This window comes from Brassica napus (assembly GCF_020379485.1).
Source record: "Brassica napus cultivar Da-Ae chromosome A1 unlocalized genomic scaffold, Da-Ae chrA01_Random_12, whole genome shotgun sequence".
Lineage (NCBI taxonomy): Eukaryota > Viridiplantae > Streptophyta > Magnoliopsida > Brassicales > Brassicaceae > Brassica > Brassica napus.
In genome coordinates this window covers 2934-135398 of record NW_026013895.1, presented here as the reverse complement: position 1 = coordinate 135398, position 132465 = coordinate 2934, and the positions used below count along the sequence as shown (strand labels likewise).

The 132465-nt window shown below is 32.0% G+C and overlaps 20 protein-coding genes and 2 non-coding genes across 25 annotated transcripts; 8 read left to right on the top strand and 14 right to left on the bottom strand.

Moving 5' to 3' along the window:
- Window positions 1–21656: 21656 nt before the first annotated feature.
- On the top strand, window positions 21657–26053 carry LOC106437012 (lon protease homolog 1, mitochondrial; the record flags this gene model as incomplete). The annotated part of the gene is made up of 8 exons (XM_048770234.1): window positions 21657–21804; window positions 21880–22010; window positions 22086–22190; window positions 22435–22548; window positions 22628–22795; window positions 22882–22983; window positions 23067–23591; window positions 23675–26053. Coding segments are annotated over 8 exons (1539 nt in total), but the record flags the coding sequence as incomplete, so codon positions are not given.
- Window positions 26054–27167: 1114 nt separating this feature from the next.
- Window positions 27168–27740, top strand: LOC106429237 (pectinesterase inhibitor-like). The gene has a single exon (XM_022712421.2). The coding sequence runs from the start codon at window positions 27168–27170 to the stop codon at window positions 27738–27740; it is 573 nt and encodes a 190-aa protein (XP_022568142.2).
- Window positions 27741–30049: 2309 nt separating this feature from the next.
- LOC106437013 (defensin-like protein 205) lies at window positions 30050–30722 on the bottom strand. The gene is made up of 2 exons (XM_013877955.3): window positions 30561–30722; window positions 30050–30454 (listed from the first exon to the last, which is right to left on the bottom strand). The coding sequence occupies exons 1-2, from the start codon at window positions 30625–30627 to the stop codon at window positions 30249–30251; spliced, it is 273 nt and encodes a 90-aa protein (XP_013733409.2). The 5' UTR covers window positions 30628–30722; the 3' UTR covers window positions 30050–30248.
- A 162-nt stretch (window positions 30723–30884) lies between these two features.
- Window positions 30885–32800, bottom strand: LOC125593865 (defensin-like protein 204). The gene is made up of 2 exons (XM_048770221.1): window positions 32478–32800; window positions 30885–32332 (listed from the first exon to the last, which is right to left on the bottom strand). Exons 1-2 carry the CDS (start codon window positions 32542–32544, stop codon window positions 32160–32162), a joined length of 240 nt encoding a protein of 79 aa, XP_048626178.1. The 5' UTR covers window positions 32545–32800; the 3' UTR covers window positions 30885–32159.
- Window positions 32801–33128: 328 nt separating this feature from the next.
- On the bottom strand, window positions 33129–34117 carry LOC125593864. The gene is made up of 2 exons (XM_048770220.1): window positions 33664–34117; window positions 33129–33408 (listed from the first exon to the last, which is right to left on the bottom strand). Exons 1-2 carry the CDS (start codon window positions 33953–33955, stop codon window positions 33263–33265), a joined length of 438 nt encoding a protein of 145 aa, XP_048626177.1. The 5' UTR covers window positions 33956–34117; the 3' UTR covers window positions 33129–33262.
- A 1041-nt stretch (window positions 34118–35158) lies between these two features.
- On the bottom strand, window positions 35159–37669 carry LOC125593862 (syntaxin-43-like). Of its 2 annotated transcripts, none has more exons than XM_048770217.1 (8): window positions 37252–37669; window positions 36365–36641; window positions 36205–36294; window positions 36005–36076; window positions 35836–35913; window positions 35695–35760; window positions 35528–35608; window positions 35159–35439 (listed from the first exon to the last, which is right to left on the bottom strand). In XM_048770217.1, exons 1-8 carry the CDS (start codon window positions 37431–37433, stop codon window positions 35332–35334), a joined length of 954 nt encoding a protein of 317 aa, XP_048626174.1. In that variant the 5' UTR covers window positions 37434–37669; the 3' UTR covers window positions 35159–35331. The 2 variants fall into 2 exon arrangements, with proteins under 2 accessions (XP_048626174.1, XP_048626173.1); XM_048770216.1 differs by having other exon boundaries at window positions 36365–36644; window positions 37252–37668.
- A 566-nt stretch (window positions 37670–38235) lies between these two features.
- Window positions 38236–38397, bottom strand: LOC125593871. The gene has a single exon (XR_007329697.1). It is a non-coding gene; the product is annotated as a U1 spliceosomal RNA (small nuclear RNA).
- A 1922-nt stretch (window positions 38398–40319) lies between these two features.
- On the top strand, window positions 40320–42261 carry LOC125593863 (nuclear transcription factor Y subunit A-2-like). The gene is made up of 4 exons (XM_048770218.1): window positions 40320–40581; window positions 40836–40930; window positions 41020–41229; window positions 41549–42261. Exons 1-4 carry the CDS (start codon window positions 40413–40415, stop codon window positions 41897–41899), a joined length of 825 nt encoding a protein of 274 aa, XP_048626175.1. The 5' UTR covers window positions 40320–40412; the 3' UTR covers window positions 41900–42261.
- A 1018-nt stretch (window positions 42262–43279) lies between these two features.
- LOC125593872 lies at window positions 43280–43441 on the bottom strand. Its single transcript, XR_007329698.1, has one exon. It is a non-coding gene; the product is annotated as a U1 spliceosomal RNA (small nuclear RNA).
- Window positions 43442–47953: 4512 nt separating this feature from the next.
- LOC106382212 (probable protein phosphatase 2C 34) lies at window positions 47954–51325 on the top strand. Its single transcript, XM_013822193.3, has 6 exons — window positions 47954–48199; window positions 49089–49369; window positions 50051–50341; window positions 50441–50558; window positions 50654–50877; window positions 50947–51325. The coding sequence occupies exons 2-6, from the start codon at window positions 49127–49129 to the stop codon at window positions 51115–51117; spliced, it is 1047 nt and encodes a 348-aa protein (XP_013677647.2). The 5' UTR covers window positions 47954–48199; window positions 49089–49126; the 3' UTR covers window positions 51118–51325.
- LOC125593869 (phospholipase D zeta 2-like) lies at window positions 51295–57471 on the bottom strand. The gene is made up of 16 exons (XM_048770231.1): window positions 56922–57471; window positions 56696–56797; window positions 56501–56622; window positions 56186–56327; window positions 55401–55571; window positions 54770–55171; window positions 54575–54691; window positions 54362–54501; window positions 54127–54276; window positions 53902–54058; window positions 53177–53668; window positions 52947–53093; window positions 52282–52581; window positions 52072–52203; window positions 51840–51967; window positions 51295–51745 (listed from the first exon to the last, which is right to left on the bottom strand). Exons 1-16 carry the CDS (start codon window positions 57126–57128, stop codon window positions 51511–51513), a joined length of 3144 nt encoding a protein of 1047 aa, XP_048626188.1. The 5' UTR covers window positions 57129–57471; the 3' UTR covers window positions 51295–51510.
- A 2783-nt stretch (window positions 57472–60254) lies between these two features.
- LOC106380275 (probable pectinesterase/pectinesterase inhibitor 21) lies at window positions 60255–63061 on the top strand. Its single transcript, XM_013820063.3, has 2 exons — window positions 60255–61395; window positions 61997–63061. The coding sequence occupies exons 1-2, from the start codon at window positions 60387–60389 to the stop codon at window positions 62833–62835; spliced, it is 1848 nt and encodes a 615-aa protein (XP_013675517.2). The 5' UTR covers window positions 60255–60386; the 3' UTR covers window positions 62836–63061.
- A 29-nt stretch (window positions 63062–63090) lies between these two features.
- LOC106379880 (60S ribosomal protein L18-2) lies at window positions 63091–64363 on the bottom strand. Its single transcript, XM_048770230.1, has 5 exons — window positions 64241–64363; window positions 64054–64143; window positions 63846–63974; window positions 63564–63746; window positions 63091–63482 (listed from the first exon to the last, which is right to left on the bottom strand). Exons 1-5 carry the CDS (start codon window positions 64241–64243, stop codon window positions 63324–63326), a joined length of 564 nt encoding a protein of 187 aa, XP_048626187.1. The 5' UTR covers window positions 64244–64363; the 3' UTR covers window positions 63091–63323.
- Window positions 64364–66431: 2068 nt separating this feature from the next.
- LOC125593867 (U3 small nucleolar ribonucleoprotein protein IMP4-like) lies at window positions 66432–68263 on the top strand. Of its 2 annotated transcripts, XM_048770225.1 has the most exons (9): window positions 66432–66657; window positions 66745–66843; window positions 66922–67099; window positions 67197–67279; window positions 67387–67469; window positions 67557–67670; window positions 67753–67807; window positions 67899–67982; window positions 68062–68259. In XM_048770225.1, exons 1-9 carry the CDS (start codon window positions 66568–66570, stop codon window positions 68116–68118), a joined length of 843 nt encoding a protein of 280 aa, XP_048626182.1. In that variant the 5' UTR covers window positions 66432–66567; the 3' UTR covers window positions 68119–68259. The 2 variants fall into 2 exon arrangements, with proteins under 2 accessions (XP_048626182.1, XP_048626183.1); XM_048770226.1 differs by lacking the exon at window positions 66745–66843 and having other exon boundaries at window positions 66449–66657; window positions 68062–68263.
- A 482-nt stretch (window positions 68264–68745) lies between these two features.
- On the top strand, window positions 68746–70544 carry LOC106378738 (serine/threonine-protein phosphatase PP1 isozyme 9-like). 2 transcript variants are annotated; one of them, XM_022711105.2, is made up of 4 exons: window positions 68754–69341; window positions 69417–69976; window positions 70045–70224; window positions 70306–70544. In XM_022711105.2, exons 1-4 carry the CDS (start codon window positions 69149–69151, stop codon window positions 70327–70329), a joined length of 957 nt encoding a protein of 318 aa, XP_022566826.2. In that variant the 5' UTR covers window positions 68754–69148; the 3' UTR covers window positions 70330–70544. The 2 variants fall into 2 exon arrangements, with proteins under 2 accessions (XP_048626181.1, XP_022566826.2); XM_048770224.1 differs by having other exon boundaries at window positions 68746–69341; window positions 70045–70327.
- A 161-nt stretch (window positions 70545–70705) lies between these two features.
- On the bottom strand, window positions 70706–73601 carry LOC125593868. Its single transcript, XM_048770229.1, has 4 exons — window positions 71701–73601; window positions 71243–71514; window positions 70883–71169; window positions 70706–70787 (listed from the first exon to the last, which is right to left on the bottom strand). The coding sequence occupies exons 1-4, from the start codon at window positions 71765–71767 to the stop codon at window positions 70706–70708; spliced, it is 708 nt and encodes a 235-aa protein (XP_048626186.1). The 5' UTR covers window positions 71768–73601.
- Window positions 73602–73777: 176 nt separating this feature from the next.
- Window positions 73778–75179, bottom strand: LOC106378739. Its single transcript, XM_048770228.1, has 4 exons — window positions 75072–75179; window positions 74562–74944; window positions 74179–74474; window positions 73778–74077 (listed from the first exon to the last, which is right to left on the bottom strand). Exons 1-4 carry the CDS (start codon window positions 75145–75147, stop codon window positions 74008–74010), a joined length of 825 nt encoding a protein of 274 aa, XP_048626185.1. The 5' UTR covers window positions 75148–75179; the 3' UTR covers window positions 73778–74007.
- Window positions 75180–76087: 908 nt separating this feature from the next.
- LOC125593866 lies at window positions 76088–77532 on the bottom strand. Its single transcript, XM_048770222.1, has 4 exons — window positions 77280–77532; window positions 76815–77110; window positions 76430–76725; window positions 76088–76340 (listed from the first exon to the last, which is right to left on the bottom strand). Exons 1-4 carry the CDS (start codon window positions 77368–77370, stop codon window positions 76235–76237), a joined length of 789 nt encoding a protein of 262 aa, XP_048626179.1. The 5' UTR covers window positions 77371–77532; the 3' UTR covers window positions 76088–76234.
- A 422-nt stretch (window positions 77533–77954) lies between these two features.
- On the bottom strand, window positions 77955–78455 carry LOC111210591 (B3 domain-containing protein At2g33720-like). Its single transcript, XM_022711094.2, has one exon. It carries the CDS (start codon window positions 78453–78455, stop codon window positions 77955–77957), a length of 501 nt encoding a protein of 166 aa, XP_022566815.2.
- A 443-nt stretch (window positions 78456–78898) lies between these two features.
- LOC106382213 (60S ribosomal protein L22-2-like) lies at window positions 78899–79921 on the bottom strand. The gene is made up of 3 exons (XM_048770223.1): window positions 79764–79921; window positions 79296–79547; window positions 78899–79195 (listed from the first exon to the last, which is right to left on the bottom strand). The coding sequence occupies exons 2-3, from the start codon at window positions 79523–79525 to the stop codon at window positions 79051–79053; spliced, it is 375 nt and encodes a 124-aa protein (XP_048626180.1). The 5' UTR covers window positions 79526–79547; window positions 79764–79921; the 3' UTR covers window positions 78899–79050.
- A 251-nt stretch (window positions 79922–80172) lies between these two features.
- LOC106382214 (E3 ubiquitin-protein ligase RFI2-like) lies at window positions 80173–83232 on the bottom strand. The gene is made up of 6 exons (XM_013822196.3): window positions 82848–83232; window positions 82067–82239; window positions 81892–81947; window positions 81784–81809; window positions 81286–81688; window positions 80173–81016 (listed from the first exon to the last, which is right to left on the bottom strand). The coding sequence occupies exons 1-6, from the start codon at window positions 83041–83043 to the stop codon at window positions 80608–80610; spliced, it is 1263 nt and encodes a 420-aa protein (XP_013677650.2). The 5' UTR covers window positions 83044–83232; the 3' UTR covers window positions 80173–80607.
- A 2088-nt stretch (window positions 83233–85320) lies between these two features.
- On the top strand, window positions 85321–87045 carry LOC125593870 (translationally controlled tumor protein 2-like). Its single transcript, XM_048770233.1, has 2 exons — window positions 85321–86639; window positions 86752–87045. The coding sequence occupies exons 1-2, from the start codon at window positions 86529–86531 to the stop codon at window positions 86911–86913; spliced, it is 273 nt and encodes a 90-aa protein (XP_048626190.1). The 5' UTR covers window positions 85321–86528; the 3' UTR covers window positions 86914–87045.
- Window positions 87046–132465: the final 45420 nt, after the last annotated feature.

The window sequence follows — 132465 nt, the reverse complement described above, 5'->3', positions numbered from 1 at the left end:
TGTTAGTGCAGGATGCAACTAGCATTAAAACAATATTGTATATTTTTTGAATTTTCTCAATCTAGGGCTAACCCCTACAATATTGAGTTTTTGGTAATACTTTATATACTGAGCCTATAATCTTTTATTGTTGTTTTAAATTTCTTACCATATTCTACACATTTGTATTAATGTATGCTAAACTCTTTTTCATGGTAAATGAGCATCGTTCAATTGTTTTTATCAATTAATTTGTAAAACTTCATAATACCCCCCCTAAATCGATGGAATAACCACTATAAAATTATTATTTTCTTGATAAACGGAGACACAAAGGCTCCAAACCTCTTTGAACATCATCATATGTTAGTGCAGGATGCAACTAGGCATTAAAACAATATTGTCATATTTTTTGAAATTTTCTCAAAATCTATGCTAACCCCTACAAAATATTGAGTTTTTGGTAAATACTTTATATACTGAAGCCTATAATCTTTAGTGTTGTTTTAAAATTTCTACCATATTCTACATTTGTATTAATGTATGCTAAACTCTTTTTCATGGTAAATGAGCATCGTTCAATTGTTTTTATCAATTAATTTATAAAACTTCATAATACCCCCTAAATCGATGGAATAACCACTATAAAATTATTTTTCTTGATAAACGGAGAGCACAAAGGCTCCAAACCTCTTTGAACATCATCATATGTTAGTGCAGGATGCAACTAGGCATTAAAACAATTTGTCATATTTTTTGAAATTTTCTCAAAATCTATGGGCTAACCCCTACAAAAATATTGAGTTTTTGGTAAATACTTTATACTGAAGCCTATAATCTTAGTGTTGTTTTAAAATTTCTACCATATTCTACATTTGTATTAATGTATGCTAAACTCTTTTTCATGGTAATGAGCATCGTTCAATTGTTTTTATCAATTAATTTAGTAACTTCATAATACCCCTAAATCGATGGAATAACCACTATAAAATTATTATTTTCTTGATAAACGGAGAGCACAAAGGCTCCAAACCTCTTTGAACATCATCATATGTTAGTGCAGGATGCAACTAGCATTAAAACAATATTGTCATATTTTTTGAATTTTCTCAAAATCTATGGGCTAACCCCTACAAAATATTGAGTTTTGGTAAATACTTTATATACTGAAGCCTATAATCTTTAGTGTTGTTTTAAAATTTCTACCATATTCTACATTTGTATTAATGTATGCTAACTCTTTTCATGGTAAATGAGCATCTTTCAATTGTTTTTATCAATTTTAATAAAACTTCATAATACTCCCCTAAATCGATGGAATAACCACTATAAATTATTATTTTCTTGATAAACGGAGAGCACAAGGCTCCAAACCTCTTTGAACATCATCATATGTTAGTGCAGGATGCAACTAGGCATTAAAACAATATTGTCATATTTTTTGAAATTTTCTCAAAATCTATGGGCTAACCCCTACAAAAATTGAGTTTTTGGTAAATACTTTATATACTGAAGCCTATAATCTTTAGTGTTGTTTTAAAATTTCTACCATATTCTACATTTGTATTAATGTATGCTAAACTCTTTTTCATGGTAAATGAGCATCGTTCAATTGTTTTTATCAATTAATTTAGTAAAACTTCATAATACCCCCTAAATCGATGGAATAACCACTATAATTATTATTTTCTTGATAAACGAGAGCACAAAGGCTCCAAACCTCTTTGAACATCATCATATGTTAGTGCAGGATGCAACTAGGCATTAAACAATATTGTCATATTTTTTGAAATTTTCTCAAAATCTATGGGCTAACCCCTACAAAATATTGAGTTTTTGGTAAATACTTTATATACTGAAGCCTATAATCTTTAGTGTTGTTTTAAATTTCTACATATTCTACATTTGTATTAATGTATGCTAACTATTTTTCATGGTAAATGAGCATCGTTCAATTGTTTTTATCAATTAATTTAGTAAAACTTCATAATACCCCCAAATCGATGGAATAACCACTATAAATTATTATTTCTTGATAAACGGAGAGCACACAAAGGCTCCAAACCTCTTTGAACATCATCATATGTTAGTGCAGGATGCAACTAGGCATTAAACAATATTGTCATATTTTTTGAAATTTTCTCAAAATCTATGGGCTAACCCCTACAAAAATATTGAGTTTTTGGTAAATACTTTATATAAAGCCTATAATCTTTAGTGTTGTTTTAAATTTCTACTATCATATTCTACATTTGTTAATGTATGCTAAACTCTTTTTCATGGTAAGAGCATCGTTCAATTGTTTTTATCAATTATTTTGTAAACTTCATAATACCTCCCTAAATCGATGGAATAACCACTATAAAATTATTATTTTCTTGATAAACGGAGAGCACAAAGGCTCCAAACCTCTTTGAACATCATCATATGTTAGTGCAGGATGCAACTAGGCATTAAAACAATATTGTCATATTTTTTGAAATTTTCTCAAATCTATGGGCTAACCCCTACAAAATATTGAGTTTTTGGTAAATACTTTATATACTGAAGCCTATAATCTTTAGTGTTGTTTTAAAATTTCTACCATATTCTACATTTGTATTAATGTATGCTAAACTCTTTTTCATGGTAAATGAGCATCGTTCATTTTTTTATCAAATAATTTAATAAAACTTCATAATACCCCCTAAATCGATGGAATAACCACTATAAATTATTATTTTCTTGATAAACGAGACACAAAGGCTCCAAACCTCTTTGAACATCATCATATGTTAGTGCAGGATGCAACTAGGCATTAAAAAATATTGTCATATTTTTTGAAATTTTCTCAAAATCTAGGGCTAACAACCCCTACAAAATATTGAGTTTTTGGTAAATACTTTATATACTGAATCCTATAATCTTTAGTGTTGTTTTAAAATTTCTACCATATTCTATATTTGTATTAATGTATGCTAAACTATTTTTCATGGTAAATGAGCATCGTTCAAATGATTTTATCAATTAATTTAGTAAAACTTCAAAATACCCCCTAAATCGATGGAATAACCACTATAAAATTATTATTTTATTGATAAACGGAGAGCACAAAGGCACCAAACCTCTTTGAACATCATCATATGTTAGTGCAGGATGCAACTAGGCATTAAAACAATATTGTCATATTTTTTGAAATTTTCTCAAAATCTATGGACTAACCCCTACAAAAACATTGAGTTTTTGGTAAATACTTTATATACTGAAGCCAATAATCTTTAGTGTTGTTTTAAAATTTCTACATATTCTATATTTGTATTAATGTATGCTAAACTATTTTTCATGGTAAATGAGCATCGTTCAATTGTTTTTATCAATTAATTTAGTAAAACTTCATAATACCCCCTAAATCGATGGAATAACCACTATAAAATTATTATTTTCTTGATAAACGGAGAGCACAAAGGCTCCAAACCTCTTTGAACATCATCATATGTTAGTGCAGGATGCAACTAGGCATTAAAACAATATTGTCATATTTTTTAAATTTCTCAAAATCTATGGGCTAACCCCTACAAAAATATTGAGTTTTTGGTAAATACTTTATATACTGAAGCCTATAATCTTTAGTGTTGTTTTAAAATTTCTACCATATTCTACATTTTATTAATGTATGCTAAACTCTTTTTCATGGTAAATGAGCATCGTTCAATTGTTTTTATAATTAATTTGTAAACTTCATAATACCCCCTAAATCGATGGAATAACCACTATAAATTATTATTTTCTTGATAAACGGAGAGCACAAAGGCTCCAAACCTCTTTGAACATCATCATATGTTAGTGCAGGATGCAACTAGGCATTAAAGCAATATTTTCATATTTTTTGAAATTTTCTCAAAATCTATGGGCTAACCCCTACAAAAATATTGAGTTTTGGTAAATACTTTATATACTGAAGCCTATAATCTTTAGTGTTGTTTTAAAATTTCTAGCATATTCTACATTTGTATTAATGTATGCTAAACTCTTTTTCATGGTAAATGAGCATCGTTCAATTGTTTTTATCAAATAATTTAATAAAACTTCATAATACTCCCTAAATCGATGGAATAACCACTATAAAATTATTATTTTCTTGATAAACGGAGACGACAAAGGCTCCAAACCTCTTTGAACATCATCATATGTTAGTGCAGGATGCAACTAGGCATTAAAATAATATTGTCATATTTTTTGAAATTTTCTCAAAATCTATGGGCTAACCCCTACAAAAATATTGAGTTTTTGGTAAATACTTTATATACTGAAGCCTATAATCTTTAGTGTTGTTTTAAAATTTCTACCATATTCTACATTTGTATTAATGTATGCTAAACTCTTTTTCATGGTAAATGAGCATCGTTCAATGTTTTTATCAATTAATTTAGTAAAACTTCATAATACCCCCTAAATCGATGGAATAACCACTATAAAATTATTATTTTCTTGATAAACGGAGAGCACAAAGGCTCCAAACCTCTTTGAACATCATCATATGTTAGTGCAGGATGCAACTAGGCATTAAAACAATATTGTCATATTTTTTGAAATTTTCTCAAAATCTATGGCTAACCCCTACAAAAATATTGAGTTTTTGGTAAATACTTTATATACTGAAGCCTATAATCTTTAGTGTTGTTTTAAAATTTCTACCATATTCTACATTTGTATTAATGTATGCTAAACTATTTTTCATGGTAAATGAGCATCGTTCAATTGTTTTTATCAATTAATTTAGTAAAACTTCATAATACCCCTAAATCGATGGAATAACCACTATAAAATTATTATTTTCTTGATAAACGAGAGCACAAAGGCTCCAAACCTCTTTGAACATCATCATATGTTAGTGCAGGATGTAACTAGGCATTAAAGCAATATTGTCATATTTTTTGAAATTTTCTCAAAATCTATGGGCTAACCCCCCTACAAAAATATTGAGTTTTTGGTAAATACTTTATATACTGAAGCCTATAATCTTTAGTGTTGTTTTAAAATTTCTACCATATTCTACATTTGTATTAATGTATGCTAAACTCTTTTTCATGGTAAATGAGCATCGTTCAATTGTTTTTATCAATTAATTTAGTAAAACTTCATAATACTCCCTAAATCGATGGAATAACCACTATAAAATTATTATTTTCTTGATAAACGGAGACGACAAAGGCTCCAAACCTCTTTGAACATCATCATATGTTAGTGCAGGATGCAACTAGGCATTAAAACAATATTGTCATATTTTTTGAAATTTTCTCAAAATCTATGGACTAACCCCTACAAAAATATTGAGTTTTTGGTAAATACTTTATATACTGAAGCCTATAATCTTTAGTGTTGTTTTAAAATTTCTACATATTCTATATTTGTATTAATGTATGCTAAACTCTTTTTCATGGTAAATGAGCATCGTTCAATTGTTTTTATCAATTAATTTAGTAAAACTTCATAAACCCCCTAAATCGATGGAATAACCACTATAAAATTATTATTTTCTTGATAAACGGAGAGCACAAAGGCTCCAAACCTCTTTGAACATCATCATATGTTAGTGCAGGATGCAACTAGGCATTAAAACAATATTGTCATATTTTTTGAAATTTTCTCAAAATCTATGGGCTAACCCCTACAAAAATATTGAGTTTTTGGTAAATACTTTATATACTGAAGCCTATAATCTTTAGTGTTGTTTTAAAATTTCTACCATATTCTACATTTGTATTAATGTATGCTAAACTATTTTTCATGGTAAATGAGCATCGTTCAATTGTTTTTATCAATTAATTTAATAAAACTTCATAATAATACCCCTAAATCGATGGAATAACCACTATAAAATTATTATTTTCTTGATAAACGAGACGACAAAGGCTCCAAACCTCTTTGAACATCATCATATGTTAGTGCAGGATGCAACTAGGCATTAAAGCAATATTGTCATATTTTTTGAAATTTTCTCAAAATCTATGGCTAACCCCTACAAAAATATTGAGTTTTTGGTAAATACTTTATATACTGAAGCCTATAATCTTTTGTTGTTTTAAAATTTCTACATATTCTACATTGTATTAATGTATGCTAAACTATTTTTCATGGTAAATGAGCATCGTTCAATTGTTTTTATCAATTAATTTAGTAAAACTTCATAATACCCCCTAAATCGATGGAATAACCACTATAAAATTATTATTTTCTTGATAAACGGAGAGCACAAAGGCTCCAAACCTCTTTGAACATCATCATATGTTAGTGCAGGATGCAACTAGGCATTAAAACAATATTGTCATATTTTTTGAAATTTTCTCAAAATCTATGGGCAACCCCTACAAAAATATTGAGTTTTTGGTAAATACTTTATATACTGAAGCCTATAATCTTTAGTGTTGTTTTAAAATTTCTACCATATTCTACATTTGTATTAATGTATGCTAAACTATTTTTCATGGTAAATGAGCATCGTTCAATTGTTTTTATCAATTATTTAGTAAAACTTCATAATACCCCCTAAATCGATGGAATAACCACTATAAAATTATTATTTTCTTGATAAACGGAGAGCACAAAGGCTCCAAACCTCTTTGAACATCATCATATGTTAGTGCAGGATGCAACTAGGCATTAAAACAATATTTTCATATTTTTTGAAATTTTCTCAAAATCTATGGGCTAACCCCTACAAAAATATTGAGTTTTTGGTAAATACTTTATATACTGAAGCCTATAATCTTTAGTGTTGTTTTAAAATTTCTACCATATTCTACATTTGTATTAATGTATGCTAAACTCTTTTTCATGGTAAATGAGCATCTTTCAATTGTTTTTATCAAATAATTTAATAAAACTTCATAATACTCCCTAAATCGATGGAATAACCACTATAAAATTATTATTTTCTTGATAAACGGAGACGACAAAGGCTCCAAACCTCTTTGAACATCATCATATGTTAGTGCAGGATGCAACTAGGCATTAAAATAATATTGTCATATTTTTTGAAATTTTCTCAAAATCTATGGGCTAACAACCCCTACAAAAATATTGAGTTTTTGGTAAATACTTTATATACTGAAGCCTATAATCTTTAGTGTTGTTTTAAAATTTCTACCATATTCTACATTTGTATTAATGTATGCTAAACTATTTTTCATGGTAAATGAGCATCGTTCAATTGTTTTTATCAATTAATTTAGTAAAACTTCATAATACCCCCTAAATCGATGGAATAACCACTATAAAATTATTATTTCTTGATAAACGGAGAGCACAAAGGCTCCAAACCTCTTTGAACATCATCATATGTTAGTGCAGGATGCAACTAGGCATTAAAACAATATTGTCATATTTTTTGAAATTTTCTCAAAATCTATGGGCTAACCCCTACAAAAATATTGAGTTTTTGGTAAATACTTTATATACTGAAGCCTATAATCTTTAGTGTTGTTTTAAAATTTCTACCATATTCTATATTTGTATTAATGTATGCTAAACTTTTTTCATGGTAAATGAGCATCGTTCAATTGTTTTTATCAATTAATTTAGTAAAACTTCATAATACCCCTAAATCGATGGAATAACCACTATAAAATTATTATTTTCTTGATAAACGGAGAGCACAAAGGCTCCAAACCTCTTTGAACATCATCATATGTTAGTGCAGGATGCAACTAGGCATTAAAACAATATTGTCATATTTTTTGAAATTTCTCAAAATCTATGGGCTAACCCCTACAAAAATATTGAGTTTTTGGTAAATACTTAATATACTGAAGCCTATAATCTTTAGTGTTGTTTTAAAATTTCTACCATATTCTACATTTGTATTAATGTATGCTAAACTCTTTTTCATGGTAAATGAGCATCGTTCAATTGTTTTTATCAATTAATTTAGTAAAACTTCATAATACCCCCTAAATCGATGGAATAACCACTATAAAATTATTATTTTCTTGATAAACGGAGAGCACAAAGGCTCCAAACCTCTTTGAACATCATCATATGTTAGTGCAGGATGCAACTAGGCATTAAAACAATATTGTCATATTTTTTGAAATTTTCTCAAAATCTATGGGCTAACCCCCTACAAAATATTGAGTTTTTGGTAAATACTTTATATACTGAAGCCTATAATCTTTAGTGTTGTTTTAAAATTTCTACCATATTCTACATTTGTATTAATGTATGCTAAACTCTTTTTCATGGTAAATGAGCATCGTTCAATTGTTTTTATCAATTAATTTAGTAAAACTTCATAATACCCCCTAAATCGATGGAATAACCACTATAAATTATTATTTTCTTGATAAACGGAGAGCACAAAGGCTCCAAACCTCTTTGAACATCATCATATGTTAGTGCAGGATGCAACTAGGCATTAAAACAATATTGTCATATTTTTTGAAATTTTCTCAAAATCTATGGGCTAACCCCTACAAAAATATTGAGTTTTTGGTAAATACTTTATATACTGAAGCCTATAATCTTTAGTGTTGTTTTAAAATTTCTACCATATTCTACATTTGTATTAATGTATGCTAAACTCTTTTTCATGGTAAATGAGCATCGTTCAATTGTTTTTATCAATTAATTTAGTAAAACTTCATAATACCCCCTAAATCGATGGAATAACCACTATAAATTATTATTTTCTTGATAAACGGAGAGCACAAAGGCTCCAAACCTCTTTGAACATCATCATATGTTAGTGCAGGATGCAACTAGGCATTAAAACAATATTGTCATATTTTTTGAAATTTTCTCAAAATCTATGGGCTAACCCCTACAAAAATATTGAGTTTTTGGTAAATACTTTATATACTGAAGCCTATAATCTTTAGTGTTGTTTTAAAATTTCTACCATATTCTACATTTGTATTAATGTATGCTAAACTATTTTTCATGGTAAATGAGCATCGTTCAATTGTTTTATCAATTAATTTATTAAAACTTCATAATACCCCCTAAATCGATGGAATAACCACTATAAAATTATTATTTTCTTGATAAACGGAGAGCACAAAGGCTCCAAACCTCTTTGAACATCATCATATGTTAGTGCAGGATGCAACTAGGCATTAATAAAATATTGTCATATTTTTTGAAATTTTCTCAAAATCTATGGGCTAACCCCTACAAAAATATTGAGTTTTTGGTAAATACTTTATATACTGAAGCCTATAATCTTTAGTGTTGTTTTAAAATTTCTACCATATTCTACATTTGTATTAATGTATGCTAAACTCTTTTTCATGGTAAATGAGCATCGTTCAATTGTTTTTATCAATTAATTTAGTAAAACTTCATAATACCCCCTAAATCGATGGAATAACCACTATAAATTATTATTTTCTTGATAAACGGAGAGCACAAAGGCTCCAAACCTCTTTGAACATCATCATATGTTAGTGCAGGATGCAACTAGGCATTAAAAATATTGTCATATTTTTTGAAATTTTCTCAAAATCTATGGGCTAACCCCTACAAAAATATTGAGTTTTTGGTAAATACTTTATATACTGAAGCCTATAATCTTTAGTGTTGTTTTAAAATTTCTACCATATTCTACATTTGTATTAATGTATGCTAAACTATTTTTCATGGTAAATGAGCATCGTTCAATTGTTTTTATCAATTAATTTAGTAAAACTTCATAATACCCCCTAAATCGATGGAATAACCACTATAAAATTATTATTTTCTTGATAAACGGAGAGCACAAAGGCTCCAAACCTCTTTGAACATCATCATATGTTAGTGCAGGATGCAACTAGGCATTAAAAAATATTGTCATATTTTTTGAAATTTTCTCAAAATCTATGGGCTAACCCCCTACAAAAATATTGAGTTTTTGGTAAATACTTTATATACTGAAGCCTATAATCTTTAGTGTTGTTTTAAAATTTCTACCATATTCTACATTTGTATTAATGTATGCTAAACTTTTTTTCATGGTAAATGAGCATCTTTCAATTGTTTTTATCAAATAATTTAATAAAACTTCATAATACTCCCTAAATCGATGGAATAACCACTATAAAATTATTATTTTCTTGATAAACGGAGACGAAAGGCTCCAAACCTCTTTGAACATCATCATATGTTAGTGCAGGATGCAACTAGGCATTAAAACAATATTGTCATATTTTTTGAAATTTTCTCAAAATCTATGGGCTAACCCCTACAAAAATATTGAGTTTTTGGTAAATACTTTATATACTGAAGCCTATAATCTTTAGTGTTGTTTTAAAATTTCTACCATATTCTACATTTGTATTAATGTATGCTAAACTCTTTTTCATGGTAAATGAGCATCGTTCAATTGTTTTTATCAATTAATTTAGTAAAACTTCATAATACCCCTAAATCGATGGAATAACCACTATAAAATTATTAGTTTCTTGATAAACGGAGAGCACAAAGGCTCCAAACCTCTTTGAACATCATCATATGTTAGTGCAGGATGCAACTACGCATTAATAAAATATTGTCATATTTTTTGAAATTTTCTCAAAATCTATGGGTTAACAACCCCTACAAAAATATTGAGTTTTTGGTAAATACTTTATATACTGAAGCCTATAGTGTTTTTTAAAAAATTCTATCATATTCTACATTTGTATTAATGTATGCTAAACTCTTTTTCATGGTAAATGAGCATCTTTCAATTGTTTTTATCTAATAATTTAATAAAACTTCATAATACTCCCTAAGTCGGTGGAATAACCACAATAAAATAATTATTTTCTTGATAAACGGAGACGACAAAGGCTCCAAACCTCTTTGAACATCATCATATGTTAGTGCAGGATGCAACTAGGCATTAAAACAATATTGTCATATTTTTTGAAATTTTCTCAAAATCTATGGGCTAACCCCTACAAAAATATTGAGTTTTTGGTAAATACTTTATATACTGAAGCCTATAATCTTTAGTGTTGTTTTAAAATTTCTACCATATTCTACATTTTATTAATGTATGCTAAACTCTTTTTCATGGTAAATGAGCATCGTTCAATTGTTTTTATCAATTAATTTAGTAAAACTTCATAATACCCCCTAAATCGATGGAATAACCACTATAAAATTATTATTTTCTTGATAAACGGAGAGCACAAAGGCTCCAAACCTCTTTGAACATCATCATATGTTAGTGCAGGATGCAACTAGGCATTAAACAATATTGTCATATTTTTTGAAATTTTCTCAAAATCTATGGGCTAACCCCTACAAAAATATTGAGTTTTTGGTAAATACTTTATATACTGAAGCCTATAATCTTTAGTGTTGTTTTAAAATTTCTACCATATTCTACATTTGTATTAATGTATGCTAAACTCTTTTTCATGGTAAATGAGCATCGTTCAATTGTTTTTATCAATAATTTAATAAAACTTCATAATACTCCCTAAATCGATGGAATAACCACTATAAAATTATTATTTTCTTGATAAACGGGACGACAAAGGCTCCAAACCTCTTTGAACATCATCATATGTTAGTGCAGGATGCAACTAGGCATTAAAACAATATTGTCATATTTTTTGAAATTTTCTCAAAATCTATGGGCTAACCCCTACAAAAATATTGAGTTTTTGGTAAATACTTTATATACTGAAGCCTATAATCTTTAGTGTTGTTTTAAAATTTTTACCATATTCTACATTTGTATTAATGTATGCTAAACTCTTTTTCATGGTAAATGAGCATCGTTCAATTGTTTTTATCAATTAATTTAGTAAAACTTCATAATACCCCTAAATCGATGGAATAACCAATATAAAATTATTATTTTCTTGATAAACGGAGAGCACAAAGGCTCCAAACCTCTTTGAACATCATCATATGTTAGTGCAGGATGCAACTACGCATTAATAAAATATTATCATATTTTTTGAAATTTTCTCAAAATCTATGGGCTAACAACCCCTACAAAAATATTGAGTTTTTGGTAAATACTTTATATACTGAAGCCTATAGTGTTGTTTTAAAATTTCTACCATATTCTACATTTGTATTAATGTATGCTAAACTCTTTTTCATGGTAAATGAGCATCGTTCAATTGTTTTTATCAATTAATTTAGTAAAACTTCATAATACCCCCTAAATCGATGGAATAACCACTATAAAATTATTATTTTCTTGATAAACGGAGAGCACAAAGGCTCCAAACCTCTTTGAACATCATCATATGTTAGTGCAGGATGCAACTAGGCATTAAAAAATATTGTCATATTTTTTGAAATTTTCTCAAAATCTATGGGCTAACCCCTACAAAAATATTGAGTTTTTGGTAAATACTTTATATACTGAAGCCTATAATCTTTAGTGTTGTTTTAAAATTTCTACCATATTCTACATTTGTATTAATGTATGCTAAATATTTTTTCATGGTAAATGAGCATCTTTCAATTGTTTTTGCCAAATAATTTAATAAAACTTCATAATACTCCCTAAATCGATGGAATAACCACTATAAAATTATAATTTTCTTGATAAACGGAGACGACAAAGGCTCCAAACCTCTTTGAACATCATCATATGTTAGTGCAGGATGCAACTAGGCATTAAAACAATATTGTCATATTTTTTGAAATTTTCTCAAAATCTGGGCTAACCCCTACAAAAATATTGAGTTTTTGGTAAATACTTTATATACTGAAGCCTATAATCTTTAGTGTTGTTTTAAAATTTCTACCATATTCTACATTTGTATTAATGTATGCTAAACTCTTTTTCATGGTAAATGAGCATCGTTCAATTGTTTTTATCAATTAATTTAGTAAAACTTCATAATACCCCCTAAATCGATGGAATAACCACTATAAAATTATTATTTTCTTGATAAACGGAGAGCACAAAGGCTCCAAACCTCTTTGAACATCATCATATGTTAGTGCAGGATGCAACTAGGCATTAATAAAATATTGTCATATTTTTTGAAATTTTCTCAAAATCTATGGGCTAACAACCCCTACAAAAATATTGAGTTTTTGGTAAATACTTTATATACTGAAGCCTATAGTGTTTTTTAAAATTTCTATCATATTCTACATTTGTATTAATGTATGCTAAACTCTTTTTCATGGTAAATGAGCATCTTTCAATTGTTTTTATCTAATAATTTAATAAAACTTCATAATACTCCCTAAATCGATGGAATAACCACTATAAAATTATTATTTTCTTGATAAACGAGACGACAAAGGCTCCAAACCTCTTTGAACATCATCATATGTTAGTGCAGGATGCAACTAGGCATTAAAACAATATTGTCATATTTTTTGAAATTTTCTCAAAATCTATGGGCTAACCCCTACAAAAATATTGAGTTTTTGGTAAATACTTTATATACTGAAGCCTATAATCTTTAGTGTTGTTTTAAAATTTCTACCATATTCTACATTTGTATTAATGTATGCTAAACTCTTTTTCATGGTAAATGAGCATCGTTCAATTGTTTTTATCAATTAATTTAGTAAAACTTCATAATACCCCCTAAATCGATGGAATAACCACTATAAAATTATTATTTTCTTGATAAACGGAGAGCACAAAGGCTCCAAACCTCTTTGAACATCATCATATGTTAGTGCAGGATGCAACTAGGCATTAAAACAATATTGTCATATTTTTTGAAATTTTCTCAAAATCTATGGGCTAACCCCTACAAAAATATTGAGTTTTTTGTAAATACTTTATATACTGAAGCCTATAATCTTTAGTGTTGTTTTAAAATTTCTACCATATTCTACATTTGTATTAATGTATGCTAAACTCTTTTTCATGGTAAATGAGCATCGTTCAATTGTTTTTATCAATTAATTTAGTAAAACTTCATAATACCCCCTAAATCGATGGAATAACCACTATAAAATTATTATTTTCTTGATAAACGGAGAGCACAAAGGCTCCAAACCTCTTTGAACATCATCATATGTTAGTGCAGGATGCAACTAGGCATTAAAACAATATTGTCATATTTTTTGAAATTTTCTCAAAATCTATGGGCTAACCCCTACAAAAATATTGAGTTTTTGGTAAATACTTTATATACTGAAGCCTATAATCTTTAGTGTTGTTTTAAAATTTCTACCATATTCTACATTTGTATTAATGTATGCTAAACTATTTTTCATGGTAAATGAGCATCGTTCAATTGTTTTTTCAATAATTTAGTAAAACTTCATAATACTCCCTAAATCGATGGAATAACCACTATAAAATTATTATTTTCTTGATAAACGGAGACGACAAAGGCTCCAAACCTCTTTGAACATCATCATATGTTAGTGCAGGATGCAACTAGGCATTAAAACAATATTGTCATATTTTTTGAAATTTTCTCAAAATCTATGGGCTAACCCCTACAAAAATATTGAGTTTTTGGTAAATACTTTATATACTGAAGCCTATAATCTTTAGTGTTGTTTTAAAATTTTTACCATATTCTACATTTGTATTAATGTATGCTAAACTCTTTTTCATGGTAAATGAGCATCGTTCAATTGTTTTTATCAATTAATTTAGTAAAACTTCATAATACCCCCTAAATCGATGGAATAACCACTATAAAATTATTATTTTCTTGATAAACGGAGAGCACAAAGGCTCCAAACCTCTTTGAACATCATCATATGTTAGTGCAGGATGCAACTAGGCATTAATAAAATATTATCATATTTTTTGAAATTTTCTCAAAATCTATGGGCTAACAACCCCTACAAAAATATTGAGTTTTTGGTAAATACTTTATATACTGAAGCCTATAGTGTTGTTTAAAAATTTCTATCATATTCTACATTTGTATTAATGTATGCTAAACTCTTTTTCATGGTAAATGAGCATCTTTCAATTGTTTTTATCTAATAATTTAATAAAACTTCATAATACTCCCTAAATCGGTGGAATAACCACAATAAAATAATTATTTTCTTGATAAACCGAGACGACAAAGGCTCCAAACCTCTTTGAACATCATCATATGTTAGTGCAGGATGCAACTAGGCATTAAAACAATATTGTCATATTTTTTGAAATTTTCTCAAAATCTATGGGCTAACCCCTACAAAAATATTGAGTTTTTGGTAAATACTTTATATACTGAAGCCTATAATCTTTAGTGTTGTTTTAAAATTCCTATCATATTCTACATTTTAATTAATGTATGCTAAACTCTTTTTCATGGTAAATGAGCATCGTTCAATTGTTTTTATCAATAATTTAGTAAAACTTCATAATACCCCCTAAATCGATGGAATAACCACTATAAAATTATTATTTTCTTGATAAACGGAGAGCACAAAGGCTCCAAACCTCTTTGAACATCATCATATGTTAGTGCAGGATGCAACTAGGCATTAAAACAATATTGTCATATTTTTTGAAATTTTCTCAAAATCTATGGGCTAACCCCTACAAAAATATTGAGTTTTTGGTAAATACTTTATATACTGAAGCCTATAATCTTTAGTGTTGTTTTAAAATTTCTACCATATTCTACATTTGTATTAATGTATGCTAAACTCTTTTTCATGGTAAATGAGCATCGTTCAATTGTTTTTATCAATTAATTTAGTAAAACTTCATAATACCCCCTAAATCGATGGAATAACCACTATAAAATTATTATTTTCTTGATAAACGGAGAGCACAAAGGCTCCAAACCTCTTTGAACATCATCATATGTTAGTGCAGGATGCAACTAGGCATTAAAACAATATTGTCATATTTTTTGAAATTTTCTCAAAATCTATGGGCTAACCCCTACAAAAATATTGAGTTTTTGGTAAATACTTTATATACTGAAGCCTATAATCTTTAGTGTTGTTTTAAAATTTCTACCATATTCTACATTTGTATTAATGTATGCTAAACTTTTTTCATGGTAAATGAGCATCGTTCAATTGTTTTTATCAAATAATTTAATAAAATTTCATAATACTCCCTAAATCGATGGAATAACCACTATAAAATTATTATTTTCTTGATAAACGGAGACGACAAAGGCTCCAAACCTCTTTGAACATCATCATATGTTAGTGCAGGATGCAACTAGGCATTAAAACAATATTGTCATATTTTTTGAAATTTTCTCAAAATCTATGGGCTAACCCCTACAAAAATATTGAGTTTTTGGTAAATACTTTATATACTGAAGCCTATAATCTTTAGTGTTGTTTTAAAATTTCTACCATATTCTACATTTGTATTAATGTATGCTAAACTCTTTTTCATGGTAAATGAGCATCGTTCAATTGTTTTTATCAATTAATTTAGTAAAACTTCATAATACCCCCTAAATCGATGGAATAACCACTATAAAATTATTATTTTCTTGATAAACGGAGAGCACAAAGGCTCCAAACCTCTTTGAACATCATCATATGTTAGTGCAGGATGCAACTAGGCATTAAAACAATATTGTCATATTTTTTGAAATTTTCTCAAAATCTATGGGCTAACCCCTACAAAAATATTGAGTTTTTGGTAAATACTTTATATACTGAAGCCTATAATCTTTAGTGTTGTTTTAAAATTTCTACCATATTCTACATTTGTATTAATGTATGCTAAACTCTTTTTCATGGTAAATGAGCATCGTTCAATTGTTTTTATCAATTAATTTAGTAAAACTTCATAATACCCCCTAAATCGATGGAATAACCACTATAAAATTATTATTTTCTTGATAAACGGAGAGCACAAAGGCTCCAAACCTCTTTGAACATCATCATATGTTAGTGCAGGATGCAACTAGGCATTAAAACAATATTGTCATATTTTTTGAAATTTTCTCAAAATCTATGGGCTAACCCCTACAAAAATATTGAGTTTTTGGTAAATACTTTATATACTGAAGCCTATAATCTTTAGTGTTGTTTTAAAATTTCTACCATATTCTACATTTGTATTAATGTATGCTAAACTTTTTCATGGTAAATGAGCATCGTTCAATTGTTTTTATCAAATAATTTAATAAAACTTCATAATACTCCCTAAATCGATGGAATAACCACTATAAAATTATTATTTTCTTGATAAACGGAGACGACAAAGGCTCCAAACCTCTTTGAACATCATCATATGTTAGTGCAGGATGCAACTAGGCATTAAAACAATATTGTCATATTTTTTGAAATTTTCTCAAAATCTATGGGCTAACCCCTACAAAAATATTGAGTTTTTGGTAAATACTTTATATACTGAAGCCTATAATCTTTAGTGTTGTTTTAAAATTTTTACCATATTCTACATTTGTATTAATGTATGCTAAACTCTTTTTCATGGTAAATGAGCATCGTTCAATTGTTTTTATCAATTAATTTAGTAAAACTTCATAATACCCCCTAAATCGATGGAATAACCACTATAAAATTATTATTTTCTTGATAAACGGAGAGCACAAAGGCTCCAAACCTCTTTGAACATCATCATATGTTAGTGCAGGATGCAACTAGGCATTAAAACAATATTGTCATATTTTTTGAAATTTTCTCAAAATCTATGGGCTAACCCCTACAAAAATATTGAGTTTTTGGTAAATACTTTATATACTGAAGCCTATAATCTTTAGTGTTGTTTTAAATTTTCTACCATATTATACAATTGTATTAATGTATGATAAACTCTTTTTCATGGTAAATGAGCATCTTTCAATTGTTTTTATCAATTAATTTAATAAAACTTCATAATACTTCCTAAATCGATGGAATAACCACTATAAAATTATTATTTTCTTGATAAACGGAGAGCACAAAGGCTCCAAAACTCTTTGAACATCATCATATGTTAGTGCAGGATGCAACTAGGCATTAAAACAATATTGTCATATTTTTTGAAATTTTCTCAAAATCTATGGGCTAACCCTACAAAAATATTGAGTTTTTGGTAAATACTTTATATACTGTAGCCTATAATCTTTAGTGTTGTTTTAAAAATTTTACCATATTCTACATTTGTATTAATGTATGCTAAACTAGTTTTCATGGTAAATGAGCATCTTTCAAATTTTTTTATCAAATAATCTTTAATAAAACTTCATACTCCCTAAATCGATGGAATAACCACTATAAAATTATTATTTTCTTGATAAACGGAGACGACAAAGGCTCCAAACCTCTTTGAACATCATCATATGTTAGTGCAGGATGCAACTAGGCATTAAAACAATATTGTCATATTTTTTGAAATTTTCTCAAAATCTATGGGCTAACCCCTACAAAAATATTGAGTTTTTGGTAAATACTTTATATACTGAAGCCTATAATCTTTAGTGTTGTTTTAAAATTTCTACCATATTCTACATTTTATTAATGTATGCTAAACTCTTTTTCATGGTAAATGAGCATCGTTCAATTTTTTTTATCAATTAATTTAGTAAAACTTCATAATACCCCCTAAATCGATGGAATAACCACTATAAAATTATTATTTTCTTGATAAACGGAGAGCACAAAGGCTCCAAACCTCTTTGAACATCATCATATGTTAGTGCAGGATGCAACTAGGCATTAAAAAATATTGTCATATTTTTTGAAATTTTCTCAAAATCTATGGGCTAACACCCCTACAAAAATATTGAGTTTTTGGTAAATACTTTATATACTGAAGCCTATAATCTTTAGTGTTGTTTTAAAATTTCTACTATATTCTACATTTGTATTAATGTATGCTAAACTATTTTTCATGGTAAATGAGCATCGTTCAATTGTTTTTATCAATTAATTTAGTAAAACTTCATAATACTCCCTAAATCGATGGAATAACCACTATAAAATTATTATTTTCTTGATAAACGGAGAGCATAAAGGCTCCAAACCTCTTTGAACATAATCATAAGTTAGTGCCGGATGCAACTAGGCATTAATAAAATATTGTCATATTTTTTGAAATTTTCTCAAAATCTATGGGTTAACCCCTACAAAAATATTGAGTTTTTTGGTAAATACTTTGTATACTGAAGCCTATATTCTTTAGTGTTGTTTTAAAATTTCTATCATATTCTACATTTGTATTAATGTATGCTAAACTATTTTTCATGGTAAATGAGCATCATTCAATTGTTTTTATCAATTAATTTAGTAAACTTCATAATACCCCCTAAATCGATGGAATAACCACTATAAAATTATTATTTTCTTGATAAACGGAGAGCACAAAGGCTCCAAATCTCTTTGAACATCATCATATGTTAGTGCAGGATGCAACTAGGCATTAAAACAATATTGTCATATTTTTTGAAATTTTCTCAAAATCTTTTGTGTTTCTTTTTAATCAAAAATAATTAACTTTTAGAAACTGTTTTAGTTTCTCAAAACAAAAATTATATATGACAAATAAACCCATGAGCAGTTACACACCCTTTAATCACGTCACTTCCCCCTTCTACGAGTTTTATGCATTATATGTTTGGTTCCAATCAAATCTATCCTCCAATATTCCAGAAATTACCACTGAAAAACCCTCCCATTGATCGCAATGCAAAATGTGAGACTGAAGACGGTGGAAGATAAAGACTGAGAAACTGAATCAAAGAATAACACATTCTCCATTGTCATGAGTTAGCTTTTTTTTTTTTTTTGTAAAATGAAAAGTGAGTTATTTTGAACTTTTGTTTCATCTACCAGTGCTACTTTTAATAATTCTAGAGTTTTGTTGAAATTTTTATGTATGGTTGATACCACATGAAAGGTGGGGCGACTAGAAGAACATGAAAATGGATGATCGTTTCCATGTTTACTTTTTATCTTTTCATTCCAATTCATTTTATAGAGTTAACTGTCAAAAATCAATTTTACAATTTTACGTGTTGTTCCGACTTGCGTTATTTATATGCAAATAATTTTCAATGAAAATCAAACCAGCATACGAGCCATATAAAGATTGAAAAAAATATCGACGAAGGCCCGCTTGAAAATAAGAAGGAATGGCGTCTTTTAACAAATCGGTGAGTTGTCCGTTTTCTAATCCTATAACTACTCGTTATTATATTTTAGTTGATTTCGTTGATATTTGTATAAACTATTTCAACTATTTATTTTTAAGCATATATATTGTTTGTTGATTTTATTGTGAAATTTGTTTGGTTAATGTGTTTGACTGCAAAAATTTAATAACGTATATGTTTTTAAAAAAGGTGTATGCTGTTTTTTGAAATTGTTTTCTCTAACTACTTAATCATACTTAATAAGATATTTCATACTTTGTATAAGTATATAAATATTTTATACTTAAGCAATCTTAATAACTAACACTTATACTTATATTTTAACAAAACATGTATATTACACCATTCAACTTTATTTATTTTTTAAATAACAATTATTTTATATTTTATATTTATAAAATACTCGTTATTGTATATATAATTTAACTTGAAACTGATAAAATGTATTAAATTATTATATTTATCAATTATTTATGTATACAGTTGTTAATGTATATGTCACTGATTCGTTTGTTTAGACCGATCTTTTTAAACTTTTATTCCTACCAAAAGATTAAATGTAACAGAAGCCAGGAGATTCTGTAATACTTTCTATTTTAGATAACTTTAGGGGAATATTTCCTTTAAGTTTCACAATAAACGTGCGTCATGAGGTTACACGCAATGTTATCCTTTTTCTTAATATTTTTCCTTTTTATAGGATAAATTTGAGAACTTTCCTTTAAATTATTAAAACCTAAGGAGTTGGATTGTCGTATAAATACATACGTTTTAATCCATCATAATATTCACTCCAAAAACTACTCCGCTACTCTCCGTACTTGGATGAATAGAGGTATTCGAATGACTCTCCTTTGTCACAAAGGCTTTGTGTTTATTTTATGATTATATATGATTAATGATGATTTTAAGAGGCAGGTTTCGATCAGTAAGTCATGCTTAGATTAACGCTTTCATTCCCATTGTTTTACTGATTTGTTTGTACCCGACAAATTTAGACTACTTATGTTATAACCCTACCAAATTATATTTCAGTTTCTAGGTAATTGGTTTTACAACTATTATACTGATTAAAAATTCCCTAAAGCAAGATGCTGTTGAGGCGTGCATCAATGACTGTAAAACAATTGCAGTTTATAGAGTCTGTTTCTTTCCTGCAGAAGATTTCACAGTGAAAGGATTTAAGCCATTAGACCCTTAATGATATATACAAACGTGTAGCTAGGGTCATTATAGACTGTAAGTCTGTAACTACAATTAGATTTTGAACGATAATTATATCTCTATATAATTACAGAACCTGGCTTACAAGTCACAGAAGAAGAAAAACCAATGCAGGAGACAGCTCAGACAGCTGACGAATCTTTATTTTCTGGTTAGTACTACTACTATATAAATATATTTCGATACTATATTGTTCAGCGAGATTCAAACTTTACAATTCCACCACTGACTCACTTTCTATAATTTTCTTGTTTTCTGCAGAAAATATTAGGGTAAGGATTGAACCAATTAAAGAAAAGATTCCAAAACATGTACTAAAAGTCATAGAAGAAGAGCTTGCAAAACTGGTTATGCTAGAATCTAGTTCCAGCTGTGTCGAGAGTACTTATGACTACCTTGATTGGTTGACCATGTTGCCTTGGGGAAATTTCAGGTTTGCCTTTTGCTTCATGATCACACGTCACTATGATTGAGAAGTCTCATTAATAATCATCTTTATTTGGTTATTGCAGTGATGAGAATTTTGATATCCAAAAGCCAGAAAAGATTCTTGACAATGATCATTACGGATTATCTCATGTAAAAGAGAGAATCTTAGAGTTTATTGCCGTGAGAAGACTCAAAGGCACTTCAAAAGGTCTCGTATCTTTGCCTTTCTGCTTCACTCTGGTTTGCTAAAAAAGTCTAAACTGAAAGTTAATGTGTCAAACAGGGAAGGTCATATGCCTCTCAGGGCCACCTGGAGTAGGCAAAACTAGCATTGGCCGTTCTATAGCACGTGCTCTTGGACTCAAGTTCTTCCGGTTTTCCGTTGGAGGACTATCTGACGTTGACGAGATTAAGGTAAAGATATTATAATTCAAATATGTTAATCATATCATATACAAATAATAATGTTTTCTCTTATAAATCGTTTAGGGGCTTCGTCGATCATATGATGGTGCATTGCCTGGAAAGATGGTGAAGTGTCTAAGGAGCGTGGGAACATTAAATCCTCTTGTTCTGATTGATGAGATTGATAAGGTAGCTAACCTTGTTTGAGTTTCCCTTTTGAAGTTTACAATATATTTACCTTAAAAATATATTACAAATTTTTTTTAGGTTAATCTTAAATAATATTCAAATAAACTCGAGAATTTAGGGCCATGCGACCTACCCATAATATCTCTTTAAAATGTGTAGATCAAAGCAAATGTTTCACTCGACTGTGCCTTGGAACCGGCAATATGCCAATATCAATAATAAATGTATATTGTTCCTTTGGCAGCTTGGAAAGAGCAGCTCTGACGACCCAGGTAGTGCATTGTTGGAGCTTCTGGATCCAGAGCAGAATGCGGATTTTAGAGACCTGTATCTAGATGTTACTATCGACTTATCCAAGGTTTTTTACCAATACTATTATGATTTTTTATATACAGTGTTCTGTGTTTTGACGTAAGTTATAAACTAATTTCATGCAGGTCTTATTTGTATGCACAGCAAATGTGTTAGATAAGATTCCAACACCTCTGCTAGACAGAATGGAGGTGATTAATATCTCAGGGTATATCACTGATGATAAGATGCATATTGCTAGAGACCATTTGCTGAAAACCACATGCATGGAATGTGGCATCAAGCCTGAACAGGTTTCACTCACAGCCACTTGTCCATATGTTTTGTATGTGTTCATGTTTATAAGAGATTTACTCGATTTGTTTTCTACTCTTGTCAGGTTGTTGTTAGGGATGCAGCTCTTCGTTCGTTGATTGAAAATTACTGCAGAGAACCAGGAGTTAGAAATCTCCAGAAGCATATTGAGAAGATTTACCGTAAGGTAGGTTTACAAGTTCACTGAACAGTACAAAGTGATTACTTGTGTCTCAAGCAACTATAATCATTTGATTTTTTTTTTGGCAGATTGCTCTGAAGCTAGTACGAGAAGGGGCATCCGCGGAAACTCCTGAGGTTTCGGTTAAAAATTTTATGATTGATGAATCAAACCTTGCAGATTATGTAGGCAAGCCAGTTTTATATGCAGACAAGATCTATGAACAGACACCAGTGGGGGTTGTAATGGGTCTTTCTACGAAATCCACGGGTGGCTCAACACTGTACATAGAGACAACCTCTGTAGAAGAAGGAGAAGGCAAAGGCGGTCTTCATATAACGGGTCAGCTTGGGGATGTGATGAAAGAAAGCGCAGAGATAGCTCACACAGTTGCTAGAAGAATCATGCTCGAGAAAGAACCCAAGAACCTCTTCTTTGCGAACTCCAAGCTTCATTTACATATTCCTGAAGGAGCCACACCAAAAGACGGTCCAAGCGCAGGCTGCACAATGATCACTTCCTTTCTATCACTTGCCATGAAGAAGCCTGTGAGGAAGGATCTTGCAATGACCGGAGAAGTCACTCTGACTGGTAGAATACTTCCAATAGGTGGAGTAAGTCACACGCTACCACTACTATGTTATATAGCTTTCTAGTTTCTGTTAAGTTGAAAACTAACGCACAAAATCTCACATAGGTTAAGGAGAAGACTATAGCTGCAAGACGGAGTCAAGTGAAGATGATGATCTTTCCTGAGGGTAACCGTAGAGATTTTGATGAGCTCGCGTGCAACTTGAAAGAAGGGCTTGATGTTCATTTTGTCGATGAGTATGAGCAGATTTTTGAGCTAGCCTTTGGGTATAATATGGGGTCTCCTCCGTTGAATTTCAGAAGAAGTCTGACAAGCTTCATGTGGGATTTACTTAGTGGTTGTTTTCAGTAGTAATATATCATTGATACTTAAATTCTTTAGGCTGATCTTCCTTTAACTCTTACTTGCCACAAGATTAAATGTAATATGAGCCAGGGATTCTTTAGTATACTATTACTACTAATCAGGAGAATTTATTTTGGAGTATATAAAAATGGTTTACAAACGCCAAACATGTCTTTTGTAGTCCATCATCATCATGGCTTACATAAAGTTCTACTATTTATAGTTGTATACACACATACACCTCTTACTACAGAGATTACATCGATTAAGGAATCACAAAGTAGGATATTTAACGATTAATATCAAGAATTAATGCTTGCTTTTGTTAGTTCGCTTCCAATAAAAAGCAGTATCTGATTAGCTATTATTATTTATATACTTTATACCACTTCAGTTTAACTTGGCAGTAAAAAGAAAAACATGAACCTGCTTTGATAAAATAGTATTTGATTAATCATGTTTTTAAAAAAAAAATTGATTAATCTTGTTTATGACATGTGCTTTCTATATATCCTTTTAGAAATTTCTCGAATCTATAACCCTTGTCATGTTTGTCTTTGTTTTTTCTTTGAATGATAGATTCTTTGTTTCTACTATATATATTGTTCAGTGAGATTATAACTTTCTGATGCACCACTGATTCATGACGCCGAACTTACTATTGTATTAAGAGTTATAACTTAGAGGTCGATGACTGTAAAAAGATTAGGATCAGGATAGACTTTATTAAAGACATTCCAATACATAAAGGAAGTCACAGAAGAAGAGCTTAATGTGACCTATAACTAGTTGACCTATGGAAATAATGTTACAGAATCTCACTGGCCGTCAAATTTCATCATGTTATAAGAAAAAAGAAATATAATGGTAAGGAAATCAAGAGTTGGAAGATGAGCTTGAAAATATTAAAGAAAACATGTCACAACTGCAAAAAGAAAGAGTAATAAGAGATACTTGTTCTAAATATTGTTAGTTAAATGCTAGCTCAAATATCTGCTCATATTCATCGACGAAATGAACATCAAGACCGTCTTTCAAATTTTCGGGGAGCTCATCAAATTCTCTCCGGTTAGCCTCTGGATATATTATGGTCTTTAATTGACTTCGTCTTGCCCCCATAGTCTTGTCCTTCACCTGAGAAAGAATGTATTATAAGCGACTTTAAAAAAAAAACTATAAACAGTAGTACTCTAATTTTAGTGTTATGTGACTTACATGGCCAATTTGAAGAATTTCACCCGTTGGAGTTATTTCTCCGGACATTGCAAGATTCTTCCTAACAGATTTATTCATGGCAAGTGATAGCAAGGAAGTGCATATCGTGCAGCCTGCGCTTGCACCGTCAGATGTAGGCATATATACGTAGACCTTGGAATTGGTAAAGAAGGTGTTCCCGGGTTGTTTCCGGAGAAGGATTCTTTGGGCGGCTTCGTAAGCTATACAAGCGCTTTCGTACGTCTCCATCCCAACCTGGCCGATTACATTAATGTTGCATATGTCTTCTTCACTTTCCTCGACAAGCATTGTCTTCACGTACCATGCTAAGCCATCTATGAACGCTGTAGCTTGACCTTCTACGTACCACTTAGCTAGACCAATAGCAAACCCTATGGGTGTCTGCTCATACAAAACTTGTTTCCCAACATAACTTGCTAGGTTGATTGCTTTAAACATTACCGTTTTATCTGCTTCACTGACATCAATCTGCCCTTGAGCATTTATGAAATGAACCTTTGAATCCTTAAAGTACTTTAGGAATTCTGAGTCAGAAATGGCCAAAGGTTTAGCATCAAAAACAACTGAAGGCACTTCAAGGTATACTTTTTTTCCTGCTACTCTAATAACAATCTGCCAGAAAGGTCAATGTTTTCAGATTCTTGGGACTCAAGTAAACAAATATCAAGGGTGCATGCGGTGCCTCAAGCAGACCAATTTGGAAACGATACCACACCAATCTTTCAATGCATTCAGTGATTATCAAAACTTTTACACAGCCAAGCAAGTAATTTAGAAGATTTACCGTTAAGGAATATTGGAGACTTGGGTGAACCGCTGGAGAAGACTCTAGCTCGGCATCCATTGTAGTGAGCTGGCTCGTTTTGGTTTTCAATCTATCAAAGTCATCTTTAACTAATGTTATTTGTTTCACTTCTATAAAGCCAAAAAACAAAACCCTAGATAACTTAAAAATCACAACAATTCGTCTTTATCTTGCTCCTTTTTTTCTGCTTCAATTTTTTATCCCACTCGATCTATAAATATTAGTCGAAGTTAATTTGCAAAGTATATTACATAGAAATTAAAGAGACAGCATATAGATTAATTTTATTTAATATCTTGCTCCTTTGTTACTACTCATTTGATTAACATTCCTTTTATTTTTTCAGGAGGTATTCATTGTTTTTTGATCCTCAAGTTTTGAAGACCAACATTGACAAGATACTAGAGGATGCTTTCTGGTCAAATATAAAGAGTGTCCACTTCCCCTCACTACCTAGCTTGTTGTTCTCTGGTGAAGACCAAAACTTACTTGGACCACAAGATAACCAAGAAGCAGATACACAAGCAGGTGAGAAAAGGACATTCGATCAGATTTCATGATCATGTTTGCTGTTCTGCGCTTTCTAGAAATATAGCTCAGCTTTCAAGAGAAAAACCTTGTTACAAATTTGTTGTTTAAAAACAGAAGATTTTTTAAGACCCATTTTGTATGTAGTTCTCTTATTTTTACTTATGGTTCTTACTCCTTTACAAAGGGCCATAACTCACATGAGTTTTGATGCTTCTGATACAAACAAATAAGACAAGACCTCGTTGAGTCTACTCAAAAAGACGCCTAAGTAGATAATAACAAATAGTGAACTTCTTTGAATCATGAAATGCATAATCTTCATCCACACATACATACAAAGGACTATTTTTCAAAGATCCAAAATAAACAAAGGTCTTTCAGGTCAAAGTCTACCGGTCAAGTGTTGTTCTAATTAATGCACACACAAAAAAAAAAGAAACTTATTTACTCCTAACAAAATTGATTAATAACGCACCAGTCTTCTAACAGTTTAAGCTACAAAATGAATTGGGACATCAATTCATTAAAACAAGAGTTACATTTACACGATACTATATATTGATAGAGGATTCTACTATAATCCTCCAAATTATTCATTCATATTATAATAATACTAAACCACCATATTCGTATTTAACATTTAGAAAAACATACATTGTTCCTTCACATCTAAGCCAAGCAATGGGTGTATCTTGCATCACGAGAAACACATATTCAATCCTCTCTCTTCAACTTCTTCTGATTCTTATCATCACCCCTTCATCTTTTTCCTTTACTCCCACAGACAACGTCACGAAAGAAACCCTCAACAAACTCTGCTCACAATCAATCCTTTACAATCGTCGTTTTTGCGTCAAATGGCTAACCGCTCATAATAGAACGACCTCAATGAACATCCGGGGCCTTATGGAGTTCGCAGCCGAAAAAGCTCAAGCGTTTGGTCAGGAAAACCTAGATCTGATGGACCTCTTTGCAAAAATCTCAGGTAATGACAAGCAGTTCAAGAACGCTTGCGTTGAATGTGTGAATGGCTATGGCACAGCGATCAAAGAGCTTGAAGTAGCTAAAGAGTTTTTGAGAAATAACTCGTTCCAACAAGCATATAACGCTGCTTACAACGCACTTGATTATGCTTATGTATGCAAAGATCAGTTCGAAGGACCTTCTAATGAGCCGCCTTTTGTTTTGAATCGCAGTGTCAAGTTTATCGAAATGTGTCACATTGTTAGATTTTTCACTAGTCTTTTCAATTAAATTTATATATGATTTACAAGCAAAAGAGAGCATAATAATAATAACTCAATAAGAAATTTTGTATCCAAGCAGTTTCTTTGCATAGATATATATATATATATATATATATATATATATATATATATATATATATATTACAACATATGTATGTCGTTAAAACCAAAATCATAACCTTATAAGATTTAAATGAGAATAAAAATATACATCAATAAGAGGTTAGATATGATAAAGATCATTTCACAGTTATCACACGACTGTAAGCTGCGTTTACAAATATTCCGGTCGAATAAGTCTCCAAAGTATTCTAGACTTCTAGTAACGTTCATACATTAAGACTTGGGAAAGGATAAATTAAGTTTTAAATCTTAAACATATATAACAGTATTTTCTTTTCAGTTTTGGGTTTTGGAGATATATAACCGTAAAACTTTGTGCTTTAATTAGTCAGAAGAAAAAAAGAAAAAAAAAACTTCATAGTTCAATTGATTAGAGCATAGATTATAGATTCAAATTTGGTGCCGTAGAGATCAAGGAACCGATCAAAGCATTGCTTCGCGGCTTCATCGAATCCTAATTTGGTAGCTAGACTCAGCAATCGAGCTTTCTCCGATTCGAGATCTTGTCCCTTCATATTCGAGAGGCGGATTCTCGACTCCGGCAACGGAATCAGCGTGTTTTGTTCCACGACGGCGATTCGAAGAAGCCTCCGCGCAATTGACCTTGTCAGCTACGTTTTCCCGCTATTTTTTAAACGTTGCCGTTCTCCATTGGATGGGCTTTGAGGCCCAACTATCTCTTTTTCAAACCCAGCTTAAACGATCGGTGTGAGTCCATTAATAACCCGGTACCATGGTTTACCTTTCCTGGTTCAACTGATCTCCTATTAAATGTCTAGGTGAGGGTTTTGAACATACGAAAAAACATAGATGAAGATCTTTTCAGATACTGTTGTAAAGAAGAGGACACTATTATCTTGGCTAGCTGGCTGTATGAGTTGGAAAGGGAAAAATAAAAAAAGTCTGGTCCCAACTTTTCAATTTATTGGGGGCAAAAGTTTTAAATTCAGCGGTTTTTGTGAAGCAACTCTTGCAGTTTTCCTATGGATATTTGATATTTCCCTAGATGTATAGAGGTCCTTTGTTCCCATTAATAGGTTAATAGCGCGGGCCATGTCCAATTGTTCACTTGGTTCTTGAGCAAGCTCCACTACTCGATAAAGTCAAATCTTTCTCCCCTTTTGTTTTGTTTTATTTTTGTAACTTTTTTGTAACAGTTATTTTGTTTTATTTATTAAAAGAGTAATAATAATAATGATAATAATAATAATAATGAAGAATATAGAGAAAAACAAATTAGTGTATACTCATACAAGAGCAACAAGTATTTCGGTTTTTTTTTTGTATATCTCCATTATTCTGAATCCTACATACTACTTCTCCGGAAATAAGTTGCTACAATTAGGGTAGAAAATCAATCACAATATGCATGGTAGTAGGTGGCTGCCATGTAAGAATATTGAGAAAGTAAGAGAAATTGATTAGCATCAATTTTCAGAATACATTTAATCAAAAATATCTTAATATTTAAATTTATGATTTAATAATTATCTTATAGGGTTAAAGGGTGAAGTTGGGTTTATAAATTTTTATAAATGATTATTAAACATTTAAATTGATTTAAAAGAGTTCGTTTATGATATTTATGAAAATGATTATTTTTTAAAAGTAAATTTGGAAAGTGGTATTAAGTTTGTGGTTAAATTAGAATTGCTCCGGAAAGTAATGGTTGCCTCTATCTTACTTAAGGGAAGCTTATTTACCAAGTGAATTGGTGATGGTGATGCATGCATGGTAATGTTTGTTCTTCCATTTTGTATGACATTTAATTATTTAAAATTTAATCATGATTTCTTATTTAGTTATTTTAGTAATCGACGTAGATACAAAAGTTAGTGTCCAAACTAAGAAGTTTTTCATCACCAAAAATCGGAATGTCGCCATAATATTTGTTAAAGATTATTTGTCTCATCAAAACATGTTTAGTTTTAACATTTACACCAAAAACTAATAGACTAAAAGCTCAAAAAGTAAAAAAAAAAAAACAACTAGCATGTTTTACTAAAGAGTTTTGTTGCTAGGATGATTTTATTAAAGATTTTAGGTGATTAATATCTAGCTAGCTTATTAATTTGATACGTTGATACTGTGAACGTACATAAAACATCAGAAGACGAATATATGTTTTCATCTAATCATGTGGTTAAAATTACGTAGATAAAAAAAACAACTTTAGTAATGCTCAAATCGAAATAACATACATAAACAACTTTATTATTACTCAAATTGAAATAACGTACATCATAGACGTAGAGGGAAGCAAACTCATCAGCTTCGTCCTACGTACTATTTTATTTTATTTTTAAAAAAGGAAACAACGCTCACACATACACTTAAATCCAACATACACCACGCTTACATTCTTACTTTTTTAATTCGATACTTCATCAGTTTAATAACGACCGTAGCAGTGGCAGTGATCGTCGTGGTCATTTGTCAAATGCACTCCGTGGTGATGATCATGATCCTCACACTCTCCTCTGCATGACTCGTGGTAATGCTCAGCGCACTTGGCTTCACAATAGCTTTCACTACATGGGTACGCCAATATGGCTTCGCCTAAATACTTCGTACATGTCGCCTCGCTCTTTGGTATTTCTATATATAATGAACATTCATTCAGTTTCTATAAATTGAATTATACATATGTATAAATATATGCATGCATATGAAATTTTTGAGAAAAATTAGAACCAAAAATTACCGGCCGAAATGAATAAGACAACGAGCAAAAGAGTGGTGAAGCAGATGGAACTGATGGTCTTTGCCATTTCTGTAGCTATTGCTTCTTCTTTCTACTCTTAGGTAATGGCTTCTTTCTGTATTTAGAAACTTGGGTGATACTAATGAATGGGGGTTGTAGTCTATTTATAGCAAAAATATAGTTGACTTTTGTTACCCTATTTGCAACGTCGTGGTTTCATTCTTACATATATGTGGCCTGTATAAGGCCCATTTCTTGGCTTACATACTGCCGTTTTAAAGTCCAATTGCGAAATCCTCTCAAAGCTTTCTACTAGGAGTTTCAGAAATAAATTATAAAAGGTTGAGATACATAAAACGAATCCGGATAAAGAAGTATCATGATCAGATTGTTCGCAGGAAACTTGACCGGTGGGTTTTCGGTGACCAAAAGTGTTTGAAGGGTTTAGGAGGATGTAGAGAAGTAGAACTGGTGACAACTGACAAGAGGAAGAAAAGAAGTAGAAAGGTATGAGAAGAGTTTTGTTGGCTATGTGATTTTTCCTCATTTTAACGAGCATGGCTTTGGAAATGGTAGTAAAAATTTAGATATGCTGCCAACCTTTTGCTTTATTGGGGAGTAATTAAATTAAACGGTATAAAATAACCAAATTTTCAAGTTTTCTTAGTGGCAGTATTACCTAATTGGCTAATTCTATAGAGGTCATTTGATCCATAGTAATTGTTTCGTATAGCTAGCTAGACTTCATGGCCACTTGATTCTAGCTATAGTTCATAATGAAACTCCTCATTAATGTCTTTTAACCATCCGGGTAAGGTAATCTATCTCGACCTTTTAAAAGCTTTAAAGTCAAATCCTTCTCCCCTTTTTATTTGATTTATAATTTCTATAGCTTTATAATGCTAACGGTTTAAATAGAAAGATTATTGCGGCAAAGGCTCCTGGCTAGAACCCTAGTTCCCTAAACATTTTAATGCATGCTTGAATTAGTGTATACAATAAAATATAAATGAAAGCCTAGTTAATTTAGATATTCTCTGAACAAAAACGGCTTACTCAATCTTTCCTGAGTAAAACGTATTTACCAAGAAGAAATTAACAGTAGTGGAGTTTATACTTTCATAAGTTTGTGTGTTTAATAAGAATTTTGGTAATCAGCGTAGGGGAAAGTAAAATAGTTATTCTCGAAACTAAGAAGTTTATCATCACCGAGTTCTGAATAAATACAAATTATAGTGTCACCATAATATATTTGTCAATAGCATGCATTATGTGGATATGTAGCTGCATATGATTTATAATACTTGCGATTTGCTAGAGATAGCATTATAACGAAAATCGTGAAGAAAACGAGTGCGTATTTTTTAATCTAAATCGAATTAAAGTACGTAGACATAACACAAGTATAGTTTATTATTAATACGAAACAGCATACAACATGATCTTATTATAAACTTAGAAGGTCAACATTCTTCATTTTACTTGAAGCAAACAACTTAAACATACATACCTTATTAGATCGAACATACCACAATTACATTATATATGTATAAGATTTTATTTGTTTTTATTTCATACGATATTTTATTTGTGTAATTTTCAGTATTTTCCGTAACAGTGGCAATGCTCTTCGTAGCCATGCATCTCACACTCTCCTTTACATGAGTGGTAGTAATGTTCCTTACACACTTCCTTACAAGCTTTTTCCTTACATGGATGCACTGGGGCTTCGCCTAAGAACTTCTTACAAGTCGCCTCGCTCTTCTGGATTTCTGTACATATCCAACATCCATTCAAACGCATAAACACACTAAATTTGATTATGATGAGACTGAAGAAGGGATATAATGAAAGAAACATTTTCTTGATTTATGCATGCATGCATGAAAATTTTGGAAAATACTAAAGTCGAATTACCGGTGGACATTAACAAGACAACGAGCAAAAGAGTGGCGAAGCAGATTGAATTGAGGGTCTTTGCCATTTCTTACACTTAACTAATTGTTTGTTTCTGTTAAACTTGGATTATACAAATTAAATCAGTGGGGATTGTTATATATTTATAATGAAATCTTTGTTGACTTATTAGCAGTTCAATTATATATTCTATTGTATGTACACTAATTAGGCAGAGCTCTTAAATTCCATGCAGACTTACATGTTACAGCCAGTTAGGTAATTTCTCTCTCTACAGCTCTTAAATATTATTTGCGTATACTTTTTTTGGTAAAATATTTGCGTATACTTTCCAGAAATATATACAATTTTTGTTTCTTGAATAACACCATGGTTTAGTTTAAATATATATATATATAGATATATATATATATATCATTTTTTCTTGAAAAGTTTCTAATTTTGTTATAAGAATCTGAACTCAGCTGTACAATTGGTTCTTACTTCTTTATTTAAAATTAATCTCTTCTTAAGAATGATTATTTTTTTGATTTTGAAAATTCATTTAAAAATTGTAGTATTTAATAAACCAAAAAATAATAACAATGCAAAGCATACGATAGTTACTAATTTGAATTAAAAACATATATTTATTTTATGTATTGGATTTGCAATTCATATCAAATATAATGTTGTCAAAGAGATACACCACAACTAACAAAAATAATCAAATAAATGAAACAAACACACGATTTTATTATTATAAAAAAAAATCAAACTACTAAGCAATAAAACACATTAGAAAGCTATATTCCATGAATAATCTTAGCGCATTGGATCTTAATCCATTTGTAACTCTTTTTCAAAGATTTCTTCACCTTTCCCTCAGCTGAATAAAGCTTGTATTTCGCCACTCGTCTCTTTCTCTTTATCTCAGGATCGTTCCACCATCCTATGATTATTACATTTATAAAAAAAACATATTAATCATATGTGTATAACGTTTTTAAAAAATATATATATAATGTTAGAATCTTTGTAAACCCCATATAAAATGTTAGAGCGATGATCATTTTAAACGTAATGATTGTTTATACATTACACCACCCTCAACCAGAATCATTATTTGTAAATGTAGAAACAGAATGCAACCCACAAAATTTTGTTGTAGTTAGTTTACAAACCGTATGATTCAATTTTTAAGTACCTTTTAACGTTTTTGAATGAGAAGGAGGTCTTCTGGATTTAACGGGCATGTCTTTGTATGAAATTTTACGCCATGGATCTGATGTCATGGGAGATCGATTACGCTTTAATTCTCTTACAACATAGATTCCTCTAACCGGTTTTAAATCGGCAGGATCAACTAGTTGGAGGTTCCGACCTCCTTCATACGATTTGTAAGATCGTATGTTAGGAGATTGGAGATCCTGCATCCCGTCTCTCTTTCTTTTATTTATTTTATTTTTTCTGTTTTTATATCTCATTTTAATATCCATAGTGTGATCTAGAATCTTGTTTTTCAGGAGAGGCAATATGTGGTGGAAAAAAAACTTGTTACAACAAATTCATCAAAAATAGAAATGAAATTAACTTTTGACAAACAATAGACTAGAAAAAGCCAATACAAAACATCAACCATAGTCTTGCCCTTAAATAGATATGATCTCTTTTTCTTTCCCAGCTTAGTGATTTTTCCACTAGTTATATATGATTGATTACCAGAAAATATATATATATATATATATATATATATATATATGATTCAACATAAGGCTCCAGTATTCAACATAAGGCTCCAGTGTGTAGTCCTACTCCGGCTGCCTCTCTGTACCTCACTGCAATGTCGGAAAATCCAGAAATTTCCAGAAACGGTTTTCAATTACTCTCAAAACTCATCGGTTGGGTTATTCAACGTCGATTTCGACTTCTTTGCGTTTCTTCGAACGAGGGCTCTAAGAATACAAGTAAAGCTTCTCTACGGGTCTATTCTCTCCTTAGTTACATCTATCATTCGTCATGTTTTAGTTATTTTATTTGTCGAGAAGTCCGTTGGACCTTTAATTTTAGTATAAGCATTTGATGTTCAAAAAAAAAGAAGAGCCTCCAGTATAATTACTAGAGTAAAGGTCCGAACCATATGGGTATGTGTAACGTACGGAGATTTTAAGTTCATTCACTAAACAACCCTCACGCAGTGGGAGTATGGGATTAATTCTGCAAGAGAAAAATCAATGTTGATTGAATTGAGGTTACCGACTCTTGCATCTCTTTGTGTCATCTCTCTTATGCTATTTATAGAGTAACAAAACACGTGACTAAGAACCTTGCCCTTCAAGTCACTGACATCTTCACGTGGTACTAACTCCTCTGATTGGATATTTCAAGTAATATATAATATTGAATTTACTCTCTATAAACTTGAGACTTAGTACGCTTGCTATGTTTGGCATTCTCCGGCCACTTAGTTTTTAGTTCTACACATAATTACACATTCTTAATGCCTTCTTTTATTACACATCAAGGACTAATTACTAACCTATGTTAGCCCTACCGGGGCGGCATTTAGTTTAGAACTTAAGTCTGGTTTGGTTTAGTCTAGGTTATAGAGATTACACTGCTTTGAATAGTAATGAGAATATTGGTCTTTGGTAGTTCCTAACCTGGAACAAACCGTACAGGTCCTATATCTTCTTAACATGTACATAAACGTTTATAAACAAACTCTTCAAAATCCAAATACAAGACAGAACGCAATTCGAATTTATCTTCAGACAATTTTGGTCGATACAGCAGAACAGTGAGCAACGCAAACATTGTGGGGTCCCCATTATGAAAGAATAAAATAATGAGAGGGGTCAATCTCTTTCTTGGGTCACAAGAAAATCTCCTTGAGGATTAAGAGAACTATCATGATGAAGCAGAGGATAACAAGAACAGACGCACACATAACCATACCACCACTCCTCTGTGTACGTTCCGCCTGTGGAGTTTCACAAAGCGATTCCATTGAACATTATGAATCATTGAGAGAGAGAGATGGTGTATACTCAGGTCAAATAATGGTTTACCTTTTGCAGCTGTTTGAGACCATCTTCAACTGTACTAGCAACGTTCTGGATGTTATAGTCAATCCGATCAACTATAGTGCCCTGTCACAACAAGTTTTGATCTCAAATTATTATATTCCTACAGTAAGTGACTTAGACGCTATGTAGCAGCTAAAACAGTGTTGTACCTGATCTATTACAAGTGCAGAAAGATCCTTCATTATCTGAGCGAGCTCGTTTACAGATTCAACAACCTGTAGATTACACATAAGGAGAATGTGACACGGTTATAACAGCAATGAAGAGCACTATGAGTTGCAAACACTAACCTGCTGAATCTCTTTCTCCCTCTCTACCGATATTGCCTCGCTCTTTTTGATCTTACTCATCTGGTGCTCACTAAATAACTGAAACAAAAAAAAATGCATAGCTTGCATAGTTACAGATCATATACAAAAGAGAAACAACGGCTTGTAGATTGCAATAAAGAAGCCATACTATATCATCGAAGTCATCATCTTCTGCTCTAGAGCTGCTTCCGTTGAGATTCATCTCTAAGTCCCCTCCATCCTGACCATACATCACAAAGTCAAAGCTTCTTATAGAATCTTTCAAAACTAACAAGAGATCCAATGAAAATCATATTAACAACAGAACAAGAGACTCCACAACAGAGCAACTATAACTTCATTGCATACCTCTTTTTGTAGTCTCAAGCGTTTCAGATAAGTAGACTGTTTCTTGCGGAGCTCCATAGAAAGGAATTGGAGATCAGTAGCAAGAGATCGCTGTTATAAAGAGTCAAAATTTAGGTGGTGATGTAAAGGACACACGTCAAGTGAAAGTTAGTGCACTAACCTGAACGTTTTTCCTGACGTTTGAATCTTCAGAAGGTCCAGCTGCAGATAGCTTCTGAAGCTGCTTCTCTGATTTCCTCAACAGGAAAGTAATCTCCTGCGTCAAAGACTCGATCTGATGCTGGTCTTCTTTACCATCACCAAACGTAGGCATCAAGGCTTTCGCATGAGCCTTCCCTAGTTCAGCCATTTTAGTCCTAGCACGCTGAATGTTCCCTGAAATCTCCTCGGAGACATCAACCCAGTCTGGTGGTAACCCCACTGTTATTGCTCCTCCTCTACTGTAACATTGAAGAAAAAGGTTTCAGCTTCAACAAATCAATAAGAAACTCTTTTTTTTTCTTAATTACCATGGAAGTTCACCTTAGGCCCATAAAGAATAGCATCTAAAAATCGGTCTAGGCGGCGACTAGCCGAAATGATTTTCTCAACAACCAAATTATACCACTAAGCTCGGTTTAAACTGTTCAAAATCGGTTAAGATTGGCTTAAATTGATCTAAATATGTTAAGTTAACCAATAATGTTAATACAAATCTACAAATTTGTTTTGCTTTGTATATAATAATAATTCATCATAATTAAACTAAAAAATGTTAACATCTAGACATGGCCTAGCCTCACGAATAATCCGCCTAGTCGCTAATACTCTATAAACATCCTAGTTACCGCCTACTGATTTCTTGAATATTGACATTTTGTACCGGGGCATAAGGGAACCATTGTTGCTCATAGTACCAATTCTTCTACTCAATCAACAAATTACTTCAAGATTCATAAGCTAACTTCACACTAACAGCTACCTCAAGATTGATGAGTTTCAAATGCAATCAATCACAAAGCTCCAACAATTCAATGGCGCATATCGAGATGAAGAGAAGTTGTATACCTCGAACTCCCTGGATCTTCGGTACTCACTGGAGCGTAGGATCGCTTGGGATGCAACAGAGTCGCGCTCGCCATCTCGATCACCGGACCTACGCCGGATTTCGCTTCCGTCATCGGAGCACGGACGCTCCTCAGAGAGTTTCTGTACTTGCGGAACAAGAGCGTGCGATTCCTCGTCGCCATTATCAGCTATAGATGATGTTAAACCCCTGACGGTTTTTCGATTGAGCTATAGATCTGAAGAACAGGATCGTGGTTTCATCATAAGCAATTAGCAACGGAATCAGCGCGAATCGTTATGTAAAACGAGATCGGAGGTTTCTGGAGGATCGATTCCGTCGTTCGCCGGCGGGATTAAACTTCTCCGACGGGAAAAAGTCAGCTCCCAGATTTACAAATTGGAAATATTCATTATTTCTTTGCCGGAAATTAAATCTATTAAAAAAGGAAAATTAGTTAGTTTTGGGCTTAATTTGATTCTTAATGGGCCTATATATAAACTCGGCTGGGAGGTTAATGTAGTGACCCATTAATATTCAAACTAAGCTTAAGAAGTTTATATCGTAGCCTATTAAGATATAGACAGACATGTTTAATATCGTTTCGTTGCTTTCTTAATTTAAGAGGTCTGCATTGTACTCTCTAAGCAAAGATATATAGATACCCAAAATGTTAAAGATACGTAGTCTTTTCATGTCATAGATTTACAAAACGAGGTTTTGCTAGAAGTGAAGTGAACATGAGAAACATAAAGAATTAGCATTTTTTTGTTTAATTTAAGCGTAGTTCACTTCATTGTTAACGTAAGGCTTTACAGTTAAAAGTAGACAAAGGCCCATATACATAACAGTATTTATTCGTGCAAGCCTCCTCTTGTCTGTTTGTTATCTTCGTCTCTGCATTTATAACGTTTATCTCTTATCAACTTGGAAACTTCAGATCTACTTTCGATCATATATAAGAGAAAAATTGAAAACTGAGTATGGTAGGGGCTGCGCGAACGCAAACCCCCTCTGCCACAAATAATGACGTAAGCTCTTCCACTTGGGAAGACTTTAGGCTAAGCGCCCTTCCTCGGTGCAATGGAAGTCACTAGCCTAGGCCACTCGTCTTCTTGATCACGAGTCGACCCCGTCCAGGTAAGTAATTTGTATGTACCCATGAGGCTCTCTTTTATACTGTGTCTCCAGAGCCTTCTTTGTTTCCCGTAACCGATGTGGGACGTTATAAAGTCTCAAACCTTTTGCTGTTCTTGTTTCTTTGAGAAGCACCGCGTGCCGTTTCATCGCACGCGAGACGGCAAGACCTTGGCTTACTGTTTACATCCTCTACTGGGCTGGGTATCCCTTGAGGCCCAAAATTAGTTAGTAGTATAAGGTCATCAATGACCGACTCTTAAATTAGCGTCTACTATATAGTGTTGGGCCTGTTGGTTAAAGCTATAGCTTACCTAGAGAGTTAAACGAGATTGTAGATGGATGTCTAAACTCTAAAGCAATAATGGACATGGTCCATGGGTTGTGTAGATCTCTTAAGTTATAGATACGTAAACGTTGGTTGAAATTCAACTACCTGGTAAGTAAGTTATGATGTAGATAACAACTTTAAATTGTGATTTGTGAGTTGAGTGGAAAGGTAATCTAGAAACTTGGATGTCACGGAGAGAACAGTTATTCAACCTTTTAACTATTTTAATGCTGCATTTTCTATATATTAACAACTTCAAACTCCCTTCGCTGATCTTTCTATAAAATTCAATAACTGAGCTATATTGAGAACAAATCTAAGTCTTTTGTTAAAAAATTGAGTAAAAGTACATTAAAAGGGAGTTAATACCCACAATGATGTCCAACAAAATAATATGTAGAAGTTTGATATTTAAAAATGGTTATAAAAACGAAAACTTAATATGGCCAACGATCAAAACCAAAAAGTAAGAAAAAAATAACATAGAAGCAATATTCTAAAAGTATACACTAGACTTCCACTTCAATGTTCTCAGTTCGTGCATTCAACTGGAACGCATATGCAACTCTAGTTCATACAATATATCTTGTTGATACGTTGTATTAAACAAAGTTGGATACTCGATTATCTATGTTTTAAACCTCTTATTTTGTCTTTGAAAAAAGACAACTATATTAAAAATATATAGTTGGTGATTAGTCACTTCGTGAAATTTTGGAAGTTTATGAAAAAGTGGAGCCGTCGAGTGACTTATAAACTAAATCGCATAAGAAAATAGGATTGGCAATATCCAATGCGACTTTTTCAGGGAAAAAAAAAGCATAATCACTTTTAAGAAAGCTATATATAAAGGATGTTTTATAAATGCTAGTGGTGTTAGATATTTATATTATAAGGGAACCAATTGCACTAAGTTCATATATATCACTAATAAAAATGTGGCTCATATTAAGACAAGTAATTATAAGTTAAGACTTGAACTTATAAATGAGCTTCTACATATATATAATGAGAGAGAAGATATTCTTGTAAAGAAGATATTAGCAGCTGATAAGAATTGATGGCGAATAGATAAAGCTGGTGGTGAGATAAGCTGAAGTACCACATAAGTACATATAAACAAAAGCAAACACTAAACTTAACCAACTAAACTATATATTGTTTTCAATCTAATCTTAATTTAATTTTGCTTATCTCGTATTCTTATTTTGAATATGACTTTATTTTTTTTTGTTTTTACTGTTTACATTACATGTTAATCTTATGTATATGCTCAAAGAAAATAACTATTTATGTTTCCATCAATTTCATTTATATATAATTATCTTAGCGAATGAAGAAATGCAGTTTGTAAGAAATATATAAGACATAAAAGATATGAACAAATATAAATTTACCATATTGCTTATACATAAATGTATAATTACATGAAGAATGCTATAATGGTGGCTAAATGTTCACTTGTGAGATTTTTTCCATTAGAGTTAATTTATTCTGTTAAATCGCGCTTCCTGCATTGTTAGATTACCTAGCTACTGGTGGGGTTTTATCGATCAAAATGACGAAAAATGAAAATAATTACGTTAGTACATCATATTAACTTCTAAATTTGTTTTTCTATAAGTTTCATCATCCTTTATCATTTTAAAACAGATTCAATTCTAGTTTCTAGACTTTCTGTGTTGGATTTTGGAGATGGCTATGCAGACTAGTCCACAGATCTCTTGGTGGAATGCTTTTAGATCTCAGCCGTTGCCTCCGGTGAGTCTTGCCGGAGATTCTGACTCGTTCGGATCTGCCGTAGAGACAGAACATGGTGTGGATAAACAGAACAACTCTGCAACTCACTTGGCTTTCTCACTTGGTAACTCTTTAACTTCCTTTGTCTTTCTCTATGTATGTCTTCAAAATGGATGGTCCTAGTGAATTCTCCAAAGTGAGTTTGTGGAAAATGGTACAGCATGTTTTAGTTACCTATTTATAGCCTTATAGTGTGTAACTGAGCTAAATTTTTAAAGGGAATATATAAAAGGAAATATATTTCGTATGTTTCATATGGTAATGATTCCTTTTATAGATAATTGTGAATCTAAAAGTGCAGTTTTTATATTATTTTAGGTGATGTAAAGAGTTCAAGAGTTGTGGCAAAGCCTCATGGAGCTGCTTTCTCAATGCAACCACCTTGCTTGGAACTTGGATTTACTCAGCAACAGGTAAACATCTAAAAATAAAATATATCATCAATGTTTTCTAAAGTTGTTTCTGAGTATGTATTGTTTGTTGTCTTCTTTGGCACATTTAGATGTATCCTTGTGTTGAACAAGGATACTATGGAGTTGTTTCAGCCTATGGATCTCAGAGCAGAGTAATGCTTCCTCTAAACATGGAAACAGAAGATGGAACAATCTTTGTGAACTCAAAGCAATACCATGCCATCATCAGGCGACGCCAATCACGTGCAAAGGCTGCTGCTGTTCTTGACCAGAACAAACTGAGTAGCAGAGGCCGTAAGGTAAACTATGTTGCTGCATGTTGCAAATCAATATTCCTCCATTCCATTTTATATGTTGTTATAGGTTTTTTTCACATAGATTAAAAATTACTAAATTTAATGTCTTAATCTTAATTAATATATTGTTTTATTTGACAATTTTAATGAATAAGTTAAAATAATAGGGAAAAAATGAAAAACTATCAAGTAAATGCATTGAAAACATAAAAATAAAACTTAAAATAAACAAATTTTAAACATTAAAATGACAATTAATATGAAACGGATGGAGTACTAGTTAGTGTTTTATTTGTTGTTCTTATGTTAATGTACGTTGCAGCCATATATGCATCACTCACGCCATCTCCATGCACTGCGCCGTCCTAGAGGATCCGGTGGAAGATTCTTGAACACTAAAAGTGGAACCAATGCAAAGAAAGCTGATGGAACTAAGCAGACTCAGAGTCAGGCTATGTCTCAGCAAAGTAATTCTCAGAACTCTGAAGTTCTTCATCCGGAAAGTGGGACCATGAACTTATCTACCGGACTAAATGTGTCTGGATCAGAAGTTACAAGCATGAACTACTTTCTGAGTTCTCCGGTTCATCCTCTTGGTGGCATGGTGATGCCTAGCAAGTGGACTGCATCAGTAGCAGCAATGGATAATGGCTGCTGCTATTTCAAAACCTGATATTTTACCTTTGTTTCTCAGTCAACTGGAGATAGAGAGGAGAGAACTCTTTGTCTTGGAAAAGGACAATGCGTTTTTTCTTTTTATTCTTGCATTTGACTGTGGACAGGCAAATCATCTTTGGCTCATTCTCTACTAAGGCTTCTTCACCTTCAGGTGAACGGAGCTTTGGTTTTATCTCAGTGTGAAACTAGTTAGATGGGGCTTTGGCAACTAAACCCACTTGTTCCAACTCTATCGCTTGTTTTTATGATGTTGTATCTCTCTCATTGCGTGTGTGTGTTTATGTATGTTTCTGAAACAATTGTAAAAACTTGTAGTTGTGTGGCTTATGTAATATATTTCAGTCCTGCTTTCGTATATTTTTTCCTTATCTCATTGGTTGAAATCAGAATACACACCGAAACTAGAAGTGCTTCTTCTTGGAAGAAGTGACCTATGAGTCCGTTGATAGTTGATTTTTAACTCAAGTACAAGCTCTAGAAATTACTCGTGTCACAATAGAAGAGTCTAAAATACAAAGTTATGGGAAGAATTGAAGAAATGAACAAGATGCTAAGGAGCCTAATAATCGTTTTGTGAAGGACTTCATTTTAAAAGTTTGTTATAATAACTTCTTCCACTTCGTTTATCTACTGTTTGTAACGAACTAGAGCTCATCATGCTTTTTGATAAAAGCTCATGTGTGACGATTGATTAATTGATGCCTCGTAAGACTTGGCCGAGACATAGAGTATTCTACTCAGATCCATATGCGTTTTTACCATCAAGAGGTAGTTCAATCCTTTGGATACAACCAGGGAGATGCATGTAGTACCACTGAACAACAACAACGTGGTCTAGCCATTGATTCTCAGTCAGCCAGTATTTTGATTAATATATAATTTGTTGTACTTAGTTTTAATTCTGAACTCTCCTTTTCAGGGTCTCCTAAAGTAACCGCGAGAAGCTGTGCGAGCTTCTTGAACGGAATCCAAAGTTAATGCAAATGCTTCAGGTTGTTTTCTACACTCATTTTTCCCCTCTTATGCTTTCTGAAAGCATCATTGACCTTTGTGTTCACTTGTAGAGTTAACGCTGAAAGGGGGTTTTGTAATTGTTCGTTGTGACAGGACGACTACGGCAACTGTGAGAAGAAAGAGCGACCACTTAGCAACGTATATCCCTCGCTTACTAGTTGTTTCTCCATTCATGTAATGTTTTAACACAGAGCATGTACATTGTTTCAGTTGATGTGTGGACATAAGTTGTAAAGTATCGAGAGCTTGTTTGTAAGCTACGGACACGAGACTTGTTTAGTGAACAACGAATAGATGACTTACTACCAACTTTGGTATTATCTTAAGATTTAAAGAAATGACAAATTTAATACTATGTATGGTAGGGGCTGCGCGAACGCAAACCCCCTCTGCCACAAATAATGACGTAAGCTCTTCCACTTGGGAAGACTTTAGGCTAAGCGCCCTTCCTCGGTGCAATGGAAGTCACTAGCCTAGGCCACTCGTCTTCTTGATCACGAGTCGACCCCGTCCAGGTAAGTGATTTGCTAGTAGTACCCACGACTGTTGTATTTATACTAAGATTCCGAAGGGTCCTTTGTAACTTGCAACCGATGTGGGACTTTGCTAAATCTCAAACTTTCCGCCGTTATTATTTCTTTTAGAAGCACCGCTTGCCGTTTCAGTGCCTTCCTTGTTGAACGATGTGTCGGTTAAACCTGATCAATACGCGAAACGGCAAGTCCTTTGTCTAGAGGTTGGATTCTTTACTGGGCTGGACTCTTATGGGGCCCAAGTCCATTTCACTAATATAAAATGCGATGGAGATTTGGATCCGACTTATTTTTTCCACTTGAAACGTGATCCTTCTCCCCGCCTTATTTTACGCTCTATCTATTTACAATTTGCTTTTGGTTGGTTGGTTGGTTGGTTGCGAAAGTTCTTTTGATTTGGTTAGGAGTCGGGCTAGCTGAGAGAGCTCTCGTCTCAGTGACGGATAAACCTCGACGGCTTCTGGCAGCTATTGAGCTTTTAAAAATAGTCCTTTAAATGGGCTCAATCTATTGGTTTTAGAAGTACATTCAGCTATTCGAAAAAGCCTCATAATAAATAGCTAAAGACTTTGCTGCGCGGATAATAAGGAATACTGTGTCGTTTATGAGATGGAATGGATCAGTGTCGGAGCTAGCCAAAGTGTTTACCGGATCAGTTTTAGAGTCAACATATATATTACATGGGTCAATAAGCCTATTTTACTATGTTTTCTCAGTTTTTTTCTGTTAAAACACAAGTAAAAAAAAAAAATTTCCTTGATTTCACATGGGTACTGCAGTGGATTTCACAATGAACTACCTCTGCCACTGTAAAAACACATGGATTCACAATGAACTACCTCTGCCACTGTAACGGATTAAAGCGTGGTTAGATGAAACTGATGTTGAATCATCACCCTGTCAACCTTTAGGTTACTATGGGCCCCTCCATTGTGGCCCCAATCTGTTATAACATTGACACCTTTCAAATGAAAGTGAAACTCCTTTTTATTCTCCATTTTCTTAATTATATTTATGTTTCTCTAATTAATATACAACATATCTCACTTGTTTTTCTTCATACATATTCATTTTGGAGTGGCACGACCAATCATTGCCTGAGTTGATCTTAATCCAGATTTGAGGAAGATAATGCGCAATTAAATGATTATTCGGAGAAAGATAGATAGCCTTGTAATGATTGTAATTTTAATGCTTCTATATATCAACTGGATCATAAATTATGATCATTTTCTTACAACCAACCAATCAAAAGCTATTCACCACTAGATTCATCCCACTTTTTTAGCTCTCCTTTGTCCACGATACACGTATAATGATTATTGTTGGAAAATATTACTTGTAAAATAATTTATAAAAAATAAATTGTCTAACAATTCTAGAAACTGACCAAATAACAAAACTATTATGAAAATCTCAACTAGAAATAGCAGAAAGCGGTCAAACGTTGTGGTCTGAAAGTGGAATGGGAGGCCACGGCACACAAACAAAAAAAGTCCTTATCTGGTGCACCGTCCCACATGTGATGAGACTGTTAAAATGAATGGCATGGTCCTTTATTAGACTGTGGTCACTAGTGGACCCCCAATGAGGACCAAACTAATCAATATGGTTCTCACATGGATTTGAACTTTTATAATCAAACAACAGAATACTGTGCTATATGGTGTTCGTCACGTGGGAATATCGCGTCACTCACACGGTCACACCGAAAGTCCTCCTCCAAGATCGTCTGTTCCGGCACGTGCCATATGGTGTTTGTCACGTGGGAATATTGGTCTCTAACGAAATTCAATGTCTTCTTGTGGTTGGTTATTAGTTTTAAATTATTGAGGCAATGCAACCATTTTGTTTGCATCGTCGTCGCCGACACAATAATGTGTCATCGGACTTATAATCGATTGGGTCCCATGTGAAGACTAATGTCACATACGGGATACACCGTCATTTCACGGTGAACCACCCGGTCCGACTAACTGAGTTCTCTTGTGGGGGGAGGCTTCGTTTAGTACAGTTTTGTGTAAGTTGTGACGTTAAGGTTTTCTATTCGTTTGATACGAGTGAGCGTTCTGAGATTTTGGAGGTGTAAAAAGAGATTTTATATTGAAAACACTTTTGCAATTTTAAGAACTTATATATCTATGTAAATTATTTGGCTATAAACCAAAGAACTATAAACCAAAAGTTCCAGTTGGCTATTCTCAAGACCGCATTTGCGAGAGAGTATATGTTTTGATACCTTAGGAGGTTTGATACTAATGTTCAACCTGTTTAAGAGCAATATTATTGGGGGTTTCTTGTTTTTAGGTTCTAGTACATATTTGCGTATATATATACTATATATGCGTATGTAATCGTAGAGTTTTAAGTTTTACGGGAAACTCGACCGAAAATTTCTTAAGTATTTGTTATTTTCAGTATTAACCTGAAATCTCAGAATTTAGTTTTTTTTTTTTGCTAAACTGTTAATATTATTAAAAATGAAAAAAGAAGCTTACAAAATGAAAGTTCTAAGGGAAATGTTTCATAGGCAAAAAAATAAAACATGGAAACATTACTACAACCGATCAAGGTAAACAAATGATACTCAGCTCAACCATTTGGACAGAAGGAATTTGAAGTTCCTATTGCCCATTCTTCCCAAAATTATGAGTTTTATTTCATGGTCTATCATTCTGAAAACAACACTTGCAGGGTTGAAAGACTGGTTGTGGAGCGTATCATTTCGTTGCCGCCATATATGGTATACGGTAGCTTGGGCTACAATCTTCCTAAGCAGCGAAGGGGCTCTGGGTGATGAGCGTTTAATCCAAGATAAGAGTTCATTCCAATCATCGGAATTTAGTTTCATTTATGGTTTGTATAGGTTCGAGGTAGGTACAAACGTGGACCATTTGAATAAATTTCATGAAAAAGTTAACCCTGTAACGTTTCTTTTCTACATACTCTAGAATCTTTGATTTATGTTAAACGTGTATCGTTATACGATCGACGGGGCTTTATTAAGTTTGCATGCGTCAAGACTCAAAACGACAAAACGCCAATTCTTTTTAAGCTGCTTTTTACCCATTACGGAAACAATTTTTTTGCATAATTGAGCTTTTATAACCCATGACGACGTGTTGGCTGCTCGAGCAAAGCATAGGGACAGCAGAACCAACAGTGAGCTTAAAGAAAGTTTAATTAAAATTATATAGATTGACGATCGTGATTTACTGATCACTAACGTGAAATGCAGGCTATTTGATAATTGATGTCTACAAAACTAACTAAAGCTAGTCATCCTAAACTAACACAGATTCAATATCACAGTATATACCCCACGATAAGCTATATTTAGATGTTCAAATCATAGCGCCCTAACGTTAGGAACAAAAACTCGATGTAACTTAACAAACCAATCACGATAGTATTGTTGTTGAATACTTTTGTTGTTGTTTTTTTGACGACTGAAAACTTTTGTTCAAAGCTAATAATTTAGTTTCTTCCACCGTTACTTGTACCAAACACAAATTTCACACGAACATAAAACATCATTTTAAGCTTTTTTCTTTCACACACAATTTGTTGATTATCCTTTTTAACCAAGATGTTTCGAGTTTTAGTATATGGTATGATCCACTTCTTGGTTCTCCAATTTTCTTTTGAATTCAACCGAATCAGCTAACTTGCTCAAGATTACACACAAATATACTTGTTTGGGAAATAGTTTTGTTTTGGTTGTAGTATGATCGGCGGTGCATTTATTGTAGAAGAGTTTTTATATACTGAAATGGAAATAAGTGATCAATTGAAACAGTCTAGTAAAATTGAAGACTATTATTTTTAGTAACAATTTTCCAACTATATTAATAATGTTTGATATCTTATAATCTCTGTCTCTCTCTATTTTATAATATGAAATGTTTATTTTTTGCATATATTGGTGTTAATATACTGACAAAATTCAACATAATTTCAGTATGGACTTCATTATTGCTTTTAAAAAAATTTGTATATGTCAGATCATATTCTATAATGGTTTAAATGTGTTTCTCAAGAGTTTTTTTATTTTTATTTTCTTGATGCAATCATGTATCCTATCAATTTTGATGTTCTTGTCTTTAATAAACTATATTAAGTAACAGAAGTTTTAGACGGAAAAAAGTATTTTCAACACTTAAACATCATTTATTATTTATATAATCACAATTAAGCCAATAACAAAATAGTATAATAGGTGGTCTAACAAATTATAGAAATCGAGGAACATTATTTAAATTAATACATCAGTTTCTTCTAAAACATCATTTATTAATACACACATAGTATTTTATTTTATAGTTGGAATCCATTTTTACTGAACACAATTTATGTGATGAAAAACGAATAAAATATTTCAGAATTTGCCATATAATTTTGCCATTTATAGAATTTCGATCAGATAAATAGAGGATGTTTTATAGTATAAAAGTTTCAATAAGAAATTACAATTTATAAAAAAAGAGTTATAATATACAGACAAAAGACGATAGCTGGCTACGTCTCTGCCTTTATCTTGTTGCCACAAGAAAAATGAGAGGGGAATAGAGTGCCCCAAGAAATAAATTAAAGGGATATCTAAACTTTTTTACATCATTAATAAATGGACTCTGGTGATTTCTGATTCGTGACTCTTCCTCTCTCTCTCTCTCTGCATTATTAGGTTTCTCTCCGGTTATATTGTGTCACTTTCTACGAGCTTCCATCATCTCCCCCGTGTGTAATACGTCAGTTCCTCCTCCTCCTCCTCATCTCTCTCTCTCTCTCTCTCTTCTCATTTCCTTCATGCATTCTGAACTTGTTTTGATTTTTTTCGTACAGTTTGATTATATACTATGCACTTCGTTCTAATCACATTCTGGATATATTCTGGTCTCTGAATCTTGAATACATGAGGAGATAAACGAATATTTCTGATTTGTTTTTTCTCTTCAGAAGTCCCTTTAATTACTTTATGAAGAGCTGATGTAACTCTTTAAGGAACCGATTATTTTCTTCCTCCTTAATTGTCTCTCAAATTTAAATATTTACTTTTACTAATTTGGAAGGCTAATTATTAAATACAAGCAAAGGGAGCAAAACCAGTGGGTTTGGCAGCAATCTTGTTTCACAAAAATAGTAAAATGGGCAAAGAGAATAATAAAGACAAAGTGCTTTTAAGATGTGAAGGTTTTATTGCTTATTTTCCTGGAAAAGTAAAAAAAAAAAAAGAGAAAATCCCAATCTTGCAACTTGGTTTATGTGTGTTAATAAGCTACAGGATATGTTTTTCTTATAAGATAAAACTCGATTTGGCTTCAAGTCTGATCACATTTCTCATATATTTCTTTATGAAGAAATCCATTTTCTTTTATCTAAGTTTTATCGTTCTAGAGAAACTTAGAACTTGTGTGATTGTCTCAGTGGAATTCCATGTCAGACATGAATATTCTATTACCATCTCTTGTCTTTTAACTGTTTTAAAAGTCCACATACTATCTTGTATCCCATGTTTTTCCCCGGGAAAAAGAATCTCAAAAGCAAAGCTTAGTACTTTTAACACTATTTTAACTCCCTCTTGCTCTTTGATTTAATGCAACTATCTGAACCTCTATGTATATACCATACCACCCACAGGTTTCAAGATCATATGGTAGTTTCACCTTCTAGGCAAAATGGGGCATTTCTCTTCCATGTTCAACAGCTTAGCTAGATCGTTCTCGAACAAGAAAGACAATAACAATGGTAAAAGCAACGCGAAGGAAGCCGCAGATGAAATGGCGAGAGAGGCCACGAAGAAGGCGATGATTCTGAAGTCCTCTGGTTGTGTTAATGCAGATGGATCCAATAACTTAGCCTCTGTTTTCTCCAGACGCGGTGAGAAAGGTGTCAATCAGGACTGTGCTATCGTCTGGGAGGTACATTATTACCTATCAATGCTGAATTATTTAGGTTTCTCAGTCTTTGGCGTTTACTTAGCGCGATTTTGTGGTCATTTTTTTGTATATTTAAGCATATTGATATCCAAATAATATTAATGCTGAATTATTCATGGTGAAACATTGATCTTCATCCCCAAAATTTTGAGAGATTATAATAGTAGAAATAGACACATAAATTATAAAAAAAATTAATTAAAATCTTTAGTAAATATTTAGAAGCCTTAAAATATCAGATCGGCCCTGCCAAAGATGTTAACTTACTCCTCTGTATCTAGGGATAACTTGCTCTTTGTGTGCTTTTGCGTCAAGATTGTTTTTGAATACTCCTCCGTGCCTAGGGCTTATCACCAGTACAAAGTTTCACAAGATTATCTGCGTTTAGGTTTGTCCCTAAGTTGTTTAGACTGCATGTTTTGTCTCTAGGGTTGTTATGGTTTTCCTTAAGATGAAGCATCTAAACAGAAGCTAGAGTCATACTCAAGACTGGCTCACTATGCAAGGTTCCCTAAATGTTACTAACAAAAAAATGTTGTTACATATACAAGATTTTTAGCGTTTACGTTTGTTTTTAGCCCTTTCCAGCTGTGTTGTCTTCAAATGTTTACTCGTGTATATTTGTTCATAATGTATTTAACATTTTCTTGGATCTTAAAAAAGGGATTCGGATGTCAAGAAGACATGATGTTCTGTGGGATATTCGATGGACACGGTCCTTGGGGTCATTTCGTGTCCAAACAAGTCAGAAACTCAATGCCTATATCTCTGCTGTGCAACTGGCAAGAGACTCTATCTCAGACTACATTAGTAGAACCCGAAACGGACCAGCGGTTCGCCATCTGGAAACACTTGTACCTCAAAACATGTGCAGATGTCGATCAAGAGCTTCAGCATCACCGAAAGATCGATACTTTCAATAGCGGTACAACCGCTCTAACCGTTGTGAGACAGGTAAAAAAACCATCATATGATTATCACCCCATGAATAAAATCTTGTAATAAAAGTTATATATTCGGTAATGAATGTTCTTAAATGGTTTCTTGTTACAGGGTGAAGTTATTTATGTAGCAAATGTTGGAGATTCACGTGCCGTACTGGCCACGCTATCAGAAGAAGGAGGTTTAACCGCGGTTCAGCTCACCGTTGATTTCAAACCAAACATACCTCGTTAGTTCTATATACATTCTATCACTATACCTAAATAGATCATGTAAATCTCAGTGGTTCTGAATGGTTTTATGTTTTGGTTCTTATGAGAACAGAGGAGGAGGAGCGTATAATCGGATGCAACGGGCGAGTATTCTGCCTTGAAGACGAGCCAGGGGTCCACCGTGTGTGGCAACCAGAAGAGGAATCTCCAGGGCTGGCAATGTCGAGAGCATTCGGAGACTATTGTATTAAAGAGTACGGATTGGTCTCAATTCCTGAAGTGACTCAAAGACATATCTCCAATAGAGACCAGTTTGTAATCTTGGCCACTGATGGGGTAAGCTCAAAAAATGAGATATTTATAATTTTTTTTGCTCATTACTGATGAAGTCATTTAATCTTTTAGGTATGGGATGTGATATCAAATGAAGAGGCCATAGACATTGTTGCCTCAACCGCAGAGCGGCCAAAGGCGGCTAAGCGGCTGGTGGAGCAAGCGGTTAAGGCGTGGAATAAGAAGAGACGTGGCATAGCGATGGATGATATCTCAGCCGTTTGCCTCTTCTTCCATTCTTAGTCATTGTCATCATCTCTAACGCAACATGTTAAGTTATTAACCCTGCCACAACCTGAAAGTATATAGGTAATGGTTTTGGGACCTAGAAAATGTTGTTGTCATGTAAATAGACTTTCACAAGATCGCACTGAATCTTATAAAAATAAGTTATGTATTGTACAGCTTGAGGCATAGACATTCACAAATAAGTTTCTTTTATTCTTCTATATCATACACACCTTCTCAAACCTAGGAAACAATAAAAATAAATGACCTCATTACCTATGTCTATATAACTCTCTATACATAATGAAAGCGTGTGAGACTTTTTAGCCATCTAATATAGTTTTCAGTAACCGGATTAGTCTCCTAGTAACCCAATCAGGATAAAGAGGCATGTCCAATAAATAGTGATTAGTGGAAGACTTGAGGAGCAGTGTAGAACTCAGTTTCTACGAAACCCGGCCTGAGATCTTCTTCATTACACATGAAATGTAATGGGAAACACACGACGTGCCCTCTTGTTTCCTTCAGCATCTCCCACGAGTCTCTACCGCATGGTTTTAACTTTTCAGGTGCAATGCCAAGGTCGATTGTCGTATGACCTAACTTGTCTTTACAAAGAGCCACGTTGTGTCTCAATGCAGCTCTGTGATAAGTAAGATAAATCAAGATCATAAGCATACATTTATATAATTTCTCGGTTGATATTTAATTTTATAGAAAAAGTAAGAAGTGCGAACTTTGTGCGTATGTTTTCATTAGGTATGCAAGAGAAGACTTTGTCGTAGATGTCAGTGTTCCTCTGGGCCGTGGCCATCCACAAGTCTTGGTATGTTGCATCTTTTATTGGATCTTCTATCATTTTCACCTACACATCAAAATAAGATTAATATTTTAGAAATTATTATTAAGTTTTTTTTTAAATAATTACTATTGAGTTAACGAGTGAAAATACTAAAATTTCCGAATTACCTCTCCGGGTTGAAGACCAAGATGCTCCGACCAAAGTGAACATCTGAGACTATACGAGAACTTCCCCGCCATCCACTTCACTCCATTCATCGAAGATTCAACGAACTCTTTGTCTTCAATCACAACTCCTATCTGAAAAACATTATTGATGATTACATAACCTCTTTTTGTTTATTCAACAAAGAATCAAACTGAGAGTTGTGGAAGTACCTCAGAATCTCGTGACCCTAGTAAGCTCCTATCGTTAATATTAGAAGAACCAATCACAGCAATCCGGTCATCAACAATCAGTAGCTTGCTATGCACGTAAATCTGGCTAGTGGCAATTGGACCGTCCTCGAACAACCGTCCGTATGACCTCAGACCATAGAAGGACATGTAGTCTTGCGTCTTGGGACCAAGCAAAGCTTTAAGGTTGTATAGAATCGAAGTTCTGTCTCTGGAGATCGAACGGTATTGCCAATGCATCAGTGCTCGAACCGTAGCTGCTCCAAACTCATCAATGCCTCCCTATTTAATGTCAAGATAAAGAATGATAAGTTACAAAAAAAAAGATAAGAAAGATATATATAGTGCTTTTATTCGGTTAAGAACTCCCTCCTTTTCAAAAATGTATGATTTGAAGTTTTTACCCATACTAAAAAAATATAATAAATTTTCATTTTAAATAAATTATTTTTTTTGGAATTAACTGTTTCTCACAATTTTAGCCAATAAAAATTCAATCAATCCAATTTTTTTTTTCGAGTTTACAATTAATTTACCATTATTCTCTAATAAAAATGCATTAAAATGTACTCCATCTTTTAAAAAACATGGATCAATTTAAAATTGAGGGAGTATATGTGAATGTGATACGAAGAACCATACTGTACCTGAAATCCAGGGAGGAGCGGTATAACAATCACGACACGGAAGCACTTGTTCTCCTCATGAGCCTTCAGAATGCGTCTGTATAAGGCTTCAGAAACGCGGTTCAGGATCGTGTCATCTTTCTCTAGCCCAGAGATGAAGAATTGGTTCTGTTAAACCAGAAGATTAGTTCAATCTGAAGATTAAGAAATTTAATATTAAAATATTTGAATGATGAGTTCATATTACATACCTCTATGTAGATAAAATGTTCAGCGTTTTCGATGAGTGAACAGTATGCTTGATGAATGCTATCTTCAGGTTGGTTAGTACCAGCTGACCATTGGCTAACACTTCTGATGATCTGACACTTGCAATCACTTTGCTTCCCTATCTGCCACCACCACTCGTTCACAGTCTCATCCCTATCGCTTTCCTCTGAAGTTTCTCCAGGATATTCATCTCGACCATCGAGGGCTTGTCTTGAACCTCTTTCAAACTTAATATCTCCTATAGTGGCGAAATCCGCATCGGTTTCTTGTGGGAGAAGCAAAGGAATGTCTTGAGGAGGTGAGGCAGATGAGAATGAGTCTTGTCTGGATAGAACAACAGGTTTGTTAGGGTCTTCCTCTGGTTTAGCTGTTGAGATAATATCGATCTCTCTAGTTCCCAAGTAGTGAGGAAGAACCATGTGGTGATGAGGCATCAGCAATGGAATCGTCTGTTCATTAGGTGCCTTGTTTCTCTAATCAAAACAAAAAAAAAAACAAAACATAATCAAAACCTTATAAAACAAAACACAACTGCTGAAAAAATGATATCTCTACAATACATTTACACAATGTTCAAGAAATCTTTAATCATTAACTACGAGCTCATGTATACTACTTATCGGATTTATTTTAAAAATCGTTTTGGGTAGGATCGAGTTTCCGCCTAGATGGGCACATTGACCGATTTTTAGAACCGTGCATTTACCTTAGAGTGGTTCCACCTCTGGACGAAATGTCTAGCCACATCGCGACAAGGCGGTCCCCAGAGAGCACAGTGAACCTCATGCCACGGCATTCTAGGGTATTTTCTACGGTCTAGCTCGTCTTTCATCGTTTCTTCCCATGAGTTTGGTTCAGACTCTCTGGCAATACATATAACAATTTGTCAGAAACATGATTCCTTTTGTTAAATAAGGTTCAGGAAAGTTACCTAGGGTTATAATAATCTTTTCCTGGCCATATATGAGGAGGGCAATCTCCAACTTTGTGTTCAGCTGTATCGTACCGGCCGAAACAGAGATCTAACCCTCCAATGAAGCAGACTTGGTAATCTACAATCACTATCTTGTCATGGTGGGACCTGAAAAAAGCCATAAAATTCAACTTTAATTAGTTGCGTAGCTAAGAAGTTACAACAATCTGAGGGTTTTGGTTATTACTGTTACCAGAGGTAAATTCCAGTGGACAGATGGTCTGGATAACGAAGAACTTTGACGTTCTTGTGAATGTTTTGAAGCCTTTTCTTGCTGTACATGCTATTGATTTTCAGCGCGATTTGAACTTCTTTATACATAAGAATATAAATCTGCAACAAAGTTTAAATTGTTCTATGTTAGAGTTTATAAAAAACCAGATATGTAATATTGTTAAAGCATTACCTTAACGCCCTGTTTTGCTTTCGTCTCCAGCAAGGCATCTAGCCGCAAAGACGGATGATCTTGAAACGGGCGTTTGAGATATAGCTCCGGGCATAACCACCAACCCGTGATAAATATCTACAGATGAAGTTTATATTTAGACTTTACTCAAACTCTATATATAATCATGTGGTTGGATTCTTAATCAGTGGTTACCTCTGATGTAGCGTTTTGGATTGCAAAAGCAATCGCTTCAAACGCAGTGTGGCCATCCACGAACCACTGAGCTTGGCTTCCATCTGATGTCAACCCTCTAGGCGGCGCAAACGAACCAAACCTATGTGGATTGTAGGAACCAGCCTCGTCCACGGCCTTAACCCACTCTTTGACTTTCCTGCAGCTTGTAGTTCTCAGCCTCACGGTTCTGTCACCACTTGTAACCTTAAAGCCAAAACGCAACGGGTTGCGTTCCTTCACCTGTTCAGCCAAACGCGGTTGCTCGGGTGACTCTTTTGTACCTTGGAAACCTAATGAGTCGAACACCATTATATCTAGAAGTTTTCCACTGAACGGATCTTCAAGTAATGCCAAGAAGCCAGGTTTTAGAACCGCCCAAACCTGTAAAACATTCTAAATATATTAGAAGTCATTTCTCCAAGAAAGAAAAGTTCAGATACTTTACACAAACCATGTCCGAACCAGAGCCGAATCTAAGATTTTGGGGACTATAAACATTTCTCAAGAAGTGTTAAAAAAAACTTTTTTCATAATTTGAAGACATATATCTATGTAAAAAATCTCTAAAAATTTAGAGACTAATGCGAATGTTTCATTGGACCGAACCTACCTTTGCCCAACTATTACCAAAGCAGCCTAGACACTGAGAAGGAAGACAGCATCGGCCACCATCAGACCCGGGGACTTCCCTCAGGTGTTTCACTGTGACATACCCTTCTTTCATCTTTGAACCGTACTCTCTAGCAAACGAGAGTCTAGATACTTCCAGGAACTTGCAGACCTGTGGATACATATTGAGTGTGACGCAAGAAAAAGAAAACCTAGAAAAGTCAACGGGAATAAAATGATGTGGAATGGTTGATTTCATTAATTCCACATATTTTTTAACATTTACTATGAATGGAATAGAATAGTATTTCTATCAATCTCACAAGTAAATAGATAACGGGGGTGATTGGTTGGGTTGTAATTGTAGAAAATTTACTTTAATATTTTGTCTGTAGGATTTTTGATTTAGCTTTAAATGATGTAGCTTTAAAATTTCCTACAGCTAAAAAAATGGGGCTTTAGAAAATAAGATGTTTACAGCCATTTTTTGTGTGTTTTTGCTGTAGTTTTAATTTTTTGGTTGTAGCTTTAAAAACCAAGATAAAGCATGATTGGTAGTATTTAAGGTTGTAGATGAAAATTAAAGCTAAAGTCACTTTCTACAGCCCAACCAATCACCCCCAACATACAAAGATACCTATTCCATAACAATTTGATCAATGAATGAATAGAATGAACATTTCATTTTTCTGTATTCCATTCATAGCATTCCATTTATTTTTACTCCACCAATTCCATATTATTACCAGTTACAGCCACATTTATTGCTAGAGATAAAACTCAAACCTCTTTGGAGTTAACAATGTCCAAGTTCCCTAGAAACAGATTCAAGTAGCCCTTCATTGCGGCTCTCCCACGGTCTACAACTGTCTCTGATCGGCCTATCGTTGGACGGATGATTGATAACGCTGCACGGGAAGGAACATTCCTGAACAACATAGGGATCTAATGTTTCAGAACTTTAAGCAAAACATCGGTCATCAATTGTTAGTCGTCTAATTAACAAACGCGAAAATGTATTCGTAGGAGAATTTGTCTGGACCCTTCTATAATCCCGAGATATCCAAGTTAATCTAAAAAAAGAACAGAGTAATAATGTACCTGTTCTTGACACTATCTTCAGTGTAGTGCAGAGGAAGAGCACCATCGTCTGGTTCTTCGTCATCTTGTACAACTGATCCTTGCATATCAAAGATCCCCAAGCTATGCAACCATTCTCTAACCTATCCAAAACAATAATTTTCAAGTTTCAAGAATTTGTTTGTTAAAAAATCTGCAAAGCCTAAACATACTGACATGTTCTTGCTTGTCGTGGAGTTCTTCAATGATCAAACGTTTCTTCAAAGCAAAGTGTAGGTACAGAACTTGAGAAGCTTTCTTTTGTAATGTCCACTTGAACTAAAACATATTACCAAAAACAAAACAGAGGATTAACAATTAATACATAACATAAACCCTAATAACAATTTAATAATGCAAACTACAAGTCTACATTGCGAAACATGTAAGTACAAGCGTATACCTGTTTATACTGAAGCTCCAAGGTGTAAGAAAGAAGCAAAGGGCTAAAATCAGTCGTGTCTGGTCTCGAGACAGAGACGATCTTAGCCTTCGGAAGCTCTTCGAATATCTGACTTCCGCCGGTAAGACAATTCGCCGTCGCCGCCGTTCTTCTGATGACGCCGTCGGATTTAACGCCGTTAGTGGCGAGAAGTTTCTCCGTCGACATAGCTAAATATCCTCCTCCTCACCGTCGCCTCTTAGCACGATGGCATGTCCGAGATTCCAGTAATCAGAGTAATTCAGATTTAATGCAAATAGACAGGATATATAGGGTACAGTTTAAGGTTTTTAAATATGTCTGGCACAAGTAGTATATTCAACGGCGAAGGAGGGGTGGTTCCGTCACGTTAGGTTTTAATGAATATAGATGATGACAGGTATGACTATTGCCACGTGTACGCTGAGGATTGATGGTATATGCTTACTTCCGTCTACCTCTTGCCGTGTATTTTTTGCAACTTGGTTAGCAACATTACGTCGTTTCCAAGTTGGACAAGAGCTCCAAGGTTTCATTGTCTTAGACAAAGTAGCATAATGACTATTTTACCCTAAGACTTTGCCTTGCAAAAGTAACTCCGAAATTTCTGTGTATATCTAAGCGGTTTACACTAATTGTTTTGTATTTCTTATAAGCAATTTACATTATTTATAACCGGATTATTCAATACTATAAAGAATAATTAATCTAATCTACAGCTGTAGGCTGTTAATCATAAGTGAAACTATAGTACGTCTACTTTCTCTTAGCATCCCATTTGAAATACGTTTTATGTATTTGTTGGTAAAATACTAAAATCTAACATGTATAATGATTTGGTAGCGAGGGAGAATTTGGTCTTTTAGTTGATACAAGAGTTTCTGTTGTGCGAAGTATATGCCATGCAAGCATCAAACGACAAGAATATCCCTATTTTTGTGCTTTACCAGATCAGAATATTCCCCTCAAAAGCTTATTCAATCCATATATGTGATTAGACAAGGAAATGATTGTGTATCGGCCTACACTTTTGTTCATTTAATTATTGATGACAAACAAAATACTTGTATGATTAAGAAAATTCTGTCTGACCTTATTTGCATAAAAAGTAATAAACACTTAATTAATTATAACGTATACGCATCAACATTTACAGTAAAGAGACTTAAATTAGCATTCATTATCAAGCGATCAACCTGCAGTATAAAACGATGACATGGGAAGTACAGAACCATCACTTTCATTTCATGTTAGTAAAGTAAAATTTCACTTTCATCATCCAAATATTGATAATGAAAAGCATCAAACAATTTTGTAAGAATAACTGTAGATGATTTAGCAAAAAAAGAAGAATAACTGTAGATGATTATTCCAAAACAGAATAATAATAGGGTTGGGCACTTCGGTTATTTTATCGGTTTGGTTAGTTCGGTTCTAGAATTTTTCCAGCTGAAGTAAATCATAGTTAGTTTGGTTTGGATCGATTTCGGTTCGGTTATGTTCGGTTATGTTTGGTTCAGTTTATATTTGGTTTGGTTTGTATTCGATTTGGTTTGTATTTCGGTTCGGTTCATATTCGGTTTGTAAACCATAAACGTATGGTTGTCATGAAATAATCACGTTGGTCATAATAAAAAATTAAGTATGTAAATTAAATTCAGTATAAAACCAAAATAAAAACCTTTTAAAAATTACAAATATAGTTTATAACTTTATAAGAATTCAATCAAACCAAAATTAACTAAATAAAAAGAAAAAAAAACAAATTTTGTTGTCTCTTATAGCATTAAGAATTAAAAAAAGCCTGCAATGAATCATTTTCCATGTGATATCATCAAAAAAACCTGCAACAAATCAATAATTAGTATATGTTATATTAGGATTTCTTCCGTGCAAAAGGAAATTATGTGGGCTTAATCTTAGGATTTTAATATCTTGATATTATTAATATTTTTAGTTTAAATAACTATTAAAACACTTCGGTTTATCAGTTCGGTTTAAACCGAACTGAACTGAACCGTTCGGGTTGGAAAAATCTTCAACCGAATCATTTGAAATGGACTTCGGTTTGGTTCGAATAGGTTTCGGTTCGGTCAGTTCGGTTCGATCGGTTCAGTTCGGTTTTTTTGCTCACCCCTAAATAATAATGTCATAATAGCAAACATTCTTTAGTAGTAGTATGTACACCAGAATTAAAGTTCGGAAAACTGAAGCCAACTTTTAATGGGCTAATACTTCCCAATTTGGGCCTTGAAACAACTAATGAAAAGCTCTACAAACTCATAAACCGTTTCAAACAAAGTATATCTTCATTCTGATTGCTCTGAGTATGTGCTGTAGGGACTTGGGATTCAAACCTTTGTCTATATGGAGATCCACAAGCTGCGGTTATATGAAACTATGCATTTTCTGGTTTACCTTAAGACGAGAAACTTCACAAGATTGCTTGAGTTGCATAGACTAGGCTGTTTGTTCTTGAAGAATAATAGATGTCAACAAATATCGTTTTGAAGACATTGTATCATGCAGTTTAAGAACAGCGGACCAGGTTCAGAATTAAAGATAACAGATAGCTCCATGATCTATGTGAAAGTGTTTTGTAATCAAAATTAGAAAGAAAGTAATATATAAGATCAATGGCATTGGTACATGTTGACATAAAATTAAAGATAGCAGTAGCTCCTTTAAGTTGACTAATTAAGTCTTCCTAATCATCTATATAGTCAAGAACCAAACACAAATTTTCAATGCAGTGAAAACATATATACCTTTTCCACTTTCAGTTTCTTCCTAAGAAACATTCATACACATTATTCTATACAAATACATACGACTATATATACATCTAAATCATGTGCACATATGATATGTTTAAAATCTCACATTGATTCTAGAATATAAAACAGAACAAATGACATGACCTCAAATAAAAAACATCTGTGTAAAAGAGTTTGAATAGCAATGAGTAGGCTATTCAACACGATTGAGACACTGATTATTCTGGTTAGAACATCAACAAACAAACAAACAAACAAAAACGAGGAATAAGATTTAATTATTTTCTCAATTTAGAAACTTTGACGAAACAGAGAAGACAATAAACTAATCTTTATCTTTTTCAACAGTTTCTCACTAGCCGTATTTCCCGCCAAACCTCATAAAACAGAGCAACACTTATAACCAACTCTTAATTTGTCGTTTCAGTTATAAAAAAATGCCATCACGACAATTATGTGAACAGATGCACACTTCCAAGGACGCTACGTAACCTTCAAAGGATGAGTCCATAAAACTCACAATCCCATTTTCTCGAAAAAGAACAACGAACAGCTCTAATATTTTTAAACAAAACATCTTCAGAGCTGTTCAAGTTCAACAACAGTTTGATAAAATATAATCCAACAATCAAAAGAACATTTACTGTAAGCAAAAAAAAAAAACAAGGATATGTCGTACAGGTACGACGATGATTCCAAGAAGAAGAGGAGGTACGCTGTTATTTTAATCTCCTCCGTTCTGCTCATCTCAATGATCGTCGCCGTTACCATCAGCCTCAACAAGAACGAAGCAAACGGCGACTCTAAAAGTAACGGAGAGCTAGCCGCTTCCGTCAAGGCCGTTAAGGACGTATGCGCACCAACGGATTACAAAAAGACATGCGAAGACACTCTTCTCAAGAATGGTCACAACACAACCGATCCAATGGAGTTGGTTAAAACCGCGTTTAGCGTCACGATGAAGCAGATCACCGACGCTGCCAAGAAGTCGCAGACCATGATGGACCTTCAGAAGGATCCGAGGACGAGGATGGCTCTTGATCAGTGCAAGGAGCTGATGGACTACGCCTTGGGAGAGCTCAGCAACTCTTTCGAGGAGCTAGGGAAGTTCGAGTTCCATTTGCTCGACGAGGCTTTGATCAATCTTAGGATTTGGCTCAGCGCGGCGATAAGCCACGAGGAGACTTGCCTCGAAGGGTTTCAAGGGACACAAGGGAAAGCCGGAGAGACAATGAAGAAGGCCTTGAAAACAGCTATCGAGCTGACCCACAATGGGCTAGCGATCATCAGCGAGATGTCGAGTTTTGTCGGACAAATGGGGATTCCCGAGCTGAACAGTAGAAGGCTTCTGTCTCAAGATATCCCCTCGTGGGTGGACCAGAGAGGGAGGAGCCTCTTGCAGGCTGCTGAGGGGTATTCGGATGCGAAGGCTGATATTGTGGTGGCTCAGGACGGGAGCGGTCAGTATACAACGATCAACGACGCGATGAAGTTCGTTCCCAAGAAGAAGAATACAACCTTTGTGGTTCACATTAAGGCTGGAGTCTACAAGGAGTATGTGCAAGTCAACAAGAGCATGACTCACCTTGTGTTCATCGGTGATGGTCCTGACAAAACCATCATCTCCGGTAGCAAGAATTACAAGGACGGTATCACTACCTATCGTACTGCCACTGTTGGTAAGATATATATCTAATCTAATGTTCTTAAAATCGATCTAATCAATGATTTCTTATAAATCTCCTACTTACGGCATAACTATTTCTTGAACTAGCCTTTGGCATTGCGGATATCAGTTCGGTTTGCGTATTTGGGTATTGGATAGGAGTCTAGAGGATCCAATTAGTATATTTGCAATTTTCGGTTCTTCAAATATTGATTTAAATATCCAAAAAATACCCGAGAATAGTTTGATACCTTATTTTTCGGATATACTTTTTTGGTTCGCGTAATAACTAGCCAAAATATCCGAAAAAGACTGAAATAACAAAAAAAATTTGGATTATTTTAGATATTTCGGACAAAAAATGGATAGTTTCTAGTAATTCAGATATTTTTGGATAGTTTTCATAGATTTTAAAATTATTTTGGGTATATGTTCTTGGTTCGTTTATTTTGGATATAGAAATGTATAAATTGTTCAGATAATAAAGGGTTTGGTCCAATTCCGGTTTTGGTTCGTTCTGGTTTTTTCTGCGCATGCCTATCTTGAACATTGTATATACTTGATTATTTGTACTTAGAAGTCATATATGTTAATGCATGTAATGGTTATTGCAGCCATCATTGGAGACTACTTCATTGCCAAGAACATAGGGTTTGTAAACACTGCCGGTGCCATCAAACATCAAGCCGTTGCGGTTAGGGTTCAGTCAGACGAGTCCATATTTTTTAACTGTAGATTCGATGGTTACCAAGACACGCTCTACGCTCACTCCCACCGTCAATTCTACCGAGATTGCACCATCTCTGGCACCATTGATTTCCTCTTTGGAGACGCAGCTGCTGTATTCCAGAACTGTACTTTATTGGTGAGGAAGCCACTCCCGAACCAGGCGTGCCCTATCACAGCTCATGGTCGTAAAGACGCGAGGGAGTCAACTGGATTTGTGTTCCAAGGTTGCACTATTGCTGGCGAACCGGATTACTTGGCAGTCAAGGAAACTAGCAAAGCCTATTTAGGAAGGCCGTGGAAGGAGTACTCGAGAACTATTATTATGAACACTTTTATTCCTGATTTTATTCAACCCCAAGGATGGCAACCGTGGCTTGGAAACTTCGGTCTTGACACATTGTTCTACTCTGAAGTACAGAACATTGGACCTGGAGCAGCCCTTGCAGGCAGGGTTACTTGGCCTGGAATCAAGACACTGAGCGATGAGGAGATTCTCAGTTTCACACCTGATCAGTACATCCAAGGTGATGTTTGGGTTCCGGGCAAAGGTGTACCGTACACTCCTGGCCTCTTGGCTGCTGACCCCAACGCTGCAACCACTACCCCTAGCGGCTCGGCTGCTCCAGATTTCTCTTCTTTCCCGGACACAAGTGGTGCTGGCTCGGTTTCTCCAGCAGCTGCCCCGGAAGGTTCTACCAAGAGAACCATGGTTTTAACTGACTAAAAGAATCGGTTAAGTTGCAATATAATTTGTTTTTTCTTACGTTAATTAAAGACAACCTGGAAACAAACAAATTTTCACAATTGTTGGGATTAATGTTTAGCCTTGAAGCTCATGTTTAATATCCGCAATACATTAAAGATGTCGTTTACAAAACTTAATTGTAATAACCATTATGTAAAATTTAATCCATTAGTATGTAATATGCGCTAGCTGCTATTTTTTTATTCACTTATTTAATTTTAAAAGAAATTAAACTATGCAAATCAAAATGTTTGTGTTTGAGTGTGCAATATGAACCAAGAAACAAAACCTAAAGTCAGTTTGGTTTGTATCCATGGTGCAGCACAATGTGCAATAAGTACACAATTAATCCAGTAGAGACAATCTTAAAATATTGTCTGAAAATGGCAACAAAAGACACGATTCTATAACAAAAGTCAAGAAGCAACAACACTCTAGAAACAAGTTCAAAGACGCAGACAATGTCCTTAAACCTTGAATCCACGGCTCTTCCTCTTTCCTCTGGCCTTCTCGAACTTCCTTCCCTTGGACCGAACATAAGGCTTGGAGTGACTGTGTGGCACACCAGGAGCAGGACCAAAATGCTTCACAGCTTCACGTGAGTTCTTAGGTCCTCTAAGAAGAACCTAACACACAATAAGAATCAAAAGGTTAATCATATTATCATCACAAGGGAAGTTAAAAATGGAGGTAGAGAGAAATATTACAGTGTTCTGTCCCAAAGGAGCTCTGAGAGCAAGCTGGTCAAAGGTTAAGCATTCACCACCAGCTTTCTCAATGCGAGCTCTGGCTCTCTCCGTGAACCTCAAGGCAGTAACCTTGATAGCTGGGATCTCGTGTACCCTCAAATCATCGGTTATGGTTCCAACCAAGACAGCAATCTTATCTTCCTATCATATCCATCAAGATGACAGAATATCATGACCTAGGAGACTAACTTGTACACCAAGTAACAGAGAGATACGAGTGTTTTCAAACGAAATTGGAACCTTGCCAGTCATGAACTCGACGAGTCTGGAGAGAGAGAGAGGAGCTTTGTTGACTTTGCTCATGAAAAGCCTCTTCAGAATCACTGCATTGAACTTGCTCTGTGTTCTCCTTACCAGAAACCTGTAAAGCTGCAATATTTTCAAAACAGATAAGAACCTCTTTCAATCTAAAAAAAAAGGGACAAAAGATCACTGTTAAAGTTCTGACCTTGACGGTAAGCTTGAGGTAGACATCGTCGGACTTAGGAGCTGTCCTTTTGGTCTTCTTGCTCTTACCTCCAGCAATCAAATCAATTCCCTGCAAACACATTGAATTGATCTCATAATCAACATTTGAAGCAAGATACAAGAGAGGCAATTCAGAAACGGAGATTGACTCAGACAGAGAAAAGTACCATTATGGCCTCCCTGGGGATGTGGTGGTGCCGCCGCGGTCGAAGATTCTGCAAGAGAGTGATGAATCTAAGCTTTGATTTTGTAGGGTTTTCTATTTCCACTATGGGCCCAAAACTCTTAGCCCAATATAGGTTTTAATTTCTTTTAATATTTGGACTTAAGTTGATGCCCAATAAGCTAAACTATTGTTTTTTTTTTTAATTTAGTTTTTACAGACGGTGGAACATTATATGCACATATGACATAGTACCCCCAGAGGCTTATCTTATCTTAACCATAAAACCGAACTTTCCCAAAGATGTGGTTACTCGCCCGACAATAGGTTACATAAATAAAATCATTAATAGTGGAGTAAATGTAAGGAGACTACTCTCTTTGACCAGCTCCAATGAGAGTCCTCCACGTCTCATTTTCTTTATGGCTAGATCTTCCCATCACTGTCTGTGGAACCGTCCTAGATCAGACTAACTTCGGTTCTTGAATGTCATTTACTACTAGTCCTGAAACCTATCACAGAAAGAACCAAGTATCTTCCTTTCCAAGCATCTTAAGATGTAATAAACGAATAGGATAAGAACGCTACCCAGTGAGAAGAACTTGAACAAGAAGAGCAGCACTTTGGTCAAACGCGCTTGTCTTAGCTCATTTACAATCTCACGTGTCTTGCATGAATAAAAAAGCATTTGTTGTATAAAACTATCACATAGTAGCCAAAAAGTGGTGAACTCTAAGGTTTCTTACAGAGGGAAGTAGGAGGGAAAAGAAATGCTTTGTGTCACACACATCTATCTGAAATATAATATACGTGATGAGTCCATGCAAGGATTGGACTAAAATCATGCCAGCAGATTCAGACATTTCATGCAACTGATGATCACATAAAGTTTCCACAGATAAAACGTCAACATTGCCTAATACTTTTTTTCTAGTACGGAGGAAGACAATGAATCTGCTTCTTCATTCATAGAGAAGACAACTAGACAAGGTAGCTATGATCAGCAATCATCACACAAAAAAAAGAAGAAAATGCTTTACATGTATGAGATAAATATTATGAGTCATCAGAGATATTTCAATTTGAGAGGGAATTATGTTGCTCCAGATATAAGATTAGTTTCCCTTTCCCCAGATCTTATGTATAATTGAATACAAATCAGAGTAGTGAACTATTTTCATAGAAAGAAAATATAAATAAAGGTTTGTTTCAAAAAAATAAAAAATAAATAAAGGATCTCTTGTGGAAGCTCCTTTGGTCTAGTGGTTTGACCAAGGATTCATTGATGCTTTCACAGTAGGAGGTCTGTGTTTCGATTCCCGGAAAAAGCAGAATTATGCAAATTAAAGGAGGAACCGCTTATAAGAGATTTGCAGCATGGCGCAAGAAGTACCGTCAAGGGTGGTTCCGATAGGACAGCTCAGGTGATGCAGTCAGACGTGAATCTTCATAATGCAGGTAGAATTGTCGACTGTAGAATCGTCTGTAATATTTCTCTAAATTTGTAATAGCATAATATATCCAGCGTTAAAAAAATAAAATAAAGGATCTCTATTCTGAACTTTCTCCCTATATGCATAGCCAATTTCAGTTCATGAGTGGAAAAATATCAGAAGTGTTATGTTATGTCACTTAGATATCTATAATATAGCATCCCTGAAATGTTGGGGGCCATAAACATTTTTGTTGCAAATACATTTGTATACCCTTGTATAGAAATCAGGTGGAGAATTGCGATCAAAGTGTGTGTGTGTGAGGTAAATCGTAGTACCAGCCTTCTCCCAAGTATATAGTTACCTAAAAAGATACTAAATCAAAAACATTCTAATTTTTTGTTACGTTTACTGATTTGAAAATATAGAGAATGCAATCTCCTAAAATTCCCATGAAATAGAGATTTTATAGTAGCATTTAGTTCGAACTGATAATTCACAAGTTCATACACAACTTATGAACTGGTTAAATAGTACTTGTTGGCAATGTTGCAGCTTCCTCAACCCATGAAATGGCTAGAGCCACGTAGTTTTGTATCTTTTTTTCCATTTTAATTTGATATATAAAAAAGAAGAAAAATTGATATATAAAGAAAAAGCCGTTCTGATATATATATATATATATATATAAATAAAAAAACATACACATATTTAAAATTTATTTATAAAACCCACACAACAAAAAAAAAAAAAAACGAGAAAAAAAAAACAAAAAAAAACAAAACCCCGTTAATAAGTTAAGATAAATGATAGAGGGTTGTGAGGCGAGAGAAAACCCTAAAGAGAAACTGAGGCAGCCGCAGAGAGAAAGAGAGAAGGAGAGAGAAAGAGAGAGAGAATGGAGGAGATGATGAAAACGACCAAGGCAGGGGAGGAGTTGGTGCAGGCGAAGATGCGCCGTGAGATTACGAAGCTCGATGATGAGGAGGTTAGGTTTTTATTTTTATTTTTATAGGTTAAATGCTTGCATGAATGATTTAATTAATTTATTTATGTTTGGAATTAATCTTAGTAGCTTTGGGCAGAATTTGAACCGTTGGAAATTGATAGGATCGAGAGTGGTGAAATCAAACCCAAGACCTTGATCACTAATTGTGGTTGGTTCCACTCTCCAGTAAGAGAAAGTTTTATAAGTATATACATATCATGTTTATTATGGAACATTTGTTAATAAAAAAAATGAATTTTTCAGCAATTTCGTGAGAGGGGACCTTTAATTGTCAAGGAGATGCTCTCAGTGTTCCCTAATTCTACTTACATTAAATGGAAGAGAAGGTGGATCCCCAACTCGCTAAAAGACCTGATAAGAATAGCAAAAGAGAGAGAGTGTACATCTCTCGTTCTAGTTGATACAAACCATTTGGGACATGGTCCGTGCATGTGTTTATTATGTTCTTGATGTTTTCTATCTCTACTATATATTTATATACGACTTTTAAGCCTCTTCTGTCTTATAACTTTTTGCAGATGAAATATGTATTGTAAGCTTGTTGAATGGTGCTGCCGCTTATTTCAGGATTTTTAATCTCATCCCACGTGAGGATATACCGGTACTATACAGCTAGCTAGCTAGCCTTTTTTTTTTTTGTAATTGCTCAAATCTCCCTTCATTAATTAGCTCTATCTAATACACTGGTCAAAATATCGTGTCTTGCAGGATCAAGCAACCCCCCCGACACGCCTCGATCCTTATGTTCGTATGGCACGTTTTGCTTCTCAGGCCGGTCTTGGCCTTAGCAGGTTAAATTCATACCCGCTACATGCCTTAGTTTACACAAAACTTTGTCTCTTACCTTTTGAAATTTACTATTTATTTTTCATTTTCAGATTGATACAATCACTCTTCCCCAAGGCCACTCATTCCAGAACCAACAAACCCTGTCAAAAGAACCGTGCATTTTTCCAGTACCAGGATGGTTTTGTTTTTTACCGACATCATTGGTTACCCACCCTTTTCTTTTTCTTCAAAATTGTTTTTTTGATTTTTTTTTTTAATCACTTATATATAGTTCGTGTTCATCAGGCTCCACTCTGAGAAAGCAGCCCTTTCAGAAGAAAGGCCAAAGCACACCAGGAAGGTTTGCTACTTTGTTGAGCCTTTTTCTCTTTGTGTTGGACGAGGAGATGTATTTATCTTTTTTTCTTTTCCTTTTTTATTTTATTTTGTAGGAAGTTGGACCTCGTTTCCAACTGTTGTTTAAAGGTGTGAAGAAGGTATCACTTGACACGGGGAGTTTAAAACTTATCTGCATGGTAATTATCACACTCCAATCAATTTCTGCTTCATTTTTCTTGACTTATATAAACCATTTAACTCTTTCTTGAATCGCAGCCTCCTGCCTCTCATTATGACTACCCAGAACGTCAGCTTATGATGCCGCCTCTTTAATATGCTCTCATGTTTTTTTCTTTTCTGTACAACAAAAACAAAACTTATGGTTATTTACGTTTGCTGTAGTATTCTGACATGGTCTTTTGCCTTGGGATATTTTTATACTAATAGATTATTTAAAATTATTAATTTTCAACGTACGCATATATAAAATAGACGTGGTGTCAAGGTTTCGTTCCAAAGTTAATGTAGCCCAGATTAATGTATTCGAAAATCTTCAACAATCAATTGCAAACCCCAACAAAGTACGAGTATATCAAATAAACGTTTAATTATAGCAAAAGACGAACCGGCTTTGGTTTGCGCAATTGAAAAGGAACAGAGGCATAGCTATCGTTACATGTTCTCCCATTTATTCTATATGGCTAGATCTTCCCACACATTCTTGCCTTAGAAGGTTTCTCACTAATCACTTTTTTTTTTTGAGATTTGACAACTTCACTTTCTAATATTTTTTTAGTTTATGGGACGAAAGAAAATCATTGGCAGCACTTGTTTCATTTATACATCACATTTTTTCTCCGTAAGTTAATTGGATCCAATGATCCGGTAATCGAAATGACTACCTAATGATGTCCATTATAGACGAAATTAATAGTTTTTTTTTTCATATTGTTAAATCTTAATTAGCTTATGATTACCATATGTAACCTTGTTATGTTTTACATCCGATTTTCTTCATTTCCCTGTCTGAAATGTAATCAAATATGAAATAGCCATTGAAAACGAGAGCTGCGTTGAAATCTAATATAGTATATATATAGAGAGAAGAGAGCTATCTGCACCATCTGTTTTTATTATTCTCAAATTTATTCTAATCATTACCCATTTGATCCATCTCCATCCTCTGATTTTTAAGACATTAAGATTTCTTTCTGATCTTTTTCTTTCTCTCTACCTCTGTTTCCCACATTTTCTCAAGAATATCCAAACGTAGAAAAAAAAAGAAGCTTGTGTTGGTTGATTTGGCGCGAACCCTTTTGTGTTGGTTGTGGATTCTGGTAAAAAAAAGTTTGGGAACAGAACAATGACGACGACAATGGAAGCGGTGATGGAGATAAGTATGGTGGACGATATCATAAGAAGATTACTAGAAGGCAAAGGAGGCAAACAAGTCCAGCTCTCAGAGATCGAGATCCGTCAACTCTGCGTTAACGCCCGACAAATCTTCCTCAATCAGCCCAATCTCCTTGACCTCCATGCCCCCATTCGCATATGCGGTACTTTCTTATTCTTGTTTATTATATGTTATTACAAACTATGAGAAATATTACCAAGACGACAATAATGATCAGGTGATATCCATGGACAATACCAAGACCTCCTACGTCTCTTCGAATACGGAGGCTACCCTCCTTCAGCGCACTACCTCTTCCTAGGAGACTATGTCGACCGAGGCAAGCAAAGCCTCGAAACGATCTGCCTCCTTTTGGCTTACAAGATCCGCTACCCGTCCAAGATCTTTCTCCTGAGAGGCAACCACGAAGACGCCAAGATCAACAGGATCTACGGCTTCTACGACGAATGCAAAAGGAGATTCAACGTCAGGCTATGGAAGATATTCACGGACTGCTTCAACTGTTTGCCTGTATCTGCTCTCATCGACGACAAGATCTTGTGCATGCACGGCGGGCTGTCGCCGGATTTGGAGAATTTGGAGCAGATTAGGGAGATTCAGAGGCCTACTGAGATTCCGGACAACGGTCTTTTATGTGACTTGCTTTGGTCTGATCCTGATCAGAAGAGTGAAGGTTGGTCTGATAGCGATAGAGGTATTTCATGCACGTTTGGAGCTGATGTTGTTGCTGAGTTCTTGGATAAGAATGATCTTGACCTCATTTGCCGTGGCCATCAAGTAAAAAATGACTTCCCCTAGACATTATTTGAGATTATCTTTTGTGATTTACTTTGGTCTGTTTGTAGGTAGTGGAAGATGGGTATGAGTTTTTTGCTAAAAGGAGATTAGTGACTATCTTCTCTGCTCCAAACTATGGTGGAGAGTTTGACAATGCAGGTGCATTATTGAGCGTGGACCAATCTCTTGTTTGCTCTTTTGAGATTCTGAAACCTGCCCCATCTTCAAGCGGTATTCCTCTCAAGAAGGTTTGTTTTAAAACACAAAACACAATTGGTTTAGCTTTGTTCTTTTCTCAACATAATAACACATGACTTATGTTTTATCAGGTACCTAAAATGGGCAAGTCTTGAAATGCAATAAAGCTTGCTCCCTTAAGCTAGGCTCTGTGCATATCTTCAAGATGTAGGTTAAACTGCAATGGAGAAGAGAACCTCAAAGACTACTTTATTTTAGTCATTAAAAAAGAATCATCTGTAAAAAACAAAACCACATTTTTAAACTTTCTATATTTAAATTGCCTTTCATGGTTTTGTCTCTTACTATATTGAGTAAAAACTGTTTGGTTTACAATGTGTTTGAGTCCCCAAAACTCCCTATGAGTTATAGCAGTGAACTATTGAATCCATATGAATGTACAAAGCCTATTTCAAAAAGTTTGAATGCTTATTAGGGATAAGTATCCCACTTATCCCTAATAATGCTATATGATAAGGAACTCAAAAAGAGTTAGAATCTTCTTCTATTCCTATTCCTATTCCTATTCCTTCTTCTCAATCTTCTCTCATCCCTCTCCTGCTGGTAAACCAACCTGAGTTATCAAATTCCAAAGCAAGATTCAAAAAAGGGAAATAAATGTTAAGAGATTGAAACAGAAACAAGAGAGGGAGAGAGAGAGAGGCAAACATGTTCACGAGCGTTATTGTTAGTGCAAGAACTGATGCACTCCAACACATCTGCAGATTAATCATCACCACCTTGTTCTTAACATCTTGAAGCCGCACAGTCTTTTTAAATGACTCCACCACTGTCACCAAAACTCTCTTGCTTCCGTAACAAGGCACTTCTACAGAATCATCACCTGCTTGAACAGAGAACCCCACTGCTTCACAGAATGATGTGCCGTTAGTCTCCAACTTTGAAGCTTTCTCACAGATGTAGGTACCATTTCTTGCTCCACACGGTACTATAACCTAACGCATAAAACAAGAACTCTCTCAAACTTGTGAGTTTTATACCTCTCAAAACACACAACCGTTCTTTTACCTGATTAGTGGAATCACTAGTACTAAAGTAAGCATCAGAGCAAGCCTTAAAGACACTGTCACAGAACGAGGCACAAATGCGAAGAGGACCCCCAACATCTGGATGACAGATTGAACATTCCAAAAGCTCAAACAAGTACAAGCAATCTTTAGAAGCTTCTCCGTGAGTAGCTAGGTTCTGGAGAGCTAACGAAGAAGAGCAACAAGTGTTGCCATGGAACGCATTACAAAGGTTTAGATGTAGTGCGTTCTCACTTGAGTTAACTGCTTCACCTGAATAACAACAACACGCATGAAACAGAGAGAACAGAGCATCTTACTTATGAAACACGACGAATCAAGATGATATAAAAAGAACTCAAAATAACGTAACTATGGTAGACTCGAGGTGATCTCTGCATTGATAACGAATCAAGATGCAAGAACATGTGAAAGAGACTCAGAGATTTTGATATGCACCAGAGGAAGACGGGATCAAGAGAGGGAGCAACAGGATCGGAGTAAGAAGCTGCAGAAACATCATCATCCTCTTCGTAGTTACGTATCTCGAAAGCGTAAAGATGCTAATAACAGATTCTCCCTCTCTCTATCTTCTCGTGTACTTTATATAGTAGGCAACACTTTCGGTTTAGCGTTCAATTCCGGTTCGCAATCTTGAGTTTTATTAATGTTTTAATATTGTTCGGTTTATAGAAAACCACTCCGGTTCATGGAGATTTCATAAACGAACTTGTCGTGTAACTGAATGTAAAACAAACTTTTAGAAAGGTCGAGATGTAAAACAAAAGAAGCTAAAAAATAAACTCCATAGAAGACACTGCAAGTCTGCAATAATTGTAGAAGCCGGCAAACCGGACTGGCAAAAACGATAAAATAAAAGCGATGTTAAGGAAATTAAACGAATATAAAAAACGAATACAAGAACGATAAGAAATCATATTCGCTAAGAGACATGGAGTCGAGATATGATCTCTTTCCTTAACTCAAAATATTCGCTCCGTTAGTAAGACGGGACTGTACGAATATAGAGTTCCAGGATACAACCATGGCAGACGAATCACGCCTCACTCGTGATCGCCCTATCGAACTATAAACTCTACGAAACACTCTCGCAATATAGACTTACGCAGAGGGATTTTTGCTGTTGGATTTTGATTTCGAAAAAATTTAGAAATGAAGGAAGAGGAGAGACGATATTTAAAGAGCCGGAGAAGACCCACTTTCCGCAACAGCTGCTGCACGTGGGCGAGAATCTCGCGGAGATCGAGGGAAGTTGAGTTCCGAAACTTCTTCCTCAAGACTCTCTCTTATCTCGTTCTGATCCATTTCGAACAGATAAACTTCGTCTTACACAAATGTCATGCTGTTTTTTAGAAATAAAATGGCAAAGCGTTGAGCTTAACTTGGTCCAAAAAGAATAATTCTTATGGCCCGACACCCACGCCCACGCCGAGCCGGCCGGACGGCGGCGGCGGCGCGCGCGTGGGGGGCGAGCCTATCCTCTCATGTGCGCCATTTGAACAAGAGTTAGAGTGAGTACATATATATACTCCTCATCTCTTCCAGTTCTCCCCGATGTGGGACTTTCTCTACTTCCTTCATTAATCATCATGCCTCAAAGGCTTATTAGATGATTGGCCCAATGGCCCATTTCGTTTTCACACATAACCAATAGAATATTGGTCCAACAATAATGTGCATAGTAATATTTTGTTAACAAACGTGAATTAAACTCTATAAACAAAAAAAAAAGAAATTCGATTGAGTCAAATATATACATTTTAAGGTTTGTATGTTAATTATATGAATGAAGATTTTATAATCTCTTAGATTCGTTTTATAAAGCTTCAAAAGACTCATCATGTTATTAGAATAACATAATAACGTGATGTTAATGAATCAATTGAAATAAATAAATACAAGATTAAAGTCTACTCACTTGTAGCAGAAGAAACCATGAATGTTACATCTCCTCCAACTTTACCGGGAAAAGAGATCGATAAGGTCATAAGGCGTCGTGTTGTTAGAGATGAAGGAGGAGTGCTTTGTGTGTTTACCATCTTCCTTTGATACTCTCTAGAATTACACCATGATAGAAGTGAATAATATGTTCAGATTTATTGTTAGATTCAGGTTTATCACGGGTTTCCAACTCAAAACCAATTGGCAATTAGTGGATTGACTCTAACACTTTATATATTACTTAATGTCCCACTGATTTTCCAATGCCCTTAATTTTTATAATACAAAACTAACCAAGTTCCTAATCTGTCTATAGAGAACAGATTATTTTCCCAGTTTATGTAGGAAACGAAGGACTCTTATTATTATAATAGTACACAGTTGGTTTAGCTTTTTATTTATTTATTTATTTTTCTGGGTCAAAACACAGTTGGTTTAGCTAAGAATAACTTAACACATGGCTTTCCTATTGTTTTATGTTTTGTCAGGTACTTAGAATGGGAAAGTCTTGAGATGTAGGAAGAGAACCTCAAAGGCTGCTTTACTTATAGTAATCAAAGAAAAATCATCTGTAAAAAACAAAACAATTTTTAAACTTTTTATATTTAATTGCCTTTCATGGTTTACAATGTGTTGAGTCCCCAAACCTTCCTATGAGTTATAGCAGTGAGATAATTGATTCCATATGAATGTTATATGATAAGAAAACTCAAAAAGAAAACTCCCTATGAGATATTGATTCCAAAATTCCCTATTTAAAAGTCTGAATGCTATATGAATGATAAGAAAACTAAAAAAATAGAGTTAAAATCTTCTCCTAATCCTGTTCCTTCTTCTCAATCTTCTCGCATCCCTCACCAGCTGATAAAAAAACCTGAGTTATCAAATTCCAAAGCAAGATTCATATATCAATTGGTTAGAAGGGAAATAATGTTGATATTTAGACAGAAACTAGAGAGAGTAAGAGATGCAAACCTGTAAATCATGGTTGATTCTAGAACAACAACTGCTATTTTCAAACACGTCTGTAGATCCAGTATCAGCAGCTCGTAGTTACGATCTTGAAGCCGCACAGTCTTCATGAGTGACTCCACCACAGGCACCACTGTCTCCAAAACTCTTTTGCTTCCGTAACAAGGCTCTTCTACAGAATCACCAGCTGGTTGAACAACAGTGAAACCCACTGCTTCACAGAACGCTGTGCCGTTAGTCTCCAACTTAGAAGCTTTCTCGCAGATGGTATCATTGCTTGCTACACACGGTACTATAACCTAACACATTTAACAAGAACCAAACACACTCTCTCAAACAAAACTTGTGAGTTTTAAACTTCTCAAAACACACAACCATTATTTTACCTGATTAGTGGAATCACTAGTATTAAAGTAAGCATCAGAGCAAGCTTCAAAGACAGTATCACAGAAGGAGGCACAAACGCGAAGAGGACCTGATTGAACTCCAACGTCAGGGTGACAGATTGAACATTCCAAAAGCTCAAACCAAAACAAGCAGTCTTTAGAAGCTTCTCCGTGAGTAGCTAGGTTCTGGAGAGCTAATGAAGATGAGAGCATCCGCGAAGCAGAGCAACAAGTCTTCTCGTGGAACATACCACACATGTTTAGATCCCTAAACTCAAGATCAGCAGACTCGGGAAGCTTTCCTTCTAGCTCGTACGGCTGATGAGATCGTCCTCCTTTAGAAACGCATACTCCAACGTTCTCACTCGAGTTAACCGCTTCACCTGAACAACAAACAACAAGACGCATGAAACAGAGAGAACATAGCATCTTACTTACGAATCAAGATTGATCTAAAAGGAACTCAAAAGATTGTAACGAATCAAGAGACTCAGAGATTTTGATACGCACCAGAGGAAGACGAGATCAAGAGAGGAAGCAACAGGATCATCATCATCATCCTCTTCGTGACGTATCCTTGTTCCATGAACGGGGACTTATCTCGAAGCGAAAGATACTCTGATAACAGATTCTCCCTCTTCTCTATTTTCTCTTTGTACTTTATATAGTAGGCAACACTTTCGGTTTAGCGTTCAGTTCCGGTTCGCAATCTTGAGTTTTTTTTAATGTTTTAATATTGTTCGGTTTATAGAAAACCACTCCGGTTCGGTTCATGGAGATTTCATAAACGAACTCGTCGTGAATCTGATTCAATTGAGAACCCTTTTTTTTCGGATAAAATGTAAATTATACTTGAAAAGATACACGCTCTAAGAAAATTATTTCAATAGATATATTGTTTTAGAGTATGCACGCTTATTAAGAATTTAATTTAATTTATTTTTTAATTTATTATACATTTTCTAATAACTTTCCACCAATGAAATTTAATCAATTCAAATATTCTCAATTATTGTTTCTCAAAAGTATAAAAAAGTACCTTAACAATACAAAAAATCTATCTTCGTGGAACAAAAAAAAATCTTACTTTCGAGAACGGATGGAGTATATTTTTTTTTATATTTCCAATGCATTTTAATCAACTAATAATAAAAATTTATGAATTTCAAAAACATTAATTGCATGTTTGAAGTCTAGTTTAGAAATATATGAAATATAAAATTAGAAAAAACTATGCATTAATAACTATGTTTAGTATTAATAATCGTAAAAATTCTAAAACATGTTATTCTGAAACAATGGAGTATTATCAAATCATTGAATACATCCGTTATAAAGCAATTGCTTTTATGGCCCAAAAAGAAGAAAAGCCAGTGAGAAGCTTAATATTTTAGCACCAAAAGAGCTCAGCTATATGGGTAAAGCCAATTGAGAACTATTTATAGAGAAGTCGAGATCTAAAAAAAAAAGAAACTAATAATAAACTGGAGGATACTGCAATATGAATGGTAATAACATGATGCTAATGAATGAAATGTAGAGTAAAAAAATAAAACCGTTTTGTTTACAATTTGTTGAGTCCCCCAAAACTCGCTATTGAGTTCTTTCACACAAAATATAGCAGTGGAAATATCTATTTCATACGATTCTAGGCTTATTTACAAGTTTGAATGCTATTCTAATAAAAAAATTGAATTACAAATCCTCCCATTCATGTATCTTATCAATCTTCTCGCATCCCTCTGGATCATAGCTCGCATCTGTTGCTGATAACGCCACCTGATATATCAAAGCAAGATTCACACATCAAACCGGTTTAAACAGAAACTATAGACAATGAGAGAGAGAGAGAGAGAGAGATGCAAAACCTTTTAAAGAGCATTGTTCCTAGTACAATAAGTGTTACGACCCAAGAGAACTGTTGAACCAGTGTCATCTCTCTAACTAGCTTCTTGAGATCTTGAAACCTACCAACATTCTCAGTCTTTATGAGTGACTTCACCGCTGGTCCAAAACTTGATATGCTGCTTCCGTAACAAGCGGAATCATCAGCTGTTTGAACAACAGTGAAACCCACTGCTTCACAAAAGGATGTGCCATTAGTCCCCCACTTGGACACTTTCACGCAGATGATACCATTGCTTGCTCCACACGGTACTATAACCTAACACATAAAACAAGAACCAAATCACTCACTCAAACTTGTGTATTCTCAGAGAGTTGTATCCCTTTCAAACACAACCGTTCTTTTACCTGATTACTAGCACCACTAGTACTAAAGTAGGCATCTGAGCAAGCTTCAAAGACTCTGTCACAGAACGAGGCACAAATGCGAAGAGGTCCAACATCTGAACATTCCAAAAGCTCAAACAAGTACAAGCAATCTTTAGAAGCTTCTCCGTAAGTAGCTAGGTTTTGGAGAGCTGATGAAGCAGAGCAACGAGTCTTGCCATGGAAGGCATTACACATGTTTAGATCACTAGGCTTCGGAAGCTTTCCTTTTTTAGAAATAATACATACTCCGTTCTCACTTGAGTTAACTGCTTCACCTGAATAGCAACAACACGCACGAATCAAGATTGATCTAAAAGAACTAAAAGGTCGAAACTTTATGAGTAGAACAACGCAGAGACTCTGTTTCAGAAGGTGTTCGATGCATCACAACGAATCAAGATGATCCAAAAACATGTGAAAGATACTCAGAGATTCGATACTCACCAGAGGAAGACGAGATGGAGAGATGAAGCAACAGGAGTGAAGTAAGAAGCTGCAGAAACATGATCATCCTCTTCGTTGAGTATCCTCCCATCTTTCTCGAGTGATCTCTACTACGATGAAGAGTAACGATCTCGAAGGAAGCGAAAGAGAAAAGACGAGAGAGTGCAAGAATCACTCGGGTTGGTTTCTTTTTTTACGAACAGACTAATCCCTCTCTTCTCAGCTATATGTAGTAGGTAACACTTTCCCTTTTGGGAAATAAATAGAGCGCGCTACTTGAAACGATATTATGAACCAACGTGGGAATAGTACATTGACCGTTAAATCTCGTGGTTCACAATCTCGAGTTTTATATTGTTCGGTTTATTGAAAACCAATCCGGTTCATAACTAATACAATTGAGATGAACGAAAAAGAAACTCCTTAGAAGACACTGCAATATGAATGGTATAACATGATGTTACTGATTGAATGAACAACTGAATTAACTAAATATATATATATATATATATATATTTTAGCAAACTATATATATATATATAAAAGATTTTAGTCAATTTAATTATTTATCACAACTGGGTTTAAATTAGAAACTAATTAAAAACGTGAATTTAACACAAAACCACACATATCTATAATATTTTAAATCTTAAAATAAAAAAGAAATCCTTAGAATCAATGGTCATAATGACGCCTAATCACACGAAAGTGGAGCCTTGACGCATAAGTATTCCAAAAGAGCCCAATTAAATTGCCAGCTTTGAGGTTTCTTCTTATAACAAATTGCTCATTCCAATTGCTAATGAACACATAGCTTCCACTTGAATGCCACTTTTTCAAAGTCAGCTGATGCAAAGATCCAGTATCACTGTCGTACACACTGATCCTCAACCCTTGATGATTATTTACATCTTCGATCATTGTGCGTTCTTCATCCGTGAGGTAATATAGAATGTGCGCAGCCACGTGATCCTTAGGTAGCATAAGGCGTGTTTGGCTGTTTCTCACGTCGCTCACTGTGAGATGTTTCTTGATTTCCCATATATCAGGGTTTATGGAGAGGGTTAACTCGGTACCTGGAGCCTTTATGTCCCTTAAGTGCGCGAGACTAATTACTCCTTCGTTTCTTGTAGCAGAAGAAACCATGCTTGCTCCACCAACTTGTGTGTTCGCCATCTTACTTTTGATACTCAGCGAGAATTAAACCAATGATAAAAGATTGAATATTATTTACATGCTTATATATACACAAGTCTCCCGCCTCCTAATCTGTCTAGAGAGAGAGCAAAAAATTTCTCAGTTTATGTAGGAAAATGATTTTTTAATATAAAAATATAATTCAAATTCTTATTTTAAGCAGGAAAAGGATTTTATGGGCCCTATTCTTTTCCTGATGGAAATAGAAATTGATACTCACAATAAATATCTTAACGAATAAGCCGATTCCCTGTTATGAGTGTTGGGCTAATGAGCCGGTACGTTATGGGCCTCTAATCCATAAATTAAGAAAATAACGTAACTCTAATTTTGGGATTGTAACATTAAAACATTGCTCGAAAACGTTTAATAAACCACTATCCAGTTAATCAATCTGAATAATTATTTAATCCGCATTAAAAGATTCAGGAATCATACGATATTTTTTCTCAAATAATTGTCTGAAAACAAGAGTTTAACCAAAACTAGATAAGATCTGTGAAAAAAGAAATATAAAATGTATTGAGCAACAACGAACGAGCAGAAAACAATACAAGAAAAGTATAAAGATCTTCTAGTCTTCTTCCTCACCCTCGTTCTCAGCGATGTTGAAGTACCTCAACTCGTAGAGGTTACGGTCCTTGTTGGCTGCAATCACTCTGAGCCAATCCCTCACGTTGTGCTTCTTCAAATACTTCTTCGTCAAGTACTTGAGATACCTATTATAAATAAACATTCAGTTTCTATCATCTCAAGACCAAATCTAGAAGAGAGTGGTTCCAAATAGAACAAGTGTTAGTTGAGTAGTGTTGTTGTTACCTCTTGGAGAACTGACCATCAGAAGTGACGGTGATCTTGTTCTTCTCGCGCGTGATGGTGACAGAGTCACCAAGTGCACCGGCTTTGCCACCGACTTTGATCCTCTCCTGAAGGAACTTCTCGAGGGAAGCAATCTCCATGATCTTGTCATCGACAGGCTTGGAGCAGTCGATGGAGAAGGACACTCCCTTCTTCTTTCCCTTGGCAACTGCTGCACTTCCACGACTCATCTTTCAATCCTCTTCTCTCTCTCTACAATCACAGAAAACAACAGAGCATAGAGTGCTTATCAACATTAGTGTGCTTATCACCAGCAGAGCATAGTGTGCTTATCAATAACTACTCAGATGCGAGTTTCTAATCTAAACAAGACCTCGAAGCCAAAGTGAAAATGTGAATCCGTGAATCGAAACTTAGATAATTCTCTTGAATCTATTATCAGACATTAAAGAGGAGTAACAGGCGTACCTTTAACAAAGCCTAGAAGGTGGAACTTGTCTGAAGATGACGAGCGGCGTCTTTTAGCTGAGGAGACAGAACCAAATGTTTCTAGGGCTTTTGTGCATTTAAAGTGGTCTTGTTGCCCTAATTTATATTTTCTTTAAATTACAGAATCTCCCCAAATGTTTCTAAATTATCAACTTTACCCAAAACTTTCGCACTGACATTAAATGTCCAACGAGAGAACCCATTTCATGTAATCACCGGCAAAATGCAAACATTGTTTATTGTCCGCACGTTTCTCTTATAAATCTGTATCTAGTATGCATTTTAACACACAACAGTCCCTCTGTATACACTCATGAACATATTCAATGCAGCTCATAATATTCTTTTTTTTAGTGTTAGTATTTGGCCTAGAAAACAATCATCACCATTGAAATAATTGGAACATGCTAAAGAAAAAGGAGTCAGTACTTAAACATATCAAGAAGAAGAAACCAAATGTTCCATAAGGGTATTTATCACTTTGGATTACCCATTGTAGCCCACATTAGAAAAAATAATAACAAAATATCCATCCAACCACCATTTTGCTACCCTGATCCAAACCAGACCTAAACCGGCTCGAACCAGACGGCCACCACCAACTGGGAAAGCAGTCTCTCTCTCCAAACCATTACATACCACATCCATTTTGTGTTTTTAGATATTATCATCAACACATCACATAACTTGAGAGCATGCAGTTTTTTTTCCAGGTTTTCTCAAATATCAAATTCCCAATTGTTTAATTATGGTTTTGTTTTGGTCCCAATGTTCATGAGAATTGTCAGACCGGTGAGATTCTCACCAGGCACTGACTCAACTCTTATGATGATCCTCCGGCGCCATGCCTCTGATGGAGGCTTCCTGATCCTTCATTGAAGGTCCAAAGTGATGGTGGTTCTCTATCCATCTGGTTAACCGGGTAAGCCGGTTGCAATTGCATATAAGGCTCTCTCTCCCATATGTTAAACCGGATAAACCCGCTCCCGCCTGCCTGATCCGACGAAGATGAAGTCGAACCACCCATCAAGGAAGCTCTACTGGGCCTCCGCCCAGACGAGAACACAGGCCCATGAGAGACTATAGGAGAATCAGGTTGGTGTGACTGTGCAGAAGACTGTTGGTGGTAGGCTTGAAGTGCTTGCATTCTATCTCGAGTCCGAACGTTGCTTCCCGGAAAAGGCGGTGACCTGGGAATCGATGCCACCGAGCTCCCCGCTCTGCCACCAGAACTGCAAATGAATTTAATATTTAAATGATGAGAATTAAAAAACATTATGATATTATCGTTATAACAAAAAAAATTAATTTCTAATTATATTAATATATTTGGTTTACAATTTGTTTTCTATCAAAACCGCATTATTTTTTCTATCAGAACTGCATTTAGTCCGCAAAACGCATTAACCACTGTTCCGCTTATTTTACTAAATCCGCATCCAAGCCATGAGAATAAAGACTTTAATAATTTCATTTTGAAGTCAAGACATAAACTACGTACCTGTGACCATGATATGATGGACGAATGAAATGAGGCGGTCTTGGTCTGATAACATCTGAGCCGTTGGCTCGGGAAGTCCTTGCAGCAGCTGGCGGAGGGGTGGGATGAGTTGGACTTCCCACGTGAGCGCCAGAAGCAGCAGAGAAGTGCTGTGGCGGTGGGGGTGGAGGCGAGTGATAATCCCAGCCGTGAAAGTGCGGATCCACAGGGAAACCATAAGGAGGTGGGACTTCACTGGAACCGGATGTGTTCCAGTGACTAGGGAAACTTGAAGTGTCTGAACCGCCAGAGCTTGAGGAAGACGAATGAACAGGGCCAAAGTAAGTTACATATGGACATGGGTGACCCGCTGTTGGCGCTGCTGGTTCTGTGAAGTAGCCTTGTTGGCCCAATAGCTCTTGATCTGTGCCACGGTGTCAGACAGACTCAAATAGATCAATAAACCAAAAAGCCGGAAACGTGAAAAAACAAGAAATAACCAATCTGGCAATGTCTTACAAGAACTTGGCGAAAATTCTCCATCTCTACAAAGTTTAAGAGAGATTCATCAGCATAAAAGATCCCACTTGCCGAAAATAGCAACAAAACAGAGTTAAAATTACTTACTCGAAAGAAGGAAGACGAGCTGAACTTCCAAATGGGCACCAGTGAACTCCAAAAGCCTGTGCAAAGATACATAAAACACACGCGTTTTTTCGACACAGAACATAACTCAAGCAGTTAAAAAACATAAACAATCCTCCAGCATGGGAAGGCAGAGGAGTGTGACCAGGCTATTTACCAATTCAGAGTAGGTTCCGATGTCATAAATATCCTCTTCATGAACCCATTCCTCAGCACTGAACTCAGGGTTTGAACGGCAACCGTTTGCGTAAAGCCACTGGCCTTTCTCTACTTTCCGACAGTTTGGGCACTGCATCACCCCCTTTGTGTTGAAAGCTGAGCCAATACAATCTGAAGGAAAAAAAAAAAACAATGGAAACAGATGTAACAAGAAACCCATAAAAACCTCATATCAAACCCATAAATAAATACCCAAAATACTTAGAAATCTTAATAAGTATCTATAACATGAATAATTAATTTAATACTGAAATACTGTAAATTTTTAAGTTTTGACAATTACATTCGAAATTTGATTATGAACAAGTTTTCTTCTTAAAATTTCAACAAATTATTTTGTTTTTGAAGCTTAAATATACAAACACACAGTTACTCTCCTATCTAGACATCCAAGATTGCCACACAGTGAACATATATTAAGAAGCAAAGACTCATGAAATTTTCGAGTTTAATCATTCCCTCGTAATAAAGAACACATAATGCATGTACTTCTGAAACACTAATAGATACATCAAACAAGGTGAAGAGGATCAATAAGACAGTGATCAATCCCTAACTGGTTCTGTCTGAATAACCTCAGAAACAACAATCCGACCAGATCATGACTATATCAACCAATTAAAATTCCAAACCTCAAATTAGAATCTAAAATGATCATAATTCACAAAAATCGAATCAAACAAAAGGTAGATCTGGATGATTTAAATCGAAAACAATACCGAGATGGAACTCGTGGCCACAATGAAGCTTAGCCCAAGCTCGATCGCCTTCTTTGGTCACCGTCTCGATGCAAATCGAACACAGAACCGAGCCAAAGGCGTTAACTTCGTCGATAGAATCGCCATCCGAGCTATCGTCGGCGGCGAGATCATTTGCATCGAAATCGAATTTGGTAGCGTTGTTGCCTAAACCCATAATTCAAAATCCAATCTTTCTTTTTTTTTTATTTTCGTCGAATTTAACCAAGATAACTTGTGGATCTCTGAACTCTACCAGAAGAAGGAAAGAACGAAAAGAAGAAATTGAAGTTTTTTTTTTCTTTAACGGAATGATATTTTTTTTTTGTGTGAGAGAAGATTGGGTTACGGGTAGAACAGAACCGTAGAAGCAATGACCGATGTCTGAAATACTCCAAACTTGTTTATAACTGGACGGTTCAGATTTGTTTACTTGACATCAGCTGCTTGTTTCCCACAGATTTGTTTCCTTTTTTTTTTCCATTATATGAAAACAATATCTATATATGTTTCTATGATATATATATAATATTTTGTATATAATTTAAAATAATATATATATATATATATATATATATATATGTTTGGGTAAGAATTTTAAGATTATATTTTTGATAAAAATGTTACAATTATATTTTTGTATAAAAGTTAAGGTTATAGATGTTATAACAAAAAAGTTAAGGTTATATATATATACAATTTTTTTGACTCATCACATTCTTATTGGATTTAAGTTAGAATGCTAACACAATGACAACACCAGTACAAAATCACAAATCTATTTCGATTTTGTAATTGAATTTGGGATTATTTTTATTTAAAAAAATATTATTCATCAAATTTAAAATATTTCTCATAGCACATCAAATAAAAGTAATGTCACAAAAATGCAATACTACATACTGTTTATGACACTATCTAGACTTAGAAGTCTATAAAACTCAGGCGCATATTCAAGTCGTAAACGTGTTCAGTTTTCTTTCAGAATCCTTTTATTTTCTCTAACATGCATGTGATGATGTGAACTAAAACATACTGAAATTTATAAACAGCTTTCGATCGTCATACACCAATATTGGTGTGAGTTTCTTAAAGGCTTAACCCATTTTTTTTTTATCAAACCTTACTTTTATAACTTCTTACTTTTCCATGACTGGAAAAAGTGTTCCTAGAACATGAAAACAAACCATCAAAACTAAACAAACGGCTAATATAAAGAAGTAAATACAACATAGAAAGATAGGAATATACAAAACGCCTAAACAATGATGTCGAAAAATCTTCTAATCTCAAAAACCAGCGAGCTGTAAAGTGAGATGAAGCCAATGAATTTAGAGACCACCACCAGTGATATAAATTCCAAGATTGAAGCAGCATCAAGTGCACAGTCAACAAATTCCAATACGGCTACAAAAGCTTAAACCATTTAATTTACATGGTCTGGACGTAAATTTTTTGAAAGTGATATGCGCTCGTTTACTATAAGAAAAGGATTTGCCAGATTCCAACCAAATGGCTGTAAGAAATAACTCATAAATTAGCCATGCGACATTAAGCAATTCATGTGTAAGTTGCAATAATTAATAGCAAAGAAACTGTGGGTTACAGTACTCCAATATATCTCATATAGATTCTATATTTTGACATATTTTCTGCTTTTAATTTTTTTTCTTTTTATACTATTTAGTGTAGTAATAAAATGCATCCCCTAGACTATATTTGCGAAGTGATTTTGCCACATGTCAATTCTACAATCAATTTCACAAAACAAATATGACATAGCTACTGAAATTGATGACATGTCTTATAGCTTAATATGACATGGACAACTGCATTTAATGTTAATTTATATTTTTGGTAAACTTTTTAAAATATGATAATATCTCATATATTACATTTAATGTCATTATATTTTTGGAATTTTTTTTAGAATATAGGAATAACTCATAAATTATCATTAAAATAAATATATTCAAATAAGACATTATAAATTTCGAAATATAATTTAATTATATATTTTTAAATTATAGAATTTGTTACTAAAATTTTCAAAAATGTATACAATTTTTTTTAGAAAATTATAAAAATTTAATCAAAAAATCATTATTTTCTTATATATCTACAAATTTTATAAATATTGTTTAATTTTAATTTTTGGTAATTATGCAACTTTTTCAAATTTATTTAAAATATTTAATTAAAATATTTAATTAAAATAAATAGATAGAAAAATCTATCTAAGATTATAATTTCAAATATATACATGCATATTCTTAAATATAATTTTTATGTGTAATTAAATCAAATTAATATTAAAATATTGATATGAAAAAGAAAATTTACAATATTAATAATATTTTATTTTAAAATATAATTTATATTTATCTGTTAAAAAATATTTTAGATTTTTTTACTGCACATGGTGTAAAAAGACACCTAGTATACTAAAAACAATTACTATTCTTGTTATAAATTTCTTACTCCGTGTAATTATTCATATAAAATTATATTTAAGAATTTTAAAAAGGTCAGTAGTAACCAAGTTGCTTTGGTCTAGTGGTATAGGAGCTCCAGCTGGAGTGCCCGCCCTGGGTTTGAACCTTGGCCACTGTGGAATTCACATATGGGCTGCAGCATCCGAGACCGAAAACCGTTACGCGGTGAGCCACCTAGTGACCTTCGGGTCCATGCTCGCTTCGGTCTCTAGTCTGGACCACCACGGTAGGGTTAGGATACTCGGTTATAAAAAAAAGAAGGTCAATAGTAGTCAAACTTCTTTTAGTGAGTCCAATCTGACGCCGAGCAATTATTGCGCCCACATGACAAAAGTTTATTCGCGCCTGCAGCTCTTCTCTCGTACTTGCCAATTTCGCTCTTTTATTTAACTTTTACAGTAAAATAATATACTTTCTAGTTTTAATCCGATAATAGCATAGGCAAGTGAGGGCATGTTTATTGGTACAACCCATTGGGGTTTCTTAACCAATATTATATCAATTAACTTAACTTAATTGACGTAATTGAAAACTTTTAATTTTCTATCCTATATTGGTACAATCCTATTGGGGTCTCTTAACCACTTCTCCTTCATTTTCATCGTGACATTGAGCTTCAAACATCTTGTACCAATTCAAGCACTCCTTCCTCGATCACCATCCTTTCACAAACTTCAATCTTCACCGCGAACTCCTTTAAACTCTGATTTTTGACAAATCAGAAAACAAAATCTGATCAAAACGACCAGAAGCTTTATTCAATCAATCTGAAACAGAGATAAAAGAAAACACTTGAAGAACAGCTCTGGTTCAGATTGAAAACACCACAAAAGTCTGCAACTGCGAAAATCAAACTCAAATTTACAGAGAATACTGTCTAGAGCGTCGATCTTGAGGGGAAGAAGAAATCCATTTTTTTATGTCAAAAGAAAATAAAATAAAAAAACAACATATTTTTTAAACAAACGTCTCTTATTGTCCTTAAATAAGACACGTTCTTCCCCTTTTCCCCTATTTTTGATTTATTTTAAATATGTTTTCACCTAAGAGATGAGCTTAAGAGACACCTATAAAAGCTATTATCAACCTAGTCGAAATATATTGATATATATATATATATATACATTGTGTTGTGGCCTTTGTTCACTAGTGGGTTGTGAAAGGAGCGATGAATTTCGACATTGGAGCAGATCCATCAGCTGAAGAAGGTGGTGAAGACGAAGGAGTTGATGACCAAGCTGTAAAGGTTGTTGATATCATCGATACTTTTAGGCTTCAGGTATAACTCAGTGACCTCTTTTAAATCTTCCTTTACTTTTGGCGCAAGAAAGAAGACAAAGGCCACCTTGGGAATGAATTTGAGATTAATTTTTTGGGGTATTAATGTGTAGGAGCAACCACCGTTTGACAAGAAACAGTTTGTGATGTTCATGAAGAGATACCTAAGGCAAACAGTCCCTAAGCTAGAGTCGGAAAAGCAAAAGATAATCAAGAAACACATTGATAGTGCTACCAAGTTTTTGGTGTCAAAGCTCAAAGACTTTCAATTGTAAGCTCTTATCATCTCTTACAGTATTTTCGATAATTTTTTTGTCAAATTGCGTTTTATTATTTGGTGATTATTTAAACGAATGTAATCACAGCTTCATAATGCACATAGATTATACAAATAGATTTTCTGAGAATTTTTAAAAATACGACAATATTGTTTTAATGCATAGTTGCATCTCGTACAAACATATGATGATGTTCAAAGAGTTTTGGAGCCTTTGTTGTCTCCGTTTTTCAAGAAAATAGTGATTTTATAATGGTTATTCCATTGATTTAGGAAGTATTATGAAGTTTTACTAAATTACTTCATAAAAGAATTATAACGACTCCCATATATCATTAAAAAGAGCTTAAAATACCTTAATATAAATATAGAATGTGGTTAGCAAATTTAAAACAACATTAAAGATTATATGCTTAGTATATAAAACATTTACCAAAAACTCAATATTTTCGTAGGGTTTTAACACATAGATTTTGACAAAATTTCAAAAAATATGACAATATTGTTTTAATGCATAGTTGCATCCTGCACTAACATATGATGATGTTCAAAGAGGTTTGGAGCCTTTGTTTTCCCCGTTTTTCAGTAAATTAGTGATTTTATAGTGGTTATTCCATCGATTTAAAGAATATTATGAAGTTTTACTAAATTAATTGATAAACAATTATAAATATTCTCATATACCATGAAAAAGAGCATAAAATACCTTAATACAAATGTAGAATGTGGTTAGAAATTTTAAAACAACACTAAAGATTATATGCTTAGTATATAAAATATTTACCAAAACCTAAATATTTTTGTAGGGGTTAACACATAGATTTTGACAAAAACTCAAAAATATGACAATATTGTTTTAATGCATAGTTGAATCTTGCACTAACATATGATGATGTTCAAAGAGGTTTGAAGCCTTTGTTGTCCCCGTTTTTCAGGAAAATAGTGATTTTATAGTGGTTATTCAATCGATTTAGGGAATATTATGAAGTTTGACAAAATTAATTGATAAAAGAATTATAACGATTACCATATACCATGAAAAAATCTTAAAATACCTTAATACAAATGTATAATGTGGTTAAAATTTTTGTAGGGTTACCCATAGATTTTGAGAAAATTTCAAAAAATATGACAATATTGTTTTAATGCCTAGTTGCATTCTGCACTAACATATGATGATGTTCAAAGAGGTTTGGAGCCTTTGTGCTCTCCGTTTATCAAGAAAATAATAATTTTATAGTGGTTATTCCATCGATTTAGGGGGTATTATGAAGTTTTACTAAATTAATTGATAAAAACAATTGAACACATTTACCATGAAAAATATTTTAGCATACATTAATACAAATGTAGAATATAGTAGAAATTTTAAAACAACACTAAAAATTGTAGGCTTCAGTATATAAAGTATTTACCAAAAACTCAATATTTTTGTAGAGGTTAGCCCATAGATTTTGAGAAAATTTTAAAAAATATGACAATATTGTTTTAAGGCCTAGTTGCTTCCTGCACTAACATATGATGATTTTCAAAGAGGTTTGGAGCCTTTGTGCTCTCCGTTTATCAAGAAAATAATAATTTTATAGTGGTTATTCCATCGATTTAGGGGGTATTATAAAGTTTTACTAAATTAATTGATAAAAACAATTGAACGATGCTCATTTACCATGAAAAATAGTTTAGCATACATTAATACAAATGTAGAATATGGTAGAAATTTTAAAACAACACTAAAGATTATAGGCTTCAGTATATAAAGTATTTACCAAAAACTCAATATTTTTGTAGGGGTTAGCCCATAGATTTTGAGAAAATTTCAAAAAATATGACAATATTGTTTTAATGCCTAGTTGCATCCTGCACTAACATATGATGATGTTCAAAGAGGTTTGGAGCCTTTGTCGTCTCCGTTTATCAAGAAAATAATAATTTTATAGTGGTTATTCCATCGATTTAGGGAGTATTATGAAGTTTTATTAAATTATTTGATAAAAACAATTGAAAGATGCTCATTTACCATGAAAAAGAGTTTAGCATACATTAATACAAATGTAGAATATGGTAGAAATTTTAAAACAACACTAAAGATTATAGGCTTCAGTATATAAAGTATTTACCAAAAACTCAATATTTTTGTAGGGGTTAGCCCATAGATTTTGAGAAAATTTCAAAAAATATGACAATATTGTTTTAATGCCTAGTTGCATCCTGCACTAACATATGATGATGTTCAAAGAGGTTTGGAGCCTTTGTGCTCTCCGTTTATCAAGAAAATAATAATTTTATAGTGGTTATTCCATCGATTTAGGGGTATTATGAAGTTTTACTAAATTAATTGATAAAAACAATTGAACGATGCTCATTTACCATGAAAAAGAGTTTAGCATACATTAATACAAATGTAGAATATGGTAGAAATTTTAAAACAACACTAAAGATTATAGGCTTCAGTATATAAAGTATTTACCAAAAACTCAATATTTTTGTAGGGGTTAGCCCATAGATTTTGAGAAAATTTCAAAAAATATGACAATATTGTTTTAATGCCTAGTTGCATCCTGCACTAACATATGATGATGTTCAAAGAGGTTTGGAGCCTTTGTCGTCTCCGTTTATCAAGAAAATAATAATTTTATAGTGGTTATTCCATCGATTTAGGGAGTATTATGAAGTTTTACTAAATTATTTGATAAAAACAATTGAACGATGCTCATTTACCATGAAAAAGAGTTTAGCATACATTAATACAAATGTAGAATATGGTAGAAATTTTAAAACAACACTAAAGATTATAGGCTTCAGTATATAAAGTATTTACCAAAAACTCAATATTTTTGTAGGGGTTAGCCCATAGATTTTGAGAAAATTTCAAAAAATATGACAATATTGTTTTAATGCCTAGTTGCATCCTGCACTAACATATGATGATGTTCAAAGAGGTTTGGAGCCTTTGTGCTCTCCGTTTATCAAGAAAATAATAATTTTATAGTGGTTATTCCATCGATTTAGGGGTATTATGAAGTTTTATTAAATACTAATTATTTGATAAAAACAATTGAACGATGCTCATTTACCATGAAAAAGAGTTTAGCATACATTAATACAAATGTAGAATATGGTAGAAATTTTAAAACAACACTAAAGATTATAGGCTTCAGTATATAAAGTATTTACCAAAAACTCAATATTTTTGTAGGGGTTAGCCCATAGATTTTGAGAAAATTTCAAAAAATATGACAATATTGTTTTAATGCCTAGTTGCATCCTGCACTAACATATGATGATGTTCAAAGAGGTTTGGAGCCTTTGTCGTCTCCGTTTATCAAGAAAATAATAATTTTATAGTGGTTATTCCATCGATTTAGGGAGTATTATGAAGTTTTACTAAATTATTTGATAAAAACAATTGAACGATGCTCATTTACCATGAAAAAGAGTTTAGCATACATTAATACAAATGTAGAATATGGTAGAAATTTTAAAACAACACTAAAGATTATAGGCTTCAGTATATAAAGTATTTACCAAAAACTCAATATTTTTGTAGGGGTTAGCCCATAGATTTTGAGAAAATTTCAAAAAATATGACAATATTGTTTTAATGCCTAGTTGCATCCTGCACTAACATATGATGATGTTCAAAGAGGTTTGGAGCCTTTGTCGTCTCCGTATATCAAGAAAATAATAATTTTATAGTGGTTATTCCATCGATTTAGGGAGTATTATGAAGTTTTACTAAATTATTTGATAAAACAATTGAAAGATGCTCATTTACCCTGAAAAAGAGTTTAGCATACATTAATACAAATGTAGAATATGGTAGAAATTTTAAAACAACACTAAAGATTATAGGCTTCAGTATATAAAGTATTTACCAAAAACTCAATATTTTTGTAGGGGTTAGCCCATAGATTTTGAGAAAATTTCAAAAAATATGACAATATTGTTTTAATGCCTAGTTGCATCCTGCACTAACATATGATGATGTTCAAAGAGGTTTGGAGCCTTTGTGCTCTCCGTTTATCAAGAAAATAATAATTTTATAGTGGTTATTCCATCGATTTAGGGGGTATTATGAAGTTTTACTAAATTAATTGATAAAAACAATTGAACGATGCTCATTTACCATGAAAAAGAGTTTAGCATACATTAATACAAATGTAGAATATGGTAGAAATTTTAAAACAACACTAAAGATTATAGGCTTCAGTATATAAAGTATTTACCAAAAACTCAATATTTTTGTAGGGGTTAGCCCATAGATTTTGAGAAAATTTCAAAAAATATGACAATATTGTTTTAATGCCTAGTTGCATCCTGCACTAACATATGATGATGTTCAAAGAGGTTTGGAGCCTTTGTGCTCTCCGTTTATCAAGAAAATAATAATTTTATAGTGGTTATTCCATCGATTTAGGGGTATTATGAAGTTTTACTAAATTAATTGATAAAAACAATTGAACGATGCTCATTTACCATGAAAAAGAGTTTAGCATACATTAATACAAATGTAGAATATGGTAGAAATTTTAAAACAACACTAAAGATTATAGGCTTCAGTATATAAAGTATTTACCAAAAACTCAATATTTTTGTAGGGGTTAGCCCATAGATTTTGAGAAAATTTCAAAAAATATGACAATATTGTTTTAATGCCTAGTTGCATCCTGCACTAACATATGATGATGTTCAAAGAGGTTTGGAGCCTTTGTCGTCTCCGTTTATCAAGAAAATAATAATTTTATAGTGGTTATTCCATCGATTTAGGGAGTATTATGAAGTTTTACTAAATTAATTGATAAAAACAATTGAACGATGCTCATTTACCATGAAAAAGAGTTTAGCATACATTAATACAAATGTAGAATATGGTAGAAATTTTAAAACAACACTAAAGATTATAGGCTTCAGTATATAAAGTATTTACCAAAAACTCAATATTTTTGTAGGGGTTAGCCCATAGATTTTGAGAAAATTTCAAAAAATATGACAATATTGTTTTAATGCCTAGTTGCATCCTGCACTAACATATGATGATGTTCAAAGAGGTTTGGAGCCTTTGTCGTCTCCGTTTATCAAGAAAATAATAATTTTATAGTGGTTATTCCATCGATTTAGGGAGTATTATGAAGTTTTACTAAATTAATTGATAAAAACAATTGAACGATGCTCATTTACCATGAAAAAGAGTTTAGCATACATTAATACAAATGTAGAATATGGTAGAAATTTTAAAACAACACTAAAGATTATAGGCTTCAGTATATAAAGTATTTACCAAAAACTCAATATTTTTGTAGGGGTTAGCCCATAGATTTTGAGAAAATTTCAAAAAATATGACAATATTGTTTTAATGCCTAGTTGCATCCTGCACTAACATATGATGATGTTCAAAGAGGTTTGGAGCCTTTGTGTCTCCGTTTATCAAGAAAATAATAATTTTATAGTGGTTATTCCATCGATTTAGGGGTATTATGAAGTTTTACTAAATTAATTGATAAAAACAATTGAACGATGCTCATTTACCATGAAAAAGAGTTTAGCATACATTAATACAAATGTAGAATATGGTAGAAATTTTAAAACAACACTAAAGATTATAGGCTTCAGTATATAAAGTATTTACCAAAAACTCAATATTTTTGTAGGGGTTAGCCCATAGATTTTGAGAAAATTTCAAAAAATATGACAATATTGTTTTAATGCCTAGTTGCATCCTGCACTAACATATGATGATGTTCAAAGAGGTTTGGAGCCTTTGTGCTCTCCGTTTATCAAGAAAATAATAATTTTATAGTGGTTATTCCATCGATTTAGGGGTATTATGAAGTTTTACTAAATTAATTGATAAAAACAATTGAACGATGCTCATTTACCATGAAAAAGAGTTTAGCATACATTAATACAAATGTAGAATATGGTAGAAATTTTAAAACAACACTAAAGATTATAGGCTTCAGTATATAAAGTATTTACCAAAAACTCAATATTTTTGTAGGGGTTAGCCCATAGATTTTGAGAAAATTTCAAAAAATATGACAATATTGTTTTAATGCCTAGTTGCATCCTGCACTAACATATGATGATGTTCAAAGAGGTTTGGAGCCTTTGTCGTCTCCGTTTATCAAGAAAATAATAATTTTATAGTGGTTATTCCATCGATTTAGGGAGTATTATGAAGTTTTACTAAATTAATTGATAAAAACAATTGAACGATGCTCATTTACCATGAAAAAGAGTTTAGCATACATTAATACAAATGTAGAATATGGTAGAAATTTTAAAACAACACTAAAGATTATAGGCTTCAGTATATAAAGTATTTACCAAAAACTCAATATTTTTGTAGGGGTTAGCCCATAGATTTTGAGAAAATTTCAAAAAATATGACAATATTGTTTTAATGCCTAGTTGCATCCTGCACTAACATATGATGATGTTCAAAGAGGTTTGGAGCCTTTGTGCTCTCCGTTTATCAAGAAAATAATAATTTTATAGTGGTTATTCCATCGATTTAGGGGTATTATGAAGTTTTACTAAATTAATTGATAAAAACAATTGAACGATGCTCATTTACCATGAAAAAGAGTTTAGCATACATTAATACAAATGTAGAATATGGTAGAAATTTTAAAACAACACTAAAGATTATAGGCTTCAGTATATAAAGTATTTACCAAAAACTCAATATTTTTGTAGGGGTTAGCCCATAGATTTTGAGAAAATTTCAAAAAATATGACAATATTGTTTTAATGCCTAGTTGCATCCTGCACTAACATATGATGATGTTCAAAGAGGTTTGGAGCCTTTGTCGTCTCCGTTTATCAAGAAAATAATAATTTTATAGTGGTTATTCCATCGATTTAGGGAGTATTATGAAGTTTTACTAAATTAATTGATAAAAACAATTGAACGATGCTCATTTACCATGAAAAAGAGTTTAGCATACATTAATACAAATGTAGAATATGGTAGAAATTTTAAAACAACACTAAAGATTATAGGCTTCAGTATATAAAGTATTTACCAAAAACTCAATATTTTTGTAGGGGTTAGCCCATAGATTTTGAGAAAATTTCAAAAAATATGACAATATTGTTTTAATGCCTAGTTGCATCCTGCACTAACATATGATGATGTTCAAAGAGGTTTGGAGCCTTTGTGCTCTCCGTTTATCAAGAAAATAATAATTTTATAGTGGTTATTCCATCGATTTAGGGAGTATTATGAAGTTTTACTAAATTAATTGATAAAAACAATTGAACGATGCTCATTTACCATGAAAAAGAGTTTAGCATACATTAATACAAATGTAGAATATGGTAGAAATTTTAAAACAACACTAAAGATTATAGGCTTCAGTATATAAAGTATTTACCAAAAACTCAATATTTTTGTAGGGGTTAGCCCATAGATTTTGAGAAAATTTCAAAAAATATGACAATATTGTTTTAATGCCTAGTTGCATCCTGCACTAACATATGATGATGTTCAAAGAGGTTTGGAGCCTTTGTGCTCTCCGTTTATCAAGAAAATAATAATTTTATAGTGGTTATTCCATCGATTTAGGGGGTATTATGAAGTTTTACTAAATTAATTGATAAAAACAATTGAACGATGCTCATTTACCATGAAAAAGAGTTTAGCATACATTAATACAAATGTAGAATATGGTAGAAATTTTAAAACAACACTAAAGATTATAGGCTTCAGTATATAAAGTATTTACCAAAAACTCAATATTTTTGTAGGGGTTAGCCCATAGATTTTGAGAAAATTTCAAAAAATATGACAATATTGTTTTAATGCCTAGTTGCATCCTGCACTAACATATGATGATGTTCAAAGAGGTTTGGAGCCTTTGTGCTCTCCGTTTATCAAGAAAATAATAATTTTATAGTGGTTATTCCATCGATTTAGGGGGTATTATGAAGTTTTACTAAATTAATTGATAAAAACAATTGAACGATGCTCATTTACCATGAAAAAGAGTTTAGCATACATTAATACAAATGTAGAATATGGTAGAAATTTTAAAACAACACTAAAGATTATAGGCTTCAGTATATAAAGTATTTACCAAAAACTCAATATTTTTGTAGGGGTTAGCCCATAGATTTTGAGAAAATTTCAAAAAATATGACAATATTGTTTTAATGCCTAGTTGCATCCTGCACTAACATATGATGATGTTCAAAGAGGTTTGGAGCCTTTGTCGTCTCCGTTTATCAAGAAAATAATAATTTTATAGTGGTTATTCCATCGATTTAGGGAGTATTATGAAGTTTTACTAAATTAATTGATAAAAACAATTGAACGATGCTCATTTACCATGAAAAAGAGTTTAGCATACATTAATACAAATGTAGAATATGGTAGAAATTTTAAAACAACACTAAAGATTATAGGCTTCAGTATATAAAGTATTTACCAAAAACTCAATATTTTTGTAGGGGTTAGCCCATAGATTTTGAGAAAATTTCAAAAAATATGACAATATTGTTTTAATGCCTAGTTGCATCCTGCACTAACATATGATGATGTTCAAAGAGGTTTGGAGCCTTTGTCGTCTCCGTTTATCAAGAAAATAATAATTTTATAGTGGTTATTCCATCGATTTAGGGAGTATTATGAAGTTTTACTAAATTAATTGATAAAAACAATTGAACGATGCTCATTTACCATGAAAAAGAGTTTAGCATACATTAATACAAATGTAGAATATGGTAGAAATTTTAAAACAACACTAAAGATTATAGGCTTCAGTATATAAAGTATTTACCAAAAACTCAATATTTTTGTAGGGGTTAGCCCATAGATTTTGAGAAAATTTCAAAAAATATGACAATATTGTTTTAATGCCTAGTTGCATCCTGCACTAACATATGATGATGTTCAAAGAGGTTTGGAGCCTTTGTCTCTCCGTTTATCAAGAAAATAATAATTTTATAGTGGTTATTCCATCGATTTAGGGAGTATTATGAAGTTTTACTAAATTAATTGATAAAAACAATTGAACGATGCTCATTTACCATGAAAAAGAGTTTAGCATACATTAATACAAATGTAGAATATGGTAGAAATTTTAAAACAACACTAAAGATTATAGGCTTCAGTATATAAAGTATTTACCAAAAACTCAATATTTTTGTAGGGGTTAGCCCATAGATTTTGAGAAAATTTCAAAAAATATGACAATATTGTTTTAATGCCTAGTTGCATCCTGCACTAACATATGATGATGTTCAAAGAGGTTTGGAGCCTTTGTGCTCCCCGTTTATCAAGAAAATAATAATTTTATAGTGGTTATTCCATCGATTTAGGGGTATTATGAAGTTTTACTAAATTAATTGATAAAAACAATTGAACGATGCTCATTTACCATGAAAAAGAGTTTAGCATACATTAATACAAATGTAGAATATGGTAGAAATTTTAAAACAACACTAAAGATTATAGGCTTCAGTATATAAAGTATTTACCAAAAACTCAATATTTTTGTAGGGGTTAGCCCATAGATTTTGAGAAAATTTCAAAAAATATGACAATATTGTTTTAATGCCTAGTTGCATCCTGCACTAACATATGATGATGTTCAAAGAGGTTTGGAGCCTTTGTCGTCTCCGTTTATCAAGAAAATAATAATTTTATAGTGGTTATTCCATCGATTTAGGGAGTATTATGAAGTTTTACTAAATTAATTGATAAAAACAATTGAACGATGCTCATTTACCATGAAAAAGAGTTTAGCATACATTAATACAAATGTAGAATATGGTAGAAATTTTAAAACAACACTAAAGATTATAGGCTTCAGTATATAAAGTATTTACCAAAAACTCAATATTTTTGTAGGGGTTAGCCCATAGATTTTGAGAAAATTTCAAAAAATATGACAATATTGTTTTAATGCCTAGTTGCATCCTGCACTAACATATGATGATGTTCAAAGAGGTTTGGAGCCTTTGTGCTCTCCGTTTATCAAGAAAATAATAATTTTATAGTGGTTATTCCATCGATTTAGGGAGTATTATGAAGTTTTACTAAATTAATTGATAAAAACAATTGAACGATGCTCATTTACCATGAAAAAGAGTTTAGCATACATTAATACAAATGTAGAATATGGTAGAAATTTTAAAACAACACTAAAGATTATAGGCTTCAGTATATAAAGTATTTACCAAAAACTCAATATTTTTGTAGGGGTTAGCCCATAGATTTTGAGAAAATTTCAAAAAATATGACAATATTGTTTTAATGCCTAGTTGCATCCTGCACTAACATATGATGATGTTCAAAGAGGTTTGGAGCCTTTGTGCTCTCCGTTTATCAAGAAAATAATAATTTTATAGTGGTTATTCCATCGATTTAGGGGGTATTATGAAGTTTTACTAAATTAATTGATAAAAACAATTGAACGATGCTCATTTACCATGAAAAAGAGTTTAGCATACATTAATACAAATGTAGAATATGGTAGAAATTTTAAAACAACACTAAAGATTATAGGCTTCAGTATATAAAGTATTTACCAAAAACTCAATATTTTTGTAGGGGTTAGCCCATAGATTTTGAGAAAATTTCAAAAAATATGACAATATTGTTTTAATGCCTAGTTGCATCCTGCACTAACATATGATGATGTTCAAAGAGGTTTGGAGCCTTTGTGCTCTCCGTTTATCAAGAAAATAATAATTTTATAGTGGTTATTCCATCGATTTAGGGGGTATTATGAAGTTTTACTAAATTAATTGATAAAAACAATTGAACGATGCTCATTTACCATGAAAAAGAGTTTAGCATACATTAATACAAATGTAGAATATGGTAGAAATTTTAAAACAACACTAAAGATTATAGGCTTCAGTATATAAAGTATTTACCAAAAACTCAATATTTTTGTAGGGGTTAGCCCATAGATTTTGAGAAAATTTCAAAAAATATGACAATATTGTTTTAATGCCTAGTTGCATCCTGCACTAACATATGATGATGTTCAAAGAGGTTTGGAGCCTTTGTCGTCTCCGTTTATCAAGAAAATAATAATTTTATAGTGGTTATTCCATCGATTTAGGCAGTATTATGAAGTTTTACTAAATTAATTGATAAAAACAATTGAACGATGCTCATTTACCATGAAAAAGAGTTTAGCATACATTAATACAAATGTAGAATATGGTAGAAATTTTAAAACAACACTAAAGATTATAGGCTTCAGTATATAAAGTATTTACCAAAAACTCAATATTTTTGTAGGGGTTAGCCCATAGATTTTGAGAAAATTTCAAAAAATATGACAATATTGTTTTAATGCCTAGTTGCATCCTGCACTAACATATGATGATGTTCAAAGAGGTTTGGAGCCTTTGTCGTCTCCGTTTATCAAGAAAATAATAATTTTATAGTGGTTATTCCATCGATTTAGGGAGTATTATGAAGTTTTACTAAATTAATTGATAAAAACAATTGAACGATGCTCATTTACCATGAAAAAGAGTTTAGCATACATTAATACAAATGTAGAATATGGTAGAAATTTTAAAACAACACTAAAGATTATAGGCTTCAGTATATAAAGTATTTACCAAAAACTCAATATTTTTGTAGGGGTTAGCCCATAGATTTTGAGAAAATTTCAAAAAATATGACAATATTGTTTTAATGCCTAGTTGCATCCTGCACTAACATATGATGATGTTCAAAGAGGTTTGGAGCCTTTGTGCTCTCCGTTTATCAAGAAAATAATAATTTTATAGTGGTTATTCCATCGATTTAGGGAGTATTATGAAGTTTTACTAAATTAATTGATAAAAACAATTGAACGATGCTCATTTACCATGAAAAAGAGTTTAGCATACATTAATACAAATGTAGAATATGGTAGAAATTTTAAAACAACACTAAAGATTATAGGCTTCAGTATATAAAGTATTTACCAAAAACTCAATATTTTTGTAGGGGTTAGCCCATAGATTTTGAGAAAATTTCAAAAAATATGACAATATTGTTTTAATGCCTAGTTGCATCCTGCACTAACATATGATGATGTTCAAAGAGGTTTGGAGCCTTTGTCGTCTCCGTTTATCAAGAAAATAATAATTTTATAGTGGTTATTCCATCGATTTAGGGAGTATTATGAAGTTTTACTAAATTAATTGATAAAAACAATTGAACGATGCTCATTTACCATGAAAAAGAGTTTAGCATACATTAATACAAATGTAGAATATGGTAGAAATTTTAAAACAACACTAAAGATTATAGGCTTCAGTATATAAAGTATTTACCAAAAACTCAATATTTTTGTAGGGGTTAGCCCATAGATTTTGAGAAAATTTCAAAAAATATGACAATATTGTTTTAATGCCTAGTTGCATCCTGCACTAACATATGATGATGTTCAAAGAGGTTTGGAGCCTTTGTCGTCTCCGTTTATCAAGAAAATAATAATTTTATAGTGGTTATTCCATCGATTTAGGGAGTATTATGAAGTTTTACTAAATTAATTGATAAAAACAATTGAACGATGCTCATTTACCATGAAAAAGAGTTTAGCATACATTAATACAAATGTAGAATATGGTAGAAATTTTAAAACAACACTAAAGATTATAGGCTTCAGTATATAAAGTATTTACCAAAAACTCAATATTTTTGTAGGGGTTAGCCCATAGATTTTGAGAAAATTTCAAAAAATATGACAATATTGTTTTAATGCCTAGTTGCATCCTGCACTAACATATGATGATGTTCAAAGAGGTTTGGAGCCTTTGTCGTCTCCGTTTATCAAGAAAATAATAATTTTATAGTGGTTATTCCATCGATTTAGGGAGTATTATGAAGTTTTACTAAATTAATTGATAAAAACAATTGAACGATGCTCATTTACCATGAAAAAGAGTTTAGCATACATTAATACAAATGTAGAATATGGTAGAAATTTTAAAACAACACTAAAGATTATAGGCTTCAGTATATAAAGTATTTACCAAAAACTCAATATTTTTGTAGGGGTTAGCCCATAGATTTTGAGAAAATTTCAAAAAATATGACAATATTGTTTTAATGCCTAGTTGCATCCTGCACTAACATATGATGATGTTCAAAGAGGTTTGGAGCCTTTGTCGTCTCCGTTTATCAAGAAAATAATAATTTTATAGTGGTTATTCCATCGATTTAGGGAGTATTATGAAGTTTTACTAAATTAATTGATAAAAACAATTGAACGATGCTCATTTACCATGAAAAAGAGTTTAGCATACATTAATACAAATGTAGAATATGGTAGAAATTTTAAAACAACACTAAAGATTATAGGCTTCAGTATATAAAGTATTTACCAAAAACTCAATATTTTTGTAGGGGTTAGCCCATAGATTTTGAGAAAATTTCAAAAAATATGACAATATTGTTTTAATGCCTAGTTGCATCCTGCACTAACATATGATGATGTTCAAAGAGGTTTGGAGCCTTTGTCTCTCCGTTTATCAAGAAAATAATAATTTTATAGTGGTTATTCCATCGATTTAGGGAGTATTATGAAGTTTTACTAAATTAATTGATAAAAACAATTGAACGATGCTCATTTACCATGAAAAAGAGTTTAGCATACATTAATACAAATGTAGAATATGGTAGAAATTTTAAAACAACACTAAAGATTATAGGCTTCAGTATATAAAGTATTTACCAAAAACTCAATATTTTTGTAGGGGTTAGCCCATAGATTTTGAGAAAATTTCAAAAAATATGACAATATTGTTTTAATGCCTAGTTGCATCCTGCACTAACATATGATGATGTTCAAAGAGGTTTGGAGCCTTTGTCGTCTCCGTTTATCAAGAAAATAATAATTTTATAGTGGTTATTCCATCGATTTAGGGAGTATTATGAAGTTTTACTAAATTAATTGATAAAAACAATTGAACGATGCTCATTTACCATGAAAAAGAGTTTAGCATACATTAATACAAATGTAGAATATGGTAGAAATTTTAAAACAACACTAAAGATTATAGGCTTCAGTATATAAAGTATTTACCAAAAACTCAATATTTTTGTAGGGGTTAGCCCATAGATTTTGAGAAAATTTCAAAAAATATGACAATATTGTTTTAATGCCTAGTTGCATCCTGCACTAACATATGATGATGTTCAAAGAGGTTTGGAGCCTTTGTCTCTCCGTTTATCAAGAAAATAATAATTTTATAGTGGTTATTCCATCGATTTAGGGAGTATTATGAAGTTTTACTAAATTAATTGATAAAAACAATTGAACGATGCTCATTTACCATGAAAAAGAGTTTAGCATACATTAATACAAATGTAGAATATGGTAGAAATTTTAAAACAACACTAAAGATTATAGGCTTCAGTATATAAAGTATTTACCAAAAACTCAATATTTTTGTAGGGGTTAGCCCATAGATTTTGAGAAAATTTCAAAAAATATGACAATATTGTTTTAATGCCTAGTTGCATCCTGCACTAACATATGATGATGTTCAAAGAGGTTTGGAGCCTTTGTCTCTCCGTTTATCAAGAAAATAATAATTTTATAGTGGTTATTCCATCGATTTAGGGGTATTATGAAGTTTTACTAAATTAATTGATAAAAACAATTGAACGATGCTCATTTACCATGAAAAAGAGTTTAGCATACATTAATACAAATGTAGAATATGGTAGAAATTTTAAAACAACACTAAAGATTATAGGCTTCAGTATATAAAGTATTTACCAAAAACTCAATATTTTTGTAGGGGTTAGCCCATAGATTTTGAGAAAATTTCAAAAAATATGACAATATTGTTTTAATGCCTAGTTGCATCCTGCACTAACATATGATGATGTTCAAAGAGGTTTGGAGCCTTTGTGCTCTCCGTTTATCAAGAAAATAATAATTTTATAGTGGTTATTCCATCGATTTAGGGGGTATTATGAAGTTTTACTAAATTAATTGATAAAAACAATTGAACGATGCTCATTTACCATGAAAAAGAGTTTAGCATACATTAATACAAATGTAGAATATGGTAGAAATTTTAAAACAACACTAAAGATTATAGGCTTCAGTATATAAAGTATTTACCAAAAACTCAATATTTTTGTAGGGGTTAGCCCATAGATTTTGAGAAAATTTCAAAAAATATGACAATATTGTTTTAATGCCTAGTTGCATCCTGCACTAACATATGATGATGTTCAAAGAGGTTTGGAGCCTTTGTGTCTCCGTTTATCAAGAAAATAATAATTTTATAGTGGTTATTCCATCGATTTAGGGAGTATTATGAAGTTTTACTAAATTAATTGATAAAAACAATTGAACGATGCTCATTTACCATGAAAAAGAGTTTAGCATACATTAATACAAATGTAGAATATGGTAGAAATTTTAAAACAACACTAAAGATTATAGGCTTCAGTATATAAAGTATTTACCAAAAACTCAATATTTTTGTAGGGGTTAGCCCATAGATTTTGAGAAAATTTCAAAAAATATGACAATATTGTTTTAATGCCTAGTTGCATCCTGCACTAACATATGATGATGTTCAAAGAGGTTTGGAGCCTTTGTCGTCTCCGTTTATCAAGAAAATAATAATTTTATAGTGGTTATTCCATCGATTTAGGGAGTATTATGAAGTTTTACTAAATTAATTGATAAAAACAATTGAACGATGCTCATTTACCATGAAAAAGAGTTTAGCATACATTAATACAAATGTAGAATATGGTAGAAATTTTAAAACAACACTAAAGATTATAGGCTTCAGTATATAAAGTATTTACCAAAAACTCAATATTTTTGTAGGGGTTAGCCCATAGATTTTGAGAAAATTTCAAAAAATATGACAATATTGTTTTAATGCCTAGTTGCATCCTGCACTAACATATGATGATGTTCAAAGAGGTTTGGAGCCTTTGTCGTCTCCGTTTATCAAGAAAATAATAATTTTATAGTGGTTATTCCATCGATTTAGGGAGTATTATGAAGTTTTACTAAATTAATTGATAAAAACAATTGAACGATGCTCATTTACCATGAAAAAGAGTTTAGCATACATTAATACAAATGTAGAATATGGTAGAAATTTTAAAACAACACTAAAGATTATAGGCTTCAGTATATAAAGTATTTACCAAAAACTCAATATTTTTGTAGGGGTTAGCCCATAGATTTTGAGAAAATTTCAAAAAATATGACAATATTGTTTTAATGCCTAGTTGCATCCTGCACTAACATATGATGATGTTCAAAGAGGTTTGGAGCCTTTGTCTCTCCGTTTATCAAGAAAATAATAATTTTATAGTGGTTATTCCATCGATTTAGGGGTATTATGAAGTTTTACTAAATTAATTGATAAAAACAATTGAACGATGCTCATTTACCATGAAAAAGAGTTTAGCATACATTAATACAAATGTAGAATATGGTAGAAATTTTAAAACAACACTAAAGATTATAGGCTTCAGTATATAAAGTATTTACCAAAAACTCAATATTTTTGTAGGGGTTAGCCCATAGATTTTGAGAAAATTTCAAAAAATATGACAATATTGTTTTAATGCCTAGTTGCATCCTGCACTAACATATGATGATGTTCAAAGAGGTTTGGAGCCTTTGTCTCTCCGTTTATCAAGAAAATAATAATTTTATAGTGGTTATTCCATCGATTTAGGGAGTATTATGAAGTTTTACTAAATTAATTGATAAAAACAATTGAACGATGCTCATTTACCATGAAAAAGAGTTTAGCATACATTAATACAAATGTAGAATATGGTAGAAATTTTAAAACAACACTAAAGATTATAGGCTTCAGTATATAAAGTATTTACCAAAAACTCAATATTTTTGTAGGGGTTAGCCCATAGATTTTGAGAAAATTTCAAAAAATATGACAATATTGTTTTAATGCCTAGTTGCATCCTGCACTAACATATGATGATGTTCAAAGAGGTTTGGAGCCTTTGTCGTCTCCGTTTATCAAGAAAATAATAATTTTATAGTGGTTATTCCATCGATTTAGGGAGTATTATGAAGTTTTACTAAATTAATTGATAAAAACAATTGAACGATGCTCATTTACCATGAAAAAGAGTTTAGCATACATTAATACAAATGTAGAATATGGTAGAAATTTTAAAACAACACTAAAGATTATAGGCTTCAGTATATAAAGTATTTACCAAAAACTCAATATTTTTGTAGGGGTTAGCCCATAGATTTTGAGAAAATTTCAAAAAATATGACAATATTGTTTTAATGCCTAGTTGCATCCTGCACTAACATATGATGATGTTCAAAGAGGTTTGGAGCCTTTGTCGTCTCCGTTTATCAAGAAAATAATAATTTTATAGTGGTTATTCCATCGATTTAGGGAGTATTATGAAGTTTTACTAAATTAATTGATAAAAACAATTGAACGATGCTCATTTACCATGAAAAAGAGTTTAGCATACATTAATACAAATGTAGAATATGGTAGAAATTTTAAAACAACACTAAAGATTATAGGCTTCAGTATATAAAGTATTTACCAAAAACTCAATATTTTTGTAGGGGTTAGCCCATAGATTTTGAGAAAATTTCAAAAAATATGACAATATTGTTTTAATGCCTAGTTGCATCCTGCACTAACATATGATGATGTTCAAAGAGGTTTGGAGCCTTTGTCGTCTCCGTTTATCAAGAAAATAATAATTTTATAGTGGTTATTCCATCGATTTAGGGAGTATTATGAAGTTTTACTAAATTAATTGATAAAAACAATTGAACGATGCTCATTTACCATGAAAAAGAGTTTAGCATACATTAATACAAATGTAGAATATGGTAGAAATTTTAAAACAACACTAAAGATTATAGGCTTCAGTATATAAAGTATTTACCAAAAACTCAATATTTTTGTAGGGGTTAGCCCATAGATTTTGAGAAAATTTCAAAAAATATGACAATATTGTTTTAATGCCTAGTTGCATCCTGCACTAACATATGATGATGTTCAAAGAGGTTTGGAGCCTTTGTCGTCTCCGTTTATCAAGAAAATAATAATTTTATAGTGGTTATTCCATCGATTTAGGGAGTATTATGAAGTTTTACTAAATTAATTGATAAAAACAATTGAACGATGCTCATTTACCATGAAAAAGAGTTTAGCATACATTAATACAAATGTAGAATATGGTAGAAATTTTAAAACAACACTAAAGATTATAGGCTTCAGTATATAAAGTATTTACCAAAAACTCAATATTTTTGTAGGGGTTAGCCCATAGATTTTGAGAAAATTTCAAAAAATATGACAATATTGTTTTAATGCCTAGTTGCATCCTGCACTAACATATGATGATGTTCAAAGAGGTTTGGAGCCTTTGTCGTCTCCGTTTATCAAGAAAATAATAATTTTATAGTGGTTATTCCATCGATTTAGGGAGTATTATGAAGTTTTACTAAATTAATTGATAAAAACAATTGAACGATGCTCATTTACCATGAAAAAGAGTTTAGCATACATTAATACAAATGTAGAATATGGTAGAAATTTTAAAACAACACTAAAGATTATAGGCTTCAGTATATAAAGTATTTACCAAAAACTCAATATTTTTGTAGGGGTTAGCCCATAGATTTTGAGAAAATTTCAAAAAATATGACAATATTGTTTTAATGCCTAGTTGCATCCTGCACTAACATATGATGATGTTCAAAGAGGTTTGGAGCCTTTGTGTCTCCGTTTATCAAGAAAATAATAATTTTATAGTGGTTATTCCATCGATTTAGGGAGTATTATGAAGTTTTACTAAATTAATTGATAAAAACAATTGAACGATGCTCATTTACCATGAAAAAGAGTTTAGCATACATTAATACAAATGTAGAATATGGTAGAAATTTTAAAACAACACTAAAGATTATAGGCTTCAGTATATAAAGTATTTACCAAAAACTCAATATTTTTGTAGGGGTTAGCCCATAGATTTTGAGAAAATTTCAAAAAATATGACAATATTGTTTTAATGCCTAGTTGCATCCTGCACTAACATATGATGATGTTCAAAGAGGTTTGGAGCCTTTGTGTCTCCGTTTATCAAGAAAATAATAATTTTATAGTGGTTATTCCATCGATTTAGGGAGTATTATGAAGTTTTACTAAATTAATTGATAAAAACAATTGAACGATGCTCATTTACCATGAAAAAGAGTTTAGCATACATTAATACAAATGTAGAATATGGTAGAAATTTTAAAACAACACTAAAGATTATAGGCTTCAGTATATAAAGTATTTACCAAAAACTCAATATTTTTGTAGGGGTTAGCCCATAGATTTTGAGAAAATTTCAAAAAATATGACAATATTGTTTTAATGCCTAGTTGCATCCTGCACTAACATATGATGATGTTCAAAGAGGTTTGGAGCCTTTGTCGTCTCCGTTTATCAAGAAAATAATAATTTTATAGTGGTTATTCCATCGATTTAGGGAGTATTATGAAGTTTTACTAAATTAATTGATAAAAACAATTGAACGATGCTCATTTACCATGAAAAAGAGTTTAGCATACATTAATACAAATGTAGAATATGGTAGAAATTTTAAAACAACACTAAAGATTATAGGCTTCAGTATATAAAGTATTTACCAAAAACTCAATATTTTTGTAGGGGTTAGCCCATAGATTTTGAGAAAATTTCAAAAAATATGACAATATTGTTTTAATGCCTAGTTGCATCCTGCACTAACATATGATGATGTTCAAAGAGGTTTGGAGCCTTTGTGTCTCCGTTTATCAAGAAAATAATAATTTTATAGTGGTTATTCCATCGATTTAGGGAGTATTATGAAGTTTTACTAAATTAATTGATAAAAACAATTGAACGATGCTCATTTACCATGAAAAAGAGTTTAGCATACATTAATACAAATGTAGAATATGGTAGAAATTTTAAAACAACACTAAAGATTATAGGCTTCAGTATATAAAGTATTTACCAAAAACTCAATATTTTTGTAGGGGTTAGCCCATAGATTTTGAGAAAATTTCAAAAAATATGACAATATTGTTTTAATGCCTAGTTGCATCCTGCACTAACATATGATGATGTTCAAAGAGGTTTGGAGCCTTTGTCGTCTCCGTTTATCAAGAAAATAATAATTTTATAGTGGTTATTCCATCGATTTAGGAGTATTATGAAGTTTTACTAAATTAATTGATAAAAACAATTGAACGATGCTCATTTACCATGAAAAAGAGTTTAGCATACATTAATACAAATGTAGAATATGGTAGAAATTTTAAAACAACACTAAAGATTATAGGCTTCAGTATATAAAGTATTTACCAAAAACTCAATATTTTTGTAGGGGTTAGCCCATAGATTTTGAGAAAATTTCAAAAAATATGACAATATTGTTTTAATGCCTAGTTGCATCCTGCACTAACATATGATGATGTTCAAAGAGGTTTGGAGCCTTTGTCGTCTCCGTTTATCAAGAAAATAATAATTTTATAGTGGTTATTCCATCGATTTAGGGGTATTATGAAGTTTTACTAAATTAATTGATAAAAACAATTGAACGATGCTCATTTACCATGAAAAAGAGTTTAGCATACATTAATACAAATGTAGAATATGGTAGAAATTTTAAAACAACACTAAAGATTATAGGCTTCAGTATATAAAGTATTTACCAAAAACTCAATATTTTTGTAGGGGTTAGCCCATAGATTTTGAGAAAATTTCAAAAAATATGACAATATTGTTTTAATGCCTAGTTGCATCCTGCACTAACATATGATGATGTTCAAAGAGGTTTGGAGCCTTTGTCGTCTCCGTTTATCAAGAAAATAATAATTTTATAGTGGTTATTCCATCGATTTAGGGGTATTATGAAGTTTTACTAAATTAATTGATAAAAACAATTGAACGATGCTCATTTACCATGAAAAAGAGTTTAGCATACATTAATACAAATGTAGAATATGGTAGAAATTTTAAAACAACACTAAAGATTATAGGCTTCAGTATATAAAGTATTTACCAAAAACTCAATATTTTTGTAGGGGTTAGCCCATAGATTTTGAGAAAATTTCAAAAAATATGACAATATTGTTTTAATGCCTAGTTGCATCCTGCACTAACATATGATGATGTTCAAAGAGGTTTGGAGCCTTTGTCGTCTCCGTTTATCAAGAAAATAATAATTTTATAGTGGTTATTCCATCGATTTAGGGAGTATTATGAAGTTTTACTAAATTAATTGATAAAAACAATTGAACGATGCTCATTTACCATGAAAAAGAGTTTAGCATACATTAATACAAATGTAGAATATGGTAGAAATTTTAAAACAACACTAAAGATTATAGGCTTCAGTATATAAAGTATTTACCAAAAACTCAATATTTTTGTAGGGGTTAGCCCATAGATTTTGAGAAAATTTCAAAAAATATGACAATATTGTTTTAATGCCTAGTTGCATCCTGCACTAACATATGATGATGTTCAAAGAGGTTTGGAGCCTTTGTCGTCTCCGTTTATCAAGAAAATAATAATTTTATAGTGGTTATTCCATCGATTTAGGGAGTATTATGAAGTTTTACTAAATTAATTGATAAAAACAATTGAACGATGCTCATTTACCATGAAAAAGAGTTTAGCATACATTAATACAAATGTAGAATATGGTAGAAATTTTAAAACAACACTAAAGATTATAGGCTTCAGTATATAAAGTATTTACCAAAAACTCAATATTTTTGTAGGGGTTAGCCCATAGATTTTGAGAAAATTTCAAAAAATATGACAATATTGTTTTAATGCCTAGTTGCATCCTGCACTAACATATGATGATGTTCAAAGAGGTTTGGAGCCTTTGTCGTCTCCGTTTATCAAGAAAATAATAATTTTATAGTGGTTATTCCATCGATTTAGGGAGTATTATGAAGTTTTACTAAATTAATTGATAAAAACAATTGAACGATGCTCATTTACCATGAAAAAGAGTTTAGCATACATTAATACAAATGTAGAATATGGTAGAAATTTTAAAACAACACTAAAGATTATAGGCTTCAGTATATAAAGTATTTACCAAAAACTCAATATTTTTGTAGGGGTTAGCCCATAGATTTTGAGAAAATTTCAAAAAATATGACAATATTGTTTTAATGCCTAGTTGCATCCTGCACTAACATATGATGATGTTCAAAGAGGTTTGGAGCCTTTGTCGTCTCCGTTTATCAAGAAAATAATAATTTTATAGTGGTTATTCCATCGATTTAGGGAGTATTATGAAGTTTTACTAAATTAATTGATAAAAACAATTGAACGATGCTCATTTACCATGAAAAAGAGTTTAGCATACATTAATACAAATGTAGAATATGGTAGAAATTTTAAAACAACACTAAAGATTATAGGCTTCAGTATATAAAGTATTTACCAAAAACTCAATATTTTTGTAGGGGTTAGCCCATAGATTTTGAGAAAATTTCAAAAAATATGACAATATTGTTTTAATGCCTAGTTGCATCCTGCACTAACATATGATGATGTTCAAAGAGGTTTGGAGCCTTTGTCGTCTCCGTTTATCAAGAAAATAATAATTTTATAGTGGTTATTCCATCGATTTAGGGAGTATTATGAAGTTTTACTAAATTAATTGATAAAAACAATTGAACGATGCTCATTTACCATGAAAAAGAGTTTAGCATACATTAATACAAATGTAGAATATGGTAGAAATTTTAAAACAACACTAAAGATTATAGGCTTCAGTATATAAAGTATTTACCAAAAACTCAATATTTTTGTAGGGGTTAGCCCATAGATTTTGAGAAAATTTCAAAAAATATGACAATATTGTTTTAATGCCTAGTTGCATCCTGCACTAACATATGATGATGTTCAAAGAGGTTTGGAGCCTTTGTCGTCTCCGTTTATCAAGAAAATAATAATTTTATAGTGGTTATTCCATCGATTTAGGGAGTATTATGAAGTTTTACTAAATTAATTGATAAAAACAATTGAACGATGCTCATTTACCATGAAAAAGAGTTTAGCATACATTAATACAAATGTAGAATATGGTAGAAATTTTAAAACAACACTAAAGATTATAGGCTTCAGTATATAAAGTATTTACCAAAAACTCAATATTTTTGTAGGGGTTAGCCCATAGATTTTGAGAAAATTTCAAAAAATATGACAATATTGTTTTAATGCCTAGTTGCATCCTGCACTAACATATGATGATGTTCAAAGAGGTTTGGAGCCTTTGTCGTCTCCGTTTATCAAGAAAATAATAATTTTATAGTGGTTATTCCATCGATTTAGGGGTATTATGAAGTTTTACTAAATTAATTGATAAAAACAATTGAACGATGCTCATTTACCATGAAAAAGAGTTTAGCATACATTAATACAAATGTAGAATATGGTAGAAATTTTAAAACAACACTAAAGATTATAGGCTTCAGTATATAAAGTATTTACCAAAAACTCAATATTTTTGTAGGGGTTAGCCCATAGATTTTGAGAAAATTTCAAAAAATATGACAATATTGTTTTAATGCCTAGTTGCATCCTGCACTAACATATGATGATGTTCAAAGAGGTTTGGAGCCTTTGTGCTCTCCGTTTATCAAGAAAATAATAATTTTATAGTGGTTATTCCATCGATTTAGGGAGTATTATGAAGTTTTACTAAATTAATTGATAAAAACAATTGAACGATGCTCATTTACCATGAAAAAGAGTTTAGCATACATTAATACAAATGTAGAATATGGTAGAAATTTTAAAACAACACTAAAGATTATAGGCTTCAGTATATAAAGTATTTACCAAAAACTCAATATTTTTGTAGGGGTTAGCCCATAGATTTTGAGAAAATTTCAAAAAATATGACAATATTGTTTTAATGCCTAGTTGCATCCTGCACTAACATATGATGATGTTCAAAGAGGTTTGGAGCCTTTGTCGTCTCCGTTTATCAAGAAAATAATAATTTTATAGTGGTTATTCCATCGATTTAGGGAGTATTATGAAGTTTTACTAAATTAATTGATAAAAACAATTGAACGATGCTCATTTACCATGAAAAAGAGTTTAGCATACATTAATACAAATGTAGAATATGGTAGAAATTTTAAAACAACACTAAAGATTATAGGCTTCAGTATATAAAGTATTTACCAAAAACTCAATATTTTTGTAGGGGTTAGCCCATAGATTTTGAGAAAATTTCAAAAAATATGACAATATTGTTTTAATGCCTAGTTGCATCCTGCACTAACATATGATGATGTTCAAAGAGGTTTGGAGCCTTTGTGTCTCCGTTTATCAAGAAAATAATAATTTTATAGTGGTTATTCCATCGATTTAGGAGTATTATGAAGTTTTACTAAATTAATTGATAAAAACAATTGAACGATGCTCATTTACCATGAAAAAGAGTTTAGCATACATTAATACAAATGTAGAATATGGTAGAAATTTTAAAACAACACTAAAGATTATAGGCTTCAGTATATAAAGTATTTACCAAAAACTCAATATTTTTGTAGGGGTTAGCCCATAGATTTTGAGAAAATTTCAAAAAATATGACAATATTGTTTTAATGCCTAGTTGCATCCTGCACTAACATATGATGATGTTCAAAGAGGTTTGGAGCCTTTGTCGTCTCCGTTTATCAAGAAAATAATAATTTTATAGTGGTTATTCCATCGATTTAGGGAGTATTATGAAGTTTTACTAAATTAATTGATAAAAACAATTGAACGATGCTCATTTACCATGAAAAAGAGTTTAGCATACATTAATACAAATGTAGAATATGGTAGAAATTTTAAAACAACACTAAAGATTATAGGCTTCAGTATATAAAGTATTTACCAAAAACTCAATATTTTTGTAGGGGTTAGCCCATAGATTTTGAGAAAATTTCAAAAAATATGACAATATTGTTTTAATGCCTAGTTGCATCCTGCACTAACATATGATGATGTTCAAAGAGGTTTGGAGCCTTTGTGTCTCCGTTTATCAAGAAAATAATAATTTTATAGTGGTTATTCCATCGATTTAGGGGTATTATGAAGTTTTACTAAATTAATTGATAAAAACAATTGAACGATGCTCATTTACCATGAAAAAGAGTTTAGCATACATTAATACAAATGTAGAATATGGTAGAAATTTTAAAACAACACTAAAGATTATAGGCTTCAGTATATAAAGTATTTACCAAAAACTCAATATTTTTGTAGGGGTTAGCCCATAGATTTTGAGAAAATTTCAAAAAATATGACAATATTGTTTTAATGCCTAGTTGCATCCTGCACTAACATATGATGATGTTCAAAGAGGTTTGGAGCCTTTGTCGTCTCCGTTTATCAAGAAAATAATAATTTTATAGTGGTTATTCCATCGATTTAGGGAGTATTATGAAGTTTTACTAAATTAATTGATAAAAACAATTGAACGATGCTCATTTACCATGAAAAAGAGTTTAGCATACATTAATACAAATGTAGAATATGGTAGAAATTTTAAAACAACACTAAAGATTATAGGCTTCAGTATATAAAGTATTTACCAAAAACTCAATATTTTTGTAGGGGTTAGCCCATAGATTTTGAGAAAATTTCAAAAAATATGACAATATTGTTTTAATGCCTAGTTGCATCCTGCACTAACATATGATGATGTTCAAAGAGGTTTGGAGCCTTTGTCGTCTCCGTTTATCAAGAAAATAATAATTTTATAGTGGTTATTCCATCGATTTAGGGAGTATTATGAAGTTTTACTAAATTAATTGATAAAAACAATTGAACGATGCTCATTTACCATGAAAAAGAGTTTAGCATACATTAATACAAATGTAGAATATGGTAGAAATTTTAAAACAACACTAAAGATTATAGGCTTCAGTATATAAAGTATTTACCAAAAACTCAATATTTTTGTAGGGGTTAGCCCATAGATTTTGAGAAAATTTCAAAAAATATGACAATATTGTTTTAATGCCTAGTTGCATCCTGCACTAACATATGATGATGTTCAAAGAGGTTTGGAGCCTTTGTCGTCTCCGTTTATCAAGAAAATAATAATTTTATAGTGGTTATTCCATCGATTTAGGGAGTATTATGAAGTTTTACTAAATTAATTGATAAAAACAATTGAACGATGCTCATTTACCATGAAAAAGAGTTTAGCATACATTAATACAAATGTAGAATATGGTAGAAATTTTAAAACAACACTAAAGATTATAGGCTTCAGTATATAAAGTATTTACCAAAAACTCAATATTTTTGTAGGGGTTAGCCCATAGATTTTGAGAAAATTTCAAAAAATATGACAATATTGTTTTAATGCCTAGTTGCATCCTGCACTAACATATGATGATGTTCAAAGAGGTTTGGAGCCTTTGTGTCTCCGTTTATCAAGAAAATAATAATTTTATAGTGGTTATTCCATCGATTTAGGGAGTATTATGAAGTTTTACTAAATTAATTGATAAAAACAATTGAACGATGCTCATTTACCATGAAAAAGAGTTTAGCATACATTAATACAAATGTAGAATATGGTAGAAATTTTAAAACAACACTAAAGATTATAGGCTTCAGTATATAAAGTATTTACCAAAAACTCAATATTTTTGTAGGGGTTAGCCCATAGATTTTGAGAAAATTTCAAAAAATATGACAATATTGTTTTAATGCCTAGTTGCATCCTGCACTAACATATGATGATGTTCAAAGAGGTTTGGAGCCTTTGTCGTCTCCGTTTATCAAGAAAATAATAATTTTATAGTGGTTATTCCATCGATTTAGGGGTATTATGAAGTTTTACTAAATTAATTGATAAAAACAATTGAACGATGCTCATTTACCATGAAAAAGAGTTTAGCATACATTAATACAAATGTAGAATATGGTAGAAATTTTAAAACAACACTAAAGATTATAGGCTTCAGTATATAAAGTATTTACCAAAAACTCAATATTTTTGTAGGGGTTAGCCCATAGATTTTGAGAAAATTTCAAAAAATATGACAATATTGTTTTAATGCCTAGTTGCATCCTGCACTAACATATGATGATGTTCAAAGAGGTTTGGAGCCTTTGTCGTCTCCGTTTATCAAGAAAATAATAATTTTATAGTGGTTATTCCATCGATTTAGGGAGTATTATGAAGTTTTACTAAATTAATTGATAAAAACAATTGAACGATGCTCATTTACCATGAAAAAGAGTTTAGCATACATTAATACAAATGTAGAATATGGTAGAAATTTTAAAACAACACTAAAGATTATAGGCTTCAGTATATAAAGTATTTACCAAAAACTCAATATTTTTGTAGGGGTTAGCCCATAGATTTTGAGAAAATTTCAAAAAATATGACAATATTGTTTTAATGCCTAGTTGCATCCTGCACTAACATATGATGATGTTCAAAGAGGTTTGGAGCCTTTGTCTCTCCGTTTATCAAGAAAATAATAATTTTATAGTGGTTATTCCATCGATTTAGGGAGTATTATGAAGTTTTACTAAATTAATTGATAAAAACAATTGAACGATGCTCATTTACCATGAAAAAGAGTTTAGCATACATTAATACAAATGTAGAATATGGTAGAAATTTTAAAACAACACTAAAGATTATAGGCTTCAGTATATAAAGTATTTACCAAAAACTCAATATTTTTGTAGGGGTTAGCCCATAGATTTTGAGAAAATTTCAAAAAATATGACAATATTGTTTTAATGCCTAGTTGCATCCTGCACTAACATATGATGATGTTCAAAGAGGTTTGGAGCCTTTGTCGTCTCCGTTTATCAAGAAAATAATAATTTTATAGTGGTTATTCCATCGATTTAGGGAGTATTATGAAGTTTTACTAAATTAATTGATAAAAACAATTGAACGATGCTCATTTACCATGAAAAAGAGTTTAGCATACATTAATACAAATGTAGAATATGGTAGAAATTTTAAAACAACACTAAAGATTATAGGCTTCAGTATATAAAGTATTTACCAAAAACTCAATATTTTTGTAGGGGTTAGCCCATAGATTTTGAGAAAATTTCAAAAAATATGACAATATTGTTTTAATGCCTAGTTGCATCCTGCACTAACATATGATGATGTTCAAAGAGGTTTGGAGCCTTTGTCGTCTCCGTTTATCAAGAAAATAATAATTTTATAGTGGTTATTCCATCGATTTAGGGAGTATTATGAAGTTTTACTAAATTAATTGATAAAAACAATTGAACGATGCTCATTTACCATGAAAAAGAGTTTAGCATACATTAATACAAATGTAGAATATGGTAGAAATTTTAAAACAACACTAAAGATTATAGGCTTCAGTATATAAAGTATTTACCAAAAACTCAATATTTTTGTAGGGGTTAGCCCATAGATTTTGAGAAAATTTCAAAAAATATGACAATATTGTTTTAATGCCTAGTTGCATCCTGCACTAACATATGATGATGTTCAAAGAGGTTTGGAGCCTTTGTCGTCTCCGTTTATCAAGAAAATAATAATTTTATAGTGGTTATTCCATCGATTTAGGGAGTATTATGAAGTTTTACTAAATTAATTGATAAAAACAATTGAACGATGCTCATTTACCATGAAAAAGAGTTTAGCATACATTAATACAAATGTAGAATATGGTAGAAATTTTAAAACAACACTAAAGATTATAGGCTTCAGTATATAAAGTATTTACCAAAAACTCAATATTTTTGTAGGGGTTAGCCCATAGATTTTGAGAAAATTTCAAAAAATATGACAATATTGTTTTAATGCCTAGTTGCATCCTGCACTAACATATGATGATGTTCAAAGAGGTTTGGAGCCTTTGTCGTCTCCGTTTATCAAGAAAATAATAATTTTATAGTGGTTATTCCATCGATTTAGGGGTATTATGAAGTTTTACTAAATTAATTGATAAAAACAATTGAACGATGCTCATTTACCATGAAAAAGAGTTTAGCATACATTAATACAAATGTAGAATATGGTAGAAATTTTAAAACAACACTAAAGATTATAGGCTTCAGTATATAAAGTATTTACCAAAAACTCAATATTTTTGTAGGGGTTAGCCCATAGATTTTGAGAAAATTTCAAAAAATATGACAATATTGTTTTAATGCCTAGTTGCATCCTGCACTAACATATGATGATGTTCAAAGAGGTTTGGAGCCTTTGTGTCTCCGTTTATCAAGAAAATAATAATTTTATAGTGGTTATTCCATCGATTTAGGGAGTATTATGAAGTTTTACTAAATTAATTGATAAAAACAATTGAACGATGCTCATTTACCATGAAAAAGAGTTTAGCATACATTAATACAAATGTAGAATATGGTAGAAATTTTAAAACAACACTAAAGATTATAGGCTTCAGTATATAAAGTATTTACCAAAAACTCAATATTTTTGTAGGGGTTAGCCCATAGATTTTGAGAAAATTTCAAAAAATATGACAATATTGTTTTAATGCCTAGTTGCATCCTGCACTAACATATGATGATGTTCAAAGAGGTTTGGAGCCTTTGTCGTCTCCGTTTATCAAGAAAATAATAATTTTATAGTGGTTATTCCATCGATTTAGGGAGTATTATGAAGTTTTACTAAATTAATTGATAAAAACAATTGAACGATGCTCATTTACCATGAAAAAGAGTTTAGCATACATTAATACAAATGTAGAATATGGTAGAAATTTTAAAACAACACTAAAGATTATAGGCTTCAGTATATAAAGTATTTACCAAAAACTCAATATTTTTGTAGGGGTTAGCCCATAGATTTTGAGAAAATTTCAAAAAATATGACAATATTGTTTTAATGCCTAGTTGCATCCTGCACTAACATATGATGATGTTCAAAGAGGTTTGGAGCCTTTGTCGTCTCCGTTTATCAAGAAAATAATAATTTTATAGTGGTTATTCCATCGATTTAGGGAGTATTATGAAGTTTTACTAAATTAATTGATAAAAACAATTGAACGATGCTCATTTACCATGAAAAAGAGTTTAGCATACATTAATACAAATGTAGAATATGGTAGAAATTTTAAAACAACACTAAAGATTATAGGCTTCAGTATATAAAGTATTTACCAAAAACTCAATATTTTTGTAGGGGTTAGCCCATAGATTTTGAGAAAATTTCAAAAAATATGACAATATTGTTTTAATGCCTAGTTGCATCCTGCACTAACATATGATGATGTTCAAAGAGGTTTGGAGCCTTTGTCGTCTCCGTTTATCAAGAAAATAATAATTTTATAGTGGTTATTCCATCGATTTAGGGAGTATTATGAAGTTTTACTAAATTAATTGATAAAAACAATTGAACGATGCTCATTTACCATGAAAAAGAGTTTAGCATACATTAATACAAATGTAGAATATGGTAGAAATTTTAAAACAACACTAAAGATTATAGGCTTCAGTATATAAAGTATTTACCAAAAACTCAATATTTTTGTAGGGGTTAGCCCATAGATTTTGAGAAAATTTCAAAAAATATGACAATATTGTTTTAATGCCTAGTTGCATCCTGCACTAACATATGATGATGTTCAAAGAGGTTTGGAGCCTTTGTCGTCTCCGTTTATCAAGAAAATAATAATTTTATAGTGGTTATTCCATCGATTTAGGGAGTATTATGAAGTTTTACTAAATTAATTGATAAAAACAATTGAACGATGCTCATTTACCATGAAAAAGAGTTTAGCATACATTAATACAAATGTAGAATATGGTAGAAATTTTAAAACAACACTAAAGATTATAGGCTTCAGTATATAAAGTATTTACCAAAAACTCAATATTTTTGTAGGGGTTAGCCCATAGATTTTGAGAAAATTTCAAAAAATATGACAATATTGTTTTAATGCCTAGTTGCATCCTGCACTAACATATGATGATGTTCAAAGAGGTTTGGAGCCTTTGTCGTCTCCGTTTATCAAGAAAATAATAATTTTATAGTGGTTATTCCATCGATTTAGGGAGTATTATGAAGTTTTACTAAATTAATTGATAAAAACAATTGAACGATGCTCATTTACCATGAAAAAGAGTTTAGCATACATTAATACAAATGTAGAATATGGTAGAAATTTTAAAACAACACTAAAGATTATAGGCTTCAGTATATAAAGTATTTACCAAAAACTCAATATTTTTGTAGGGGTTAGCCCATAGATTTTGAGAAAATTTCAAAAAATATGACAATATTGTTTTAATGCCTAGTTGCATCCTGCACTAACATATGATGATGTTCAAAGAGGTTTGGAGCCTTTGTCGTCTCCGTTTATCAAGAAAATAATAATTTTATAGTGGTTATTCCATCGATTTAGGGGGTATTATGAAGTTTTACTAAATTAATTGATAAAAACAATTGAACGATGCTCATTTACCATGAAAAAGAGTTTAGCATACATTAATACAAATGTAGAATATGGTAGAAATTTTAAAACAACACTAAAGATTATAGGCTTCAGTATATAAAGTATTTACCAAAAACTCAATATTTTTGTAGGGGTTAGCCCATAGATTTTGAGAAAATTTCAAAAAATATGACAATATTGTTTTAATGCCTAGTTGCATCCTGCACTAACATATGATGATGTTCAAAGAGGTTTGGAGCCTTTGTCGTCTCCGTTTATCAAGAAAATAATAACTTTATAGTGGTTATTCCATCGATTTAGGGAGTATTATGAAGTTTTACTAAATTAATTGATAAAAACAATTGAACGATGCTCATTTACCATGAAAAAGAGTTTAGCATACATTAATACAAATGTAGAATATGGTAGAAATTTTAAAACAACACTAAAGATTATAGGCTTCAGTATATAAAGTATTTACCAAAAACTCAATATTTTTGTAGGGGTTAGCCCATAGATTTTGAGAAAATTTCAAAAAATATGACAATATTGTTTTAATGCCTAGTTGCATCCTGCACTAACATATGATGATGTTCAAAGAGGTTTGGAGCCTTTGTCGTCTCCGTTTATCAAGAAAATAATAATTTTATAGTGGTTATTCCATCGATTTAGGGAGTATTATGAAGTTTTACTAAATTAATTGATAAAAACAATTGAACGATGCTCATTTACCATGAAAAAGAGTTTAGCATACATTAATACAAATGTAGAATATGGTAGAAATTTTAAAACAACACTAAAGATTATAGGCTTCAGTATATAAAGTATTTACCAAAAACTCAATATTTTTGTAGGGGTTAGCCCATAGATTTTGAGAAAATTTCAAAAAATATGACAATATTGTTTTAATGCCTAGTTGCATCCTGCACTAACATATGATGATGTTCAAAGAGGTTTGGAGCCTTTGTCGTCTCCGTTTATCAAGAAAATAATAATTTTATAGTGGTTATTCCATCGATTTAGGGGTATTATGAAGTTTTACTAAATTAATTGATAAAAACAATTGAACGATGCTCATTTACCATGAAAAAGAGTTTAGCATACATTAATACAAATGTAGAATATGGTAGAAATTTTAAAACAACACTAAAGATTATAGGCTTCAGTATATAAAGTATTTACCAAAAACTCAATATTTTTGTAGGGGTTAGCCCATAGATTTTGAGAAAATTTCAAAAAATATGACAATATTGTTTTAATGCCTAGTTGCATCCTGCACTAACATATGATGATGTTCAAAGAGGTTTGGAGCCTTTGTCGTCTCCGTTTATCAAGAAAATAATAATTTTATAGTGGTTATTCCATCGATTTAGGGAGTATTATGAAGTTTTACTAAATTAATTGATAAAAACAATTGAACGATGCTCATTTACCATGAAAAAGAGTTTAGCATACATTAATACAAATGTAGAATATGGTAGAAATTTTAAAACAACACTAAAGATTATAGGCTTCAGTATATAAAGTATTTACCAAAAACTCAATATTTTTGTAGGGGTTAGCCCATAGATTTTGAGAAAATTTCAAAAAATATGACAATATTGTTTTAATGCCTAGTTGCATCCTGCACTAACATATGATGATGTTCAAAGAGGTTTGGAGCCTTTGTCGTCTCCGTTTATCAAGAAAATAATAATTTTATAGTGGTTATTCCATCGATTTAGGGAGTATTATGAAGTTTTACTAAATTAATTGATAAAAACAATTGAACGATGCTCATTTACCATGAAAAAGAGTTTAGCATACATTAATACAAATGTAGAATATGGTAGAAATTTTAAAACAACACTAAAGATTATAGGCTTCAGTATATAAAGTATTTACCAAAAACTCAATATTTTTGTAGGGGTTAGCCCATAGATTTTGAGAAAATTTCAAAAAATATGACAATATTGTTTTAATGCCTAGTTGCATCCTGCACTAACATATGATGATGTTCAAAGAGGTTTGGAGCCTTTGTCGTCTCCGTTTATCAAGAAAATAATAATTTTATAGTGGTTATTCCATCGATTTAGGGAGTATTATGAAGTTTTACTAAATTAATTGATAAAAACAATTGAACGATGCTCATTTACCATGAAAAAGAGTTTAGCATACATTAATACAAATGTAGAATATGGTAGAAATTTTAAAACAACACTAAAGATTATAGGCTTCAGTATATAAAGTATTTACCAAAAACTCAATATTTTTGTAGGGGTTAGCCCATAGATTTTGAGAAAATTTCAAAAAATATGACAATATTGTTTTAATGCCTAGTTGCATCCTGCACTAACATATGATGATGTTCAAAGAGGTTTGGAGCCTTTGTCGTCTCCGTTTATCAAGAAAATAATAATTTTATAGTGGTTATTCCATCGATTTAGGGAGTATTATGAAGTTTTACTAAATTAATTGATAAAAACAATTGAACGATGCTCATTTACCATGAAAAAGAGTTTAGCATACATTAATACAAATGTAGAATATGGTAGAAATTTTAAAACAACACTAAAGATTATAGGCTTCAGTATATAAAGTATTTACCAAAAACTCAATATTTTTGTAGGGGTTAGCCCATAGATTTTGAGAAAATTTCAAAAAATATGACAATATTGTTTTAATGCCTAGTTGCATCCTGCACTAACATATGATGATGTTCAAAGAGGTTTGGAGCCTTTGTCGTCTCCGTTTATCAAGAAAATAATAATTTTATAGTGGTTATTCCATCGATTTAGGGAGTATTATGAAGTTTTACTAAATTAATTGATAAAAACAATTGAACGATGCTCATTTACCATGAAAAAGAGTTTAGCATACATTAATACAAATGTAGAATATGGTAGAAATTTTAAAACAACACTAAAGATTATAGGCTTCAGTATATAAAGTATTTACCAAAAACTCAATATTTTTGTAGGGGTTAGCCCATAGATTTTGAGAAAATTTCAAAAAATATGACAATATTGTTTTAATGCCTAGTTGCATCCTGCACTAACATATGATGATGTTCAAAGAGGTTTGGAGCCTTTGTCGTCTCCGTTTATCAAGAAAATAATAATTTTATAGTGGTTATTCCATCGATTTAGGGAGTATTATGAAGTTTTACTAAATTAATTGATAAAAACAATTGAACGATGCTCATTTACCATGAAAAAGAGTTTAGCATACATTAATACAAATGTAGAATATGGTAGAAATTTTAAAACAACACTAAAGATTATAGGCTTCAGTATATAAAGTATTTACCAAAAACTCAATATTTTTGTAGGGGTTAGCCCATAGATTTTGAGAAAATTTCAAAAAATATGACAATATTGTTTTAATGCCTAGTTGCATCCTGCACTAACATATGATGATGTTCAAAGAGGTTTGGAGCCTTTGTCGTCTCCGTTTATCAAGAAAATAATAATTTTATAGTGGTTATTCCATCGATTTAGGGAGTATTATGAAGTTTTACTAAATTAATTGATAAAAACAATTGAACGATGCTCATTTACCATGAAAAAGAGTTTAGCATACATTAATACAAATGTAGAATATGGTAGAAATTTTAAAACAACACTAAAGATTATAGGCTTCAGTATATAAAGTATTTACCAAAAACTCAATATTTTTGTAGGGGTTAGCCCATAGATTTTGAGAAAATTTCAAAAAATATGACAATATTGTTTTAATGCCTAGTTGCATCCTGCACTAACATATGATGATGTTCAAAGAGGTTTGGAGCCTTTGTGTCTCCGTTTATCAAGAAAATAATAATTTTATAGTGGTTATTCCATCGATTTAGGGAGTATTATGAAGTTTTACTAAATTAATTGATAAAAACAATTGAACGATGCTCATTTACCATGAAAAAGAGTTTAGCATACATTAATACAAATGTAGAATATGGTAGAAATTTTAAAACAACACTAAAGATTATAGGCTTCAGTATATAAAGTATTTACCAAAAACTCAATATTTTTGTAGGGGTTAGCCCATAGATTTTGAGAAAATTTCAAAAAATATGACAATATTGTTTTAATGCCTAGTTGCATCCTGCACTAACATATGATGATGTTCAAAGAGGTTTGGAGCCTTTGTCGTCTCCGTTTATCAAGAAAATAATAATTTTATAGTGGTTATTCCATCGATTTAGGGAGTATTATGAAGTTTTACTAAATTAATTGATAAAAACAATTGAACGATGCTCATTTACCATGAAAAAGAGTTTAGCATACATTAATACAAATGTAGAATATGGTAGAAATTTTAAAACAACACTAAAGATTATAGGCTTCAGTATATAAAGTATTTACCAAAAACTCAATATTTTTGTAGGGGTTAGCCCATAGATTTTGAGAAAATTTCAAAAAATATGACAATATTGTTTTAATGCCTAGTTGCATCCTGCACTAACATATGATGATGTTCAAAGAGGTTTGGAGCCTTTGTCGTCTCCGTTTATCAAGAAAATAATAATTTTATAGTGGTTATTCCATCGATTTAGGGAGTATTATGAAGTTTTACTAAATTAATTGATAAAAACAATTGAACGATGCTCATTTACCATGAAAAAGAGTTTAGCATACATTAATACAAATGTAGAATATGGTAGAAATTTTAAAACAACACTAAAGATTATAGGCTTCAGTATATAAAGTATTTACCAAAAACTCAATATTTTTGTAGGGGTTAGCCCATAGATTTTGAGAAAATTTCAAAAAATATGACAATATTGTTTTAATGCCTAGTTGCATCCTGCACTAACATATGATGATGTTCAAAGAGGTTTGGAGCCTTTGTCGTCTCCGTTTATCAAGAAAATAATAATTTTATAGTGGTTATTCCATCGATTTAGGGAGTATTATGAAGTTTTACTAAATTAATTGATAAAAACAATTGAACGATGCTCATTTACCATGAAAAAGAGTTTAGCATACATTAATACAAATGTAGAATATGGTAGAAATTTTAAAACAACACTAAAGATTATAGGCTTCAGTATATAAAGTATTTACCAAAAACTCAATATTTTTGTAGGGGTTAGCCCATAGATTTTGAGAAAATTTCAAAAAATATGACAATATTGTTTTAATGCCTAGTTGCATCCTGCACTAACATATGATGATGTTCAAAGAGGTTTGGAGCCTTTGTCGTCTCCGTTTATCAAGAAAATAATAATTTTATAGTGGTTATTCCATCGATTTAGGGAGTATTATGAAGTTTTACTAAATTAATTGATAAAAACAATTGAACGATGCTCATTTACCATGAAAAAGAGTTTAGCATACATTAATACAAATGTAGAATATGGTAGAAATTTTAAAACAACACTAAAGATTATAGGCTTCAGTATATAAAGTATTTACCAAAAACTCAATATTTTTGTAGGGGTTAGCCCATAGATTTTGAGAAAATTTCAAAAAATATGACAATATTGTTTTAATGCCTAGTTGCATCCTGCACTAACATATGATGATGTTCAAAGAGGTTTGGAGCCTTTGTCGTCTCCGTTTATCAAGAAAATAATAATTTTATAGTGGTTATTCCATCGATTTAGGAGTATTATGAAGTTTTACTAAATTAATTGATAAAAACAATTGAACGATGCTCATTTACCATGAAAAAGAGTTTAGCATACATTAATACAAATGTAGAATATGGTAGAAATTTTAAAACAACACTAAAGATTATAGGCTTCAGTATATAAAGTATTTACCAAAAACTCAATATTTTTGTAGGGGTTAGCCCATAGATTTTGAGAAAATTTCAAAAAATATGACAATATTGTTTTAATGCCTAGTTGCATCCTGCACTAACATATGATGATGTTCAAAGAGGTTTGGAGCCTTTGTGTCTCCGTTTATCAAGAAAATAATAATTTTATAGTGGTTATTCCATCGATTTAGGGGTATTATGAAGTTTTACTAAATTAATTGATAAAAACAATTGAACGATGCTCATTTACCATGAAAAAGAGTTTAGCATACATTAATACAAATGTAGAATATGGTAGAAATTTTAAAACAACACTAAAGATTATAGGCTTCAGTATATAAAGTATTTACCAAAAACTCAATATTTTTGTAGGGGTTAGCCCATAGATTTTGAGAAAATTTCAAAAAATATGACAATATTGTTTTAATGCCTAGTTGCATCCTGCACTAACATATGATGATGTTCAAAGAGGTTTGGAGCCTTTGTCGTCTCCGTTTATCAAGAAAATAATAATTTTATAGTGGTTATTCCATCGATTTAGGGAGTATTATGAAGTTTTACTAAATTAATTGATAAAAACAATTGAACGATGCTCATTTACCATGAAAAAGAGTTTAGCATACATTAATACAAATGTAGAATATGGTAGAAATTTTAAAACAACACTAAAGATTATAGGCTTCAGTATATAAAGTATTTACCAAAAACTCAATATTTTTGTAGGGGTTAGCCCATAGATTTTGAGAAAATTTCAAAAAATATGACAATATTGTTTTAATGCCTAGTTGCATCCTGCACTAACATATGATGATGTTCAAAGAGGTTTGGAGCCTTTGTCGTCTCCGTTTATCAAGAAAATAATAATTTTATAGTGGTTATTCCATCGATTTAGGAGTATTATGAAGTTTTACTAAATTAATTGATAAAAAACAATGAACGATGCTCATTTACCATGAAAAGAGTTTAGCATACATTAATACAAATGTAGAATATGGTAGAAATTTTAAAACACACTAAAGATTATAGGCTTCAGTATATAAAGTATTTACCAAAAACTCAATATTTTTGTAAGGGTTAGCCCATAGATTTTGAGAAAATTTCAAAAATATGACAATATTGTTTTAATGCCTAGTTGCATCCTGCACTAACATATGATGATGTTCAAAGAGGTTTGGAGCCTTTGTCGTCTCCGTTTATCAAGAAAATAATAATTTTATAGTGGTTATTCCATCGATTTAGGGAGTATTATGAAGTTTTACTAAATTAATTGATAAAAAAATTGAACGATGCTCATTTACCATGAAAAGAGTTTAGCATACATTAATACAAATGTAGAATATGGTAGAAATTTTAAAACAACACTAAAGATTATAGGCTTCAGTATATAAAGTATTTACCAAAAACTCAATATTTTTGTAGGGGTTAGCCCATAGATTTTGAGAAAATTTCAAAAAATATGACAATATTGTTTTAATGCCTAGTTGTCCTGCACTAACATATGATGATGTTCAAAGAGGTTTGGAGCCTTTGTGTCTCCGTTTAATCAAGAAAATAATAATTTTATAGTGGTTATTCCATCGATTTAGGGGGGTATTATGAAGTTTTACTAAATTAATTGATAAAAACAATTGAACGATGCTCATTTACCATGAAAAAGAGTTTAGCATACATTAATACAAATGTAGAATATGGTAGAAATTTTAAAACAACACTAAAGATTATAGGCTTCAGTATATAAAGTATTTACCAAAAACTCAATATTTTGTAGGGGTTAGCCCATAGATTTTGAGAAAAAAAAATATGACAATATTGTTTTAATGCCTAGTTGCATCCTGCACTAACATATGATGATGTTCAAAGAGGTTTGGAGCCTTTGTCGTCTCCGTTTATCAAGAAAATAATAATTTTATAGTGGTTATTCCATCGATTTAGGGAGTATTATGAAGTTTTATTAAATTAATTGATAAAAACAATTGAACGATGCTCATTTACCATGAAAAAGAGTTTAGCATACATTAATACAAATGTAGAATATGGTAGAAATTTTAAAACAACACTAAAGATTATAGGCTTCAGTATATAAAGTATTTACCAAAAACTCAATATTTTTGTAGGGGTTAGCCCATAGATTTTGAGAAAATTTCAAAAAATATGACAATATTGTTTTAATGCCTAGTTGCATCCTGCACTAACATATGATGATGTTCAAAGAGGTTTGGAGCCTTTGTGCTCTCCGTTTATCAAGAAAATAATAATTTTATAGTGGTTATTCCATCGATTTAGGGAGTATTATGAAGTTTTACTAAATTAATTGATAAAAACAATTGAACGATGCTCATTTACCATGAAAAAGAGTTTAGCATACATTAATACAAATGTAGAATATGGTAGAAATTTTAAAACAACACTAAAGATTATAGGCTTCAGTATAAAAGTATTTACCAAAAACTCAATATTTTTGTAGGGGTTAGCCCATAGATTTTGAGAAAATTTCAAAAATATGACAATATTGTTTTAATGCCTAGTTGCATCCTGCACTAACATATGATGATGTTCAAAGAGGTTTGGAGCCTTTGTCGTCTCCGTTTATCAAGAAAATAATAATTTTATAGTGGTTATTCCATCGATTTAGGAGTATTATGAAGTTTTACTAAATTAATTGATAAAAACAATTGAACGATGCTCATTTACCATGAAAAAGAGTTTAGCATACATTAATACAAATGTAGAATATGGTTAGAAATTTTAAAACAACACTAAAGATTATAGGCTTCAGTATAAAGTATTTACCAAAAACTCCAATTTTTGTGGGGTTAGCCCATAGATTTGAGAAAATTTCAAAAAATATGACAATATTGTTTTAATGCCTAGTTGCATCCTGCACTAACATATGATGATTTCAAAGAGGTTGGAGCCTTTCTGTTCTCGTCTTTATCGTGTAGAAAATAAATATTTTTTTATGGTTATTTCATCGATTTAGGGGGGGTTTATTAAGTTTTACTAAATTATTGATAAAAACAATTGAACGATGCTCATTACCATGAAAAAGAGTTAGCATACATTAATACAAATGTAGAATATGGTAGAAATTTTAAAACAACACTAAAGATTATAGGCTTCAGTATATAAAGTATTTACCAAAAAACTCAATATTTTTGTAGGGGTTAGCCCATAGATTTTGAGAAAATTTCAAAAAATATGACAATATTGTTTTAATGCCTAGTTGCATCCTGCACTAACATATGATGATGTTCAAAGAGGTTTGGAGCCTTTGTCGTCTCCGTTTATCAAGAAAATAATAATTTTATAGTGGTTATTCCATCGATTTAGGGGTTTATGAAGTTTTACTAAATTAATTGATAAAAACAATTGAACGATGCTCATTTACCATGAAAAGAGTTAGCATACATTAATACAAATGTAGAATATGGTAGAAATTTTAAAACAACACTAAAGATTATAGGCTTCAGTATATAAAGTATTTACCAAAAACTCATATTTGTAGGGGTTAGCCCATAGATTTTGAGAAAATTTCAAAAATATGACATATTGTTTTAATGCCTAGTTGCATCCTGCCTAACATATGATGATGTTCAAAGAGGTTTGGAGCCTTTGTGTCTCCGTTTATCAGAAAATAATAATTTTATAGTGGTTATTCCATCGATTTAGGGAGTATTATGAAGTTTTACTTTAATTGATAAAAACAATTGAACGATGCTCATTTACCATGAAAAAGAGTTTAGCATACATTAATACAATGTGAATATGGTAGAAATTTTAAAACAACACTAAAGATTATAGGCTTCAGTATATAAAGTATTACCAAAAACTCAATATTTTGTAGGGGTTAGCCCATAGATTTTGAGAAAATTTCAAAAAATATGACAATATTGTTTTAATGCCTAGTTGCATCCTGCACTAACATATGATGATGTTCAAAGAGGTTTGGAGCCTTTGTGTCTCCGTTTATCAAGAAAAAAATAATAATTTTATAGTGGTTATTCCATCGATTTAGGGAGTATTATGAAGTTTATTAAATTAATTGATAAAAACAATTGAACGATGCTCATTTACCATGAAAAAGAGTTTAGCATACATTAATACAAATGTAGAATATGGTAGAAATTTTAAAACAACACTAAAGATTATAGGCTTCAGTATATAAAGTATTACCAAAAACTCAATATTTGTAGGGGTTTAGCCCTAGATTGATTTGAGAAAATTTCAAAAAATATGACAATATTGTTTTAATGCTAGTTGCATCCTGCACTAACATATGATGATGTTCAAAGAGGTTTGGAGCCTTTGTGCTCTCGTTTATCAAGAAAATAATAATTTTATAGTGGTTATTCCATCGATTTAGGGGGTATTATGAGTTTTTAATTAATTATAAAAACAATTGAACGATGCTCATTACCATGTGAAAAGAGTTTAGCATACATTAATAAATTACATATGTAAGAATATGTTATTTTAAAAACAACACTAAAGATTTAGGCTTCAGTATATAAAGTATTTACCAAAACTCAATTTTTGTAGGGGTTAGCCATAGATTTTGAGAAAATTTCAAAAAATATGACAATATTGTTTTAATGCCTAGTTGCATCCTGCACTAACATATGATGATGTTCAAAGAGGTTGGAGCCTTGTGCGTCTCCGTTTATCAAGAAAATAATAATTTATAGTGGTTATTCCATCGATTAGGGGGAGTATTATGAAGTTTTATTAAATTAATTGATAAAAACAATTGAACGATGCTCATTTACCATGAAAAAGTTTAGCTACATTAATACAAAATGTAGAATATGGTAGAAATATTTTAAAACAACACTAAAGATTATAGGCTTCAGTATATAAAGTATTTACCAAAAACTCAATATTTTTGTAGGGGTTAGCCCATAGATTTTGAGAAAATTTCAAAAAATATGACAATATTGTTTTAATGCCTAGTTGCATCCTGCACTAACATATGATGATGTTCAAAGAGGTTTGGAGCCTTTGTGTCTCCGTTTATCAAGAAATAATAATTTTATAGTGGTTATTCCATCGATTTAGAGAGTATTTATGTAGAATTATTTATTAAAATTATAGATTGAATTAAAAAAACATTGAACGATGCTCATTTACCATGAAAAAGAGTTTAGCATACATTAATACAAATGTAGAATATGGTAGAAATTTTTAAACAACACTAAAGATTATAGGCTTCAGTATATAAAGTATTTACCAAAAACTCAATATTTTTGTAGGGGTTAGCCCATAGATTTTGAGAAAATTTCAAAAAATATGACAATATTGTTTTAATGCCTAGTTGCATCCTGCACTAACATATGATGATGTTCAAAGAGGTTTGGAGCCTTTGTCGTCTCCGTTTATCAAGAAATAATAATTTTATAGTGGTTATTCCATCGATTTAGGGAGTATGTATTATGAAGTTTTACTAAATTATTTGATAAAAACAATTGAACGATGCTCATTTACCATGAAAAAGAGTTTAGCATACATTAATACAAATGTAGAATATGGTAGAAATTTAAAAACAACACTAAAGATTATAGGCTTCAGTATATAAAGTATTTACCAAAAACTCAATATTTTTGTAGGGGTTAGCCCATAGATTTTGAGAAAATTTTCAAAAAATATGACAATATTGTTTAATGCCTAGTAGTTGCATCCTGCACAACATATGATGATGTTCAAAGAGGTTTGGAGCCTTTGTCGTCTCCGTTTATCAAGAAAATAATAATTTTATAGTGGTTATTCCATCGATTTAGGGAGTATTATGAAGTTTTACTAAATTAATTGATAAAAACAATTGAACGATGCTCATTTACCATGAAAAAGAGTTTAGCATACATTAATACAAATGTAGAATATGGTAGAAATTTTAAAACAACACTAAAGATTATAGGCTTCAGTATATAAAGTATTTACCAAAAACTCAATATTTTGTAGGGTGTTAGCCCATAGATTTTGAGAAAATTTCAAAAAATATGACAATATTGTTTTAATGCCTAGTTGCATCCTGCACTAACATATGATGATGTTCAAAGAGGTTTGGAGCCTTTGTGTCTCCGTTTATCAAGAAAATAATAATTTTATAGTGGTTATTCCATCGATTTAGGGGTATTATGAAGTTTTACTAAATTAATGATAAAAAAATTGAACGATGCTCATTTACCATGAAAAAGAGTTTAGCATACATTAATACAAATGTAGAATATGGTAGAAATTTTAAAACAACACTAAGATTATAGGCTTCAGTATATAAAGTATTTACCAAAAACTCAATATTTTTGTAGGGGTTAGTTAGCCATAGATTTTGAGAAAATTTCAAAAAATATGACAATATTGTTTTAATGCCTAGTTGCATCCTGCTCTAACATATGATGATGTTCAAAGAGGTTTGGAGCCTTTGTGCTCTCGTTTATCAAGAAAATAATAATTTTATAGTGGTTATTCCATCGATTTAGGGGGGTATTATGAAGTTTTACTAAATTAATTGATAAAAACAATTGAACGATGCTCATTTACCATGAAAAAGAGTTTAGCATACATTAATACAAATGTGTAGAATATGGTAGAAATTTTAAAACAAACACTAAAGATTATAGGCTTCAGTATATAAAGTATTTACCAAAAACTCATATTTTTGTAGGGGTTAGCCCATAGATTTTGAGAAAATTTCAAAAAATATGACAATATTGTTTTAATGCCTAGTTGCATCCTGCACTAACATATGATGATGTTCAAAGAGGTTTGGAGCCTTTGTCGTCTCCGTTTATCAAGAAAATAATAATTTATAGTGGTTATTCCATCGATTTAGGGGAGTATTATGAAGTTTATTAAATTATTTTAAATAACAAAAATTGAAAACGATGCTCATTTACCATGAAAAAAGTTTAGCATACATTAATACAAATGTAGAATATGGTAGTAGAAATTTAAAACAACACTAAAGATTATAGGCTTCAGTATATAAAGTATTTACCAAAAACTCAATATTTTTGTAGGGGTTAGCCCATAGATTTTGAGAAAATTTCAAAAAATATGACAATATTGTTTTAATGCCTAGTTGCATCCTGCACTAACATATGATGATGTTCAAAGAGGTTTGGAGCCTTGTGTCTCCGTTTATCAAGAAAATAATAATTTTATAGTGGTTATTCCATCGATTTAGGGGTATTATGAAGTTTTACTAAATTAATGATAAAAACAATTGAACGATGCTCATTTACCATGAAAAAGAGTTAGCATACATTAATACAAATGTAGAATATGGTAGAAATTTTTAAAACAACACTAAAGATTATAGGCCGTATATAAAGTATTTACCAAAAACTCAATATTTTGTAGGGGTTAGCCCATAGATTTTGAGAGAAAATTTCAAAAAATATGACAATATTGTTTTAATGCCTAGTTGCATCCTGCACTAACATATGATGATGTTCAAAGAGGTTTGGAGCCTTTGGTCTCCGTTTATCAAGAAAATAATAATTTTATAGTGGTTATTCCATCGATTTAGGGGTATTATGAAGTTTTACTAAATTAATTGATAAAAAACAATTGAACGATGCTCATTTACCATGAAAAAGAGTTTAGCATACATTAATACAAAATATAGAATATGGTAGAATTTTAAAACAACACTAAAGATTATAGGCTTCAGTATATAAAGTATTTACCAAAAACTCAATATTTTTGTAGGGGTTAGCCCATAGATTTTGAGAAAATTTCAAAAAATATGACAATATTGTTTTAATGCCTAGTTGCATCCTGCACTAACATATGATGATGTTCAAAGAGGTTTGGAGCCTTTGTCGTCTCCGTTTATCAAGAAAATAATAATTTATAGTGGTTATTCCATCGATTTAGGGGTAGTATTATGAAGTTTTACTAAATTATTGATAAAAACAATGAACGATGCTCATTTACCATGAAAAAGAGTTTAGCATACATTAATACAAATGTAGAATATGGTAGAAATTTTAAAACAACACTAAAGATTATAGGCTTCAGTATATAAAGTATTTACCAAAAACTCAATATTTTTGTAGGGGTTAGCCCATAGATTTTGAGAAAATTTCAAAAAATATGACAATATTGTTTTAATGCCTAGTTGCATCCTGCACTAACATATGATGATGTTCAAAGAGGTTTGGAGCCTTTGTCGTCTCCGTTTATCAAGAAAATAATAATTTTATAGTGGTTATTCCATCGATTTAGGGAGTATTATGAAGTTTTACTAAATTATTTGATAAAAACAATTGAACGATGCTCATTTACCATGAAAAAGAGTTTAGCATACATTAATACAAATGTAGAATATGGTAGAAATTTTAAAACAACACTAAAGATTATAGGC

Bases quoted from the DNA above. Each gene is read 5' to 3' on its own strand.
- LOC125593870 (XM_048770233.1), top strand. From the start codon at position 86,529: ATGAATTTCGACATTGGAGCAGATCCATCAGCTGAAGAAGGTGGTGAA. The intron at 86,640-86,751 runs GTATAACTCAGT...ATTAATGTGTAG, and splicing joins TCGATACTTTTAGGCTTCAG to GAGCAACCACCGTTTGACAA.
- LOC125593867 (XM_048770225.1), top strand. From the start codon at position 66,568: ATGGAGGAGATGATGAAAACGACCAAGGCAGGGGAGGAGTTGGTGCAG. The intron at 67,100-67,196 runs GTCCGTGCATGT...AACTTTTTGCAG, and splicing joins TACAAACCATTTGGGACATG to ATGAAATATGTATTGTAAGC. The intron at 67,470-67,556 runs GTTAAATTCATA...TTTCATTTTCAG, and splicing joins GCCGGTCTTGGCCTTAGCAG to ATTGATACAATCACTCTTCC.
- LOC106379880 (XM_048770230.1), bottom strand. The intron at 63,975-64,053 runs GTCAGAACTTTA...AAAATATTGCAG, and splicing joins ACCTCAAGCTTACCGTCAAG to CTTTACAGGTTTCTGGTAAG. The intron at 63,747-63,845 runs GTTCCAATTTCG...TGGATATGATAG, and splicing joins TCGAGTTCATGACTGGCAAG to GAAGATAAGATTGCTGTCTT.
- LOC125593869 (XM_048770231.1), bottom strand. From the start codon at position 57,128: ATGTCGACGGAGAAACTTCTCGCCACTAACGGCGTTAAATCCGACGGC. The intron at 55,572-56,185 runs GTTTGAGTTTTA...ATGTATCCACAG, and splicing joins ACATTGTTAACTCCAAAGAG to GTCTGCAAGTTCCTGGAAGT. The intron at 52,204-52,281 runs GTACTTCCACAA...AATGTTTTTCAG, and splicing joins TAGGGTCACGAGATTCTGAG to ATAGGAGTTGTGATTGAAGA.
- LOC106380275 (XM_013820063.3), top strand. From the start codon at position 60,387: ATGTCGTACAGGTACGACGATGATTCCAAGAAGAAGAGGAGGTACGCT. The intron at 61,396-61,996 runs GTAAGATATATA...TGGTTATTGCAG, and splicing joins CTATCGTACTGCCACTGTTG to CCATCATTGGAGACTACTTC.
- LOC125593866 (XM_048770222.1), bottom strand. From the start codon at position 77,370: ATGGGAGGATACTCAACGAAGAGGATGATCATGTTTCTGCAGCTTCTT. The intron at 77,111-77,279 runs GTGAGTATCGAA...GTTGCTATTCAG, and splicing joins CTCCATCTCGTCTTCCTCTG to GTGAAGCAGTTAACTCAAGT. The intron at 76,726-76,814 runs GTAAAAGAACGG...TTTATGTGTTAG, and splicing joins CTAGTGGTGCTAGTAATCAG to GTTATAGTACCGTGTGGAGC.
- LOC125593863 (XM_048770218.1), top strand. From the start codon at position 40,413: ATGGCTATGCAGACTAGTCCACAGATCTCTTGGTGGAATGCTTTTAGA. The intron at 40,582-40,835 runs GTAACTCTTTAA...ATATTATTTTAG, and splicing joins TCACTTGGCTTTCTCACTTG to GTGATGTAAAGAGTTCAAGA. The intron at 41,230-41,548 runs GTAAACTATGTT...TGTACGTTGCAG, and splicing joins TGAGTAGCAGAGGCCGTAAG to CCATATATGCATCACTCACG.
- LOC106429237 (XM_022712421.2), top strand. From the start codon at position 27,168: ATGGGTGTATCTTGCATCACGAGAAACACATATTCAATCCTCTCTCTT.
- LOC125593865 (XM_048770221.1), bottom strand. From the start codon at position 32,544: ATGGCAAAGACCCTCAATTCAATCTGCTTCGCCACTCTTTTGCTCGTT. The intron at 32,333-32,477 runs GTAATTCGACTT...GGATATGTACAG, and splicing joins TGTCTTGTTAATGTCCACCG to AAATCCAGAAGAGCGAGGCG.
- LOC125593862 (XM_048770216.1), bottom strand. From the start codon at position 37,433: ATGGCGACGAGGAATCGCACGCTCTTGTTCCGCAAGTACAGAAACTCT. The intron at 36,645-37,251 runs GTATACAACTTC...TCAATGTTACAG, and splicing joins GAAGATCCAGGGAGTTCGAG to TAGAGGAGGAGCAATAACAG. The intron at 35,609-35,694 runs GTACAACACTGT...TTGTTGTGACAG, and splicing joins CTGCACTTGTAATAGATCAG to GGCACTATAGTTGATCGGAT.
- LOC125593864 (XM_048770220.1), bottom strand. From the start codon at position 33,955: ATGGATATTAAAATGAGATATAAAAACAGAAAAAATAAAATAAATAAA. The intron at 33,409-33,663 runs GTACTTAAAAAT...TAATAATCATAG, and splicing joins TCATTCAAAAACGTTAAAAG to GATGGTGGAACGATCCTGAG.
- LOC106382213 (XM_048770223.1), bottom strand. From the start codon at position 79,525: ATGAGTCGTGGAAGTGCAGCAGTTGCCAAGGGAAAGAAGAAGGGAGTG. The intron at 79,196-79,295 runs GTAACAACAACA...TATTTATAATAG, and splicing joins GATGGTCAGTTCTCCAAGAG to GTATCTCAAGTACTTGACGA.
- LOC106382212 (XM_013822193.3), top strand. From the start codon at position 49,127: ATGGGGCATTTCTCTTCCATGTTCAACAGCTTAGCTAGATCGTTCTCG. The intron at 50,342-50,440 runs GTAAAAAAACCA...TTCTTGTTACAG, and splicing joins CTCTAACCGTTGTGAGACAG to GGTGAAGTTATTTATGTAGC. The intron at 50,559-50,653 runs GTTAGTTCTATA...TTATGAGAACAG, and splicing joins TTTCAAACCAAACATACCTC to AGGAGGAGGAGCGTATAATC.
- LOC106437013 (XM_013877955.3), bottom strand. From the start codon at position 30,627: ATGGCAAAGACCATCAGTTCCATCTGCTTCACCACTCTTTTGCTCGTT. The intron at 30,455-30,560 runs GTAATTTTTGGT...CATTATATATAG, and splicing joins TGTCTTATTCATTTCGGCCG to AAATACCAAAGAGCGAGGCG.
- LOC106378738 (XM_048770224.1), top strand. From the start codon at position 69,149: ATGACGACGACAATGGAAGCGGTGATGGAGATAAGTATGGTGGACGAT. The intron at 69,342-69,416 runs GTACTTTCTTAT...AATAATGATCAG, and splicing joins TGCCCCCATTCGCATATGCG to GTGATATCCATGGACAATAC. The intron at 69,977-70,044 runs GTAAAAAATGAC...GTCTGTTTGTAG, and splicing joins TCATTTGCCGTGGCCATCAA to GTAGTGGAAGATGGGTATGA.
- LOC106382214 (XM_013822196.3), bottom strand. From the start codon at position 83,043: ATGGGTTTAGGCAACAACGCTACCAAATTCGATTTCGATGCAAATGAT. The intron at 81,689-81,783 runs GTAAGACATTGC...ACCGTGGCACAG, and splicing joins AGAATTTTCGCCAAGTTCTT to ATCAAGAGCTATTGGGCCAA. The intron at 81,017-81,285 runs GTACGTAGTTTA...ATTCATTTGCAG, and splicing joins CCATCATATCATGGTCACAG to TTCTGGTGGCAGAGCGGGGA.
- LOC111210591 (XM_022711094.2), bottom strand. From the start codon at position 78,455: ATGGCGAACACACAAGTTGGTGGAGCAAGCATGGTTTCTTCTGCTACA.
- LOC125593868 (XM_048770229.1), bottom strand. From the start codon at position 71,767: ATGATGATGTTTCTGCAGCTTCTTACTCCGATCCTGTTGCTCCCTCTC. The intron at 71,515-71,700 runs GTGCATATCAAA...GTTGTTATTCAG, and splicing joins CTTGATCCCGTCTTCCTCTG to GTGAAGCAGTTAACTCAAGT. The intron at 70,788-70,882 runs GTTTGCCTCTCT...TTGATAACTCAG, and splicing joins ACAATAACGCTCGTGAACAT to GTTGGTTTACCAGCAGGAGA.
- LOC106378739 (XM_048770228.1), bottom strand. From the start codon at position 75,147: ATGGAACAAGGATACGTCACGAAGAGGATGATGATGATGATCCTGTTG. The intron at 74,475-74,561 runs GTAAAATAATGG...TAAATGTGTTAG, and splicing joins CTAGTGATTCCACTAATCAG to GTTATAGTACCGTGTGTAGC. The intron at 74,078-74,178 runs GTTTGCATCTCT...TTGATAACTCAG, and splicing joins GAATCAACCATGATTTACAG to GTTTTTTTATCAGCTGGTGA.